The sequence below is a fragment of the Gobio gobio genome, assembly GCF_949357685.1.
Source record: "Gobio gobio genome assembly, chromosome: 5".
Lineage (NCBI taxonomy): Eukaryota > Metazoa > Chordata > Actinopteri > Cypriniformes > Gobionidae > Gobio > Gobio gobio.
Window position 1 is genome coordinate 13,506,153 of NC_137101.1, and position 144,179 is coordinate 13,650,331.

The following is a 144,179-nucleotide window of genomic DNA, read 5'->3' on the forward strand; positions in this document are numbered from 1 at the left end:
TGTGTGAATGTTTAAGAAAATATATATATAAAATATATAAAGAAACACTTAGTGGTATTATAAAAAAATGAAAGCAATTGGGAACAACAGCAACTCAGCCACGAAGTGGTAGGCCACATAAAATCAAAGAGTGGGGTCAGTGCATGCTGAGGTGCACAGTGTACAGAAGTCCCCAACTTTCTGCAGAGTCAACAGCTACAGACCTCCAAACTTTGTGTGGCCTTCAGATTAGCTCAAGAACAGTGTGTAGAGAGCTTCATGGAATGGGTTTCCATGGCAGAGCAGCTGCATTCAAGCCTAACATCACCAAGTGCAATGCAAAGCATCGGCTGCAGTGGTGTAAAGCACGCCCTCACTGGACTCTAGAGCAGTGGAGACGTGTTCTCTAAAGTGACGAATCACGCTTCTCTGTCTGGCAATCTGATGGGCAAGTGGGTTTGGCGGTTGCCAGGAGAACGGTGCTTGCCTGACTGCATTGTGAGAAGTGTAAAGTTTGGTCGAGGGGGGATTATGGTGTGGGGGTTGTTTTTCAGGGGTTGGGCTAAAATTCCCATAAACACACTCCTAAACCTTGTGGAAGCATTTCCAGAAGAGTTGAAGCTGTTATAGCTCCACATCCCAAAACTTTTGGCAATATAGTGTATATATAGGCCTATATATATATACATATATATATATATAGGCCTATATATACACTATATTGCCAAAAGTTTTGGGATATATATATATATATATATATATGGTTTTGAGTCTGAACTGTTTTCACAGACTGTGATGACAAGTTTTAATGGTCATCAGCATAGTAAATCCTGCAACGTTTTCTGTATTCTCATTTCTTAAAGTTTGTATATTTATAACACTATACTTTGTATTATTCATTTGCATCAAATTTCCAAAAAATAGTCAAAAGGTCAAAAATAGTGATACAGCAGCTGTGGGAGTGACAGTAAAATTTACATCTTTCTCTCGTCTGACTGCCGTTATCAATCTCTCAATTTTTTCTCTATTTTTGAAAGTTGTGAAAACACTATTGTGGAGTTCTTCTTTTGCTTTTTGAGCAAAAGGGAACACAAATAATATAATGAAGTCTCTCATTCACTACTGAATTTTACCCAACGATGACGATTTCAGAAATGTGAAAAGGGTCTGTTGAAAACTGTTTCGAAGATTCAAAAAGTGTTGTTTCTCTCAGTTATGTCCGACATAGCTCCCTAAACCTAGTTTTCTGCCATTTTGTGTTGTCCGATTTCTGTGAACAATTTACATTCTGGAAATAGCGAATGAGGGAAAGATTCGGAACAGGGTCTGTTTGCAACAGTCTCGATACCATAATTAGCAGAAGTAGGCGGAGCGAAAGAAAATACTCAAATATAATTAGTTCTGGCGTAGCTCACGACGCGCCACGCCAGTTTTAAACGGAAGCTGGACGAAAGAAGCTGCTGTTTTCTGCAAATAAAGACTTACATTTCGGCCTGTTCCTAACATAAATCTATCATATGCCTTCAGAAGACCTTAAATACACGCTTTTGTGGAGCATGACAGCCGCGGAAGAGTCTTGGACGTGCGATTTGTTGTGACGTGCGGGTGAGACCATAACACAAATTACTCACGTTAGGCTACTCAGTGTAGTTCCTAAATATTTATTTTACTGTCTCTTTTAGAGGAGTTGTTTAGCTTTTTCCCCCCACGATGTACTGTAAATTGTGATGTGCACATTAATACAAACGTAAAAGGTTTTGATAATTTTGTTTTGTATATTACTTGCAGAACAAAGATAAGAAATCCAGTTAAACATCCTGTGTAAAGTCATAAACTGAATATTTGTGTCAATTTTACCCATAAGCTCAAGTTTACACACACACACACACACACACACACACACACACACACACACACACACACACACACACACACACACACACACACACACACACACACACACACACACATTATTCCAGACATAGTAAACAGTCATAAATAGATGTTTTGTTGCATATGATTGATTCATTACGCACTTTTAATTTAAGCTTCTGTCTCATCTGCATAATGTAGCTATTTAAGGTCGTAGTTCGTACTTATCACTAGATGGCGTGCTACCTCTTTTTTTTCAAAACTCGGCATTTATTCTCAGTCAATGAATTAGGAATGGATTTTTATTAAACTGCAAGATACTCTGCAACACATAGCTTTATATCTTATGGTTCCTGTTACTATGTTTTTTCAAATTTTCTATGATGAAGAGAGAAAAATGTCTTTAATAGCAAATCACTAAGCACTGTTAATTTGGTCTGTGCCCAGGGTTTGACCTGAAATGTAAGTGTTTGTGACTCACAGGAGAGCAACAGAAATGAAGCGTCCCTCGACACATCCATCATCTCCGCCACATCAAAAGTGTCCTCAGAAAGCAGTGTGTCACTCTGTATCCTGGAGATTTGTGCGTGTGCGTGTTTGTGTGTCATAAGCACACATTTATGAGCGCTCAAGGTGTGTGTGCGCAAGTGTTTGCCTACTCATGAATCAGAGGTCTCTTCACATTGTCTGACTCACACACATACACCATGGCCCTGAGGATTCTGGGTAGAAAGGAGATTCAGGTCAGAGCCAAGGCTAAGGAGAGTCTCTCTCTCGCTATCTGTAAGTAAATGGCAGTGCACATTTTGTCATGGATTTATTGCTGGAAAATTAATTTAGCTGAGTATTAGATTCTGCCTTACAATGTTATTCTTCGCTCACACATGCATACATTTAACTGCAGTTGTCTGAATCCGTATTATTACGATAAATTAAAACTAAAGCTATTCAAAATTCAGTGACTGAAATAAAGCTGAGATAATATATAAGTATCTTATAATAACTATAAAAGCTTAAATGAAAATTAGAAATGTTGTCTTGGAAACTAACAGAGATAAATATGTTCAATTTGAAATACTAAAGTTACTAAAACTACAACCGAAATAAAAATAAATTAAGGGTCTGTTTAAACAACACCGTTTTCAACTAAAAATGAAAAAAAAAAAACGGCATTTGGCCATTCATTTGCACGACAGCAGCATTTTGGGGGCCTGAAAACACGGATTTCAAAGTGCAAGTTTTATAAAAACAATACCGTTATCGTCGCCGAATAAAAGCACAAGTGACTAATACTTAAACTAAAATTAAGGGTACATTTACTCGACAAATAATACAGCAATTTTTTTAATGCAGGATACAATAATACAGGATCATCGTTTTCACAGATCCGTGTGAACATTGATCGTTTTGACAACATTGTCGTCTGTATGTGAAAAACACAACCGTTCTTCACGTACAGACGACAACGTTGTCAAAACGATCACTGTTCACACGGATCTGTGAAAACGATTAAAAACGGTGTATTATTGATGCCAGGCCAGTAGTTGGCGATGTTATGTTGTAAAGGAAAACTACGTGGCTGTAAACCGAACACGTAATATGCATGTAAAATGGCGTCACCTTTTTCACAAATTCATGTTTTTGAAGTTTACACGGAGACTGTAACTGTATTGTTTTTAAAAACTAAAAACCAGTTTTCAAAAGTTTGAATTTTCAGGCCGTCAAAACGTCGCTTAAAAAGTTTTTAGTTAAAAATCTGCACTGTAAACCTGAATAAGTTGGCAAAACTCAAAATAAATTCGGTAATCAGTTACATCAATTTTTTAAAGTTCAGAAATGTAAAGTATAACTAAGCAGAACTTGCATATTTTTATTTTGTACTCGTTTTAATTGGTCTTATCAACTATTTGAGTAAGCTATTTCATACATCTAAATTTAAAATGATCAACTTAAATATTTTAGTAGTGGAAACTTGGCTAGTTTTAACTAGCTAATTCAATAAATGCTACCTCGCTAATTGGTAACACATTGCTTTGATAGCATTAGCATAATAGCCCTTCTGAATGAATACAGCAATATAGAAAGTTTAACTGTATAGTATATCTGTTCTCAAACTAAGCTCATGCTCCACTCGTCACCATGATGTATAACCCCCCCAAAAACACAACATAACAGAAACTCTTCTAAACTAACATAGCAAAACATTAAACACCTATAAATCTCCACCTTAACATTAATCTTGCACAGAAAAACAATATACAACACTTAATTTTAGCACAGCCCAGTTTCAGTTAAATTTAAGTTTGTCTGAATTAAAAGAAACAAGTTAATAAAACTCAAAACAATCAAACAATTAAAATTACTTAAAGTGTGTCAGTTTTATGAACTCAAAAGAAAAAGAAAGTTCTACATTTTGGACTAATTTGAGTTGGCTCTATTCAAACCAATTCATTATTTTGAGTGTTAGGGTTTACAGTGTTTTAATTTTTTTTTTAAATTTGATTTTAAATGTAAAATATTCATAAATACTATAATAGTAAACAAATAATACTAAAATAACACTGGTCTGAATAGTGTCTTTAACACCCCTTAATTGCATTCCCCCAGGTGGACAGGTATGCAAGGTAACTATGGAAACGATATACCCTAGTGGCCAGATAATCACAAGGAGTCAGAACAGCAGCCATGAAGAAGGTACATCTTTATTTTTACTACATAATAAAAAAAAGACTCCCTACTGCATTTATATTTAGCATCGCGGCACAAGTGATGAAGTCAGCAGTCAGTCACCAGGCACAACCCCCCTTAGCCCCTATGCTCAGGCTCATTATGGAGTTAAAATGAGCTCTGCCCTTGATGAGAATGGTACACTTCACCACACCTAATGAATTTCCCTCTCTCCCTCCCCCTCCTTCCTTCCTTCCTTCCTTCCTTCACCCGCTCTTTCCATCCCTTCCTTCCTCCTTATATCCTTCTCTAGTGCTCTCGTTTACAGTTTCAAGGCATAACCCTTGGAGCATGATGGAGGTGATATCACCTACAATTTGCATTCATTAGAATATGATGCCTTTTTTACTTTTCAACAGCCTGAATAATCTTCTTGGTTCTTTTTTTTCTTTTCTTCATTTTTAGGAACCCAAGTCTGACAGAAAAAGGAAGGTTCATTTACTCACCCTAATGTTTGATATCATACTGTCTTTATTCAATGTTACATAAAAGCAGACAGTTTTAGGAATGTTTATGCTGCTCATTTCTATACAATGAACTTGCATACAGTCAGTAACTAGCTGCAAAAAGGACAAACTGCACCATAAAACAACCACAAGTATGGGCTACATGTTGTAGCCCATATTAATTTTGTGCATGAAACAGACCAAATTACAATCATTATTCACTTAAAATCTCATTGGTGGACATTCTTCAAAACATATTTTGTGTTCCACAGAGGAAAGAAAGTCATACAGGTTTAGAATGACATAAGGGTGAGTAAATAATGTCAATTTAGAATTTTTGGTGAACTAAGACAATCTTAGGGAAACTTCTTTGAAACAGTTGGGACGTACTTAGGGAAGTGAGCGGAATAGCTCTGAGCGTCTGCATCTCAGAAACAACCTGAATAACCCATTAAAAGAGAAAGCGACAGTGTGTCCTTCACAAACAATAGACTTTAACCTTAATCTGACTCTGGACTGAAGAAAACACCATTCCCACTCACACACAGGGAATAAGAGCTACTCTGAGCCTTCTTATGTAATGATCTCGCAAAGCTGTGTTGGTACACTTAACCTTAAGCCTAGAGAGGTTAAACTGTCATTGATAATGTCTTTTAACATTGACAATTTATGCAACCATTTTAATAATTTATGTTGACCAATGTAATAACATTATGATATTGGTTTTACAGGAGTTCAGATGTTCCTTGCCAGCAGTGCAGCAACGCATGACTTGTTTCATGGTAAGACGTTTATAGAAATATTCCCTGTATAAAATAGTCATTGTTGTTTGATTTGTATTACTGTAATACAAACACAACAAATACTGGCATGCTATATAATTACATCACTATTAAAATGCTTATTTTTTTGTATCATAGTAAAGAGAATGGGGCAAAAAGTTAATGAAAGTAATTGCACATATCTTAATGGTTCAATGATAATATATATACATACATACATACATACATACATACATACATACATACATACATACATACATACATACATACATACATACATACATACATACAATTTTCTTAATGCAAAATATTATTTATATTTTTTCCCTTTTGTTCATATATGTGTATGTATGTGTGTGTGTGTGTGTGTGTGTGTGTGTGTGTGTATATATATATATATATATATATATATATATATATATATATATATATATATATATATATATATATATATATATATATATATATATATATATATATATATATATATATATATATATATATATATATATATATATATATATATATATATAATATAGCCTATATATTTCAGTTTGTCTACTTCAAAATGTGTTACTGGCCGTTTCTTTGTAATCGTTTCTTTGAAATAGTAATATTATATATATATTAATAAATTTACTAGCAGTTTTCTGTGTGAAAGTTGTTTCTAAATCAATTTTTTTTATTTATTTTTTTTTATATACCCATTATAACAATTTGAAATAAATTATATTGAAATCTTCATTTTTTCCTTATTCATTTGATTTAATAACGTGTCTTCTGTTCATCCTTAAATTAAATTTAGAATCACAGTGGCTTTGACCCCTGTTTATACACGTGTGCTTGTAAGTGCATGTTCCCGTGACTTATTCTGTGAGTGTGTCTTATCCCAGCCCCTGCGATTGGCCGATGGCTGGTAAGAAAGCTGATTAGAGGTGTGTGTGAATTAAAGGGGGTGTGCTTTCTGCCGAGGTAGATGCAGGGCGCAGCCAGAGAGGTGAGAGACACCGTCCCTTTAAGAGTGTATTTTTAGCCAGGCATTTATTAGTGATCATTGGGAGGGAAAACGGGGTGTTACGGGTGGAATTAGGCACATGCAGACTGTCTAAGAAGGATGTGGAGATCAGGACGGCTAAAATACCACAAATGAAACGTCGTCCCCAGGGAACAAAGTGCTCAAGGACCTGTCCTCTCACGAGTACTACAGACAACAACAGACAGTCAGCTTGTAGTGCAGGTATGTGACCCTTTGCTCTCTTCTGGATCCCAATTGTTAAATCTCTTTGTCACTCTTTTCTTATTTCCTCTTGCAACTCAGCAGCAACATAACTCTTTCCACCTGTCTAAGTTGTTTTTGTGTGTTTCAGTGAGTGTATATGTATGCACTGTACTGTATATCATCTGGACAGGAGTTGTATTGAGTTCATAGGTAGAAATTATTGTTGATGCATGTATTAAAACCACAACACTGTCTTGTTTTGTAGACTAGCCCTGGTTAATATGAAACTAATTACCAGTGTGTAACTTTTATTGCCGATGTTTTATCTATCTTATATTCATCTGAAGGGTCATACCAGCCATATTTTCTGTGAGCCCATATTCAATTTTAATGAGCAACGCACTGTGTGTGTTATTAGGTTTCAGGCTTCAGTTACACTTTTCTGCTACTCTGTGCGCTGTAAGTCACCCATACACACCGGCATACATACAATACATGTCGCACAGCAACACACACTTACACATTGTAAAGGATAATCAATGCCTTCAGTGTTTGTTTATGAGTGTGTATGTGTATTCATAACACAGACAGGGCTACAGGTGAACATATGTGGCTTTAAAATACAAGATATGCATTACTGTTCAAAAGTTTAGGTTTTTAAAAAAATAAATGAATATATTTATTCAACAAGGAAGCATTACATTGATCAAAGGTAACATTAAAGACATACATAAAGTTACTAGGATTTCTATTTAAAACAATTGCTGTTCTTTTGAACTTTCTATTCATCAAAGAATCCTGAAAAAATATCAGTTTCAACAAAAACTAAAAATGTGTATTGAGCACCAAATCAGCATATTAGAATGATTTCTGAAAAAGTTTATGGGACACCACAGGAATAAATTACCTTTGGAATAAAATAAACAAAAACATTTATTTAAATTTCTAATAATGTTTCATAATATTACTATTTATTGTGTTTTTGATCAAGTAATTGTAGCCTTGGTGAGCATGAGAGACTTCATTCAAAAACTTTTGAATAGCACTGTATATATTTATAGTTTGTCCAGGTTTCATAGCTATATTTACAGGACTGTGTGGTGTATGTGTGTGTACTTCCGCTTCAGAGCTTTAAGGTCATTAGTGTACGCTCCAGTGATCAGCCCTGTGTGGGAAAGGCTATCTGTTCTGGGCCGTCGTTCATCACTGTAGACAAGAGGAACAGAAAAAGAGGGAATAAGGGCAGGACAACCCCCTAACAACAATAATCATAATCTGTGACTCTCTTGTCATTGTATTTATCCTGTCTGTGATGCCAACAGCAGATAGTCATGATAGAGAGCTTAACTCACCGCTAATGCTCTTTGATCTCATTAATTGATGTGAGGAGATCGTTAGAGCATCTGTGGATCTTGATAAGAGTCCATCTCCTCGATACAGCCCAGGGACAACAGCTGGTCACACAGAGGACGAATTCCCCCTGGAGCTCTGGACTGGGCTGAATAAACCCCCCTGTCACATCACACAGCCTTCACTCTGATGTAAAGCAGGGTGGAGAGGATAACACGTAAATGGTTGTAAGGAAGTCGGAAATGGCACTAAAGGAATCTTATATCCTTATAGGAATGAGATGGATGCATGCGTAGCATGACTCTGTGATTCTGTGTTTGAGCGTTGAATGATAAGGACAAAATTTGTAGGAGTATGTGCAGAACTCTTGCTTTATTTTCATTATTATAAGTGATGCATGTGGAAGTGGGACACTACAGTGCTGTTTTTTTTTACTAAAACTAATACTAAAGTAACATTTTAGGCCTGGTTTCACAGACAGGGCTTAGATTAAGCCAGGATTAGGTCTTTGTTTAATTACGATATTTAAGTAGCTTTTATAGACGTGCCTTGGAAAAAAAAACATTACTGGTGTGCATCTTGAGAAAAATCAATGGCACTGACAGCTTAAGCCTTGTCTGTTCTTTTTTTGTTGCTTAAAATGAAGCTGAAATAAGTCGAATGGAAATTTTAAATGGAAAACAAACACTATATATCACTGCTGTCAAAACGATTCATCGCCATTAATCGCATCCAAAATAAAAGTTCATGTTTACATAATATATGAGTGTGTACTGTATATAATTATTATGTATATATAAATACACACTCATTCATGTATATATTTAAGAAATATGCATATTATATATATATATATATATATATATATATATATATATATATATATATATATATATATATATATATATATATAATATCAATGTTAATGTTAATATTTTATATATAAATATAAATATTTTTTCTTAAATATTCATGCATGTGTGTGTATATTTATATACACATAATAATTACAGATGCTTGTCATATAATTAGAATATCATCAAAAAGTTGGTTTATTTCACTAAATCCATTCAAAAAGTGAAACTTGTATATTATTATTCATTCATTACACACAGACTGATATATTTCAAATGTTTATTTCTTTTAATTTTGATGATTATAACTGACAACTAAGGAAAATCCCAAATTCAGTATCTCATAAAATTAGAATATTATTTAAGACCAATACAAAGAAAGGAAAGGATTTTTAGAAATCGTGGGCCAACTGAAAAGGATGAACATGAAAAGTATGAGCATGTACAGCACTCAATACTTACTACAATACGACTTAGTTGTGGCTCCTTTTGCCTGAATTACTGCAGCAATGCGGCGTGGCATGGAGTCGATCAGTCTGAGGCGCTGCTCAGGTGTTATGAGAGCCCAGGTTGCTCTGATAGTGGCCTTCAGTTCTTCTGCATTGTTGGGTCTGGCATATCGCATCTTCCTCTTCACAATACCCCATAGATTTTCTATGGGGTTAAGGTCAGGCGAGTTTGCTGGCCAATTAAGAACAGGGATACCATGGTCCTTAAACCAGGTACTGGTTGCTTTGGCACTGTATGCAGGTGCCAAGTCCTGTTGGAAAATGAAATCTGCATCTCCATAAAGTTGGTCAGCAGCAGGAAGCATGAAGTGCTCAAAAACGTCCTGGTATACGGCTGCGTTGACCTTGGACCTCAAAAAACACAGTGGAGCAACACCAGCAGATGACTTGGCACCCCAAACCATCACCGACTGTGGAAACTTTACACTGGACCTCACTGGATTGTTTGCCTCTCCTCTCTTCCTCCAGACTCTGGGACCCTGATTTCCAAAGGATATGGAAAATTTACTTTCATCAGAGAACATAACTTTGGACCACTCCGCAGCAGTCCAGTCCTTTTTGTCTTCTGACGCTGTCTGTTGTTCAAGAGTGGCTTGACACAAGGAATGCGACAGCTGAAACCCATGTCTTGCATACGTCTGTGCATAGTGGTTCTTGAAGCACTGACTTCAGCTGCAGTCCACTCTTTGTGAATCTCCCCCACTTTTTGAATGGGTTTTGTTTCACAATCCTCTCCAGTGTGCGGTTATCCCTATTGCTTGTACACTTTTTTCGACCACATCTTTTCCTTCCCTTCGCCTCTCTATTAATGTGCTTGGACACAGCTCTGTGAACAGCCAGCCTCTTTTGCAATGACCTTTTGTGTCTTGCCCTCCTTGTGCAAGGTGTCAATGGTCGTATTTTGGACAACTGTCAAGTCAGCAGTCTTCCCCATGATTGTGTAGCCTACAGAACTAGACTGAGAGACCATTAAAGGCCTTTGCAAGTGTTTTGAGTTAATTAGCTGGTTAGAGTGTGGCACCAGGTGTCTTCAATATTTAACCTTTTCACAATATTCAAATTTTCTGAGATACTGAATTTGGGATTTTCCTTAGTTGTCAGTTATAATCCTCAAAATTAAAAGAAATAAACATTTGAAATATATCAGTCTGTGTGTAATGAATGAATATAATATACAAGTTTCACTTTTTAAATGGAATTAGTGAAATAAATCAACTTTTTGTTGAAGTTTTATTTTATAAAATATAACTTATTCATTAAAAATGTTGCATTAGAAATTTGAAATAAAATAAGTTGAAATACTAACATTACTAAAACTAAAATCAATATAAATGAGAGCTAAATAGATAAAAATCACAAAAGCACATACAATTACTAAATCTTAAATTAAAATGAAAAGTGAAAATATAAAATAAGAAAATAATAACAAATGTATATACAATAATCATTTATAAATACATACTAAAATAACACTTTGGGGCACAGTCTGTGATTAAGCATGTTGGTTGGTTGAACCCTGTAAATAAACTAATTATAGGTTTGAATTTTACAGGAAGTGTTCATTTTCTTTGGCGAATCGGTTTCAGCCATGGAGATGTTGTATTGTTAAAATCATATCTGAAGATAAATCGATGCTCAGTCCTGCTCCTGGTGATCCTCCTTCCTGCTGCGTTTGGCTCCAACCCTGCTGTTACACACCTGTCTGTGATTTTCAAGAGTTCCGGAAGACATTAATTAGCTGGTTCAGCTTTTTTCCCCCTGTGGTCTTTTTGTCAAAGTGCTATAGAAAGCACTTAAAATGATTGGGAGAAGAGGGGGCAACCTCTTCATCAGGAAATCAAAACGGCTCAAAATGTCCGTTTTGACGGCTAGACCATGGCTCAGACAGTGTTCGACGCACCTCTGGTTTAAATTTCAGCAGCGATTCTAGGGTTATCACATCTCTGTATCAAATTGAGCAATGAAAATGGATGCTTCCTGTAAAATATGATCTGTTTTTTTTGTCTCTTCACGAGTTCAGAATGACTCACTATATGTGTTTCGGCATTTAATTTGGCTGCTGCTGTGAGTTTAATCGCAGTATTTGAACTCTAACTTTAGGAAATGTATGCAGCCCTGGATAACACCCTAGTGTTTTATCTCATAGTGTTTTGTTCAGGATTGGTTCAGTGCTGTGTTGATCTGGTTACACTGGTGAGAGTGATCCTGCAGTCAGCTTCATCTCTGCTCACAAGTGGGAATCAATAAAGGTTGCTAATGGAGACAGGATTTTCTTCCGACACTCCTCAAGGCTGCTCAGACTTACTAATATTAAGTTGCATGTCTGGGGCGTTCTGGGTTTCAGTTCATGGAACATGCTATTGTTGGAGCAAAATGAAAATCCTAAGGCATTCTTGCTGTCTACAATGTTGTTTCTTGGTTTTATCATTTGATTTTGAGAACAAATGGCACTGACACGACATACAGCCCCCTATTAAGCGTGCAATGTTCTCGCAGATTCTCCCTCTGACTCTGTCAAAGTCACTGGTGACAAGCTCCTTTGGTATCTCCTTCTGTCTTCGGGCCCTTGGCAAAGCTATGAGCCAAGGACATATTGATGACTTATGGACATATTGATGCAGTGACTCATGATTTCTATTCAGCAGAAGATCTGCGAGCAGGATGACTGAGCCTGTGAATGGATGTGTCGTGAGTGTGTGATGCTGTGGTTGGATGGCTAGACCTTATGCCAAGTAATTTACTTTTTCACACTAGTAAAGCACTGTTTCAACTTTATTTTACAACTTTGTATCTGCAGCTGTCCCTATCTTCTTTCCAAAGCAACTTTAAAAGGGTGCAACTATCACCAAAGTAATAAAGCCAAGGGCTAAGAATGAATTAAAGTACTAAGAGCCAAAGAGACACTTATAATAATGCTACAATATCAAATACACTGCTGATAATTAGAAATCTTAAAGGGTAATGAGGTTTTGCCTTTGTGACAATTAGCCACAGTTTTCCCAATAGATTAAAGAAACTTAAAGGGATAGTTCACCCAAAAATGAAAATTTGCCCATGATTTACTCACCCTCCGGTCGTCCTAGGTGTATATGACATTCTTCTTTCAGATGAATACAATCGGAGTTATATATATAGATAATATATATATATATAGATTAGATAATATATATATATATATATATATATATATATATATATATATATATATATATATATATATATATATATATATATATATATATATATATATATATATATATATATATATATATATATATATATATATATATATATATATATATATATATATATATATATATATATATATATATATATATATATATATATATATATATATATATATATATATATATATATATATATATATATATATATATATAAATGCTGGGTTAAAAATAACCCAAGTTGGCGATTGGGTTGTTTTAAGCAAACATTTAACATAAGGGTTAGTCCATTTTCAACCCAACTTGGGTTATTTTTAACCCAGCATTTTTTTTTATATATCTATACACTCACCTAAAGGATTATTAGGAAAACCATACTAATACTGTGTTTGACCCCCTTTCGCCTTCAGAACTGTCTTAATTCTACGTGGCATTGATTCAACAAGGTGCTGAAAGCATTCTTTAGAAATGTTGGCCCATATTGATAGAACAGCATCTTGCAGTTGATGGAGATTTGTGGGATGCACATCCAGGGCACGAAGCTCCCGTTCCACCACATCCCAAATGCTCTATTGGGTTGAGATCTGGTGACTGTGGGGGCCATTTTAGTACAGTTCACTCATTGTCATGTTCAAGAAACCAATTTGAAATGATTTGAGCTTTGTGACATGGTGCATTATTCGTCTGGAGGTAGCCATCAGAGGATGGGTCCAATGGTGGTCATAAAGGGATGGACATGTTCAGAAACAATGCTCAGGTAGGCCGTGGCATTTAAACGATGCCCAATTGGCACTAAAGGGCCTAAAGTGTTCCAAGAAAACATCCCCCACACCATTACACCACCACCACCAGCCTGCACAGTGGTAACAAGGCATGATGGATCCATGTTCTCATTCTGTTTACGCCAAATTCTGACTCTACCATCTGAATGTCTCAACAGAAATCGAGACTCATCAGACCAGGCAACATTTTTTCCAGTCTTCAACTGTCCAATTTTGGTGAGCTTGTGCAAATTGTAGCCTCTTTTTCCTATTTGTAGTGGAGATGAGTGGTACCCGGTGGGGTCTTCTGCTGTTGTAGCCAATCCGCCTCAAGGTTGTGCGTGTTGTGGCTTCACAAATGCTTTGCTGCATACCTCGGTTGTAACGAGTGGTTATTTCAGTCAAAGTTGCTCTTCTATCAGCTTGAATCAGTCGGCCCATTCTCCTCTGACCTCTAGCATCAACAAGGCATTTTCGCCCACAGAACTGCCGCATACTGGATGTTTTTCCCTTTTCACACCATTCTTTGTAAACCCTAGAAATGGTTGTGCGTGAAAATCCCAGTAACTGAGCAGATTGTGAAATATTCAGACCGGCCCGTCTGGCACCAACAACCATGCCACGCTCAAAATTGCTTAAATCACCTTTCTTTCCCATTCTGACATTCAGTTTGGAGTTCAGGAGATTGTCTTGACCAGGACCACACCCCTAAATGCATTGAAGCAACTGCCATGTGATTGATTGATTGATTGATTAGATAATTGCAATAATGAGAAATTGAACAGGTGTTCCTAATAATCCTTTAGGTGAGTGTATATCCTAGCTAATCCAATCATTATAATGGCAGTGAATGGGAGCCCCAAAATTTGAAGACCAAAAAAGTGCATCCATCCATTATAAAAGTGCTCCACACGGCTCCGGGGCATTAATAAAGGCCTTCTGAAGAGAAGAGAAGCGATGCGTTTGGGTAAGAAAAATATCCATATTTAAAACTTTACAAACTGTAATCTCTAACTTCCGCTAACTGTCGTACGCACGTTCACGAGAGACTGGCGTTCCAGCGTGTGACGTAGGACGCTCCGGTGAGAATATGCTAATTCTTACGAGAACCAATTTTTGTTTTGCTCTATCCTCTGCACTTTCCCGTTCGTCTCCAGAATTTACCCTACGTCACACGCTGGAACGCCACTCTCTCGTGAATGCGCGTACGACAGTTAGCGGAAGATCGAGATTACAGTTTAAGTTTTAAATATGGATATTTTTCTTACACAAACGCATCACTTCGCTACACAAGGCTTTTAATAACCCCCCGTAGCCATAAAGATTACTTTTATAATGGATAGATGTACTTTTATAGCCTAGAAATCTAGACGCACCCTAGCGGCAGCAAATCTAATTTGCCGCGAGTGTTGTCTAGCAACTCTCGGTAGACCTGCGAGCTGGAAAAACCAAACTCTGGTCAGGCCAATCACATTGTGTATAGAGTCGATGGGCGGGCTTAACATAATGACGGCAGAGTTGCGGCGGTTCCGCGTGCTACTCGTAAACAAAGAAGCTGGCGAACGGCGGTCTTTTGAATTGGCTTTGGCCGCGACTCTGGAAGACGTTGAGTTAAGCTTTTCTTTGAGAAAAGGACAAAGAACGGCACCGAAGTCATTCTTAAGAAAGGAAGATGTGTTTGTAGTTTTGCCGGCGAAAGTTAAATCCATCAACAAGCTCCCCTTCACGTTGCTCTCCAGTGCTATCCAATTGCGTGCAGAGGGGATTTGAAAGACAACCGTTTGTCCCGCCCCTTGGATTGAGATCTTGATGTGGGTCTGGCTTGTCAGGCTAGTACTTATATGGACTTCAAATTAGTAACGGCCATTCACTGCCATTATAAAACTTGGAAGAGCCAGGACATTTTTTAATATACTGTAACTCCGATTGTATTCGTCTGAAAGAAGAATGTCATATACACCTCGGATGACTTGATTAAATCATGGGGTAATTTTAATTTTTGGGTGAACTATCCCTTTAATATTGAAAAAAAAAGATTGACATTTAATCAATCAACCACTCAATTAAATATATTTCCTGTAATGTAAAGGATTACCACGTCTACCACGTTAATCTCAACCAAATCAGTTCGCTAATTAGACTCGACCCTAAAGCAAAATAAACATTATGAGAAGATTTGTTAATTCTAGGGCGCTTTGTCCCTTTAATTCCGTTTTTCCTACGGCGACGTCTTATGATCACCTGTGAGGGGAGGAACATGCGCGTTGGATGGATGGACGGAGGAGGGAGGCGCACAACTCTAGACCTACACCCGCACGGAGAGGCTCTGCTCTCGGGATGTACGTTAACGCCACAGAGACCCTCGACTGAAATGGAGAAATAAAACGCCATGCATCCAAAACATACGCGGATACCGACATTGTCGCCTTATTCCGGACATTAAGACCCGTATCGCCGCGTAATTAGCTGGAGGGAGGGGGATTAAAAGCAAAGGGGGTCGATCATGGGGAACGAAGCGAGCCTGGAAGGCGGCGAAGGGGCGCTCGCTGGATTACCAGCGGGACTCGCACCTGACGGCAAGGGTGGCTTCATCCAGATGCCCGCAGGGGTGGAGGCAGACCTTAGCAATCTGTCTGAGGAGGAGAGAAAGCAGCTTGTGGCCGCTATGGCCAAAGCGCAGTCCAGGCAAGTTGAAGTGTCTATAAATGTATGCAGTAATGATGATGATGATGTCCATCCCTCCAGTGACTGAGCGTTTGTGTTGAACGCGTCTATGATGGGCTTGTGTTTTGATCAGGGCACTGCAGGTTGGCACATCACGACAGCATCACCGATGCAAAACATGATCACACCCATTCACGCGCTTGCTTCATGTTTACGGTCGTTTTATAGCGAGATATGTATTCCAGCCCAATTTTCAGACGTGCATATGATTGCAATTCAATACCTCTTAGTGCACTTCTGTTTCATGGCTGTACGTATAGATACAATTACCGCCGCTTTGCACAAAACGGTTTCTCTTTCATAATTGGTCTCATCATCGTTAATATGGTGGGTCACTGTGTGCATACTACACAGTGGATGTGTATAGTGTTTTAATGAATGTATTTCCCTTTAAACCGCTTTATTCAGTCAATGAGAGACACCAGGGTTATGTTAAGACTGTATTAAAAAAATAAACATTTACTTGGAAAAATATGAATGATCCTCTCTAACAAATATCCGTCCTCTGTGTATCCAGATCGCCGTTGCGTTCTCCATGCACACTCCATCTTCCTCCTATGGGCTGTGTAGGTGATGTCATGAGCTGGTTTGGAAAACACAGCCAGTCTATGAAATTTCGATCACTTGAAAGCACGCGATCGACATCCCCTTTGACATGATCTCATTCGTAAACTAATCGAATTGTGTCTTAAAAATTGCTTTGGCGTAAATGTGTTATTTTTACCCAAGCGCAAATGGGGGGAGGGGGCATAAATATTAATATGACTAAATATAGCACCGCAAGCATAAATGCCATCATGCTCATTGATCGCTTTGCTTATTTTGGAGAGCGTGCGTGTAGAATTACACCTGAGAACAAGGACTGCGTTACAGTTTAAGCAATTATTATATTTGGTTCGCTGTCCGTGGTGCTGAAACGCGCACAGTGAAGAGCGCCACTCGATCCGAAACAATACGCATCTTGGACGTGGTGTGATGATTTTCCTTAGGTGGCTGAATGACAGAACACTCAAATATATATAATAATTAAAATAACGCCCACGAGAACAACCAGCAGTTCAGACTGCTGTGCTGAACAGCCATTGGGTTTATAGTAGTGATGCACTAAAATGAAATTGTTACAATGTGCCAAAAACGAAAAATTACTCTTTTAAATTAGTTTTTTGTTTGGAATAAATATTTTAAGATTATTATTATCATATTTTCCTAAAATGTATAATATTGTATAAGATTTTTTTAATTTTGAAAGGAAAAAGTCTTACAGATGTAAATGGAATTGTGGGTACATTCTGATTATTAATGCACTAATAAATGATCTGGGAATCTGGGAAACCTGAATTAGATTTTGACCACAATATAATTTGGGCTTTTGGCTTTCTTTTGTGTGTATGTGTGTGTCCTGAAAGTCTGATGCATGCTTAGTTAGCAGTTTAAATTCTCCTCTTCCACATTAAAATTGTAGCAAAACAATTACTTTTTACTAGTTTTGTGTATTTATAAGGAACAGTTTACATAATTTACTGACATCAATAATAAACTATATGTTATCAGAAGTGTCATTCTTTTTTAGCTGATACTGTGACCATGGTGCCCTTTCAGATTTACATTTTTCTGCTGTATAAATTATGATTTTGCTTTTGTTGATTGATTGTCTGAATAATTTTCAATGCCCCTTGCAATGTAGTTTTGGAATTTATCCGGAATATCTATGAAGTACATAAAGCACCTATCTGTTAATCACATATTTTGCTACATATGTGTTGACTTGAGACTAATGAATGAGAATTTGACCTTATGTCTGTTCACTCCACAGGCCACCAGAGACTCAAGCTGGTGGCTACAGAGTTTCAGCTGGTATCAGTAAGAGTCGGACTGTAGATGCATTTGGAGAGGGGCCACCTCCCAAGCCAAAGCCTGGACGGAGCCCCTCTTCCCTCAGCCTCCTTGAGTCACGTTTCCGGCAGGAGCCGAAAGACCCAGAACAACCACGAACCGGCATGTTCTCGTCTGGCTTCCTGAGTGGGGCCAACCCCCTGAGTGCAGTCTCTTCTGCTGTCTCTTCTGCCAGCATCCCAAAGTTTAGTTTGTTTGGTGATGATGAGGAGGAGCAGCCTGCAAAGCAGGAAGGAAAGCCTCCTGGACCACAGAGTGGAGCGGGAAAGGGTCCTCCGCAGCAAGGGAGTAAGCCACCTCAGCAAGGTCAGGGACCTTCTCAGCAAAGACAGGGGCCTGAAAGCAAGCCTGGAGGTCCTGGTCCCCAACCACAAGGACCCCAACAGGGACCCAGGCCTGGGGGACCAGGACCTCAACAGCAAGGGCCTAAACCTGGAGGACCTGGACCACAACAGCAAGGACCCAAACCTGGAGGACCAGGCCCCCAGCAACAAGGACCCAAACCTGGAGGACCAGGATCCCAACAGCAGGGACCTAAACCTGGAGGACCAGGAGCCCAACAGCAGGGACCTAAACCTGGTGGACCAGGAGCTCAACAGCAGGGACCTAAACCTGGTGGACCAGGACCTCAACAGCAAGGGCCTAAACCTGGAGGACCGGGACCTCAACAGCAAGGGCCTAAACCTGGAGGACCGGGACCTCAACAGCAAGGACCCAAACCTGGAGGACCAGGCCCCCAGCAACAAGGGCCTGTTAAACCTGGTCAAGGGGTTGCAGAAAAACCCAGTGGACCTCAACAGCAGGGCAAACCTGGGTCTGGGGCTCAATCAATGTGTCCTCTTTGTAAGTCTACAGAGCTGAATGTGAAGGCCAAAGACCAGCCACCCAACTACAACACCTGCACTCAGTGCAAACAGCAGGTGTGCAGCCTGTGCGGCTTCAGTCCACCAGATTCAGCGGTAAGAGACATGCTGCCCTCAGTACATCAGTTTCATAGATTTTACACTGGTCTAAATTATTATCCAGATATAGATAAGATGAATGACATGCAATGAGACATTTGTTTCATACATACTTTCATTGAAGACTTAATTCAGTTCATACTTGGTCATTAAAGCTGTGTAGGGTTTGTTTTAATAACTCTTATTTGGTTCTGCTTGCGATTCACCCTGCACTAATTCCTCTCATCCTGAGTTTTGGAGAAAAGCATTTGCACTGTAGGTGGAAGATTATCAAGGTTACTTGCGTCACCCAGACAGGAAGTGGAGGAAGTTGTTTTTCACTGTGTTTAGAAACTACATTCATGAGTTATAAAGACAGTAATAATACAGACATTTGGCATTATTCCTGGTACATGTTAGAGGAAACAACACTATTAGTCACACAATGTTGAGTGTACAGTGGGGTTTTTTCTCTCTTTTTTTGTTGTTGAAGGATTTCAAAATGTGCATTGCATTACAATAAATGACACAACCAAACTATCAATACAAGTAAATGAAATAAAATGAATGTCATTAAATCATAAAGTAGTGTCTTTCAGGGCTTACTAATAAATCCAATAAGAATGAAGAGCTTTTAATAATAGCAAGTTTGCTGCAAATGAAATGTTATGGTTGTTTCTGTCCAGTGGCTGGCTGTATAAATGAAAATATTTTTAAGTATTGTTTATGTACAATGAGCTTGAGGAAAACACAAATGCAAATCAATATTCTTACAGAAATAATATTGTGCTCATGTTCCTTGCTTGTTTCCACAGGGTAAGGAATGGTTGTGTCTGAACTGTCAGATGCAGCGGGCGGTGGGGGGTATGGAGCCTCCTGGACCTCCAATGATGAAACAGCCTCCCAAGCAGGCCTCAGCACCTCCTTCCCCACAAAAGAAAGATCCACCCTCTGGGTCTCCCTTAAAGGGTGAGCCAGGGAAGAAGCCCCCAATGCTGACCAAACAACAGAGTATTGCTGATACAGGGAAAGGAAGTACACCTCCAACAACACCAAAATCAGGACCACATCAGGGACCTCAATCTGATCAACTAGGGGCCAGGCGTGGTCAGCCCCCTCCTCTTCAAAAACCTTCACAGAGCCCAAAAGGTAGTCCCCAGCCTTCTCCAGCGAAAACTACCCCGAAACAGGATGGAGGGGGCTTTTTTGGGGGATTTGGTCTTGGAGGTTTGACAGAGGTGACAAAACCTTCTGCAGGTGCCCAGGCTACCGAGTCAGTCACAGGGAAACTCTTTAGTGGTTTTGGTGGGTCATCCAAACCTCAAGCTGGCTCCGCAGCTCAGGCTAGCGAGTCGGTCACCGGAAAACTCTTTAGTGGGTTCAGTGGGCTCACTGACTCGGCAAAGCCTCCGGCAGCAACTCCTCAGGCTGCCGAGAGTGTTTCTGGGAAGATGTTTGGTTTTGGCTCATCCTTCCTGAGCTCTGCCACCAATCTCATCTCCGGGGAGGAATCAAAGTCTCCCCCTGCATCTCCTTTGGGATCGCCCCCTGATTCCCCCATTGGGTCTGACGTAGACTCCCCTCCTGGATCCCTCCCAGACTCAGGCTCAGAGTCACCTCCCGACACGCCACCTGCTTATTCCAAAGACCCAGTATCTCCAAAACCAACTGCTGAAGGAAAAGCAAAAGTGGACACATCCCCTCCAAAATCTAGAGAGCCTCCGATTCAAGATTCAGGCTCTGACGCCCAGTCCTGCTGTCCACTCTGTAAAGTGAAGCTGAATTTAGGATCAGGAGAGTCGCCCAACTACAGCACGTGCACAGAGTGCCAGAAGACTGTGTGCAACCTGTGTGGATTTAACCCTACTCCACATCTCTCAGAGGTAAGAGTTCTGCTGCAACTCCTTGTTAAAGTGTTTTTTGTTTGTTTGTTTTTTGTATGTCCTTTTGAAACATGAAGTCGGGGTGAAACACCAAGGGATTGTTCTGTTTTTAGCCGGAAGGAGCTTTTAGATTTCCGTCACAGCCAGCAACACCATAAGACTACTTTTGCTACTTTTGCTTGTCGTAGGCAGGTGGTATTTATAATTTAGGAGGACAGGACATTCTTTTTCTAGATGGCATTTTATTGGACAAGAATTTGTGTATGTGCCTATGAACAAGATGAGTCATCAGTTTGTCTTGGTCCATTTTCAAGGAAAGGAAAGTCTTTAAGTGTGTAAATGTGCTAAAGTGGGATTTTTTTTTAGAATATAGACAGCATGAAAGCTTACACCTCTGGTGATCATCAGTTTGGGTTTGGGTGAGCTACAGATAATGTATTTCTCTGGAGAATGATCTTTGAACATTTGATTGTTCTGTTGCATTATACATAAGTTTCATCATTCTTGTCCCTGTTTACTTAAAAACCTTGACTTGACCGATGCACTCTGAGCCTCTTTGAGTGAATGTGTTTAGGAATGTGTGTGCACTAAGGACAAGGAGAGTCATAGTCTGATCCCATCTCAGATGACTCACCAACTCGCTTCCTGTTTGGAAATTAGCCTTTGCTTTTTAGTGAGCATAGACGGTTGGGAGGTGAAACGCTGTAACTTATTTGTGAATCACTTTCTGTATTTTACTACACCAAAAATGAGCAAGGGGATATATTTAAAGGGAATGTTCACCTAAAAATAAAAATGCTGTCGTCTTTTCCTCCCCCTCATGTTGTGTGAATTTATTTTTAGGTGAACTATAATATGTTTTAATTTTATTAAATAATTTTGCTGTCATTTGATGTTCCATCATGTTAACATAATTTGCCTTGATGAAGGATCTAGACCTCGGGGACTTTTGTTGATTAATGGTTTCTATAATTAGCTACTATAGTATATTCTAAAATTAACTACTGAATTATATTATATAGCGCTCATTACAGTAGCTAATTACAGGGTTCCTACATTCATTGAATGCCTTGAAATATCAGGGAGTTTTGAATTATTATTTTCTTCCCCAGACCTGGGAAAGTCACAAAAATGCTTTGACTCTGTGTGATTTGATTGTGTAGAATAACACTTGCACACAAACCAGTGTGTCAACATCAGTCTGTCCGGTGAGAGTAACTGCTTGTGTGACTCAGAGCTAATAATTGTCTCCTAAGGGACACAAAATTGTCTTCCTTGAGCTGTATCAAGTCTCACGATGCTTTTTTGTCTTATTGGAGGCATTTCTGCATTTAAATTATATCTGATATATAAGTGTGGTTGTTATCTGACATACAAACTATCTGACATACTAACTTTTCCATATGGAAAGAAGCCACTAATTGATCTGGTAACCAAATCAATTGTTGCACATTAAGCTTATCAGGTATTTTCTGGTACAATTTGCTGCTATTATTCTAATCATTATTCATTTTTCTATACTAAAATGTGTGAAATTACATTTTCTCCATAATGTTACATAATTACTCACAAAAATAATTGCTTAATTAAACAAATTTTAACATTCCTCAAAAGAAAATCACGTGTTCCTCTGTCCGTATGAACAGGTTATGCTAAGCTGACATGCTCTGACCTGCGGCATTTGATGGCTCTCACGTGTAAACCACCCTGTGTGTTTGATCGTGGGTTTGCACACCAGGTTGCTCGAGCTCTCTGTAATCCCGTGAGACTATTTCAGGTTTTCCTAACAGATTAGCCAGGGCATGTGTGTCCGGTTCAACCTCACATGGTACAGCTAATGACTTCACTCATCCTTATTCCGTCAAGAGTATACCCTACCAAGATGGCTGACAACACTGATCCCAGTTTAGATAAGACAGTCCTGTCATTTTGATCTGTAGACTGGCCTTATTGTAGACATTAATGCATGTGACTACATGCCTTTGCCGTGTGTTGTTTATTCGCCAGATTGTCCTGATCAAAAGGGCTCAAGGCTGTAGAAAATTGCTTTATCAGGATCAGTGCTGAAGTGCTTCCATTTGAGTAACATCCTCACTTGAGATTAGATTTAGTCTCACTCTCTTCCTGCGTGGTTTCAACACTACTTTTGCTACTGTGACAACGCTGGGCGAGTGTGCATATGAGAGTTTGTGTGCATGTCTGTTTTTGCTAACAGGATTTAAAGGGCAACAGCTGATTTTTTCTGAAGGCCACTTATATTGTAAAATCTCTCAATATGTACAAGATTTTAATGACACACTTTGGCTTTCAAAGATGATCGCTGTTTTTGTTCATTATTTCTCTTTCCTCTGTCTCTCCAATGGCAACACACCTTCTCCATCGGGGTTTTCACTTATTCATGTAACTGGAATTCCTTGTGGCGCTGCTCCTCTGCCTCATTCCACCCTCATCTATAGATTTGTATGACTTGAATTAGAATCTCCTATAACTCTCATTTCATCTCTCTTCTTTCATCATTTCTCGCTGGTTGTTTTGAAGAGGGTTGGAAATGCTCCCTAGGCATCACAGTCTGTATAATATAAAACACAAAAAGCATTTAAGAACTTAACTAAACTAACATTTTGCTAGACATATTACAGGTTCAATTCCAGTTGAAATCGACTTGTCTGTCCTTTTCTTAAAAAAAAAAACCTAATATCCGTTATACAGTGAGGCACAATGGAGATGAATGGGGCCAACCCCTTGACATTAAAATACTGACTGTTGCAATACTATAACCAATGAAAAAATATGTATCTTAACATAATTTTAGTGTTTTGGTAGCTTTTCAGCCATGACAAAATTACACCTTAAACCAGGGGTGGGCACTTCCAGCCCTGGAGGGCCACTGTCCTGCAGAGTTTAGCTCCAACCCTAATCAAACACACCTGAACAAGCTAATCATTGGCCCTGTCCCAAATGGCACCCTAAACCCTCACGGTCTTCCTCTGAGTCCGCACTTTCACGACGTAATGCCGCTTTGACTGCTGGGAAGAAGTCCGCTGTGTAACCCGCAACAGTGGGGGCTCGGCAGAAGTGCGCATCGAGGGCGCATATCGACCTCAAAGGGTGCGCTCGCGAGCACCCTTCTGAGACCTAAAATGACAAATGGGACACCCTGTGGTCTCGTTGACGCGCACACAGCGGCCCTTGTAAGTCCACAAGACCGAAAGTTCAGACCGTCTTCAGGATTACTAGAAGGCTACAGGCAGATGAGTTTGATCAGGGTTGGAGCTAAACTCTGCCGGACAGTGGCCCTCCATGACTGTAAGTGCCCACCCTACTGTAAACCCTAAAACAGTGATAAAATGACAAGAATAATTTGCAGAAAAAATCTAATACAGAATAATTAAAGTAAGATTTTAAATCCTCCAAAAAAACTGGCCCCATTTCTTTAATGAAAATTAATTTTTGTGGAATCAACATTATGCTACAAATGCTGTCAATTAAAGGAACACAGCACTATTTTTGAAAATAGGATTTTTTCGAATCCATTCAGCAGATCTCTGGGTCTGGCGGTAGCACTTTTAGCATAGCTTAGCATAGATCATTGAATCTGATTAGACCGTTAGCATCTCGCTCAAAAAAATGACCAGAGTTTAGATATTTTTCCTATTTAAAACGCGACTTTTCTGTAGTTACATTGTGTACTAAGATCGACGGAAAATGAAAAGTTGTGATTTTCTTGGCCGATATGGCTAGGAACTATACTCTCATTCCTGCATAATAATCAAGGAACTTTGCTGCTGTTGGTTGTCACGTTGGTTATGTTGACGGAAGTTAGCCTATTTTCAGGCGCTGCGTAATATCATTGCGCCTGCTGCACCCATGGCACAGCAGCAAAGTTCCTTGATTTTTTTCAGAAATAGTGGTGTGTTCCTTTAAGCTTAATTTGTTTTGAACCTGAAGTACTCTAACTTGATGTTATCTAACCTGGGTGTTGCCACTGACAGTTATATCACCCACACTTGTAATTGGCAGATCTGTGCTTAGTTGCACATGTCCTGTTAACTGATGAGCTATATAAAATTGTCCTTTTATGGCTAATGATAGGTATTGTTGGACAAATCAGGTGTGGCGCTTTTTCCATGTGGCAGAGTGTTGACAGTTTCACAACGGTCCCACAGTGAACTGGACCAGGGATTAGATTTCACACTCTTGGGTGTGTGTTTTTTTTTTTTTTTTTGGTTGGCCATCTGCCTTAGGCTTTGAGTCAGTTGCCAGCAACCTGATGTGCTGTCCCTCCCACCTCAAAGATAACCCATTCATTTCATGCCCACAGTCACAGACAGCCCTGTGTTACATGAAGTACATGTTGTTTGTCTGAGATTGGGTAAGATCTTGTCTTTGGTTTGGCCATGCCTCCATCCTCTAGGGCTATGCCCACGTGCTCACGCTTACTGTGACCCATCCACCTCCCACTCCACCAGCCTAAAAGATTTAGCTGACTCCCCTTCCTCAGTATTATCACCCCAGGGTCAGATAAAGCACTGCATGGCCTCCCTCAGAGCCGAACTCCAGTTTTACATGATCCACCACCTCCCTGAATCTGAGCATCCAACAGCCAGAACTGCTTTATGCTATTGTGCTGTCTTTCTATAGCTGTAGAGCAGGCGTGATCATATTCTGCATTTGACCTGATTTGCATCAGGCTTGATAAAAAGGATGCATTTCAGCAGAGAATAATATTGTCACACTATATCTTAAAATCTTCAGTTTACATGTGAATATAATTTTTCCATTCAACATGATATAATAATTTACTTTCTTAATGTGTGCCTGTCCTTATTGTGCATTATTTATCATTGCACATTATTCCCCAAAAAAATTCTCTACGTAATCTTCCATCAAAATTGATAACTTGCTCTGCCTATAAAACAACTTTAATCTTTGTATTTTTTGTAAAATGTGAAACTTAATGAACATTTACACCACCCTGTCATTTTGACCACATTTCAGATTATTAATTGTGTTTAATAGTTTTCTGGTTATTTCAGAGCTATCATTTCACATTATTTTTACAAAATATTTCAGCATTTTTATATTTTATTAGTGGCATTGTTGATTGTGGTGAAAATGCATCACAACTGAGGAACGGTCAATGTTTGTATAACATGTAATTTTCACTTGTTTTTTGTTTTGTTTTTTAATTCTTTGGTAGATGTCTTTTTAGTGCTGTCAAATCGATTAATCGCAATTAATTGCATCTAACATAAAAGTTAATGTGTGTGTGTGTGCGTGTGTGCGTGCTGTATATATACACTGGTTGTTTTAAAAAAGGTTGGAAATGTTCCTAGATGTGATTTCATCGACACAAACTTTTATGTTAGATTTGATGAATCGATTTGAAGATGCTTTCTTTTTAAAAAATATAATCATATTTTATTGATTGATTTGAATAATTTGGGATTTAAAGTCTGGGTCTGTAACAAGGGTAAAACAATAAAAAATATAGCCCCGTTTCCACCGAAATTACCCGGAACAAATTGTCCCAGGAACTTTTTTTCCCAGGAAAAAATATAAAAAATACATGATGAAGATTTGCTACCTTATTGAGAGGATCAGATGGATAAACAGGCTCCTCCCAAACTTTCATTTAGAATGTCATTTTGTAGACTATTGTACTATTTTACAAGTCTGTTTACATTGACATAAATGTTTACATTACATTTAATGTATAGAAATGAGAAGCTAAACATCTTGCCTTGAAAGACTTCAAATTGAATGCTTCATATCCATCTTCCTCAGCCTTCTTCTGTCTGCTTGTTCTGTTCCCATAGCTACAGCTCTGTCTCTCTATCTGTCTATTTGATCACTTTATATAATGTCTACAGACGTGTGAGTCTGTGTGCCTTCCATCGCCATGGAGATATGTCCGCTTGTCTGTTTGATTATGATGTTTGCTTTGTTTATCTTTAGCTATCTTCTGATTTCTTGCATGCATTTCTAGCAGAACCTCTGGGACTCTTAATCTACTGGACGATGTGTCCACGTGAATGTCCGAGTAATGGCCTGTCACTGAGGGACCAAATATTTGTTCTCCTCCTCAAATAGTCATTATTTATTCTTGGTTTCATCATACTGTATGTTTTTTTTTTCAGTCCTGTCTATCTGTCTATCTTATTCCTCTTTTCAGTATGTCTGTCTCACAGACAAAGCTGTTCCTCTGTACTCTCCAGTACATTGAGGCAAAAATAGCCAGAGTGGCAAAAAAGTGGTAGAGGCAGAGCTGACTGCAGAGCATAATGGGAGATGGTTCTCTTTGTGGCAGCAAGTTTGTATTGCCGCGTGTGTGACTGTGTGTGTTTTCCTTTGAGCTTGAAAGGCTCTCTTTTAGGCCAGATGCATTCCTGCAGTGTCCACCACGTGCCATCCTTTCCCTGATGATTTGAAAGCAGGCGTATTTTTAGATGTGAAGGTGTTTTGTGTGTGCTTGCATGATGGAGAGACAGCCACTAGGCACTCTGTCCATTAAACCAAGCTCTTGGTGTACAAAGACAGCAATCTCGCCGTTGAGAAATAAATGCATGTGTCTTGTGTCATGCTGGCCCTTTATAACAAGTGTGTGCATAGCAGTGAATGTGTGCATGATGTGCATAAACAAATGCTAAATTTGTATACGTACATTAGGACATACTTAATGTGGTCTTTAACAATCCCCCTTGTAGTCCACAGAGACAGTGAGTTATCTAGAGTGTAGACGCCCACGGACCATTTTCTGAACGTCTGATGCATAAGTCGTACAAAATTGGTTGAATTCTACAGGCTATCCGGGAGACATGTGTATCGCGTTCTTTAATGATCTACCTGGAGCTGTTGTGATGCCAAACCCCCTCATGGAAGAAGAATGCAGTCATGTTTACAACTGAAAGACAATCAATTAAATCGGTGAATCAATTAAACAATGTATTTTCAAAATATGTGAAGTTCGCAGCATAGACTTAGACTTTTTAAAAATACGTCCAAGAGTTATTGTAGCCGGGACATCAGCGTTATATTTTCACGCCCCTAAACATGATGCCGAACTGTGATTGGATGCTTTACATGTCAGTCAGTGTCCTCGGCCGATGAAAACAGCGATGGAGTCCAGACCTTCTGCCGTCAGTCTGAAGGTCTGGCTGCGCGAGACTATCTAGAGTGTGTGGGTTGTTTTTTTGTTGTTGTATTTTTATGTGTTGTTAAGGCATTAGTCTCAGCATACATCAGATGCTTAGTATAATGAAAACTGCCACATTTTACCCATGCAGGCAGCACCAGGAAATCCATATGGTGCCAACAAAAGAGTCTTACAGGAAGTATGAACCTCACACACAGACCTACTGCAGCTAATAAGGAGAGGAAGAGGGGTGGCGGATGTGAGAGGAGGAGAGAAAGAAAGAGAGTTGAGAGTGAGAGAGAAGGCGGCAGATGATATTAGAGTTTGGAGGAGGAGGAAGTGTGTGGAAAGGTTATTGAGAAAATGTGACTTCATATCTGTTTGATTTTTCTGTGTGTACAACAGAAGTGCAAACAAATTAACTTGAAAACTTAATTCAAATACACATTTAAATATATGAATTAAGAAAGGCTTGTTCCATATATCCAAGTTACAGTACAGCTGGAGTATCTATGTTTACTAGTGTACTAGTGTTGTAGTACTCGAGACCGGTCTTGGTCTCGTCTCGTCTCGACCACATTTGTACTCGGTCTCGTCTCTGTCTCAGACTTAAGACTCAGAATTTTGTTTCAAGACAGGTCAAGACCACAACTGCTGGGTTATTACTAAATTGCCGGTGCATTGTCTGATTTATTTATTAACATCATTAATGTGATTTGAATATAAAGCTTACTGCTTCATATGCAATCAATAACTTATTTCTACTTTGATTTATGTATTATGCCGGTTCAGAAATTAATGAGGGATTGTTTCAAAAATGCTCACAAAATTCAGGATATTGTTGCAAAATGTACTTGTATGAGATCCGGATTTTTATATTATAACGTGTTATATAATTAAGCAATATCACAAGAGCAAGAGAGCTGTTTTCACAAATTTGAGCATGACTGCAAACATTAAATAATAAAAAATAAAAAAACATTATTCTCAACATTATTTATGCCTTTGTAATATGCATCTTCTGGACCACCTCTGCTGTGCAAAGATGAATTTTGTTGTTAATTATTTAATTTGATTGGTAACGCCTCTGTATAGTGTCTTATTCTAATTATATTTATTGATTAAAAATAAGTAATTTCTCAGGTGGTAATGTGGATCTTTATGAATTTAAAGAGGTCTGGTCTTGGTCTTGTCTTGGCCTCAACACATTTGTCTTGGTCTCGACTTGGTCTCAGATTAGGTAGTAGACTACAACACTAGTGTGTACTGTTTGCAAATGATCATTTGGATAATTCTACATGATAACCACCGATTCCACCAAATTTCAGTTATTGTCACAATAGTAAAACTGTGGTAAATTTGTATTGGCATTAAAAAAAAAGAATTTAAATCAAGAGATTTGGAAAGCATCTTATACTGAGTATATACTTACTGATTATATACTTACTGAAGGTATTACCATGTTAATTTAATATTATTTTACAGTTATATAACTGTAAATAATTTATGATGGAAACTATGATTGACATGCTACATTTTGTAATGGAGTGTATTACATCAACAAAATAAGCCTGTTGATTTCTTTGGGCTTTTAGTAAATTTAGCTCTGTTTCACACCTTTATTGACTGATTTCACAAATACACAAATTCTGGCTTTAAGTGTGAGCACACCCACCTCTTCTGTACTCATTGGATAAGGATTTTCAAGCACAGTTTTCTTCAATTGGAAGTCAAGCCAGGTTTCTTGTGCCATAGAAGGAATAGCCTACATTTATGTGGGAAAACCTTTTCTGCAGCTTTTGTAATCAAGCATCTAAAATCCCTCTTGAAGTGGCATCACATTACAAAAGAGAGATGGATTTATTCCGCAGGATAGGGTTATTTTTATCTTACTGTACTTTTGAAAATTTTAATTTTCATGAAAACTGCTCTGTTGTAGTAAGTTGTTTTATCAAATTGGTCTGTGCTGTGATTGCATTTTTTTATTCAAACTTCATGGGATATAATTACACTGTAAAAGTATAAAATTGAAATGTGCTATTGCATTTACATGCAGTTTTCTTCCATACCCATTTTTCTCTGCTGTACATCCTATGTGGTAAATTTCCCTTCCAAATAATCTGTAATAAATCTTAGAAACAATCACTTAGCAGCCTGGGGTGCTCTAAAGAAGTCTGACATAGATTATATAAGTCCTCATAAAAAGCTTCATGTAGCTGTGTCTGATATCCCTGTCTGCTAACTCAGCAAATATAAAATAATGAGTGGTGAGGAGACAAGCAGTGTTTTCAGCCCAAGCCACAAATCACGTGACTGTTCGAACTCTCGTTATTTAGCATCAGTCACAGTCTCTTCACCTCTAAGGCTGCTGGATTTAATGCCTCAGTTTGTGAGGCTGGTAAAACACACGAGTATGCTAGCCAGATCATGCAGAGGTTTGTGGTCAGAGATTGAACAAAATGACTCAAAATTGATGTTTCATAATTGAAGTCTATGACCTGCGAGTCAGACAGATGTGTTTCCATTCAGTTCCAAATCTACAGTACATTGGCTCCATCTGATCTGTAATTTGTAGTTTGACGCATGGGAAGATTGCTTTGTTGCTGATGAATTAAATGAAAAGAAGTTGAGCCCAACTTGTTTCATTTTAAAGTCCATGTTTTGTTTTCAAGCTGCAGTAGAAGTGAGAGCAGACATCTGTTTTTGCTCATCATTGCTTTGCTATTTATCAACTTATCAACATCAGCACTGAATTTATTTTTAATGAAACTCAACATTTAATTGTTGGTCATTTTTTCCTTCGAAGAATAATATTTCCTTCTCTTCTGATGTACCTTACCACATAATGCTGAAATACAAGTACCTCTAATAAGGTTACAATCACAACTATATTTCATCTTATATGGTTTCATTAGGATTTTGTGTCTTTGTCTTTGTCCTTGAACTGTGTCTGTGTACACTTATGCCTTGCCATGTAACCCATTGTGTGTGGAATTAAATATCCTTTTCTCAGAGTGTCTCTGCCCTTGCATGGCTCAGGGATCCCAGACCTCCTCTAGAATCGGACTAAACCCTGCAGCAAAGCCATTGAAAAACTACAACGTAGCTAAGCATGCCTCAGCACTGAAGCCTAACATAGATCGCTCTGGATTTACGTCAGCCAGTGGGGCATGATTCCTCATGAGAGGACTGCCTGCATGTGGCATCTACATCCCCCACGAACATGTAATATTCATCTCTGACGTTAGCATTTGTGGTGCATTCAGTGTTGAGGAGTGCTCAGCTTGACGCCACAAGGTTCAGTTCAAGGATTGTTCTTTTTGGTAGCTCTCGTCAGCTTCAGTGTTTTCTTTAGAAAATATATCTTGGACATCTTTCTAAATAAATTCCTGTGGGCTGCAATAGTTTGGGGGAAACAGCCATTATAAACAGTTGTTTAGTTTTAATTGAGCTGTGATCAAATCACAGTCACAGCTTAAGTGGGGGATGGAATTTTTTCCCATGTGGTCTTTCAAAGTAAATTAAGCTGAAAGGATACTAGTTTACACAAAAAACTGTAGACCACATTTCCTTTATTGCATTTTCAAATGTGTTTTCTTGAAGATTTAATTAGCTTCAAATAGACACATTTCCCATCAGAAACATAAACTTTTTCTATCCTATGTCTGTAAGTTGGAGAATTATCATATATCCCCACAGCATTGCCTAAACCTGCTTAATCTTTTAGCTTGTTTTACTTCATGGTTAGCAATGGGTATGCGACTAAACAGGATAACAAATACACCCACCTCCATACATACATATATGTTGACCCCACACATACTGTACACTAGCATCTTTAAACAGTAGTTGAGGTGCAGTTTTTTGCTGAACAAGTTTTTCTGACATTGAGCTGATAAAACTTCATCCCATTACTATTAATAATAAATGAACAATCTCTTAAGTTACATAAATTTAAAAGGCACTCCAGAAATAGAATGAGTTATCCTTTTGCTGTAGCATTAGAAGTTTATTAGTTAACTGTGTTGTGCAACATGGAAAAACTGAATCAGAGGAATGGAAATGGATGGAAATAGCACTTCGACCTTCAATACTTCATCTCAAATATGTTATTATTCCTTTTTTTACAGAAAGAATGGCTCTGCCTAAACTGCCAGACACAAAGGGCTCTCTCCGGGCAACTTGGGGATATGCCACCTCCGCCTTCTCCATCCAAGCTACCAGCCAAACATGAACCCACCCCTCCCTCCTCCCCAGCCCATGCAGTATCCTCCACCCCTTCCTCTCCTGCACCCACTGCCACTGCCACCCCTGCCAAAGGGCTAATACGAATGCCCAGCATAACTCAGGCCCTGGATGACAAGTCTGAGCCAGTCTCAGCCAAAGTTGATGCTAAAGATGTGAAAAATACAGAAACAGAACAAGGGATTACAGCAGAGCCAGTACCCAAGAATACACAGGTAGTACCAGAAGAGAGCAAAAAACAAGCACTTGGCACCCTGACTGAAAATGTAGAGGGCATAACGACTCCACCTGAGCAAACAGTTAGCGAAGATGCCACTCCCTTACATCCTGTTTCAGAAGAGGCAGCAGATGTGAAAAGGGCAGATGTCGAACAGGCTGAAACTCTAGAACAAATTGAGGCCCCTGCAGAGGTACAGAAAGCAGAGAAAAGTGAGCCAGAACAGTGCCAGGTCCAAGAGCCAGAACACACTAACAGAGTTGAAACAGAGCCTGAAAGCAGCCAGGAAGCCCCTATGTTTAATAGTGTTACTCAGACCCCTTTAATTTGTGACATGGAAGCTATTCCAGAGAAAGACATAGAGCCACAATACACTGAGACATCAGAGCCAGCAACACAGATTGTAATGACAGAGCCCAATGCATGCTCTCCTATAAGCAAGGAACCGCACAGTCAGACTCGAGAGAAACAATCTGAAGAGCTCACACTACCCTCAAATGTAGATGCAGTAGATAACATGTCTGTAAAGGAAAGCTCTATCGAGACAGCAGCTACTGATCCTGATCAGAGTAGCATAGGGAATGTGCCAGAGAGGAAACCTGAGGCCTCTGTACACATTGAGGCATCAAGGATTGAGTCCAGTGATGATCCCCTATCCCATAATTTTACTGATCAAGAAGAATCTGCAGAGCCAGAAAATAAAGCAGATCAATTTAAAAGTGTGGAAAATGGGGTCATAGTGGAGGGCATTTTAGAAAACAAATTAACTGCAGAGCAGTTTACAGACCATACAGAGTTAACTTCCCAAAACAATTTAAATGTATGCGACACAGAAGAGCTTATTGTACAAATGCAAGAGATGAAAGAACCATTTGAGAAGTCAGAAGTCACTAGCAAAGATTCTAGTCTTATGGAAAATGATATTTCTGTAGATAAAAAGGACGAAACTTCTGAAAAAAGTTTAACAGAAGATAAGATAGAGGTTGAGGACACATCACAGACACCGTTAGATGTGCCCTCACCATCTCCAGTTGCTGAGCTCAACTTCACAGAAAATAATGGATTTGTAAATGTTAGAAATTATAATCCAAAGGAGCCGTGCACTAAAGAGCTATGTGAGGAAAAAGAGGATAAACCACTGGAAAAGGAACAGATGAGCACAGATAAAACAAAGCTGGAAAAATATATGCCGGAGCAAGCAGGTGGAGATTTAGAGATACTCGAGAACACAGAGCAGAAAGTCACTATTAAGACTGTTTCTGACAACAAAAATGTTGAATTTGGTCCTGAAAGCACATTCTCTGAACAAGGGATTAGTTCAGATAAAAACAAAGAAGAGAAAAAGATGGAGGATACATGCTCTCCAGACTTTCAAGAGGCTGATTCCAAAATAGACCAAAAAACATCAGAAAGAGATAAAGTCTATGAGGAAAAAACAGATTTAGATGCTGTTATTACAGAGAATGGGAAAGAATGTATAGTCATAAGAGATGAACTGTCCTCTGTTAATAATAAAAATGTTTCAGAGATGGTAGAACAATTATTGCCTGAAGAGAAGGAAACTAAGCAGATTCCATATACGGTGACAAAAAAGGCTCTAGAGCAGTCTGCCATACCAAGTGGTCTTACTGACCAGAAAATAGAAGTCCCCTCACCCCCTGCGGTTAGTAAGAATGAAGACACACAAGTAGTAATTGAGATTAAGCCTGAAGAGATGCAGTCTACACAACAAGCCAAAACCCCTTCTGTAACTGAGATGGTAGAAAGAATATTGCCAAAACAGAAGGATGTTGGGCAGATTCCAGACTCTGTGAGTGAAAAGGCTCTAGAACAGTCTGCCATACCAAAGGGTCTTACTGACCAGAAAATAGAAGTCCTCTCACCCCCTGTGTTTAGTAAGAAGGAAGACATAAAAGCAGAAATTGATATTAAGCCTGAAGAGATGCAGTCTACACAACAAGCCCAAACCCCTGTTGAAACATCTACCATAGCTAGCGAGAAAGATAAATTACCCAGTGAGGAGCTGATGGAAAAAGCACTGGTTGTAACTGACCAGGAAATCACCAAAAAAACTAAACTTGAATATACAGCTCAATGTGTGCCCCATAGCCTAGACCATGATGTAGAACTAGCCTCCCCATCCTCTACATTTAGCCAACAGGAAAGAAACAAATCAGAAGAGGGGAAGTTGACTTCTGAAGCACAGGAGAAACAGGATGATGTGCTACAGCCATTGATAAAGCCTAATAAAATTGATGAATCTGGAGAGGTAACTGTACATGTAGCTGTAGAGGTATTTCTTGCACATACTGTAGGATCCTTGGCTAGATAGTATCCCAAAGTTTATTTGAATGTAGTTATTTTTAATGTCTCTTCTTTATTATAATGTATGTTTTCATTATGCATTGAAAATAGCTCAAATTCTAATTAATTTTCTGTTTTGTAGAACAAAGAAGATGCTGCTGTCTCGAAAAAAGAAAATGAGCTACTGAAGGAGCCTAGCGAGAAAGATAGAGAGAGCAGCCCCACGAGTCCTTCAGACCTGGCCAAGTTGGAAAGTACTGTCCTTCCAATACTAGAGGCTCAGACATTATCTAAAGAGGAATCACAAACTGAAACTCCAAAGGTCAAGCGTCGACTGGAGGTTTTGCCAATGTCTCCAATGTCACCCAGCTCAGAGGATGACCAGCATGAAGAAACTAAAGAGCAAAGGAACGATGCTCCAAAAAAAGAGCGAAAAAAGCTTCTGGTTCCAACTGATATCCAAGGTGATTCTTTTGAGGAGAGTAGTGAGGGAGAACCTTCACCTAAACTACAAAGCAAAAATACTTTTGGAAATAACGAAGTAGAAATGGAGAGTCCAATGGACGAAGAGGATTTTATCCGGAAGCAGATCATAGAGATGAGCGCAGACGAAGATGCATCACCAACTGATGAAGAAAATCTTGCCAGACGTAAAATCAAAGATCAAGAGAAGAAACAAACAGAACAGAAGGCAAAAAAAGATGAAAAAGACAAAAGTGAATCAGGCAAGGCCAGACGTCTTCTCAAAAAGAGTAGTATCAGTCCAGAAGATGAGCCTGAACGGAAGAGTATTATTTCTGTAACTAAAATTGAAGAACTAGCTAAAGGAGAACAACCTTCAGTAGGCAGTGGAGCTGGCATACGGCATTTCAAAACAATTGAGCTTAACAGTATAGCAACTGTACGTCAGACATCAGATGATGGTGAGCTAGAGAGCCTTACAGACTCTCCTGATGACAGGTCAAGAGGTGAAGGCTCTTCCAGTTTACATGCATCCAGTTTTACCCCTGGAACATCTCCAACATCTTTGTCTTCTCTTGATGAAGACAGTGACAGCAGCAGCCCAAGTCATGTTCGGTCTAGTGGTGAGGGCAAGCAGCAGAGGAAAGCAAAGCACCGGCAGCCAGGTCAGATGCTTCCTACCATTGAGGATTCATCAGAGGAAGAGGAGCTGCGAGAAGAAGAGGAGCTTCTGAGAGAACAGGAGAAGCAGAAGGGCTCAGGAAAAAAGTCAAAGAAAGACAAAGAAGAGATACGGGCACAGAGAAGGAGAGAAAGGCCCAAAACTCCGCCAAGCAACCTCTCACCAATTGAGGATGCTTCTCCCACAGAAGAGCTACGACAGGAAGCAGAGATGGAGGAAATCCGCAGGTCTTCCTGCTCAGACTTCTCCCCAAGCATTGAGTCAGAACCAGAGAGCTTTGAGATACTCCCAGAAAAGATTGTTGCTGTCCAAAAAGTCTATCAGTTACCAACTTCAGTTTCACTGTATTCTCCAACAGATGAGCAATACATTGATAATCAGTTAAAAGAAAAGGGAAAGCATTCATTAAAAACTGCGGATGAGGCATATGAAGAGATAATGCTCAAAGCCAAATCTCCAACTAATGAGGGAAACGAACCCCCACCGGGTAAGGAATCTCTTTATGGAGGCATGCTGATAGAAGATTATGCGTATGAGTCTCTTGTTGTTGATGCATCCTCTGAACAAGAACCAGACAATCTTGCTGTGTCAGAGAAACCCAAAAAAAACCTGAGATCACCTGATGAGGTTTATGAGGACATGATGCAAAGAAAGAAAGAGATAATGCTTAAGGAACAGGAGCTAACACACAATAAGCCAGAAGAAGATGTTCTTAAACCAGCAACTGTATTCCCCGATACTGACTCAAGCAAAGACACCATGCCATCAAGCAAAACAGGTCAGTCTAGGAAGGATGGAAGACCATTATTAGATGCAGAGGCAGCCTATGAAGAACTTCTGCAGAAGCAAAGAGCAGTGCTGACTCCAGGAACCAGTCCAACTCAAGCAGGTCCTGATCTGAGTGGCATGGCACAAAGGTCAACAGTAGCACAAGTTGAGAAATCTGAGACCGCACCCCTAAGAAGAATACTGCCTATACCTGATCTGAGAGTGACACAGTGTTCATCAGGTGAAGAGGAATCTGGTGAAGAGAGCATTTCTGATCAAACACAGAAAGTTGACTCTGACTCTGAGAAAGTTACAGTTTCAGCTACAAAGACTGAACCAGAACCACATGTGGGTGAGGCTTTTCAGAAAACATCAGTCTCAGAGACAGTTGCAGATGATTTGTCACTACAAAGAGAAGTAGCATCACCTGCAGTATCAAGTGACTCACGTGATGCCACAGAGAAAGATGTAGAAATTGAGCAGACAGGTGTTGTTGACTTGTCTAAGTCATCAGCCCCTACTCAAATTGACTCTTTTACAGCACCAGTTCCTAGTGTAATTTCAAGACCGTCAGTCCCAGTAGTTGTAAGTGTATCACCCTTGTCCACTGTACCGCAATATATAGTATCTACTATGCCTGGTGTCGTCTCAACTGCTCCACCAGTTCCTCCCAAACCATCAGTACTACGCAGAGCTGCATCTCTGGAAAAACCAGACATCCCAGTTCCTCCACCCCTCCCTCCTCCAACACTGCCCAAACCCTCTGTGTATCCCAAAAAGACTCCACCTCAAGTCCCCCCAAGAACTACTCCAGTTGGCATACCAACCACAGGGGACAGACAGCCTATTGCTCCAGCCTACAAGCCCCATGTTCCTCCTCCTGTTCCACCAAAGCCATCCTCCATCCCTGCAGGCCTAACTTTTAGTCACAAACCAGGAGAGACTATTAAACCTCCCATAGCTCCTAAACCCATAGCTGGTGTTCAGCCACCCCTTACAGTCCAAACCCCTTCAAGACCTACCATACTGAGTACAAGCAGTGCAGACAGTGTCCTTAATCTGAGTCCATCTGCAGAGAGTAGGATGGGAACCACATCTCCCCTCAAGTCCCCTACATCACCCAGGTTTGGAAAGGTTTTACGTGACACATATGTTGTTATTACTTTGCCATCTCAGCCCGGTTCACCTACAGAAGGTATCACAACTCAAGCCTCAATAAGTCCTAGCCAAGAATCCCTTCAGAAACCACCTCCTTCACCACCTCAACCACCTCCACAGTCACAAACAACTAGAGTACCTTTGGCATTCACACGAATTACTGAATCTATTGAAAGTCAAGAAATATGTGGTCCAGAGAAGGTAGTATCTAGCATGAGTCACGTATACGAGGCTATTTCAGCCTCAACGCAGCCTCAGTCAATTACTCCAAATGTTGGTGTTCAGGTAGTTACCACTGAAGTCCAAAGAACCACAGTGTCTGTTGTGCATGAAAGAACACCCTCTGCACATCCAATTCCAAGAGCCACTGGCATCTCTGTTGTTCAAGATTACACAAAACCTGAACCAGTTCAAGTGCAGAATGGACATGCCTACCATCCTGGTGAGGTGGTGGATCTCCGAACTCCAAAGATAGATGTAGAGACATCCATCAAAGGTGTGGATCTGTCTTCCTCTGAGTCAAGACGACAATCCCTTGCTATTGATTGTGGTGGACGTCAGCAAAGTGCTGTGCAGTCATCTGTAGTAAACCTAAGCACTGATACTTCCTCATTCTCAGTGGTTACTGACAACATCACTATCCTCACATGCACAGCCACTGTAGCTTATGGTAGTGATGCATCTATGTCTACATCAATGCCTCTCCAACTTACAACAGCTAAATCCTTTGAGCCTGTGACTCAAATTGTTTACAGGCCTGTGGATTGTCAACCAGAAAAACCCATAAATCTCTCTACAACAATGGGTAAAACTCACTCTGTTCCTGTAACAATAGCTCCTACGATTGCAAACAATAGCATTGGTGCAACTATACCTCCTCATCTAGGCTTATCAGGTGCAGTTGATCTCACCACAGGAAAACCTGCACAGACCATGGTTGCAATGAATGGGTCCACTGCAGAGGTGGTCACTGCTGTAATTACAGAGGATGATGGAAAACCAGTTGATCTTACTGCTGGAAGAAGAGCAGTTTGCTGTGATGTAGTCTATAAGCTTCCTTTTGCCAGTAGCTGTACAACTCAGCAGCCTTCAACTCCATTACCAGAGGATCGTTTCGGATACAGAGATGACCATTATCAATATGATCGTACTCCTTATGGTATGAGAGGTCTTGGTGGCATTAAACCCTCAATGTCTGACACAAACTTGGCAGAGGCTGGTCTCTTCCTATATAAAAGTAAGCATAGCTTTGATTATAAGGCGGCCACTGAAGGTGCTGTAGACCTGACATCTGGAAAAATGTCAGTGACAGGTCAGTACGGGATTGAAGATCTTTCTTCTCAATATCATTTTGAGTTACCTCTACTTATTCCCAGCTGATTTTTTTTTTATTCTCTCTCTTGTTTTGGAAAGTAATTTTGCATGCTCTCTTTTTTGGGAAGTAATTTTGCATGCTCTCATTTTTGGGGGTGTGTCTGCATGTTGCTGCATGCTATTCAATATACATTTTGCTGTTCTCATTTTTCATCCCTTGGCTGTTGCATGGATGCCTTGATGCTGTTACCATTGTACTATTTTAATGCGCTGAGCTTTAATCTAACAAAATGAACTTTTAACAGGTGAAGCTGTGGACTATTCAAGCAAATCAACAGGAGTGTGCACTGGAATGACAGTTCCACAGTACACACAAGCCAGGATTACTTCAGCAGTTGGGACCCACTATGGGGTTTCTAGTGTCCTACGATCTTCCAATGGCATTGTTTATTCTTCTGTAGCAGCACCAGTTCCTTCTACTTATGCTATAACCACCCAGCCTGGTTCTATCTTCAGCACATCCTACAATACTCTATCAGGCATGCACACAAGTGATACCATGCCATCATTGTCAACTCTACAGAATCAACCTCTCACTAGATCACACAGCTTTCTTTCAACCATTGCTGTAACCACAGCAGAAGAACAACGCAACTTACCCTTAAATCTGGAGATTGGTGTTTCAAAGGCTGGCCTTTCCACAACTCTCTCAGATGTAGTTTCTACAGTCACCACAGTGGACACCTACACAAATGCTTCACTTGATGCAATTGCAGCCTCTTTAGAAGCTCTGTCTTCACCTATGGTTCCAGGAGATGGACAGTACCAGGTGGAACGTGAGCTTCTTGAGCTAGAGAAGATGAAGCAGCAGCGCTTGGCTGAAGAACTTGAGTGGGAGAGGCAGGAGATACAGCGGTTCCGTGAGCAGGAACAGCTTCTTGTGCAGAAGGAGCTGGAAGAACTCCAGGCCATGAAACAACACATACTATGTCAGCAAGAAGAGGAGAGACAGGCCCACCTTCTGATGCAAAAGGAGACTTATGCTCAGCAACAGGAGCAGCTAGAGCAGATCCAAAGACTCCAAGAACAGCTCAGACAGCAGTTGGAGGAACAGAAGTTCAGGCAAATGTATCCAAGTGAAGTCCTGCCAGAGGCCCTTGTTGTGGTAGGAGATAGAAAGATGGACAGTGGCTGCCAGACTGATGAAGAGGATAACACTGAAAAGGCCTACACTGCAGGAAGGAAGAAGAAAAGTACAAAGAAAAGTGTTGACAGCTGTGTACAGACAGATGATGAAGACCAGGATGAATGGGAAGTTCCTACTCGAGGCAGGCGCAGTAGACCACGTGGTGGTAAAAATGGCATAGGTGAAAGAGGAGCTGTTTCAGTTCAGGCCCTAACTGAAATCTCTGTCCAAACAGACTCCTCTGGAACACTAAGGGGACACTCTGTACAGGTAGATGCTAGATTAGATTATCCTGACTCTGATAGAACTTCCTCTCCGAAGAGACGCCCCACTCCACTTGATATAAGCCAGTCCCCTCACCTCAAAGCAGATGCCTCCACTCTCCAGGTTGCCCCAGGTCCTCCCAAATCCCCAAAAGTTCTGTACTCTCCAATTTCCCCTTGTGTATCCCCTAGCAAATCCCTTGAGTATTTGTCCTATGAGAAATCCCTTGGAGACACAAGCCCACAGAGAATATGCTCTGCCACAGATCTATCCAAAGGTCCACCAACAAGTCCTAGGGCACCCAAGGTCATACAAAGGTCAATGTCTGACCCCAAACCCATGAGCCCAACTGCAGAAGAGAGGGCAGCAGCAAGTTTCCAGTTTTCTGAGAGTTATTCTGTGAGTATACATTAATTTTATAAGTTTGTATAAAGCTACGTTCAGACTGTCAATCCAAATCCGATTTTTGTGCATATCCGATTTAGCAAGTGTGAACTGCTAAAAATCACATGAAATGTTTCAAGCTACATTAATGGTTTGTGGTTTATGTGGTTTGAAATCCTATTCAAAACACATTTACAATTTACACATTTACACAATGTTTCTGTTGTTGCAAAGTGCCAGTCGAGCAGAAAATGACAATATAACGTAATGACAGCACGGAATAAAGCCGTTCATACCAGCCTCCTACGGTTTTGCCACTGCCCCAGAAGACACAGTAGTCCAGTGCGTGGCGGCTGCACAGTGTCGTTGTTGTAAATAAGACAACATTTGTATTGCAAACCCCTCTATGTTGTGGTTGTTGTTGCTGTTTTTGGCTTATGCCTACCAACGCAACATCATTTCCATTGAAGCCAATGCAGTTATTCCGGAAAACGAAGGAGCTGCATAGACACACACATTTGATCTGAACAGTTGTGAAAAACAGTGTGGACGTCAATAATTTTAGATCAGATTCCAATCGGATACACAAATAATCGGATTTGGACTGACAGTGTGAACATAGCCTAAGACTCATCTCTGCTTCATCTCAACAAAATATGTACTTGCTTTTTCTAAGTAATACTTTCTCATTCTGTGGTTTCAATGTCATGAAGCAGTTTGATAAAAAAAAAAAGAATAATATCTTGCTATTCTTCAGTTTTCAATTAATTTGGATTAATTGTGTTATTGTCCTATTGTCAGGCCTGATTGTCATTGACATGCTAGCTGTCTTGTATAATATTTTCAGTGTTTATTGAATGCCCTTTTAAAGGCATTGCAGAAAAACACACACATACTCTATATCTGCTGTGCTTCTATCCTCAAGGGCTATCTTTCATGAGTGAACAAAATCCTCCAGATACTTTTTTTTACCATTCTCCTTTATTCTCAGTCGAAGTGGAAAACTCAAGTGTTTGTTTGCTTGTTTTTAAAGTGCTTCTATGAAACCATCTTTAGGGCATGTAGCACTATATTTGTTCCTATGAACAATTCAGCTTAAAAAGAAGTTTTAAAAAACAGTTTGATCATTTTACACTGATATTGCTATTTTTATTTGTCCTCCAAAGGCAAAGGGATCTCCAAGTGGAACTCCGTCTGGCACCCAAAAGAAAGTTAAAAGAACCCTTCCAAACCCACCTTCTGAGGAAGAAGCTGTCAATGCTGGGCAAACAGCCTACAGCACGGGCTCAGCTCGTCGCCGTCTCTGCCGGAGCACAAACATGGCACGAGCAAAAATTCTGCAGGACATTGACCGTGAGCTTGACCTGGTTGAGAGAGAGTCCTCCAAACTGCGTAAAAAGCAAGCTGAACTGGATGAGGAAGAAAAGGAGATTGATGCCAAACTGCGATACCTGGAGATGGGCATTAATCGACGAAAGGATGCATTGCTCAAAGAAAGGGAGAAAAGGGAAAGGGCCTATCTGCAGAGTGTTGCAGAGGACCGTGACTACATGTCTGACAGTGAGGTGAGCAACATTCGTGAGACGAGAAGTGGAGAGGAGGTCAGTGGACATGGGCTTGAGAGACCACGTACTGCACCACAGTCAGAACTTGATGAGTTTGTTCCTCCACAGACCAAGCACGACCAGTATGGAAAGTATTCCCAGTACCAGTACCCACAGTACCAGCAGTCCCTGTACCAGCCTCAGTCACCATACCAATCCCAGTCCATCTACTCTTCTGTTCCTTCTCTGACTGCCTCACAACAACAGAGCTACCACCAAATGCTCTTGCTCCAACAGAAAGCCAGACAACAAGCTGCTCTCCTCTCTGAATTAGAGTCTACCAAAATGGCCACTAACTATGACACCTCATCTTACTTAGGAGGAAAATATGGCAACCATCTTGACTTGCATAGCTTAGAAGAGCGTGCTGGCAGCTTGGCAGTCAGTCCAATGTCCAGTGTATCTGCTGACTCCTTCTATGCAGACTTAGATCCACATCAAACATCAAGTAGCTACATGCTTTTAGAAGATGCAGCAGAACTTGCAAAGAGCACTGGCAGCCTTTCATCCACCAGCTATGGTATAGCTGAGAGGGAGCTGGCCAAAGCAGAGCGTCTTCTGAGACACGCTGCTGCAGATGTTGGTACAGACTACTTGGGCAGCTCCTCTAGACTTCATTCTTATGGTAAGGCCCAGGATGAAGAGGACCCAATGGAAGAACCATTTGAACTGAAGCTTTTAAAACAGCAACTGAAACAGGAGTTCAGGAGAAGCACAGGGGGAACTGAAAGCTTAGAGCAGCTTGCTGGACTCTCACATCACTATACCCCCAGCACTGGAGTGTCTAGTGGAAGCTACAGGGCCTACCCTAAAACTGAGAAGTACAGCATCAGTAGACTGACCTTAGAAAAACAGGCTGCCAAGCAACTCCCAACATCTATGCTCTACCAGAAACACAAAAACACCAGCAACATTGGCAAATATTCCTCAATCCAGGACACCAGGGCTCTAGAAACAGACTACACTAGCTACTTGGGGTCCAGTAGTTCTTCTCCCAGGTCAAGCAGACTTCTGCAGGATGAGATCACCTTTGGGCTTCGCAAGAATATTGCTGAACAGCAGAAATACCTGGGCTCCACACTAGGAGCTAATTTGGCCGGTTCACTTAATCTGGGCCAAAGCCTGAATCTCAGCCCAGGCATGAGATCCTCTTTGGCTGAAGACTCAGCTTATCCCAGTGGAAGCAGGTCACGGCCTTCTTCTAGACCCTCATCTGTTTATGGCCTTGACCTGTCCCTTAAAAGGGACATCTCAAGTTCTTCTCTGAGACTCAAAGCTGAAGGTGATCCCTCCTCAGAGACCTCAGCTTTCCAGACTCCATCAGGCAGGTCAAAACCTACAAGCCTGGCCATTGTACAAGGTGGGCGTGGACGCATCCCTATTGTGGCACAGAACTCAGAGGAAGAGAGCCCACTGAGTCCGGTGGGTCAGCCAATGGGTATGGCACGGGCATCTGCAGGTCCACTCCCACCCATATCTGCAGACTCCCGTGACCAGTTTGGGTCATGCTTGTCCCTCCAAGACCCTCAACAACAACATCTCAGAGAAGATACTTCAAGAGGACGTGGCTATGTGCTAATGGATGATCTGCAGGGCACCATGTCTGATAGTGAAGGTAATTTGTTTGTCCACAGACTGTCCTCTTGGAGTGACTCTTCGTACACAGTTCCATCTTTTTATTTATCTGTGTCTCATCATGTACGTGCTCATTCCTGTCTATATGAAGGCATCAATTCTCTGAATATATATGTTTTTCTGTCTTGTTTAAGCTTCATTGCCCTATGCTCAACTAATGAAATAATCCCAATGTCAGTTGGCTTTCTATAGTACAAATCTTTATGGTATAGCAACAGTTAAAGTAAACATTTTGCATGTGATTTTTTTTTTTTGTTTGTTTCTGTGTGAATACTTATAGTGCATGCTTTCAGTCTCTGCATGTTCAGTTAATATGTACATGTGCTATCTGAATGGGATAAATGAGGGAACAAATTAAACATAAACTGGCAGGACCTATTATAAATCTCTTTTCAGTAGCAGTGGAATAGCCTTATGACCCTCAAAATTTCTATTTAAGCTGCTTGTTAACAATTGAGCTGAATATGTTTATGATTTAGATGTCTGTCTAGTTATCTTAAAGTGCCTTCTAGTAAAAATCTTCTCAGCATTATTCATAATATTACTACACAGAATCTCTCTTCCTCTAGCTTGCTTTATAGATATGTTCAATTATATGCACAAATTCAACCAGATATTTTGATTTTGTTCTGTATAAGGTCAAGATTTAAATTAGTTTCCTTCCATAAAAAAAAACTTAGCCTAAGCCTATATACAAAATGTCATAGTTCATACATCTATTTCTCTGTGATAGATGATACTCTTCATGCATTGCTAGCAGTTCCTGGAGTAATTATCATGGCAGTTTGTGTTTGCCTGTTTGATGTTCATTTAATAAATAGCACGAGTGATTTGCATGTCTCTTCCTGTCTGGTTTTGAATAAACTCTTTCACTTTCCTGCATGTTCATTTTCTTTCTTTTGCACTCCAGGAACTAATAAATGCCTTCAAATAGAAAGGGCTATGCTTTTTTTCTCATTTTTGTGTCAATATTTGTCTTTTGATTTCTAATGATATTTAAAGTATAGTTTCAAGACTGATGTTTATATGCATTGCATGCTCCCTCGCCTCATTAACTACAAATGCATGAAATTACATTAGCTGCACTGTACGTTACAAAAAACATACATATTGTCATTTGTACTCAATCACACAACCACAAAACCTGAAACTCAGACCCAAAATACTCATCAATTTTATAGTGTTATTTTCTTTTATTCATCTATGTAGTAACTTACCCCGTACATGTAACAGCATATGATGTGTTCATCATATGTGCCATCTGGAAGTAAATGCATTTGCCTTGGTTGCAGCACTAAGTGAATCCCTGGTGGGTTTGTGCAGAGACGATCCAGGAAACTCACATGAGAATGTCACAAACGGTAGAGTATAACCACCTTAGACTCCTGCACGTCTCCCGTCTCCCCCAATCCCCGCTACCATGACCACCCACCCGCCAATCACCCATAAGCTGTTAGGCAACCAAATCGACCACAAATTCATCTCCATAACAACATGTTACAGGAAGTATGATGAATTTGCACAATAATGTAATGCTGTGTTAGTGAATACAGATCTTCCATCTGTGATTAAATTGGAATTTCACACTCCTTCTCTCCAAAAATAACTCATTTTCTCCGTTTAAACTGCTGCAATTTCACCAATTTGGTGAACAAAACATCATTCATGTAAAAATAGTAATAGTTTGCATATCAAATCTTTTGACTTCATAATTAAACTGGCCGTGCTCATAAAGCTGGCAAAATGACCACAGATATACACAATAATACAATTATGTGGTAGTGTTTTAGCGTGTAACATGATCTACATCTATCATATCATTTTACATCTGAATGTCAGGTCTGTAAACACAGTAATCTTTAAATTGTTAAATGTTGATTCCTCTTGATAACCTGAGGTCAGTTATTCACTTGTTCAAATACATCTATTGCCTTTGAAAGTTCCCAAGAAAGGAATGCTCGCAAAAAAAAAACCTTTTCCACCCTGTAGCTGAAAGACCCAACATCAATGCAAGATATTATGCCAAAATATTTCCTACCCCTGTCTGTCTTTAACCCCTATTCATGAAAACTTAAGATGTATAAGGGTAGGTACAGTAGCAAGCAGACTTGCTCTTAATCTTCTTACAGAATTCGTTAAGTGCGTTATGTATAGAAAAAAACAATCTGAAGAATTGTGTCCTCAGGGTTTGTATTAGTTTTAGGTTTGCATACAAAAATAACTGCTCTACTTTATATAACCATTTCCTTTTCTGCCCCAGATGTCTCTATATTGTTTAAATTTGAGACTGCATATGTACCCTAGCTGTCTCTAGTACCTGATTTTACCAGAGCGTCTTTAGTGGTTTGTTGTAACAGATTGGCAAGCAAGAATTTTAACGTTTTAATTTCCATCTGTTTATCCGAAGCGTACCATCTGCGACGGGAGGAAACTGACTGGTTTGAAAAACCACGAGACGGACGCACAGAAAATGGACAAGGGGTGGACAGAAGACAGGTATCTTGCATATCACTGTATTTCAGAAACATATTGCATGTTAGTGTTATGAAAATGAATTCTGACTGTGCTTATTTTATGTCCCTTTAGGGAAAGTCAGCACACTACCCGTTTCCTCATACCAGAATAAAGCTGCAGAGAGATCCCAAAGATCGTAGTGTATCAGGTAAGACGTGCAACCTTTCAAATACTTAACGCTGTGCTGCTTGGCTTCCTGACTTGCTCCAACTATGTAGACAGACGTTTAGGACAGCTGCCCCTGGTGAAAGAGGATCTGCTCGCTTACCAGGCCATCATAGAGAGATGCCCGAGGCTTATGTCTATGCAAACATTAGTTTCACCATGCTGAGATTGCATTGGCACAGTTTTATTTTATGCCTACTACTAAACAACACATTATCTCTCCTCTAATTTCCCTTTAGCGTCCTCTTGTGGTGCTATTTTGCCACACCATTGCACACAAAATGTCAACAGACAAAACCGCTGAGCAAAAGCACATCAGCAGTCTAGCCCCTCCTCGTGCTTTGGCATGTCACATAGATGTGGTTGATCCTCCTCGATATCCCGTGTCACTGTTCCTTTAAGTATTAGAAGAGGGCAGACATTACACAGCAATGTGGCAGATTGGCATCCCTCCAGTTTCATCAGTCATCAAAGCTCAAAATGGCGTGTAATGCACAAATTGGATAATCTTCTTAATTAGAAACTGATTAACAAACAAGCGACTAAAAAAAGACAGTAAATAAGACTATAGCTATACTGTGGTGTGACTGGGGGATTTGTTGCACTGTAATTAAGGTAATGTGTACATTGGTAATTAGTTTGATGGAAGGGTCTGTGATTCTGAATAGAGGATGTATGTCACACAACTAATCCGTGGAAATAATGGAAATTAAAGGTAATTTAAAATTGGGAGTTGCAATGCAAATTAATACAATCTTAGTTCACTCAAAAAATATATATATATTTTTTTATTTTGGGGTAAAGCATCCTTTTAATGCCATTGAAGTTTCTGTGGTTATTAAAGGGGGTCTAGTCATGTTTCACACTAGTGAATATTTTTCATAGGGTCGTTTTATTTTTGAATGTCACTTTCTGTTTAGACACTAGTGTTGAAGTACTCGAGACTGGTCTTGGTCTTGAGACCATTTTTTGAAGGTCTTGTCTCAGTCTCGACCACATTTGTACTTGGACTTGTCTCGGTCTTAGACTTAGAGGACTCAGGATTTTGTTTCAAGACCACAACTGCTGGGATATTACGAAATTGCCAGTGCATTTTCTGATTTATTTATTAACATCATTAATGTGATTGGATATAAAACTTACTTAACTTATTTCTGATTTATTTATTGTGCCGGTCCAGAAATTAATGAGGGATTGTGTCGAAAATGTCACCAAAATGCATACAAATGCTCCAAAAATTCAAGATGTTGCAAAAAAAGTACTTGTATGAGATCTGGATTTGTATATTATAACATGTGATATAATTTAGCAATATAATAAGAGCAAGAGCTGTTTTCACAAATTTGAATATGACTGCAAACATGGTATTGCTTTTATACAAACTCAAAACATTATACTCAACATTATTTATGCATTTGTAATTTACCAATTCAGATGCATCTTCTGTGCCACATCTGCAGTGCAAAGATGAATTTCGTTGTTAATGATTTCAGCTTTATATTTTATATATATATTTGTTAAAAATAAGTCATTTCTCATGCTGTAATGTGGATCTTTATAAATTTGAGGAGTGCTGGTCTGGTCTTGGTCTTGTCTTGGTCTCAACCCTTCAAAGTCTTGGTCTTGTCTTGGTCTCAACACACACTGGTCTTGGTCTCGGATTAGGTGGTCTAGGCAACTTAACATCTTGACTTGAAGTGTGGGTTTTATTGAACTGACTTTTTTTTACCCTACAAAAGCTATAGCAGAATGTGATGATATTGGTATTTTAGTTTGATAATTGGTTAATCACAAACATTATTGTACACTTTTAAAATCTATGGTTCCAAGAAGATCCTTTAACATCCATTGGAACCTTTCCATTGCACAAAAGGTTTTTATATGAAAAATCAGATTATTAAAATGTTCTTGGTTCTTTCAAGAACTGTTCACTGAATCATTCTTAGGGGAACCTAAAATGTTTTCTTTCTATGGCATTGTTGTGAAAACACCCTTCTGAAACCTTTATTTTTATAAAAGGGTTTTCAAAAACATATTTTGAGTCAAAATCTTATAGTTACTGGGATATAGCCTGTGTGACAAAAGCCCCGTTCCAAAGATTGGTACGTCAGAAACAAATGGAAATGTATTGTTATGAAATAAATTTGAATAAAATGAGCCAGTCTTCCAGGCTTGTTATCATCAGGGTTCGTACCACCTTATGTTTATACAATACTCTTTCCTCACAGGAAACGGACTGGGCATCCGTGTGGTTGGAGGAAAAGATGTCCCGGGAAGCAACGGGGACATTGGTGCGTATGTTGCCAAAGTATTACCTGGAGGAGCCGCAGAACAGACGGGGAAGATTGTGGAAGGTAGGCGCATCAATGAAGCGCGGTTACTGCTTTAAAAGCTGTCTCTGTGTGGGTTCACTGGTTCGGTTAAGCTGAAGAGGTGTATCAATGTTCACTGTCTCTTGGAGCAGGGAGAGAAGCACATCTGTTGACGTTAAAGGGCACAACGTGACGTGATAGGCGACAGGAAAAACAAATGATGCTAATCTGCACGATTCTTCACCTCCAGGCTCCGGGAATGACTCATTCTTGATGTGAGAGATAAAGATAGAAAAGAAGAAGAAAATGAAGTTGAAGTTTCAGGTTCATGGCTGTTTCCTCTGCGGCGTAGGTGTTGTGCAGATCAAATGAGAGTTGAATGTTAAATTTAAATGGAAACTTTGACTGAGATGTCTCTGGAGAGTTCAGCTGAAGAAAGTTTGAGGTTTTACTGCTTTAACACTGGGGTTTTTTTCAATGCAGTTATGTAAATATGCACTTTACAAAGTCAAAATTGACCTCATTGTGACAGATTTGCCCAATGATTGCTGACGGCTAGAGTTTCTCGACTTGGAAGAATCCTCACAGACTTTTGGAATAAAACCCAGAGTGAAATCAGAATAGTATGACTGCTTTGAACGGTCTTGATGGACTATTTCAGCCAATTTGATGGAGCTGAATTTTACAAGCTCTATTGATCTCAGTTGTGACTGAGACGTTAATTCTTTCTCTTTCTCCAGGGCGAGGGTGAGCACGGAACATTGTAAATTAGGTCTGCTTGGGCTCCGGCTTTTGTACTGCTTTCTCCCGGTCATAATTTACGAGAGGCCAGAATCGGTGTCTAGGGGGAAAGTGAAGCTGGAGGGAGTGGATCTGTCTGTGCACAGGCTTATTTATGAGGCTATATACAACAGCTGAGCTTTGTGAAAGAACATTCTGAGCTTTGACACTTCACATCTGTCTTCTTCCTCCTCCTCCTCTCACACTCGATCAAATATCACTTTGTATTTAGACATCTGATTCCTTGGCTTCCTCTTCTCATCTCTTCTCGTCTCTTCTCTTCTTGTATATACTCTCTTATTTCATCTTAACATGGCTCTACTTTTTTCTTGTTTTGTCTAAATCTCACCTTTTCTCTTCTCATCTCATTTTGTCCCTTCTCTTCTCTTTTGATCTTACGTCTTCTCATACTGTATATACTCAGTGTTGGGGAGGAACTAAGTTACATCTGAATATTTTCTGTAAAAAGCTAGGATATGTTGAATAATATTCATTTGTTGCTGTTTTTGATGCACGATGCCTCCTGTCATTTAAAGGCAGTTTAGTAAAGTGATTCTATTCTGATGCTTTTGATTGGTTCTCTTGTTTGAATTTACAGCGCACCACGTCTGCCAATTTCATCAATCCACATTGACGCTAAAAGCTTTAGGCTACAACCTGTCTTGCCACCATGGCGAGTGATAAAAATGCATTCCAGTGCTGGAAAAATTTTTTGGAAAGCATTTACATTACTTTAATAAAGTAATTGAAATAGTAACACTACTATTTTATATAGGATAACTTGAAATCTGTAGCTATTACATTTCCAAAGTAACCTTCCCAACACTGTATATACTCTTATCTCATCAAATTCAGTCTCTTCTAGTATCATCTCTCTTCTCATCTTGTCTCATCTCTCCTAGTCTCTTCTGATCTTTCTTGTATCTACTCTCATTTCCCATTTTCTTGTCTCGTCAGCTCACGTTTTCTCTTCTCTTTGGATCTTATCTCTTCTCATATAAACTCTTGTCTCGTTTCATTTAGTCTCATCTCTTCTTGTCTCATCTAATCTCTTCTGATCTTGTTTATCTCTTTCATTTGATCTTATCGTCTCTCTACCCTTTTCTTTTCTCATTTCATTTCACGTTTTCTCTTCTCATCTCATCTTGTATCATTTGGTCTTCTCTTCTCGTATTGTATCGTATTTTATTGTAACGTCTTTTTCCCACATAATGAACCAGTAGCAGATGAAGCTTCTTAAGGGAGAAATCTAAAATGTTTCTACTTGGCGTAAGCGTGATTATGTATGCGGTCGGCATGGTTACAACAGCAATGTGAACATGCGCACTCGTAGTAACACCATGAGAACATGCTGGTGTTAAGCAGTGGAGTAATGCGAGCCTGCTGTTCAGCCTTTCACATTAAATTATAAAATCTGTGAGTGTGTGTGTACATATACAGTACATGACGTGATTGAGCACACATTCACCTCCAGGGACCCCAAGCATCCACCGTAATGTAGGAGCTTCGAAACGCCCAAAGAGGGCATACCTGGCGTACCTGAAGACACGCTTTCATCTGTGTAAGTGCACCAACAGTGTGGTTTCAGTTTGCTGTGACTTGGAGTGAACCCTGCTGCATGTGTGCCCTTTCCTTTCTCACAGGGTTTCTATAGCAGGGTACGTTTAATTGAAAGAGATCACGTGTGCCGTTGCAGTGCTGTTTACGGAGTATTTGATCTCTCAGATAGTGAATAAAATGTATTCAATGGCTTATTTTTTTTGTGTGTGTGTATGTGTGTTTTTTGTGTTTTCATAGGAATGCAAGTTCTGGAGTGGAACAGCGTTTGCTTGACTGGTAAGACGTACGAGGAGGTGCAGGGTCTGGTTGGTCACCAGGTTGGAGAGGCGGAGTTATGTATCAGATTGTGAGTGACAGATTTGCTACAAATTATTTAAAATATGTGTAATTTTTACTTTTACTTTCTAACTAAGAAAGATGTACATCTAAAAAACCTATTACTACTTGTTTGGAATTGAGTGCACTTTTAAATGTTATTGTCATTGTCTCAAACACATTTCTTAAAGGGTTAGTTCACCCAAAAATGAAAATTCTGTCATTAATTACTTACCCTCATGTCGTTCGACACCCGTGAGACCTCCGTTCGTCTTCGGAACACAAATGAAGATATTTTAGTTGAAATCTGATGGCTCTGAAAGGCCTCCATTGGCACAATGCACGGTTCACTCTCAAGACCCTTAAAAGGTACTAAAGACGTCGTTACAAAGTCCATCTCACTACAGTGGTTCTACAATAACTTTATGAATCGGCGAGAATAGTTTTTGTGCGCAAAAAACCCCTAAATAACGGCTTATATAGTGATGACTCATGAAGATTTGAAGCGTTATGAATCAGTGAGTCGAATCATGATTCGGATCGCGTGTCAAACCGCCAAACTGCTGAAATTTGGCGATCCAAACTGCTCATTCGACTCACTGATTCATAACGTTTCGAAGCTTCATGAGGCCGTGTTTTGAAATCGTCATCACTATATAAGTCGTTATTTAGGGTTTTTTTGCACACAAAAACTATTCTCGCCGATTAATAAAGTTATTGTAGAACCACTGTAATGAGATGGACTTTGTAACGACGTCTTTAGTACCTTTTAAGGGTCTTGAGAGTGTAAAGTGCCATTGTGCCAATGGAGGCCTTTCAGAGCCATCAGATTTCAACTTAAATATCTTAATTTGTGTTCTGAAGACGAACGGAGGTCTTACGGGTGTCGAACGACATGAGGTAAGTAATTAATGACAGAATTTTCATTTTTGGGTGTACTAACCCTTTAAAGACATAAATATGTAAGATTTTTGGATTAAAATATCCAAAATCCACTAAAACAATGTTATATATATATTTTGACTTGTGTACTTACGTTATCCCAAAAGTTTCCAAGATTGTTTAAATCCAGAGAAATAAGCAATTTTAACCAGGACACGGACCGTGTCTGTGCGTCGCCTATCAATGACATCATACTCGATTTCCGCTTTATTTCGTAGAATCCATGGAAACACCAAAGACACTATAATATATTGTTATATAGCTCAACGCAGTAGTCTTATTGTTTAAATATCATTTTCATGATTTACAGCGAGTACCATGTTTTACCATGCCTAATATCGGTCTAGCTTAGTGCAGTGTGCAACAAGTGTCTCATAGTAGCCGCTGAGCGAATGCACAGAGAAGCATTATAACATAACTTTCAACACACTCAAATAATGTATCTAATATGATAAAACAGCACCGGAAAAAGCGGAAGCGGTCGTCTGCAGCATAATAAAAGCTCAGCGAAATCAAGGCGTCATCAAATGATGCCTTGGTTTCAAGTAAGCGGCGAAAAAAAAAACATATTGTGGCTTTAACCCATTTTATTTCTGTATTCTGACATATTTCTGAATGAAGCATAATTCATTTTAATATAATAAGAAGAAATGTAGGTGAAAAACATTTTTGGTTACATATCAGAATGGAGCCTATGGAAGCTTGTTTCCGCCAAAGAATAAAAAATAAAAAAGGTAATTACGACTTTTTATCTCACAATTCTGACTTTTTTTTTATTGCATGTTATAAAGTCGAAATTGTGAGATATAAAGTCAGAATTGTGTGATATAAACTCGCAATTGCATGAAAAGTCAGAATTGCGAGTTTATATCTCACAATTCTGACAATATTTTTTTATATGACTTCATTTTGTGGCAGAAACATGCTTTTCCTTAGGAGCCTGATTGTTTGAGGAAAAGGGGTTGAAAAATTAGGAACGGTTTGTGAACCTTTAAATTTGAGAGCCAAAAAAAGTACATTATTTTTCAACTGAACATTACGACCAGGAATGTACATTAGGCGAGCGCATGGGGTACATTTTGATCCCATGCTGGCTTAACTGCATTTTTGTCCTTTGACCATGATTTATCTCTTTGTCATTTTCAGAGACATAAATATGCTGTCTGATTCTGAAAGCTCCCACCTCGACCTTCAAGACCAGACCAAAGGTGGGAACCATCAGTCAATGGGGAAGACAGTCAAATGATAATCTCCTAATTAACCTCAATGGCACTAAACCACTAACTTGCACTTATAAATATACAGGAGACAGACCTCCGCGGTCACCAGGTGTAGACCCTAAGCAGCTGGCTGCGGAGCTGCAGAAAGTGTCCCAGCAGCAGGTGCCGTCCTCCTCTGCGTCAGCACTGGATAAACCCTCGGCGTCCGCTGGCTCCAGTGCAGTTCCCAGCCCTGGCCAGCCTGGTTCACCCTCTGTCAGCAAGAAACGCCACAGCAAGGTATGCATATGCCATGCACACACACTATTATTTTGTGTACAAAGAGTCAAATGCAAAACTATGTCTTTTCTTACTGCTGATGTTTTGTTTCTTAGACCTCTGAGGCTGCAAAAACTCAGTCCTTCCCAGTGTCAGGAGAGATCCAGGTAGATTTCAGCTCTCATTAACTCAGCTAGCTTATTCAGGCCATGGGCAATTGCGATTTACAGACCTGCAAATGTGGAAATTTCTATAGTCAGTATGAACTTTTGTACTATTTCATCATCTAGAAATTGCTATTTAGGAGTGCAATCTCTATAAAAACATAACCATCTTGCACATTTGTGTGAATTCACTGGTCAAAACAAAATGTATTTATGCCATATTTATTCACCTTTTCAGTAGTAGAAAGTAGAACATCCATTTCTTTCTTTCTTAAATTTTGCAGCTTCAAATAAATTATGACAAACAGCTGGGCAATCTCATCGTCCATGTTCTCCAAGCGCGAAATCTTGCACCCCGGGACAATAACGGCTACTCGGATCCATTCGTTAAAGTTTACTTGCTGCCGGGTAGAGGGTAAGTACCTTGTAAAACTCAACTAACTGGAACTGAGTTGTGTCTCATGGTTTCAGCCTCAGTGTAAACCATTAGTCGTTGATCCCGTGGGTGCTCGGGGGCTCGAAATGGTCGAGCACCTACGAAAAAACACGAGATATTCTCTATTCATTTTAACCGATAAAAAACCTCTCTGATTAAAGGGTCATGAAACCCCCTGTTTCAGCAGCAGTCAGTTCTCACCACAGTTTTGAAAAATGCTGACTGACAGCACATCGACGGCTTCTGTTCTGATTCAGACCATTTTGTTTCGCTCTCATTAAAAGCATCAAAGCTTCCCACAAATGCGTGCTGCAAATTACCATTATGTTACACGCAACACAAAATACACATGTAAGTGATACTCACCGTTACACAATTTGGCTACATATATTATACTGTGACACCTATAATTCAATGGACAATTAAATGCACAGCCATTCGCAATTTGTTCTCTTCATCGAAAATATAAATGAACCCATACTGTTGCATACCTTTGATAACTTTTGAGGCTTATTTTGTGGAGTTTTTATAAGCCGTTTGGTCGGTTAAATGGCCGTAAAGAGCGGTTACACTCAGAGTGTGGATGAATTGCGTTTGTGTCGTAGACTCAGGATACAAAGCGGAAAAAAAACACTCTTTTTGATCCATTAATGCGTCTCTCACTTACTGTGTGCGATCTCACTGTTTGAAGCACCAGTCAGAGGAAAATGCCTATCAATGCGTACTGTCATGAATAATTAAGCGCTTGCTGCCATGAATTAAGCAACGCATCTTCTCATAGGACAAAGACACCCAGAATCATGAATAATTATGAGACACCAATGACTCATCGCCGTACTATAGTACGAGAAAACGTCACATCCTATGACGTTGACATGAAGACGAATTTGAAAGAGGAAGTTGAAAATAGAGCAAAAAGGTTTCATATTAACTAGTTTTCTCCCACGATCAAAACTAACAGATGGTAACATCGTCTTCCATGATGTTCAACACACATACTTCTGTTAAAATCTCAGAAAATTTGGTTTAGGGTTTCATGACCCTTTAAATAAAAAACCTCTCTCATTGGTGGATCTCACATCGTGTCCCAGCTGGTTGTAATACACACAATTCAACCTTTTTATTTATAGCATTGCAACAATTAGCATTTGCACAACAGTGGCAGATCCAGGCATAGGCAATATAGGAAGCCACCTAGGACGGCAACGCATGCTTAGCATACGTAGCTTTCAGACACAAATTTCATTCTAATCTTTATAGTTCATTTGAGGCAGTTTTATTTTAATGACAAATGTCAAGAGCGTATTATTGTAATGCAAGAGCGCATCCATGTACTGCGCAAACACAAATCTCTACACTTGTATATAGGTGAATTTCCTTCACTCTCGCACAAATCTACAGTGGCCTCATGGCTCTGTTCTTGCTCAGATATTGCATGTGCACGCTCAAACTTTGTCCTGCTCACTCACGAATCTCTACAAGCTCTTTCTGTAGAATTCTCTACTCTCCTGGAATGAATGTTACCAGAAGCTTTCCACCACCAGACTTTAATGACTGACTGATGAAATAGCACACGTGTACCTTTAAATTGTAAAGAAATTAAGGATCCATCGTTGTAGTCTATGTCGAATAATTCCATGTACAAATTTCATGGGATAGCATTTTCAAGCTGGTTTTAGTCCGTTCTCTAGTTATTTTATTGTTTTATAGTTATTTGAGTTAAGTGGTTATTGTAAATAGGAATTTATTAAATAATTTTATTTAGTGAATAGAGACCCACTCGCTCAACTCAAGTTACTGTAGAAAATGTTGCACAAAGGTATCGCTCTTTACAATGTCGGACACATAACTGTAATTAATATGCTTAGCCTTTTGCTTGACTGCGTTATCAAACAGATAATAATGTGTTGCTAATGTTACACAAACCATGTTCCCTTTCGCAGACAGTTGCCTTCTAAAAATCTGTATAGTTTTTAAAGGCATAGTTCATCATAACATCGTAATATACACAATATACATAATATACCCGCTGGATTGCTAAATGTACCTGATTTTTCAACAGAAAAAATATACCGGGATATCTTGGCTTCTCTTTAGACTCCCCTGCTTCAGAGCATATTAATGATATGCTAAAACCCGCCGGCATGTTGACGTAATTGGTTACAAGGTAGTTTGTGATGTAAGAAACACCGTCAATTTCAAACCGCGTCTTTGGTTCACTGCAGTTTTAACGAAAAAATACTCACCAATGCTGTTGACTTATGAATTTGCACATAGTTTTCTGAAAGCATATTAAAAACACCACATAGACATATAAACAACATTAAAAAACTAGATTTTTGCCTCAGGGGGTCTTTAAAATGTTTTAAGGGACATTTTTGCTTATGTATATGGTAACTTAGCCCAGTTATAATTTGCTCATGGAAACAGGTGAAGAAAAATGTGTTTATATTTGGTTGGTAATGTATTTTCCCTTGCAATTTTCTAATAAAATAAAAAATAGAAAAGGTTTCTTCACCCACCGGCAGAAACATAAAACGCCGCCTATGGTGTGAATGACTAACTGGGGTTGGTCACTTTACATGGCGGTCAGATGACCTGCCAAAATAGCTATGTGAGACTACAGAAATTGTTCATGAAATATCTGGATTCGCGACTTAACCCAGACAAATCCAGCTGTTTCACCCTTGGCACTGAAAATTAAGACTCCCGGAGCTGTTATTCAATCCTAGCTGCTACTTTCAAGTTAAACGAAACATAAAATCACTTATCCAGCTGTAATTAGCACCAGGTCCATAGGAAAGACCTGGAAAGGATTATGCATATTGTGTAAGCCCTAGTTTTGAGCTTTTTTAAAAAATGATTTTGTGTGTGTGTGTGCGTGTGTGTGTGTGTGTGTGTGTGTGTGTGTGTGTGTGTGTGTGTGTGTGTGTTGGTTCAGGCATTTATGAGCGCAGTAAGTGACTCAGCAAAAGAGGAAAATCAATGACAGCTCAATTAGTGTGTAAAATGATAGCGCTGATTGATGTTTGTAGGTTGGTGTGTATGTTTGTGTATGTGCGCATCGGATCATTTCTGGCTCTCATCTGATCATGCAGTACTTGGATTGAACCTACAGAAACAGGAGCTGTCCATTTCTCTGCTCCATATGGGCATGAATGCATGAGCTACTGCAAAAACACAAACACACACACACACACACACACTTTTGCAGTCTCCCACTCATCACTGATTGTTGTCTGTTTTTGCTGCATGCTGGATCTTCACAGTCAGGTCATGGTTGTGCAGAATGCCAGGTATGTGATTCTTTCCTACAGCACATTATACAAGACTTGGCCATGCTTGGACATGAATGGCTTAATAATGTAGGGTTTTGCTCTTTTTACATTTTTATCATTGTTACCCATTTGATCATTTTCTCAATGTAGTATATGGTCACTGTAGCAACACAAGTGGGCCTATACTAGATGTCGTCGTCCATTGTGCAAAACAGTGTGGGCCAGTGTTTCATGTTTCGGTTACTGATGGTTTGTGCCACACTGATCTACATCATGGTGACCTCTTGTGGTATGTTATCTAATTGTAGTGCTGAAAACAAAAGAAGGTCCAAACACGTTCAGAAGAGCCTGAACCCAGAGTGGAACCAGACCGTCATCTACAAAAATATCCACTTGGAACAGGTGAACTACAAGCTTACTTTTTTGCATACATCTAGGTTGCGTTTCAGATGTCTGAAACACCAAAAGAAAAAACAGATTTTACTTTGATGAAATATGCTTTTTTTTTTTTTTTTGAACATCCCATGTCAGTTTTGAGGTTTCAATTGTATGAAAGCTCTTCAGAGAGAATCTCAGGCTTTGGGTGCAAATAGGGAAAAGTCTGTTGTCTCCCAGAAGTACTTTAGTCTAATTAAGACCAGAGAGCTTCTTGAGTTTGTTGAGCTCTCTGAGGCAGCTGCTGACAGATGTGATTGATATGTTTTTACTGGACTATTGAAGCAAGGCAAACAGCTCTTAATTGAGAGAGAAAGGCAGAATGTAGGTAGGTGAGGCTTTTATGGAAAACCATCTGGATTTAATGCTCCAGTGCTGCATATCATGTTTGATATGTTTGCTAGTTTAACACAAAAGAGATATTTTATGAATCAGTATTTTTGTCTTGCTTTCCAGTAATAATATCTTAAAACAAAATACATTTACTTAATTTGATCATTCATTTTTCTGAACAAACTTTATTTGTATGAAATGTAGTTAAATCCATACTTAAAACAAGTGAATGTTATGAATATTTATATAGATTTTTTATTTATTTATTTGTATTTGTAAGAAGTCTCTTATGCTCACCAAGGCCGCATTTATCTAACAGTAATAGCAGTAATATTGGGAAATATTATTACAGTTGAACTGTTTTCTATTTTCAAATGGTAAAGCTGAATTTTCAGCATCATTTCTCCAGTCTTCAGTGTCACGTGATCCTTCAGAAATCCTTAAAATATGTTGGTTTGGTGCTAAAGAAACATTTCTTTTTCAGATGCAAAACCATGAGCTGCTTAATATTTGAATGATAATGACATGATAATGGTTTACTTTGATTAATAGAAAGTTTAAAAGTACAGCATTTATTGGAAATATATTATTATAAATGTCTTTACTTGTCTTTTTTTAATTTTTAAATGTCTTCACATTTGATCCATTTTATAATCCTTGCTGAATAAAAGTATAAATAAAATAATAATTAAAAAAAAAAAAAATATATATATATATATATATATATATATATATATATATATATATATATATATATATATATATATATATATATATATATATATATATATATATATATATATATATATATATATATATATATATATATATATTTATATTGGTTGTCATGGTGGTGGTTGAGGAGAGACCCCTGACATGAGTGTAAAGCGCTTTGGGTGTACAGTAGTACATATGAAAGCGCTATATAAATGCCTCATTCATTCACTCATTCATTCATGTAAGTGTATCTTGATTAAGGATCTTTAAAAGATGGAAAACAAGGAAAAATTGTAATGTAGAAAATGTTTGTGTGTTTGTGAGTGTTTGTGAGGTGTTTCCTTCCCTTCATTTAGAGATCAATGGAAAATAAATTAAAGGATTAGTTCACTTTCAAATAAACTTGTGCTTATAATTTACTCACCCCCTTGTCATCCAAGATATCCATGTCTTTCTGTCTTCAGTCGAAAAGAAATGAAGATTTTTGATGAAAAGATTTCAGGATATTTCTCCATAAAATGGAAGTCAATAGACTCCAAACGGTTCAAGGTCCAAATGAGAGGTTCAGTACAGCTTCAAAAGGGCTTTAAACCACATCAAACGGTACCAGACGATCAATAAGGGTCTTATCTAGCGAAACGATCTGTCATTTTTTTTTAAATAAATAAAGTTTAAGTTTTATAAGCACAAATGCTCGCCTTGATCTGTTCATTGATGCGTGCTCGTGACGTCACGTAAAACGCAATTACGTTGAAAAGATCACGTTAGACGCAGACGCAAAGACGTTTGAATATGTGGATATGGTCCTCCTTCCGCTCATTTGTAAACACTGACTTGGTACTTTACACCTTTTCAACGTAATTGTGTATTACCTAACGTCACGAGCGCGCATCACTGAACAGGGCACAGCGAGCATTTGTGCTTATAAAACTAAAACTTTATTTATTTTTTAAAAAATGACCGATCGTTTCGCTAGATAAGACCCTTATTGATTGTCTGGTACCGTTTGATGTGGTTTAAAGCCCTTTTGAAGCTGTACTGAACCTCTCATTTGGACCTTGAACCATATGGAGTCTATTGACTTCCATTTTATGGAGAAATATCCTGAAATCTTTTCATCAAAAATCTTCATTTCTTTTCGACTGAAGACAGAAAGACATGGATGTCTTGGATGACAAGGGGGTGAGTAAATTATAAGCAAAAGTTTATTTGAAAGTGAACTAATCCTTTAAGTTCCAGAGTTAATGACAACATTAAAGTAATGTATAGTGATATAAATCATCTTGGCACTGAATCTGCTTAATCTAATCTTCTACTCTACTCTTTTTTGTGTGGCGTGTGTATAGCTAAGAAAGAAGACACTGGAGGTCAGCGTGTGGGACTACGACAAGAGCTCTGCCAATGACTTCCTGGGAGAGGTGAGGAGCTACAAGTTCTTTAAACACACTTTGAAAACTTAGGGCGTTTTCACACCTGAAAGTCCGCACCAAGGTCCAACCGAAGTTCATGTTTTGATACTTTTTATACATTCGGTTAGTTTTGGTTTGGTTTCACATTGCAATTATGTGAGCGGACTAAAGTACTTTATATGACACACTTGCGTCCAATAGTCATCATATGTGTGCGGCATCTGGACATTGATTGGTTTGTAAACGGACGTGCGTCTGACGTCAGCGTCTTTGACAAGAATGAATGAACGCATATCGTTGCCACTATTGAACAGTGCGCATTGCTTGACTATTTTTTATTTGTTACGTTTGTGACATTTCAAGCTTTATATACTCATGTTTCCCATGTTTGTGAGAAGTAGCTGCTGAGTTTGGGTTTATTTGAGACGCGCTCCAGTTCATGTGTAAAGCATGTGATCACTCCCGCGATTATTGTCTGCTATAGACTATTTGCTTCTTATTTATTAAATCCAGGTAATTATCTGATTAAACGTTGATTAAAATTAAGATACAATTTATACAATACGAAATTCCAATTAAAGAAAGGCTTTCTAAGCAACATCATACAAAATTTCGTTCAAAATTATTTCTGACTTTCTGTCTTCTGACATATTGCGCATATTTTCACTTTTCATAATCAATGTAGCTTAGATTGAATTTAAAAATAACATTATAATATTAAAACATAAACAGGAACTTCCTGTAAATGGTCTGAAAGTCCGAACCATAAAGAAAATGCTTTCACACTAGAAACAAACCGAACCTTTGTTCAGTTTGATCCGGACCGAGACTACCTCTTTTCGTCGGACCAAATTTCGTCTGTTTGGTCCGGACCGTGGTACGGGGGAGGTTTCACACCTGCAATTTTGATTCGGACCAAACTGAAAAGTCCGAAAATCCAGACCAAACAAGGTAGGTGTGAAAACGCCCTTAAACACCAGGTTCAGTGTATCTAAACGATACAGAAGTGTGTATATTCAGGTATCTGAGCTTAAAAAAAAAAATTCAGGTGTAAATATCTGGTGCAAAAAATAAATAAGTAATGAAATTATGCTTGTATGGGGCTAGGTACTAATCGACCTGTCCAACACGGCCCAACTGGACAACGTCCCACGCTGGCTGCCTCTAAAGGAGCAGAGCGAGGGGGAGCATCACCGGCGTTCTCACTCGGCACAGGGCCGCCAGCACTCGCCCAAACCCCACGGAGGACACGGGACCCAGCATTCCCCGAAGACCTCCGGCCACAGTAAGGAGGACTCGCCCAAATCCTCGGTCATCAAGAGCCGTAGTCACGGAATCTTCCCTGACCCTGCCAAGGGTAGGACCGCAAGTCGCATGCTGCTTCTGCCACTTCTTTCACATTTCCAGTCGTGACGTCTTCCTCTTTTCCATCCTTCTATTGCTGTCATTTCTTTACGTTCTGTCTTCTCTTCCTCACTCGGTATTGTTCTTGCTTTCATTTGATCTCTCCATCCTGTATTTCTCGAGCTTCCTAGCTTTGGCTTCTTGCTCTCCATATATGTGTGTTCAGTTCACAACGGCGCTGAGCTCACCAGCGCTTCACTCCAGGCACCTCACGCAGGGTGTGACAGGGCCGCTCAGGCAGGATGCTAACTAGGGCACAATAGTTAGACATTAAGTATCACATAATTTGTGCCAGAAGGAGACTCAATTATTTCAAGTAACCTAACAAAAAAATAATCGTAGTTTATGTAGAATATAAATAAGAATGGGTTTTTGAAGAATTAAAATGAATAAATAGGCAAAAGTAGGGAATGAGACGGCTCCTGTGGTAATTTGGTTCTGGTTGTTTTAGACATGCAGGTCCCCACTATTGAGAAATCTCACAGTAGCCCCAGCACATCGAAGCCGTCCCTCTCCGAGGGCCAAGCCCGCCCCCACGGAGGCCCCCGTGCTCATGGCAAAAGTGGCACGGCCCGGGCACACCTTGACGATGCCTCAACAACGGCCGAAGCTGCCGGCCAGCAGCCCCGTCTGCAACCAAGTAAACGACGCAAATAAAACCTCCACAGCATGGCTGCCTTCGCACTCATCTGTTCCTCCTCCTGTTCTTTTTTCACTGCCCTCTTTAGTTTTTTTTTTTCTTCCCGTTGTTGTTTTCTGGTTTCTCCCGTTTTTCTTTTTCTGGTCCCCTTGTGGTCACAGTCTGTCACTTCACTTCCACGCCTGTGTGTTCTCTAACCAGTGTGTTGGGAACACGTCACGTCACACAAATATTTTTTAACACTTTTAACAACTCAGAAAACATTTAAATTTAGTGTTTTAATTAATAAAATAATAAATAAAGGAATGTCGGTATATCATCATTTCAGGTAACAGAGCTAAACTATGAAACTATCATACTATAGATATATGTGAAATACAAAAAATATGATTTGTTTTCTATAGTTTCAGTGCATCCTTAAAAGGGATGCTTTAAACCTTGAAAGTGTTTCTGCAGTGCAGCTAGCATGGCGCTAGCCAAAGTCACGGGTTTGATTCCCAGGAAACACGCAATACGCATAAAATAATGTAGAGTCCAGCTAAAATATGTGAAGGAACAAAAACAATTTGTGACTTAGTCATGCCCTTTGCCGCCCATCAGCCTTCCACATGATGCTAACTAAGATTACTTAGACCTGTCAATCACTGTGAGATTTGACTGCACACGTCAGGTCCTTTTACCCCACAGAAACCTTGCTTATGAGGTTATTTTAAAACCGACTTTACCACTTTATTAAAGTTAGAGAGCGAATAATCATCCCTGATAAACACAGAACACATAGCACCATGTTTTGCCCTCTTCAAAACAGCCCTGACAACCTTTCTTTTAACTCCTTTTTTATTTATCCCATTGAGTTGTTTTCTGTCCCAGACGGCCGGCTTTTCAGCAGCTACCCCTCACCACCGAGATGGCCGTGCATGTGGCCGCCCACTCCTTAAAGCACCATCCCACCCTGCCTCCACTCTCTCTGCGTCTCTCGCTGGCCTACACTGCACCTCAGTCGACGCTGTCAGCCCATGCCGGGCCATGCGCACTGTGGCTGCATGTGACTATGACCTACAGTAAAAGCTGGTGGTGTCCATGTTGTGACGAGTTCATACTCTGAGTCTCCATCTCGCCCCCCTTCTCCCCTCTCCAAACCTCCCCTCCTTCTCGCCCCCCACCCCGTGGCTGATATATGGCCCCAGCCCAAAATGGCCGCCTCGACCCGAGGCACCACCGGCACAGCGTAGTTGGTGTGCTCACCATTCAGAAAGCCCCGTCCGAGTCGCCGGCCAATGAGATCCCTGACGGCCGACACCTGACCCTCAGGAGAGCCATGTCTGAAGAGAGGCCACAGCCGGACGGAGGTGAGAGTTGTCTCGTATGATTGCCAATGACAGCAAGAGAGAGAGAGAGAGAGAGAGAGAGAGAGCGAGAGGATGTTGAGTTACTAACGCACATCTAACTAGAGGAACAAAAGTCACTGCGGGAAGGGTACGCTATCCGAAGGGTCGTTCCGAACGAAAGTGAGCAACTGGAACCCTTTACACAGCACCGTTACAGAAGATGTTCAAGAATCTAAATTTAGTTCAATAATCTAAATTTGCAGTTTATGATCATGTGAACCTTGGTGGTGTATATCTTCAAGATTTGTTTTTAATCCTGAAGAAATGTATTTATTTTGAAACCCTCAGTTGCTCTCAGGACTAAATATTCCTTTACATATTTAAGTAGAAGACAATATAAGAACACACGTTGAAAAATACATTTGAATTAAAGACACAAAGCAACAATATTTAAATGTCTTAATAGACATTAGCATGAATTTTTTTTATCAAGGTAAAGGCCTGTTCACACCAAGATGAATGTTGCAAAAGATATGGTTCAATAAACATTCGCCTGGAACATTTTTATGGAGAGGTGTTCTAATCCCTTTTCCATTGCACTGTGAAGAAAATTGGACAACCAATAAGAGTTACAATGTGCTTGGAGACGTTGCTGTTACATAACTATGACTTAAAGGCATTTACAAACAGACTATATTGTTAAGTGACAGTGAATAGCAGTGGAAGAATCCGGACCCGGCTCTCTTTACTTTCGTATTTGCTGTTGTTTAAAACCCTCATTCTTCCCTCGGGTCATTGTGACCCGAAACTCATTTTTAAAACATTCGTAAAAATTGAGTGTTCTTCGAGGGATTTTGTCGTACTTGAACCACGAGTACACAAAAAAAATTACTGAGTTGAATTTAGTTTTGTGTTGTCAATTTGACCCCCATAAGAATTAATGGAATGGGAGGAATGTTTCAATACACATAGAAAATGTATTTTATAATGTCTACATGTGTATTTGAATGCATATGGAAGTGAAATGACTTTAGGACCCAGCAGAACAGCTCATTTGCTCCATATAGAGTCATGAAATATCATGTTATATTATTTTGTTCCACAAGAGGTCAGCAAAGACACCCAATGTAAGATATTTTGAGCTGAATTAAAATGGTTACGCATGAAATTGTTACAAAGTGTGAGGGAGGGGTGAAGGTTAAAAACATTGTAGCGAATAAAAAATCTGAACGGCTGTTTAAAAACATGTAACTGCTTTTTGACTTGTTTCTGGGCGTCTGAAATGGAAAGTTGCAAATCAAATACTTAACAAACATAAGAATATTAATAAAAAAGATTTTCTGTAAGCGCCACCTACTGCCAGAGTGTGAAACTGCATTTTAACTGCTTTTTTCCCCGTATTGGTTTGCCAGGCAAAAAAAAAAAAAAGCCTAAATGTGATTTTCTCCGTCGGCCAGCTGAATTCTCCACTGAATTTGTGGGGTGTTGGAGCGCTAAAATAACATGCACGGGGGTGTAAATAAACCCGCGGGAAAAAATTTTACAACTTAAAAGTAGCTCAACTCCGTGGGAAAACCACAGACTTGGCAACATTGGTCTGAATAGACAAATCGATGTGAAAATCGGACATATTTTTTTTACCGAACCTTTCTGTTGGTGTGAACAGGCCTTAACTTTGCTGAGTGGAGAAGCAGTGACACATATTTGCTCAAAATCCATGCAGCCTTCAAAGTGCTCAGTTTTTCAGAGTGAGTAGGGCCTAGTGATGCTCACTTCCGACTGGAATTCGCCCTTTGCCACTTCACAGGAAATTCATGCAGCGAGTCTCAGTCTCATTCAACAGTCCAGCAACGTGCTTCCCTAAGACCAGGGGACAAAACAGTAGCGCTCGACTGTGAAAGGACACTCTAGAAGGGAACACTGGCTGATGACCCCCTGACCATCCCAAGAGAGTCTCATAAGATACCTGGGTGTTACCGTTACCGTTGCTGAATCTGTTTGAAAAAGACTGTGTGCATGAATTACGCGCCAAAATCATGCATCCCACGTCACACCATCGCCATCACTCTCAGAAATGCATCGACATTAAAATAATCTAATTTGATTAAATGCAAGTAACCACTATTAAAATAAACTTAGCATAATGCTAACATAATTAGCATAATGTAATTACTTAGGCAAAACACTTAATGAGCAAAACTCAAACACACAGTTTACTAATTAACAGTTTAATTTGTTCTGTCTGTGCTTTTGCTTCTGTCATCTGATGTCCGCTTAGCATATCTCTGTCTGTGATATTTCCTTTCATTTATGGAGTGCTGTCATGCTTTCTTTAAATGTTGCCAGCGGTACCAGTAGCCTATATATTGTGTGTATGTGTGTGTATGTGTTGGGAGTGGATATGTGGACATCTACCCATAACTGATAGTTGCCAGTCGTAAGTAGTGTGTGTGACTCGTGCAACTCACATAGTCCACTTCAAAAACAGCGTCCCGCAGCCATAGATCTGGTGATGCTCCTGTTACTGCAGCCTCATTGGACAGCGGTCTGAGTGGCAGTGCCTTTAGCCTATTGGATGAAGAGGGCGGGACCAATGCGGTGGATAGCGCCATCTTCCAGGTTCCCAGATTGTGAGTGCTTTTCCGTATGACTCTCAGAAATAATAATTGCTAATCAATTATGTTTTTTTTTTTAAATAGTCTAGTTTTATTTCTGGTTTTATTTGGTAGTATATCTAAAATACTTTTTATCTATGATTTATTAATGATTTATTTAAAATCCTTCCATTTTCTTGGCACTCCATGTGTACTCTGATGTTGTTTATTATTCAGTGGAAAGATTCCAAACGGCACAGAAGCTGTGAAATCCGCTCATGGAGATGCAGAGGGTAATATTTGCATGGGATGTTGGTTTTGTGATTATATGTGCATGTAGCAGTGTATATGTGTCAATAGCAGTGTTTTTGACCGTATAATTCTGCAGCAAAGAAATTTAATTACTTTATGATATAGATATATTTGATCTAATAATATAATATAATTGTTTTAAATCATATTAGATTATAGTTTCATGTAAACTTACAGTTCGAAAGTTTGGGGTCTGTACAAATTTTAAAATGTTTTTGTTTTTGTTTTTGAAAGAAGCCTCTTATAACCACCAAGGCTGTATTTATTATTTATGTGATCAAAATCTTAAATTATCTCTCAAAAAAGATCTGTTTTCTATTTTAATATATTTTAAAATGTAATTTATTACTGTGATGAGAACAGAATTTGTTTGTGTTTACATAACATGTGTGTGTGCTGTGTATAATTATTATGTATACAAAATACAAACACATGCATGTATATATTTATGAAAAATATGTTTTATATACACTCTAAAAAAAAAGGCTCGTAATCATAGGGGAACCTTTTTTAGTGCTATATAGCACCAATTTTGGTGCTTCAGTGGTTCTTCAGCGGTTCTTCGGAGGTGCTATATAGAACCTTAGTCAAAGAACCGGTGAAGAACCTCTGAAGAACCTCTGAAGAACCGCTGAAGAACCACTGAAGCACCAAAATTGGTGCTATATAGCACTAAAAAAGGTTCCCCTATGATTACGAGCCAAGAACCATTTTTGGTGCAATATAGAACCTTTTTTTTTTTAGAGTGTATATATATGTCAAGTCAAGTCAAGTCAACTTTATTTATATAGCGCTTTTAACAATGTAGATTGTTTCAAAGCAGCTTTACAGTGTTAAACAGGAAAATAATGCAGCATAGTTTTATTCAGCTGTATAGCCATTCTGGAAAAAAACGCTGATGTCATCAGTTCATTTCAATTATCATACAGTGACAGTGTGGGCTTTAGATCAATAATTCGATCAGTAATTTAGTTTAAATGGTTAATTTAATATATTATTTAGATTTATTTCGATGTTTAGTTGAAAAATTGTGTGTGTGTGTGTGTGTGTGTGTGTGTGTGTGTGTGTGTGTGCGCGTGTGTGTGTGTGTGTGTGTGTGTGTGTGTGTGTGTGTGTGTGTGTGTGTGTGTGTGTGTGTGTGTGTGTGTGTGTGTGTGTGTGTGTGTGTGTGTGTGTGTGTGTGTGTGTGTGTGTGTGTGTGTGTGTGTGTGTGTGTGTGTGTGTGTGTGTGTGTGTGTGTGTGTGTGTGTATTTTGTATAGATAATGTAACTATTGGATATTTATAAATAAGATATATATATATATATATATACACATATATATATATATATATATATACATATATATATATATATATATATATATATATATATATATATATATATATATATATATATATATATATATATATATAGTATAAACATGCAATTATATTATATTAATCTATGACTTATCTAATGGTGGAATAATATAGTTCCTCATGGATTAATCTATTTCCTATGACGTGTTCTTTATCACTGTATTTATGCTCCTCATGCTGATCAGAGATTCACAGAATGTGGGAGGAAGAGATACAGAGATAAGAAATAGGAAGAAGAACTGAGATATTGACGTGTCTGTGTTTGTGCCTGCTTAGGTAAGACTCAGGTGATGGGGGAGATAAAAATTGCCCTAAAGAAGGAGATGAAGACAGAGGGAGAACACCTGGTGCTTGAGATCCTACAGTGCAGAAACATCACTTACAAATTCAAGTCTCCCGACCACCTCCCGGGTAAGAAGACTTTGACTGCAAACACGTTCACTCGCGCTTATTAACATATAGGCTAAGTCAATTTGACATACAGTTGATACACATATTGCTTCATTGATATAAATTTCCAAAACGTTCTATGTGGTGAATACAAATAGTTTTGACATAAATTAGGATGGGACATATCCAAGGGGTTTTTATTAAAATAACCATTAGACTTTAATTTACATCATAGCCCAGCAAAAACTACATTTGATACTTGCTATTGCTTATCGATGGCAAGCATTTGATTGGACAAAAAATTGCCAACGCCTGTGTGCAACATAAGTCATCAGTATTTTTGGCCCATTTTCCCTGTTGTCAAAATTTAGGAATATACTAGCATGTCTCATACTAGCATGATGCTACATACTAGCATTAGCCTCAAAGCTAACAGACAAGAATTTAATTTCTGTCACAATTGAAGCCGAAAGTATACTTAGTTACTTCTTTTATATAGTTACTTCTTTTGACTCGTACACGTTCACAGCCGTTTGACACATGAGCAGTTTTGAGCAATCTCTCGCCACTAGTTACAACCATAGACTGTAAAAAAATATGGACATAGTGTCCGTGACGTCACCCATAGGATTCTGAAGAGCAGTTCTCACAGTTGTCATGAAGGGCAAAATTAGCCGTATAGACCAAAACCACAATTTGTTCTGTTGTAAAGTTGGGCATTTTAACATGGGGCTCAATGATATTCTGCTCCCTTCTGGAGCCAGTTGATGAATTGCAGTTTAAGTTATTTTCGTATTGGCTTCAAGAGAAACAGCGGGAGGTTGCCGCTTGGTTACAACCCATGTAAATACTGCAAAAAAAATGAAATGCGCATTTGCAACCGGTTACAAAAATCTGGCGGTGCGCATTCAGTCAAGCGTACTCTTCTGATGACGAAATTCAATCACGTGCACTGTACGCTGATCCTCATGTACGTGTAAAACGTTAATCTCAAAGATTATACAATATAGGTCTAAAGTACACAATCAACTGTTTCTTATATTTTGAGTTGAAAATGTTTAGACTTATCCTTTACGTTCTAAAGGATGGTTGCCCTTGCACTTCCAGAGATGTCTATAATAAAGAAACAGGCATTCATAGATGTAAGCTCAGTACTTACTGTTGATGTTCTTTTACAGATCTGTATGTGAAACTCTACGTGGTGAATGTGGCCACTCAGAAAAGAATCATCAAGAAGAAGACCAGGGTGTGTCGTCATGATCGCGAACCGTCTTTCAACGAAACGTTCCGCTTCTGCATGAACCCCACAGGTCATTCCATTCAGGTACGGCATCGATGTACACCGAGCACATGCATAAACTGTGATCCAGCTTAAAGTAGTGACTCATATCTATTCCAATCCTTGCAGCTTTTTCTTGTTTCAAATGGAGGCAAGTTCGTAAAAAAGACCCTAATTGGCGAAGCTTACGTGTGGCTGGATAAGGTAGACCTGCGGAAACGGGTGGTGAGCTGGCACAAGCTGCTGGCCAGCACGGCTCAGATCCACTCCTAAAGATGGCGGTCGGATTAGGCGCGAGGACAGACCAGGCAGTGGAGTCGCACATCTCTGCCGCACTCTTTGGGACTAAACTGAGCTGAATTTGGAGAGCCGACACGGGGAGCTTCCCGATTGCACTGGCACGTGTGATTGTGTTAACCCAAGCCATGGAGAAACAGGTGTATAATGGTGTTTACAGGAAAGATCTGACCTTTAGTGACAAGATGCAGATCTCTATATTGGGAAAAGCTCGAAAAAATTGAGCTGGAGATTCACACAATGTTCATACGTTTATGTGTACATGCACTTTCACAATCACTCACAGTTATCGACGCATATTTATACCGGTGTATGTATAATAATATGTGTACATTCGTCCAGAAAAGACAGTTAGATGATAGAGTGAACATTCCCCGTTTGTGCATTATTCATATGAGAACATTATGATTATTTACAGATAGAGATAGATATCATATACATTATTTTTGTATGATAGAGACAAATTCAGTTGAGATATTTATCGTTATTTTACATTACCTCTCGGATGTTATAATGTGTTGAAAGAACTAATATTTAAAGCATATTATTAATGGATTAGAAGAGTATTTTATGGTATATTATAGACAGATTGAAATGAATGAAATATGATTTATTGGGTGTTGTGATGACTCGTTGTGTCAGTTTCCGCTCACAGAAGTAACACTTTTGTCTTTCAGAGCCCTAAGTCTCTAGGAATCAAGAAGTGGATAATAACAAAGAATTTAAACTGCCGGTTTCTTATCACTCACACAGAAATGAATAGAAAATGTTTGCTGATTTCTCATTTGATGAATGTGACAAGACGAAATATCTCCAATATGCAGCAGCAGCATCAGTTGAAAATGTCAAATCCAGCACTGTTATATGATTTGCACTTTGTGTCTAGCATTTTACGAATGTAGGTTGATAGGGAAACATCCTGCCATTTAAAACAGTCAAACACTGTCAAACACGTACGCATCGGTCTCTCTCGATTACTGGAGGATAAGAGTTTGAATGGGTCAATGTAGTGTCTGTCCAGATGTTGAAGTCATCATATTGCTGATACAATGCTGATATTATGTTTTATTAAAAACAAACTCCTAAACACTCAGGTTTTGATGAAAAAGGCCTTGCTTAAACGTTATTGGCTGATCTTTGATCAAGCAGGTTCAGCTTAAAGGCAACGAGGATCAGGGTGATGACGTCACAATGTGTTCATTTTTAATTTTACAGATCATTTTCTCGGTTTACCTGTCTAAAATTAGACATTGAGACGCTGAGCGCACCATCTCATACTTTCAGAAAAGTGTGGCCACCTCGCAATGCAGACACTTAAATGCCATTAGTGTTATTTATATGTTGTTTTATTATGTTTTTATGCCTTGATGTATGGATAAAACCTTTACAACACATACCCCAGCCATTTTACAGGTTAAAGCACTTATATTTCACTCAAACGTCCAGCGTTAAGGGTTAAGTCGACCTTTAACCTGTGCCAAACTACCAAAATCCGCAGGTTCTGTGTATGTTATTCTATGCAACTGAAAATGCATCTGGTGTGCTTATTGTTTAGTGGTCGGAGGACAGATGAAGCATTAAGAATGAGGACTTTTTTATTTTTGTAGATTTTTTTTCACATGGTAAATATGTTTGTTTATATATATACAGGTTGTGTCTTTTGCTTGATGCTTGTTTTATTAATTTTTTATTGCTATTTTGAGGTCACGTAACGATGAGTTTGCAAAAACGTAGGGCAATTAGCCTACTGCTAGTTATGTACATAACAAAATGTGTGTTTACAAGCAGTTACACAGCAGACTGGTTCGTCATTCTCGTCCCGTCAAACACAGTGTCTGGAAACACAACTATCTCACTGCACTCAGCTTTATATACAATGCTCAGCTTTCATTATATATTCTGATCTACCAGAATGTGTGTTGTTGTTTTTTTTTATGTTTACAAAAAAAGCATCGTATAACAAATGGTCACATGAATTCATACGCAGCCTCCTTTGAATAATCCATGCATGCTCCAATTTCACTTTGCCACACCAACTCTTTCACCTCTGCAACACAAAGAAAAATAAACAAAAAGAAGCCATGTAAATACAAATAATAATTTTCTTTTTGTACAAATATGATCTTGTATTAGTTTTCTGGTTCAACGAAGAGCATGTGTGAGGGAAAGGAGCAGAGCGATTGTGTTTTGATCTGTGTGTTACATGTTGTACATGCACTAGGGTAAAAGCTTTCCCCATGCTTGCCTCTGATGGACTGGACTTGACCTGCACAACAGACACCAGTTTAACCCTGTATAATATAGAACAGATGTTGACCTTACTGACTCAAAGTAGAATCAGGAAACGTATGGTGTTTTCACTTTGGATGTTGCATGTTTTGTTGGTGGTTTGTTCATACTATTTTTGTGTCCAGATTCTATTTACAAAAAGAGAAAAAGATTATGAAAAATTAATCAAATCTAAATATGTATGCTGACTGTACAAAGATATGCTTGTATAATCCGTCTGGTTTTCCACTTAATGTAAACGGATGAAAAAACAAAACAAAACAAACTGTCATGGTTTTTGTGGTTGTACACAAACGGTATTGATAAATTATGCAAATTGTGCTGTAATAAATGGCTAATGCCCCAAGTCAAAATATTAAATGATATATGTACAATTTTTCTGTAGCCTAAGTGAATTCATTTGTGAGCCACTTTCACTTTTCGTATCTGACTATCTATCTCTACACTATATTGCCAAAAGTATTGGACACCCCTCCAAATCATTGAATTTGGGTGTTCCAAACACTTCCATGGCCACAGGTGTATGAAATCAAGCACCTAGGCTTGCAGACGCTTCTACAAACATTTGTGAAAGAATGGGTCGCTCTCAGGAGCTCAGTGACTCTTTCTGCAGAGTCAACAGCTACAGACCTCCAAACTTCATGTGGCCTTCAGATTAGCTCAAGAACAGTGTGTAGAGAGCTCCATGGAATGGGTTTCCATGGCCGAGCAGCTGCATCCAAGCCTTACATCACCAAGTGTAATGCAAAGCATCGGCTGCAGTGGTGTTAAGCACACCCTCACTGAACTCTAGAGCAGTGGAGACATGTTCTCTGGAGTGACGAATCACGCTTCTCTGTCTGGCAATCCGATGGACAAGTCTGGGTTTGGTGGTTGCCAGGAGAACGGTACTTGCTCGAATTGTAAAGTTTGGTGGAGGGGGGATTATCGTGTGGGGTTGTTTTTCAGGAGTTGGGCTTGGCCCCTTAGTTCCAGGGAAAGGAACTCTTAATGCTTCAGCCTACCAAGACATTTTGGACAATTTCATGCTCCCAACTTTGCGGGAACTGTTTGGGGATAGCCTCTTCCCGTTCCAACATAACTGTGCACCAGTGCACAAGGTCCATAAAGACATGGATGAGCGGGTTTGGTGTGGAGGAACTTGACTGACCTGCACAGAGTCCTGACCTCAACCCGATAGAACACCTTTGGGATGAATTAGAGCGGAGACTGCGAGCCAGGCCTTCTCGTCCAACATCAGTGCCTGACCTCACAAATGCGCTTCTAGAAGAATGGTCACGGCACAGCGCGGAGGAATCCAATGTTTTAAGGAGAATGCGTGACTGTCAGTCACCGCGCCGGTGTGGATACTGTCATTCAGAATCACAGATTATACTTTTTGAAAGTATGACCAACATAAGAATTTTCACTGGAAAATGTCATCTGAACAAGTAGATAACATCCACTTTTGTTCTGACCAGCTGGGGAAAAAAGCATTGCAGTAAATCTCGATGATTAAATAACGACCGCTTATCATATCACGTCAACACGTGCAAATTATACTTTGTTTATAAATTGTTAATGTTAACAACATCAGCATAGCATAAATTTAATGTTAACACTTTACAATAAGGTTCATTAGTTAACATTAGTTAACTACATTAGTTAACATGAACTAATAATGAACTTATAAAGCATTTATTTATCTTTGTTAATGTTAATTTCAACATTTACTGCGTTATTCAAATCTTGCTAACATTAGTTAATGCACTGTGAACTAACGAACAAGTGTGTTTCTATTAGATAATTTAACCATTGAGATGTCTTGTCCAGCAGAAAAAAGCGGTCTCTGCGTCCAAGCCACCTTTCAAAAGCCCTTCTTATCCTTGTTTTCGCATAGGCCCGGTTGCTGTCTTTTTTTTCTGTAGCCACTCCGAGGGTGCGTCTCAATCAGCTCCCTAGTTCAGTAGTCAGGGCACTGATCAGGGAGTCTGCCCATTGACTTATGCCCTGACTACTGAACTAGGGAGCTGATTGAGACGCACCTCGAAAGTCTAAAGTCTTTTGCATTTTACAACGGGTGAATCTCCAGTTGTCACTGGTGATTGTGTTTGAACCTTTCTAGATCCGCCATCAAATTGATACGTTTATTTATATCAAGTGCTGTGAGAAAAGGCTATAAATCTCCACCTCCAACATCCTGTACACACAATATACACACAATATAGCCTACTAGCCGGGACACCTTCTTTGTGTGTACAGATGTGACGTAATGACGCAAAGACATGCTTATTAAGCTTAACGTTGTAAATCGAGCTAAGGTAAACAGATAGTATTGAACACTGGCTGGTTATGTACTTGCTCAAAAATGATTTTGGATCATTTTTAACCCAAAAAAGTTACGGACTGCAGCTTTAAATTACAACGACTATGCTCTTTCACGTCACTAGCGTCAGCGTACAGCGAAAATACGCGCTGCTCACGCTCCGCTGACACTTGTGAGGTGAAACTTTAGGGACTTTGTTTACCCTTTTAAAGTAAGATCATCGCACTGCAACATTCACATCTGCCTTCATAGAAGCTGCCGTGTAAATGTACAGATAAGTAGCTTCACAGTCTTTTCACCACACATTTCGTTATTTATGTGTTAAACATTTAAATAGCAGGGGGACGAATGTGTACTGGGATAAAAGTGTATAGTTTGGCTATGGACATTGATATCTAGAGATCAAAATAGAGAATCACATTTTTGTATATGTACATAAGTGTTTTGACACTATGTATTAATACATACAAGTCACCAGGAGGTGGCGACAAGAGACTGTTGAAAAAGTGTTTGCCATTGAATCTTTCAAGAGATTCATTCACAAACGCTGATTCAAGTCTTTATGGATGAGACATGACTCCATTACATTTTTATTATTATTATTTCATTCAAATTAATATATATTTTTTAAATATCCCGATTTTCTTGTTTAATGAGTTATGTGCTAATATTATATTTTACAAAGATAAAAACAATATGTTCCCTAATAATGGGACTTTTATTTTGAATAACATGGTGGTATCGTCGTCACGTTTTAACCGACCATGCAGTGATCTCTTCTGTTGTTATCATTTCACTGGTAATGCATCACTGTTGTGTGTATTTGTAACCCTTAAAGCAGTCTATTTAGCAGGATTTTATTTAACCAAATGGAGGAAGATATCACATTAAAACACTTAATCAAAGCGATTCAACGTGGAGAGCTGTGCACAGTTAAACAGCAACTCAATGAGCACGTAAACAAACAGTCTGTCATCTATACTCATTTTGGGAAATCTGGAGATACTTTACTGCACTATGCTGCCAGACATGGACACATGGACATTTTGCGTTATTTGGTAGAGGAGCTCAACATGGACATCGATGTGTACAACAGCGACTACAAAAGAGCTCTGCATGAGGCTTCATCCATGGGTCATTGTGAGTGTGTGCGGTATCTAATTGCCAGGGGAGCGAAAATAGACAGTTTGAAGAAAGCAGACTGGTACGTCATACACTGAAGTGACCCCTCGAATTTCGATGTAGTGAAAGGAATATCCAATCAGGCAGCGCGGAAGGATACAACGCCTTCGATAGCTCAGTTGGTAGAGCGGAGGACTGTAGAGGTTCAACACTGTCATCCTTAGGTCGCTGGTTCGAATCCGGCTCGAAGGAAATTTTTTATTTTTTAAATCTTAAAATAAAATACAGTTCTCTGCCGCTGATTATATACATTTGTATGGCATTTAATACCGGTGTACTCAAAGTATACATTTTACAATAGTGAATATTGTGGCGAACATTTATGGGCAGTATAAGTCAATTTTTGACTGATTATTTTCATACCCTTTACATGTACATCAGTATTATTTTAGGATTATTTATATACTATTATATTATTAATTTACTTTTTTAATTCGCTTTTAGTTTTAGATTTTCAGTTTTAGATTTTATTTTAAGTTTCTCCTTTCTCATTTTATTCGTTTTTTTAAGTTTATCTAATATTATTTAATCTTAATTTTAACTAACGAAAAAGTGACAATTATTTTTTATAATTGTACTGCTCTTTGTTCTTGTTCAACTTTTTCTGAGTTTTAACAAAGCTGACTTTTAACCTCTCTAGGACCCCTCTTATGATGGCCTGTACACGACAAAACCTTGAGGTCGTCCTGGAGCTGCTGGATCACGGTGCTGACCCAATGCTGCAGAACAAGGATGGATGGAACTCCTTCCACATTGCATGCAGAGAAGGAGATCCAGCCATCATACACCACCTCCTACTTGCCAAACCTGAGGTCTGGAAGACAAAGAGCAAGACTGGCAGGACGCCCCTACACACTGCAGGTATAAAAGCACATGAATTAGGGTGTGTTCACACTTGGCATGTTTGGTTCGATTAAAACGAATCCTGGTACGATTGCTCTGTTCGTGCGGTTAATTTGCATAAGTGTGAATCGTCATAGTCGCGATGTGTCCCATCATAGTTCAGTATAGGCGTCAGAACGGCGTCTCTTCGCAGCAGATTTGTGTGTGGGACGGAGGGATTCCAGCCCTTGTTTAGGCTACTTCACACATTTTATAAGATCTTCACGAGTTCTCAGCTGGTCAAAATACCATCTACGCACATACAACAAGCGCATTTAGCCCAGCACACAGCATTGTTTTGGATGTTCGGTAAGTTCGCAAATATATGTAATAAAAGCCGACCAATCAGGTTGTGAACATATCCCTATGCCTTTAGGTTTGGTATCTTTAGGTGCTGTGTTAAAATGCCAATGTGAACGCTAACGGACCAGGACTAAATTAACTACAAGTGTGAAGACACCCTTAATGTGTTTTCAAATTACCATATGATGCATTTATGTATCTTTTTTTCCATGCCATTTTCTCACCCAAGCTATGCATGGCTGTGAGGATGCAGTGAAGGTTCTGCTTAAAAGGTAACATTTAGTATGAGTGTGTTTTGTGAATATTATATTGGTATTATATTATTATATAGCTCACATGGTTTGCATGTTAATTCAGTTGTTGCTATGAGCCTGATGGGAAGGACAGTTGTGGAGTCACACCATTTATGGATGCCATAAGGAATGGACACATAGATATTGCTAAATTGCTCCTTGAGAATCACCAGGTAAGCACATATTTGCACATATCATTAACTTCGTTGTTTTTCATATACTAGATGGGAACATGTTCATGGGCGTCGGAAGCAAAAAAAATGTGGATGGGTCCTCTCAGAAAAATTTTACTGGAGTAGATGCCATTTACATTAAGTACAAATATACTGCCTTGTTTGCTAAACGTTTGGTTGGGCAAGATAAAATTGAGGAAATCACTATATCATTGAGAGTGGCAATAGTGTAATCGACCCGAGGTTCGAATCCGCCTTTTGCCGATCTCGGTTTACTCCCCTTTCCCTTCACATATCAGATCGGAAAGGCATTTATTTTCAATAAAAATGAGGAAAATATTAGAAAAGTGGAAATAAAGTGTCTAACATGTTTAATAATGTGTTTATCGGTTAGTGGTAGGTAAACAGACATGTGCTGAATTAGAGACGATAAAAGTGAGTGGGTCCAATATCATTGATCGTAAAAAGTGGGTGGGTCTTCTTGTCCACATACAATGGTTAAGATGCCGATGAACATGTTAATGAACAAGTTTCTCTGGTTTAGGCATGTCCCTCAGCAGTAGATATTCTCGGAGCACAGCCCCTCCACCAGGCCTCTGTTACTGCTCAAGAAGAAGCACTTTCTTTCCTTGTGCGCCTTGGTATCGATATAAACTCAAAAGCCACAAAACTGGATCTGACTGCATTGCACTACGCTGCTAAGGTTGTATCTGTTGCATTAAACATGAACCGCAGATAAGATAACGCTTTCAAAAAAAGCTTCCTCTTCTAATCTCGCTTCAATCTCTATACTCAATTTTCAGGAAGGTCACACAAGCACCATAAAAACACTGCTTTCCCTGGGCGCTGATCTTCATGTAAGAGACACAAAAGGAAGATCAGGTAGGTGTACACTTTACAGTGTATTTCACTGCATGCCACCTTAATGAGATGCCATAATATGGATCTTTTTAAGTTAAATTAATTGTAATGGTTTGCAGCTCTACATATGGCCTGCATTGGCCAGCACGCGGACGCCGTTAAGACACTGCTGCAGCTGGGACTCGCAGACACCGAAGACAACACCGGCAATACAGCAAGACAGTATGCCCAAAAAACTAACATTAAAGAAGTGTTTGAAAGTCTTGAAATGTAATCGCTGTTTCAAATGAACAAATAATTGCTTTGAATGAATATAAAGCAAAAGTGGAGACAAAAAGTTATAAACTTTTTATGAAAGTCGTGTGGTAAATTTTTTATTTGTGCCTTTTCATATCACATGAAACACTTGGTAACTATTTGGTAACTGTACACATTATGGTAACTTTTGTTTCATACGTGAACAAATCAGTGTTTTTGAATGAATCTTTTAAGTGAATCGTTCTCATATACGTCCTCAATGAACGAACTAGTCATCTCGTGAACGAACAGGCACCGCGTATGATATTTACTTAATAATTATTTATTTATATTGATAATTTGTTGCTCGGAACGACAAATTGAATCGAAACATGAATCGTTTGGTTGAATGAACGATTCACATGCCAACTAGTCGGCACCTTTTGACGTGACGATGTAAACTGTCTACAGAAAATCATTTTTAGTGAGTTATCAACAAAGGAAATCGGTAACAAAACATATACATCCATATTTTACATAATCTAATAGATATGCCTCACTTTTTACAACAACAAAATATTGTATATTTATTGTCTTACCTTTATTCTTTTTTATATAAATAAAGGAGCATAAGTCAATGGAAAACAGTCTAATACTTGGTGCAATTTAAAATATATTTTACTTGATGTATGTGTATCGTGATATTTTTGTGAACGTATTCAAAAGATTCGAGTCACTGGGATGAATCAGGTCTCCACGACCCCACCAGGCCACGGCACGCAGGTGAGCGTACTGGCGACGTACTGGCGTAGTTACCCTCGATGATTGACAACACAGTCCACCAATCGCATCTCATAATGTGCAAACTCATACGCCCTGCCCACTTCAGCCACACCCTCTGTGGGTGACGTGACAGCGCACTGACTTCTTTCATTTCCAGCTTTGCAAGATCTCCATTTTCTTCGCGCCGACGCATAGGAAAAGGGGATTAAAGACGAGGAAAAATGAATGAAGAATACGACGTTATCGTGTTGGGAACCGGGCTAACGGTATCAGAATATTATATAATCCAAATACGCACTTTTACTTGATGTAAAACTATGCAGAAAAGCCACAATCAGAGGCTGTTTCGATCTTGCTAGGCGGTGCTCTGAATGTACCGCTCACTTTAGGAGGCTAATTACTAACATGCTAAAATTAGCATCATGCTAATCAGCAACCAGTCTAGTTCTATCGGATATGCTAATTAGCTACACTGCTAACGTTAGCCTCAAGCTAATCGGTATTAATTAGAACTGTGCGGGATATGCTTATCTGCCTCTATGCTAACTTTAGCATTATAGCTGTCCATTGGCGCTTAGAGCCGCGGCTAATGCTACATCATAGGCCTCGCTTACAAATGTGACGCTGGTTTGTGACTGCACTAGAGTATTTCACAGCGCCTTTTTAATGTTATTTACTGTCATGCAGATAACGCTTGAATAATCTTCTTGTGTTTTGTTATTTTAGTGTGATATTTGCGATCAGATAGCGCACTTGTATATTGAGGCTTTCGTGTTTTGACAGTGCCAACGAGACAGCTTGCGCTCTGTCTAACTAATAAACGATCGCCAATTACTCATGCAAAGTGTTTTTATTATACTTTAAGTTATTAGAAAACTGTTTGCATGCAGTATTTTCCTCTGCTAAACGTAGTTTATGATGTTACCAGTGGCTTCCTCAATGTTGAGGTGTTATTATTAATTAATTTGTTTTACAAGAGGTTGACTTAATAGTTATTTTAAGGGTTGAGGGCTATTTCATATTTTCCTTCACAATGAAATGACAGAATTAACCGATATTGAGGTTGCCTTTTGCGTCATTATAGTTCAGTAAACAACCACACCCTCGAGTCAAACAGAAAACCCTCATTGCATATTCCATTACACTGCTTTAAAGTCCTGTCCATTCAGTCTGGAAGTTATTTTATACTTATAATACAGACGGCATGATAAAACAGATCCGCTCGGCTTTTAGCTGCGAAATTACACTTCGTAGTATACATTATTGTAAATATTTACTTAGAGATTATGCATCAGGAAAAACTCATGATGAAAATGATTCCCAGTTGCTACTGTACAGTGCTTTTCGGTCATTTGTTTGGTGGGGCTGTCCCTGAATACTTTGCTTCCTTGTGGTTTAAGCAGGATTTAAGTAAGTTAGTTCACTTTAAAATGAAATGTACTCACTCACCTCAACCCATCCTAGGTTTATATGACATTCTTCCTTCAGACGAATACAATTGGAGTTATATTAATAAATGCCCTGGCTAATAACAAACAAGCTTTATAATGGCAGTGAAACCCAAAATTTGAAGCCCAAAATAGTGCATCCATCCATTATAAACGTACTCCACACGGCTCCGGGAGGTTAATAAAGGCCTTCAATTTACAGAAAAAGTGCAACGCATGACACCGGACACAGTGTGAGCATTTTGAACTGTGAGAGGCGTTACACTTTCTGCGTAAGTTGAATTCACAAGGCAGTCTGGTGGTAGCTAGATATTTTACTTTATAGCATGTTAAATATGGTTATTTTTCATACTCAAACCCATCGATTCACTTCAGAAGGCCTTTATTAACCCCCCGGAGCCACATGGATTACTTTTACAATGAATGCACTTTTTTTGGGCTTGGATTAGCCAGGACGTTTTTTTATATAACTCCGATTGTATTTGTATGAAAGAAGAATGTCATATACACCTAGAAATGGCTTGAGGGTGAGTAAATCATGGGGTAATTTTCATTTCTGGGTGAACTATCCCTTTAAACATTATTAAGTAAACAGTTTTGTTTAATTATCATCTTAAAGTCACCATGAAATCAAAATGGACTATTTTTGTGTAAGGAATACAATGCTGCAGTTTTTCTAAATGACTTATCCATGCTTTTTTTATTTATTCATGTGTCATTGTAATCATGAATCAAAATAACTTTCCCTCAATTTTGCTGCAACATCTTCTCTAATGTAATGATGTGGTTTCGGTGCGAGGGCTAGACAACCTGTCTGTCACTCACTCAAGATCACAGCAATAGCAAACCACAACCATCCAATCAATTCTCTATGAACAAAAAAAATCATGCTTGATTAGCCGTTTCTCTTGGATATATGTGACAATAGGCAAAAAGGGGGCATCATCTGTTTCACTGTTGACTTTAATCTAAGCCCCTCGGTTCATTTGTAGTCTCATAAAGTTTGTATTGATTTTTGAACAGTGATCCATACTAATCCTGGCAGACTCAAGTGTGCACAAAAATCGATTGATTGCTTGTGGATATCGAATATGCACATTTTATTGGTTTGGTTTAGTGTAATGAGTTTAAATTTGTTGCCCTAAAACAGGAAGTATAGGAAGTGAACAGAGGACGTTTTTGTGCAGAGGTGCTTTAGGCTATCAGTAGAGCAACAGATAGGCGTTGGTTTGCTTTTGTAGAGGAACCGAGACTGACGTCTTGTGCTTAGTTCTGCAAATCAGACAAAAATGTTTAGCTGAGGGTGGCATACAAATGCTAAAAAAGCAACAGTGCTCCCGTCTCGGGTGTTTTATAAGGAATTCTTCACAGTTCCTGAGGCCACGGTCCCTCTGAGCATAGTACAGCCCTGCCCCTGGTATTACATGGCTTATTGCATAATCCATTTAGCCTGAGCAGGCCAGTGTAGTGGCTGGAAGTTAGGAACGTTGATGCTTAAACTGCTCTGAGTTTTAATAGAACAAATGTCACGAGGGTCTTGTCCATTTTATCACATGCAATAATAGGTATTCTTACACACTTGTTACTTTGTCACTTTGTTTGAACTGTTTTCTTCTCTTGCTATTGTCAGCTATACTGTCTCATATTGTGTAGACACCTCTTTCTCCGCATAATCGATGTGATGAATCATCTACGATGGATTGACGGGCAAAGGCGGCAAACAAAAGGGACATCAAATACTGGATGATTGAATTTGCTGTTGCAGGAATAGTGGGAGAAGTGTTTTACTGGAGCGTGATGATTTTTGTAATGATAACACACTCATCTACATCCAGAAAGCTGGATCCCACCTGGTGTCTAACGCCATGGGGATACAATACAAATGTTATGAGTGTTTCTTAGGGCCTTTCATGTGACTGCAGCCTGATTGTTTAGTAAGGAGAAGCAGGTGGTGTTCACTCGTGCGGCTGTAACGCATACTTTACAGTGGATGTTAACGTTTAACCCTTATTGCTGTTAAAAAAAGATCCTTGCATTTTGTACAGTCATTTTGTTTCCAGATTTTCCTTTAGTAAATTAACTCATCCTTTGAGCTGTAAGCAGTTGAGTCATGGACATTTTGAGGTGAGGACATTGATTTTGTGGGCATGAGAAACTGCCTGTTGTGTAAAACAGCATTTTTGTTACCCTTCGAAACCAAAAAAAAGCTGAAAAGCAAGTCTTTTTAACCACCTTGGCGTGCACTTACTGGGTGATGTCTTAAGACATTTGCTAGTGAGAGTTTTGTTTGTGTTGGGCATGCATTTTCCTTCATAGAGCAAAGGGGTTTGGGAATTAAAAATGTAAACATTTACATAAACATTTTCTGCTTCTAGTAGTATAGGACTTTGATTGGCTGAAATGTAGCCTAGGTGTTTTTGTGTGTAGCCCATCCTAACCTGTCGTAGTGATGCAAAGCAGCCGTTGTCTTTTCGAAGTATTTGCTTGCATATTTGTAAGGCTAAGGCCTTGGCTCGCCTCCACTCGGATGGGTGTTGCTACTCTCATGCATCATCAGAACATTTGCAGTCAAATTATTTGTAGCTGCTCGTAATGAAGAAAACAATAATGTTGCTTGCCGGATAATGAGTTACTGTTGTTAATGGTTTTGAGAGTACATGTCATTGTGAATTGTCGTTCGATGGCCTGCGTCGTGTGTAAAGTCCACACCATCACATGATGCGCTGGTTCGCTGCTTCTAAATGTTTATGGCCTTTGAGAGAGAAATGTTTAAGCATTTCTTTCACGGTTCATGTTTATCATCTTTCTATAGAATTTCTCTAAACAAAGCTCTCTGTGATGAGATGTTGTTAAGATGTTATGAACTATGTTGTTATTGTTAACGTTACTTGAAATAAAGCTGAAATAAAATAATGAAAAAAATTAGATGAATGACTTAAATGAGAAATGTTGAAAATGTTGTCTTGGTTACTAAAATAATTAAAAGTTGACATACTAAAGTTTCTTAAACTAAAACTGAAAGAAAAAAACGGAAAAAAAATTACAAATGACAAAAGTACATAGCAAAATTGCTGTGAATGAATCAAATTAAATTAAAAAATAAATGCCAATTTAAAATATTATAATATAAAAAATAATACCAATTAGGAATGTCACGGTACCAAAATTCCAGTAGTCAGTACCAATACCATAAAAATTGTACGGTACTCGGTTGGGTACCAAACTCGGTACCGACCGAATTACGTCGGTACTACCGAGTACCGATTCACATTAAATCAATCGGTACCTGAGAACGCATCTGGTGATATATACTAGTGTGTGTGAATAATAAACCACAAAAAAAAATTTTAAATACGAATCCTGCATGTCTCTGCGAATGAATGCCGTAGAAGCGCGGTTTACCACACACTCACTCACTCACTATCACTATGAAGGTCGCATGTTTCCATCTCTGTCGTCTCATATGAGGACATGAACGCACGAACGTCATCTCCAGAGCCACCGTGAGTCACTTTATGACAATTTTACCGTTTCATTTGAGAGAAACTGCCGTCATATCATAAACACAGAAACTCAAAGGAACGGCAACCCGTCAAAATAAAAGTCCGGTTTATCTTGACAAATACATCACTGTTGTACAGTAGAATTTAGATGCTTCTCAATTAATAATACTAATACAAATGTAATAAAAATAATCCAAACTTTATTTTTTTTAATTAATAAATTAAAAGTTTTCTGTTTTAATTTTAACCATATAAAGCTCAGTTGTGCAGCATTTTTTGACAAAAAAAGATAAATTAAATTAATGTCTTATGTCTTCATTTGATTACCAGAAAATACACAGCACATAATTTGTGGGAAATCTTTTCATAGAAATGAAAAGAAAAAGAAAAAAATATGGTTGTTTTTATTAATTAAATTGAAGTACCTAGTAGCCTACTATCTAGTAAATATTACAGTATACAAACATCACAGACAATGGCAGACAGAGACCAGGGCAGCTCTGGCATAATGTCAATAACACTTCTATACATGACTTACAGGTTATTGATGTAAATCCCTAAAGTACCGGAAAAAGGTACCGTTACCGAATTTCGGGTACCGGTACCGATACCGGTTAAAATGTGAACGGTACCCAACCCTAGTACTCGGTAGGGCTGTGCAATATATCGCAAATGTACATATCGCAAGGGTACGCAATATCTGAATGATTTTAATATGCTACTTCAACGTTCATTGTGAAACGTTTTAGGTTGATGCATATAGCAGAGAATAGACTTGGCACACGACTGTTACTTATGTGACTTGCTTGACGTTAAAAAGAGTTATTAAACGTAATAACTTGCAAAAAACAACTCCTTGCAGTCTCGTGCTGTCTGCTGTCTGACACACAGACCGAAACATGCGCACAAGCCGTTCTTTTTTTGTGTCTTGTTTCACACTCAAACTGTCAAATACACACACAGTTATATCAAAATGGCTGTCTTGATGACTATTCATGTAAACACAGTCGGTTATGCTTTAAGTGATAGATATCAGTTGGGGAAAGAAATAGATTTTACACACTTAAAGCAATATCGTATCGCATTATTTAACAAGGATATCGCATTTTTCTTCAATATCGCACAGCCCTAGTACTCGGTACCAATTTCGGTACCACAGCTAAATGGTTTAAATTTTTATTTAACTATTTAAAATATATATTTTAAATGTATTAAGTTTATTATTTAGGATAATAATCATTATAAGTAAATAATATAAACATTTAAAGGCTGTATGCTGTTTAAAAGTAAACATTGTTTATAAAAAAGATCAAGTGAAAAATTATCAACCATCTAGGCATTATTATTATTATTATTAGTAGAGACTTTTTCAATTTCAATTTTTTAAACCAAACTTTTATTTTGATGGGTTGCCGTGACCTTTGAGTGTTTGTGTTCAAGATATAACCGTTTTCTCAAATGAAACGGTAAATTCTCATGAAGGGACGGTTTATGCGTTCGTGTCCTCATATAGTGACACACGGCAGAGACTACAAAGACAGCGAGCGAGTGTCACGCGCCCGCCCGCGCCTCTGCGCTCCGTCATTCACACAGAGAGGCAGAAAATGGAGGAGTAATATTTAAATAGTATTTTGCAGTTTGATATCCACAGACACTAGTATATATTCGGCTACAGTCTGGAGCCCTGCACTTGGATAAACACGGAAGCGACTGAACGCAGCTGCGGGTACCGAATATACTCAGGAGTCGGTACTACAGAAATGCTGGTACCGTCACTTTTTTTATAATTTCAGTACCGAGTTGGTACCGAAGAACCGGTACTTGTGACATCCCTAATACCAAAATTACAACCCTCATATAGGTTGTTCATCCTGTTGTAAAAAATATTATTTGTCGGGAGTGTTCGCGGTTGGCTTGAAAAGGTTTTAACCTACTTCTATTACCTGCTCAGTTCTTTTCTACACTTTGGTGTAATTTATACTGCTGTAACTAGGCTAAGTTGTTTTTGCAACAGTTTATGTTGAGTAAAGCTGTCTGTTCCAGTCGTGGAATTCTTGTAAAGCTTACAGGACGTTCCTCTGCTGTCCCTTTGACCTACTCCACACTGCCATTGAAAAATGTGCTAGGGCTTATTTTAAAGGCATGTCTATGGGATGTCAACCTGCTTAGAGTGGTTCTGTAAAACAAATAAAGGAAACTTTGTCTAAAAGACAGATGATAATTGATATTTTTATTTAATATGGAGATGCAGCCTCCTTTAAAACCACTAGAATACTGCCATTTATTTTATTATTTTTAAATGGCCTGGGATCATTGTGGTCACATGTCTGAGATATGTTGTCCTGAAAATGCATTCATGCGTTTCCTCTAGGAATGCATCCTGTCTGGGATCATGTCCGTGAAGGGGAAGAAGGTGCTGCACATGGACAGGAACTCGTACTATGGAGGGGATAGTGCCTCCATCACCCCTCTGGAGGATGTAAGTTGCTGTTTGACCTCTGACCCCACAGCTCTTCTCTAAATCTCCACAGATGCTAACGTTGTCTCTCGGTTTGCTCACAGTTGTACAAGCGTTTCAGCCTTCCTGGCAGCCCTCCTGAGTCCATGGGAAAGGGCCGCGACTGGAACGTGGACCTCATTCCCAAGTTTCTAATGGCCAACGGTAGGAAGCAAGAAAATCCCACTCTACATTTACGCTTCAATCATCACTTCTTGGAATCTGTAATCTCTGCCAAATACACAGCACGTCCTGGATCGCTCTGCGCCAGGCGCTGCTGGATCCCTCGGTCACACTTATCCTGTTGCTTAGCAGTTTTCTGTCACTCTTGAAATGCCTCAAGAATACAAAACATCAATGGATAGAACAAAGTCAGTATTAATGTTTTGATCATCGTTTCGATTTTGTGTCCTTTTCGCATTTATAGGTCAGCTGGTGCGTATGCTGCTGATCACACAGGTGACACGTTACCTAGACTTCAAAGTGATCGAGGGCAGCTTTGTCTACAAAAAGGGCAGCATCTACAAAGTGCCGTCCACTGAGACTGAAGCTCTGGCATCCAGTAAGTGACATTTGTACTGTTAGGAACAAATAAGATTTAAGTCTCAGGTTTTTTTTTTCTGTTGGACTGTCGAAAGTATCAGATTGAAATTGCTGATTTTAAGCCAGATCTTGCCATTTTTGTATGCAATGTCCATCCGACGGTCAGTGAACAGGCTGTGGGCGGCCCATGATCCTGCCATCTGAAGTAGAGACTATAGCCAACTAGGCTGGAGTGTTTTGTTATCTGAGCCAAGGCTATTATCGTTGACACAAACTATTAAAACATTTTTTGCTGAATGAAATAAATATTAGTTTAAAAACTAAATGAAAAGTATAAATGTCGACTTGCTATCTCAAATGATTTTGGGTTGAAGGACTAAAATTAATATCTGGAAATAAATAACTAAAACTGAAATAAAATTAAAATAAAGCTACAAATAAGAATGACACAGAAATATTTCTATAGTAGTGTATATATAGACTGAATGGATGACAAAGTCTGTTATTATAAGTGCAAGAGGAATTACAGTGAATGCTTATTTTGGGTGTCTCGCCCTACTTCCCCTTTTCATTAATTTTCTACCGTGGTGCAATTGTAGCGTGTATAACAATTCTGTTGTTCCTCTGTAATTTTTGCAAACTAAGAGAGATGCTAGCTTGTTTTTTTTATCTTGTAACGCATATTAATTCTCTCAGGCCTCATGGGGCTTTTCGAGAAAAGGCGATTCAGGAAGTTCCTCGTGTTTGTTGCCAACTTTGACGAAAACGACCCAAAGACCTTGGAGGGCGTGGACCCGAAAAAGACCACCATGCGAGATGTGTACAAAAAGTTCGACCTCGGACAAGATGTTGTCGACTTCACCGGCCACGCTCTCGCACTCTACCGCACAGACGAGTGAGTCGAAACCTCTTTGCTTTCTGGTGAAAGTGTACTTGCAACACTGAGAGAACCTTGCAGACTTGTTTGTCCCTTAAAGTTAAGGCTGTGGTGTTTGTGCTTCCTATCTGTCCAGCTACCTGGATCAGCCCTGCATGGAGACGTTAAATAGGATTAAGTTGTACAGTGAGTCTTTGGCGAGGTACGGAAAGAGTCCATATCTGTACCCTCTCTATGGCCTGGGAGAGCTACCCCAAGGCTTCGCCAGGTGAGTTTCCCCAGCTAATTTCTCTGCCACTAATATTCAGTGTTTCACAGCGTTGTAAATATGTCTGTGAGCTTGGATTTTTTTACTATCAGTTTATTTCTGTCACTCACAGATTAAGTGCCATTTATGGAGGAACCTACATGCTGAACAAGCCCATTGAGGAAATTGTCGTAGAGAACGGCAAAGTGGTTGGCGTCAAATCCGAGGGAGAGGTGAGACTGTTGCAAGTTGTGTGGAATGGTGTGAAATCTGCTGTGAAATGCTGTGAGTTAATGTTGTTTATTCTTCACGGTCAGATCGCTCGCTGCAAGCAGCTGATTTGTGACCCCAGCTATGTCATGGACCGAGTCAACAAGGTGGGCCAGGTGATCCGGGTCATCTGCATCATGAACCACCCCATCAAGAACACCAGCGATGCCAACTCCTGCCAGATCATCATCCCTCAGAACCAGGTCAACAGGAAGCACGGTTAGTCTGACAGGAAGCCACAGTGCTCTTGCTTTTATGGGCTCTTATTCACAACCAGATTTTAATCTCACATATTTTGTTGTTTAGCGTTAAAAAGTTTGGTGTCATTTAGGGTCGACAGGAGCCAAAATGTCAAAAATTAGCAATGAATTTATAAATAATGTAAATTACTCAATTTAAAATGATGGTGTGTAGCTTTCAAATATTTCTTAAATAAAAATAAAAAATGTTTTAATGAATTATTCAAGATGACTAAATGGTCACTAAAATAAAAATTGTATAATGACGTTACTACAATTTATAAAAGGTCTAATGCACTGTTTCCTCAAAGAAATTATTAATCAGGGATGCATTTAAATTGATAAAAAATACATAATAGAGAAAAATCGGTGTAATAGCATGAATTGTGCTGATGACATGTGATTTCTGTGTGAACAGGGTGTGTATGTATGTGTGTGTGTATATATATATATATATATATATATATATATATATATATATATATATATATATGCACCACCCACAGTTCAAACCGCGATCCTCTCATGTCGAACCAAACGTGCCCCGCCCCCTGCTGCCCCAGCCCAGCTCTTACTTCACCTTATGCCACATTATATTTTTCTTCCTAGATATTTGATTAAATAGTAATTGGTACACTTTTAACAACTAACAAGAGCTGTATTTTTTACTAAATATTATAATATTATTTACTAAATATACACTAAGTGCATTTCATGTGACTTGGGTGATCGCTCAAGCTCAGTACTGCCGCGGAGGGCACCAAGTGCTGAGGGGGCACCACAAGAAGACCCATTGTTCTCACGCAGAGTGCCTGAGAAAAATGCGTAGTCCCGATTCAGTATCTGCGGTCAGATGATGTGTTGTAAGGCTATATGTCTTTCACCTTAGAAATCCGAACTTTCTTGTCTTGTCAGCCATTATACCGTGCTTGTAGCGCACACACTTCAACTGCATGCGCCAACGCGGCAACGCGCGCTGTATATCACTTCATATATTAAGCACAAGAGAAACTACGATCATGCAACATAAGTCATGGAATAAAGTACCAATAAATCACGCAATAGGTACGCCGTGTTTTAGTTGGGAAGGATTTGCATGCATTCTGTGCTAATCAAGAGCAGTCATATGATTCATTAACAGTTCATGTTGTGTATTTGCCATGGTAACTGTTGCTTCCATAACCCATAAATGCCACTTTATTTTCACTTTATTTTATAAATATATTATAAATTATTTTGTAAATTTAAATTAGTGTGGTGGCTCCTTTGTGTGTTACAAAAACTGCTATTTAATAGCTTTAACTTCTAGGCCTATTTATTCATCATCAGTATTAGTCATATGCATACAATTTATGTGTTTAAATAGGCTAAAGTGGGACATTACTTGTGTGTGGTCATTAATTTTTGTGGAATAAATTTGCTTTTGTTTTTTAACTAGTCTACAGTGGAGGCACTTATTTCATTTTAGTTTACTCAGGTTTGCTAACTGCTCTAAAGAAAACATGAAGCCAATGTATAAAGTTAATAAGTTAAATTGTTGTTGTTGTTATTATTAGGTTAAAAGTGAAAGTAGTGTTATTATTGCTGGTGCCCTGCCATGAACCCTGACCCACAGCGAACCGAACCGTGGCTCCAAAACGGTGATGTGAACCGAACCGTGGCATTGGTGTATCGTTACACCTCTAACATGTATAGATGTGTGTTATTCAATAAACTGTTCTACCATAAATAAATATATAATTAATAAAATAATAATAATAAATAATGTCTTCGTAAAAGAATCCTGAAAAAAGTTTATCAAAATACTCAAAATTATTAGATTAATAATTAAAAAATGCTTAAGCACCAAGGCAGCATATTGTAATGATTTATGAAGGATCATGTGACACTGAAGGCTGGAGTTATGATGCTGAAAATTCAACTTTGCATCACCGGAACAAATTTTGAAATTGAAAAGTTATTTTAAATTGTAATTCACAATATTACTGTTTTATTGTGTTTTTGATCAAATGCAGTCTTGGTGTGAATAAATATTACTGACTCCAAACTTTGAACAGTACCATATTGTAATTCTTCTTCCTTTTAGATATCTACGTGTGCATGATCTCTTACGCACACAACGTGGCAGCCCAGGGTAAATACGTAGCCATCGTCAGCACTACTGTGGAGACCAACGAACCTGAGAAGGAGATCAAACCAGCCCTGGACCTTTTGGAACCAGTTGAGCAGAAGTATGTTTGCGTGTCTAAATCTAAAACTTGCTTTGCTGTCAAAGCAATCAGATTACAAAAATAATTTTGCTGTATGTGATCTTTTTGCAGGTTTGTGAGCATTAGTGATCAGTTTGCACCAACTGACGCGGGATCTGACAGCCAGGTAAGTGCTCAGCATTGTGCTCACTTTAAGAGTGACCACAGTACTTTGAAGATAAGTTTGTTTTCATCTGCATCCAGGTCTTCATCTCTCGCTCCTACGATGCCACGACCCACTTCGAGACGACCTGCGACGATATCAAAGACATCTACAAGCGAATGACGGGCACAGAGTTTGACTTTGCCGAAATGGAGCGCAAGAAGAACGACATCTTCGGAGACGCTGCTGACCAGTAAATTAGCTCCAGCTGCTCTTGAATATCAGATATTCAGACGATCATAATCTTAATGTTAAAAAAAAAAAGAAAAGAAAAAAATGGCAACCAAGTTGGGTGAGCTGGCTATACAAGTGTATGTTTTGCCCATAATGGAATTTCATGTAAACTGTTATACAAATTTAGCATTTTTTGGGAGGGGGGGGGAGAAGGTTCTGCCAGTCTTTTGCTTTTTATAATCAGGAAACAAGATCCATTTTGCACTGATTGTTTATCAGCCCTGTATTTAGATTCCATCATGTGATCTTTATCTCAACCTGCTTAGACATGGGGATGTGAAAAGTCCAAAGATGCCAAATTATCGGATGTATTCAAGTGATGAAGAAATGCATATTTTTTAAATGTATTGGTGTTAGCTGTAAAGAAGATAACCTTAAAGCGGAGGGAGATCTGGTTTGCGAGTTTGGGCACGTTTTTATTTTCAAAAGAAACGATCTACATCTAAGATAACTTCCAGGGATTATTCATCATTCTATTTTCCTACAAATTAAAACTGGTGCTTAAACTAGTATCCTGAGTTGGCACTATTTCACCAATTTCCTGTGTTTACAGATCGAAGGGAAGCATCAAGCACACACAGTGTAGATAATCTTTTATGTAATCCGTGTCCAACCACACAGTATTCGTTTTGCAATATGCCCATGTGATTTGACACAACGGATCCCCCTATTAGCTGTAAATTGTGCTACTTGTTGGAAGGCCCGGGTTTTCTTTCAGCTTTGCCTTGCATCTCTTTTCTGATGGGTTATGCGTGATTCTAAGGCCACTACACGCAGGTTATCACACAACAGCGGGAAAAGCTGCTTAACTGTAAGTCTGGAATCTGCTTGTCTAGTGTGTGTGTGTTAGGGAGCTCTCCTTCTCCCTCGCTTCAGAGCAGAGAGAGGAGCAGGGTCTGCTGAGTTCTTCTCAACGGCTCTTGACGTGTTAGCAAGGACCAAAATGTCTATGGCAGTATTGACATGACCGGGGCCCTGTGCAAAATGTCACCAATGTTTTAAGAAAAAACAAATGCTCAACGGATGGGGCTCAAATGATTTCTGTACTGCGAAGTAAAAATGTTAACTTGTGGAAAACTGAGTGTGTGTTTTTATTTTTATTGAATACATCATGCTACAAAAGACCTAATATCATTAAGAAATCCATTTATATTCATATTATATGTTAAATAGTAATAGTAATCCATATTTTAAAAGCTTAAAAATAACTGGTGTGCCTTTTTCTTGAATATACTTCATATTGGAAACAAAGACATTGCAGCAGGTACATCTTTTATTGGAAATGTATGAAATACGTGTGCTATTGCACACTAATGCTGTTTTATATATTCAAAAAGTATGAATAGTGAATTTATGATATTTTATGGGAGTGAGGGGGAAACGGTGGCGGAACTACATCTGCCTGAATCCTTTGCCGTATTCAGTCCATAGTGTCGCAAATCATAACAAACCCACACAGGCCGCTTCTCTAAATATAGATCGTTTACCTTGTCAGCAAGTTGCTCGCGTGCTATATGAATAATATTTGTTGAATGCCAGGTAGGTTTATCTAATTATGGAAATGGCCGCTGCCAGATCAACTTTTTATGGTGACATCGGTGAGTATTTTGATACATATATAACAGTTAAATAACCGACTACTTTTCTTGTAATTGCTTAACATTTATGTGTAATAAAGGGGGAAATTATATTTTCCATAATATCTATTGACGTCTAAGGGAAAATAAATGATAGTAAAGTGCATTTCCAGGTCACTGGGCTGACCGTACGCCGCTACATGAGGCTGCGTCTCTGGGTCGAGCTCTGCAGTTAAAGCAGCTGATAGAAGCAGGAGCAACAGTTAATATCATAACTGTGGATAACTTCACTCCTCTGCATGATGCCTGCATCCAAGGCCATCCAAACTGTGTTAAAATACTGCTGGAGGCAGGAGCTCAGGTGGGTTACGCACCAGGTGTATTTTATTCGGCACCATTCATACATATATCTTTTTAAATTGTGTTTACTTGCATTATAAAAGAACTAAAAGTTTTTTTTTTAATTATTTCTGTACTGTGAAGTAAAATGTCAATGTGGAAAACTGTTTTATTTTTATTTATTTTAATTACTAAATGCATCATGCTAGAAAGCACCTAATATCACTCCAAAATGTATTTATATTAATTAAAGTCAGGGTAGGTTATTTGTTCCAGAAACATTTGTTATGCTGGTTAAAAGTCTCTTCACATCCTGATAGCAACCACTTAGCTAAGTGATCTAAATAATAAATATATTGTCTGGTTAAAGGCTGATTTATACTTCTGCGTCGGAGCTACGCCGTATCTTCTACGGCGCAAGTTATGCGTTGGTTTTCATTTATACTTCTGTGTTGTTGTCCGCGTCAATGTGCGATTCCACATGCAGAACACTAGGCAGTGTCCACGGGATTGGTTCTGGCAGACCAATCACAGCACTTGCGGTCCGCGTAGAATTGACGCGTTGTTAAATTTTTGGAGAGGTGCGCGTCAGGGTACGCGCGCATCACAGCCTACGGCGTAGCTATGGTGTACACTCGACGCAGAAGCATAAATTGGCCTTAAGGCGTAGGACCATAAAATGTTCGTCCAATTATTGCATTAGGTCCGAATGCAATGATACGATTTCCTACCTGTCTGTCAACGTATGCCACCACGCACCCTGTTCACACAGAAATCACACGTCATCAGCACACACACGTTACCCCCAATTTCCACCGGCTGCGTTACGGCTGCGTTACGGCTCCGTCACGGCGGCGGAGTCAATAGGTTTCCATTAAAGTCAATGAGTGTATTTCCACTGAATGCGTTAAATATCAAACATCAAATACGCAGAGCTTCTATTTTTGCCGGATGCCGGAGCGCTCCGCAGCACTACAGGGCAGAGTACGCAGGACAGGAAGTCGAGTGACAAAACAGAACAGCTAGAAACAAAATAAAAGATCCGTTTAATTTTCAAAATAAAATACACCGCGCTCATATTTCCCTACACGACACCTTGAAAACGTCATAATGGGCGGAGACAGGCTTGTTTTAACCCCGTTGACACGATGGATGAAGAAATGCTGATTATTGAGGTTCAGAATCAACCCATCATCTATGACCCCTCACATCCTTTTTATAAGGACAACATTAAAAAGAATGGAAAACTGTTCCTGGTTTGGTAGTTCTGTTTATAGAAACTACATATCGCGCGATCACACCAGAATTCGCGAGATTACATGGGGCCTCGTGACGTCAGCTGTCAGTCATGACCGCAGCCGTTCCGCAACAAATCCGGGTAAAATCCTGGGTATTGACGGACGACGGAACACGGAGCTGTCACGCAGCGGAGCCGTTCCGCAGCCGTAACGCAGCCGGTGGAAATTGGGGGTTAGTGCGAGCGCTGCGACTGAAACAGCAGCCACCTTTTACAGTTCCTCCTGAACCAAAAAAATGTGGTAATGCTGCGTTCACACTATAAATACTGTAATTTGGATGGAAGAGATGGAAACCCTCAATGTTATATTCAGAGCGGTTCGTGACTTTATGGGTTTCAATGGCAACACTATCAATGCCGAAATTAATCTGCAGCAGTCAGGTGGTACAGGTCAGTGCTCTTTAAATTATGTTCATTATTATGTTATATGCTTTGAGACACGAGGTAGTTTAATGCCGTCTCGTGATGCTTTGCTCCCTGCTGTATGCGTTGTGGAGATGCTCTGAAGGGAGGGTGGGATCTTATGCTTTCAAAGCTAGCTCGTATTGGTAGCCTCTCCAAAAAATTGGCTACCCTACCTTTAACTTTTAATAGATTAGCACCAGGTGTATTTAAATGAGTGCCTACTGTATATCAGGACAGAGATGCCCTTATTTGGAAAAAACGATTAATAAATATATCAAATAAAGCTTTATTAATAAGGAATTAAATGATTAATACACGTATAAAATAAAGCTTTATTAATTAGGAATTAAAATTAACTTGAAAAATAGTAGAAGTCTGTATTATTTAGCCACATAAAAGCATGTGTGTGCAGGTGGATGTGCGCACCATCCATGGAGGTACTCCTCTCTGTCACGCCTGCGCTGCTGGAAGCATAGAAAGCGTCAAGCTGCTGGTGGATCACGGAGCGTCGGTCAACCCTTCCCTGACCGCCCTCACGGCTTCCCCACTCCATGAGGCCTGTATACGAGGTGAGAGCCAGGAGGAGGATTGCTTTGTGTTTAGACTTGTGTGTTTTGTCATGATGGTTATGGAGAGTGCATCTCTGTGCAGGTAACCCTGACTGTGTGAAGCTTATGATAGCTAAGGGAGCTCTGCTGGAGGCCTTTGACATTTACTTCGGGACGCCATTGCATGCTGCCTGTGCTAAAGCTCACTTTGACTGTGCCCTACTGCTGCTCAATGCAGGTGAGGCACTTTGTATTGTTTTATTTTATTTTGCTCTATTTTAGATCATGCTACATGGTTATTTTTAAAGGTGCAAAGGTGAATGCCACCAAGTTCCACGAGACGGCACTGCATCACGCGGCGAGAACCGAGAGAGAGGACCTGGTGGAGCTGCTGGTGGAGTTCGGTGGAGATGTCAACATAAGTGATAACATGGGTCACAAACCAAGAGACTACACAAAACCTGAATCTCCTGCTAATCTCTGTCTGCTGCACTATGAGAGTATGTTACAGTCGGCATAGACGCTATATGATTATTGTTATATCTTATTGTTAATCTGCTGTTCTCTGTGTTTCTGAAGGTAACCCTCTGTCTCTGCTGCAGCTGTGCCGTATCGTCTTAAGGACTGTGTTGGCCACCAGAGCTCTGGAGCTGGTCCCCAAACTGGATATTTCACGGCGCATCATTGATTACCTCACTTATAAATCATAACTATGTTTCCCAGAGACCCATTTTATTTATGGACTGTAGTTTGTAAAGTCTTAAGTTTGTGAGCTGAGTGACGCATACAACTGCTGAGTCTGTCCTTTTCATTTGTGTAATGGATGTTAATTGTGTTAATAAAATATTTTGATATGTAAATGTACTATTAATATAGTTATATTGCCTTTGGTTATTAATCAGGTGGCCCTGTAAATGGGTCCATAGAGAACTTGTAGTTATTAATTTCTACAAATGTCTGTCTATAAAGCATTATTTATTATTAATGTTCTTAATTATTGTAAAGTTTAATCTGGTATGCTGTGTCCCTGTGTCTGTAAAGGTTAAAAACTCCGCTCTACATTCACAATGAACTACAACTCCCAGCATTCATAGTAAACGTCATAACAAGTGCCAAAACAGAGCAGATCACGTGATGTACATACCGCATTTCTAAACAGCAGGATTCCTGCTTTAATTTGTTAGCTAGCGAACTGGGTTTAGTTTAAATTTTACTGTCTACCAGTTTACTAAAGCAGAGATGGAAGTGGAAACAGCACAACCTTATTTTTTCGGTGACATCGGTAAGCCCAGGAGGAAAGCATGTTTCCGCAATGTCCATACAGCGTGCCGTCCTGTTGACAATTATCATACTCATTTCACACCGTAGTGTTATTTTTAATGTCATACAACTTTATGCAGTGACATGAGAGGTAAAGTGGTGTGACATGGTTCAATAGTCAAGATATTCCATTCGTTAAATTCTTAATGTACATAATGTATTGCTGTATACAAATATCAATGTATTGTACATTGATATTTTTGTGTCCAAGTGCATTATTTCCTTTTAAAATAATTAGATAAATTCATGACATGTATCACTTTATTCTATAAAACATATTTAGTTTGAATTCATTTTCAGTACATATAAATAATATTGTTTTATGTTTTGTTATCTTAAACCCCCCAATATATATGTTTGTGTGAATGTAGCAATATATCATGTACATTAAGAATTTAATTAAATAATATCTTGACCATTGAACCATGTCACACCACTTTACCTGTCATGTTTTAACTCCATGTCTGACCTACTGTATTTATGCTAATATGCTTACTATGCAAGTTTTACCACATAAACTAAAATTAGTACCATAACAATATATAATCCATCAATACAATATGTGAGTAGAATGAGATCTTTTGAGTGACTGAGTTTAATTTGATGAAATGTTTGTGGATGTATTAGGTTTCTGGGCAGAAAGGACAGAGGTTCATAAGGCTGCATATCAGGGTCACGTGTCAGTGCTGCAGAGTTTGATCCAGAGTGGAGCTTCAGTGAATATTGTGGCTGTGGACTCCATCACTCCCCTCCATGAGGCAGCTGCACGCGGACAGACACAGTGTGTGAGACTGCTGCTGGACGCAGGGGCTCAGGTACCATGCATACACACGCAGTTAGTAAAATAAGGCCTGGGACTTACACAAGTGTATTGTAAGTACTGACATCTGAAAACTGACATTGGCTTTAAAAAGGTTCCCTCTGGGGTTGTGTTGCAGGTTGATGCAAGGAACGTGGACGGTAGCACTCCTCTGTGTGAAGCGTGCTCTATCGGGAACTTTGAGTGTGTGAGGCTTCTTTTGGAGTATGGAGCTAAAGTCAACTCCACCCTTACCTCACGCACCACCTCCCCTCTACATGAGGCCTGCATGGGAGGTGCGGTGGTTTGGTGTGAATTGTAGTGTATTTAAATTTTTATTTTATTTATTTAATTTTAAAAAAAATTCTCAGACTATCAAAAATAGTTTTATATTAGATTTTTTTTCTGTAGTAGTACATAATCTATCAGGTAATTTTATTAATTCATAGAGTAAGAATTATTTTTTAAATTTGTATTTAAAAAAATATAATTAACAAATTAAAAATGTATATTTTTAAATTGTGTTTTATTGACCTTGTATCATTTCTGTAGTATTAAAGAATGTGTAAGGTAATTTTAAACACTACCCATCAAATGTTTGGAATAACTAGTATTTTGTGAATAATAAATAATATTTAAAAAATATATTAAAATGAACAACAGTGGGTTTAAATTATAAAAATGTTTCACAAAATTACAGTTTTTACTATATTTTTGGTCAAATAAATACAGCCTTGGTGAGCATAAGAAACTTTAAAACATGAATTATTCCAAAGAGTAAGCATTATTGTGGTGTTTTTTTTTATTTTATTTGAAGAATAAAAACCATTAAATGATGATTATATGATATTTTAGTATAGTCTCAAAGCATAAGTCGGATAATTTTACACATTCACTGAGTAAGAATTGTTTTGATAAACTTAACGAGTGAAATAATTGTCTATCCATCATATAAATGTAAGTATATTCTGTATTTTGCAGGTAATGCAGATTGTGTGAGGTTAGTGATTGCTAAAGGAGCCAGTCTGGAGGCTTATGACCTGTACTATGGTACTCCTCTACATGTAGCGTGTGCCAACAAACACCTGGAGTGTGTCAAGGTGCTACTGAATGCAGGTAACGGCAGATCCCATGAGTTGCGAGACTGTGAAGTACTCCGTCATCTGTGCAAACATTACAGAATGTGCAACTATAGTTTAAACCTGAAATCACCAAAGTGAAGCATTTCATGGACACAGTGGTGCAGTGTGTTGAAATATTGTACATACATTTAAAAGAGCTGTCCTGTGTGACATGCCTGTGTGCAGGTGTGCGAGTGAACGCTGCTAGGCTACACGAGACGTCTCTGCATCACGCCGCCAGGTCCAACAATGTGGACATGATTGAGCTGCTGGTGGAGTTCGGAGCCAACATTTATGCCAGAGACAAATGTGAAAGGAAGCCAGTCGACCACACAAGCCCAAATACGCCCTCAGCGCACTGCCTTCAGTTTTATGAGAGTGAGTTCAAATTAAAACAGCTATTACTGTTTTTAAGGCTATTTTGAAGTCTCCTACAACAGGTTTTCATGCATCCAAGGTCAAAAAAACACAAATTTTCTCATAATATACATTGCAGCATCACATACAGCATACATGGCCCAGTCTGTTGTGATTGGTCTACCGCCTTCAGCATGTGTCTTAAACGAAACAGCCATTACCAAATCTGAATTTGAGCTCTGGAAGCTTCCTCAGCACTTGATGCAAACAGTGATAACAATGGCGTCATTGTTCACGGGCAGCCAATAAAGACCATAGCCTGGCATTATGCAAATTTGTTGCAAACGCACTTAGGTTCGCGCAGGAAGTTATACTGGAATTACTGACAACTCATTTCAGGCAGTTCAGAATCGGTCCTTTCTTTGGGAGACAATAACTCCATTTATCGTGCACTTTGAACTCTGAAACTGAACTTTTGCAGACCTTTTACTTTCGCAAACAGCTATATTACACATGACATCCCAGGTGAAAAAGACGTACTATTAAATGTATTAAAAATACATTATAGTATATTTGTATTGTACTAAAAACATACTCAAGTACATTTATAATGCATTTAATAGTACGTATTTTTCACCTGGGATGAAAGCTAATATCTGAAAAAGCATAATAGGGGCTTCAAATTACATTTTGAAATGGATTACTTTCGTTGTACTTATATGGTTTCCATTCATTACTTTTGTAAGACAAACTGACTGAATATAAAGGGTTGAAAATAAATAAATAAATAAATGTGGAAATAAACTGTAAAAAAAAAAATACACCGATCAGGTATACCATTAGGCATTACCTAATATTGTGTTGGTCCACAAAACAGCCCTGACCCTTCAAGGCATGGACTCCATTAGACCCCTGAAGGTGTGCTGGCACCAAGATGTTAGCAGCAGATCCTGCTAGTCCTGTAAGTTGCGAGGTTGGGCCTCCATGGATCGGACTTGTTTGTTCAGCACATCCCACAGATGCTCGATTGGATTGAGATCTGGAGGCCAAGTTAACACCTCAGACTCGTTGTTGTGCTCCTCAAACCATTCCTGAACCATTTTTGCTTTGGGGCAGAGCGCATTATCCTGCTGAAAGAGGACACAGTCACCAGGGAATACCGTTTCCATGAAAGGGTGTTCGTGGTCTGTAACAATGCTTGGGTAGGCGGTACGTGTCAAAGTAACATCCACATGGATGGAGGACCCAAGGTTTCCCAGCAGAACATTGCCCAAAGCATCACACTACCTCCGCCGGCTTGCCTTCTTCCCATGGTGCATTCTGGTGCCATGTGTTCCCCAGGTAAGCGACGCACACGCACCCGGCCGCTCACGTGATGTAAAAGAAAACGTGATTCATCAGACCAAGCCACCTGCATCAATGAGTCTTGGCCGCCTATGACCCTGTCGCCTATTCACCACTGTTCCTTCCTTGGACCACTTTTGATAGATATTGACCACTGCAGACCAGGAACACCCCACAAAAGCTGCAGTTTTGGAGTTGCTCTGACCCAGTCATCTAGCCCTCACAATTTGGCCCTTGTCAAACTCGCTCAAATCCTTACGCTTGCCCATTTTTCCTGCTTCTAACACATCAGTTTTGAGGACAAAATGTTAATTTGATGCCTAATGTATCCCACCCATTAACAGATGCAATGATGAAGAGATAATCAGTGTTATTCATTTCACCTGTCATAGTGTTATGCCTGATCTGTGTAATATATATATATATATTATTTTATGAAGAAAGAAAAAACATTGTAAAATAGAACCTGTAGTGAAAGTGTCCAGCAGATGGTGCTCATGGCTTAATATAAAAGCAAAAACTGTGCCTTTGTGTTGCTTGAAGAATCAATTCAAAGTTTATTGTTTTGGTATGTTGTCTATGCTTTCACTTATCTTTAAAATGACCCTAAAAATGAAATATGTTGTGTTAATGTTAAGTGTTGTGGTTACAGTGATATGCTGGCGCTGGTTGTATTTAACAGTGCATGCTGCAGTGACTCGCTGCCAGGTCTGCTGCCTAGGTGCTGCTCAGGATGTTTTGGGTGTGATGTTGTAAACAATTTCATAAAGTTTATGATGATGAGATTAAAAGTTGGATTCTGGTGTTGGCCTGGAATCCATCATTAATCTCATCCGCAAGGTACATCGCAACCCCATCCACACACAACACGCCAGTTCCCCTCATCAGAATGTAAACCACATTAATGAGAAACCGTGGCCTAGGAGTATATCAATATTTTCCTGGCCACTTAGAGACTGAAAAAAAAGAATTTTAGAATGCAAACATTCAGATTTTGTGTTTAAAATTATATGACATGACATATTTAAAATGTTATCAAGCGATGATTTATCTTCTGGAATGCTCTTTTATCTGTTCCTTTTTATTTGGTTTCTATGGAAGGCAATGTCAACATACAGGGGATGTTATGTGGTTGTGAAAGGATGGCCACCCAAAATTATATTCACCCAAAAAGGGTCTATCATCATTTACTCACCCTCATGTTGTCCAAAACCGTCTTCATGTGTAAATGAATGGCATCGCATTGAAATGTTATTGATTTAAGTGTTAAATGTTGTGTTACATTGTGTGTTTTTGCAGGTAACCCTCTTTCTCTGCAGCAGCTGAGCCGTATCACCCTGAGGACCGTCCTGGGCACCAAAGCTGTGGACGTGGTGACCAAACTGGCTATTCCCAACCGTATTATCAGTTATCTCTTATTCCAATGAACTCTTTCCGTAAAGCTCCACAGACGTGGTGGAAAGATGGACTTTTTACCTCAAATGCACTTGAAACATTGAGATCTCTCCAACAACAGAAATCAGTTATATCAGCACTGTAGAGCATTAGAGACACCATGAAATCAAAAGTAACAAATCTTGTTTTTTTTTAAGGATATTGCGGTATTTATTATAAAGGATATTTATTTTGTGCCCTCATAATCTTTAAGCAAAATAACTTCCCCTCCCTCTTCTCTGGTGACATGTTTTTCAGCCTGAAGGCGAGACAACCTGTCACTCACATGAGATCAACCAATAGTAAACCACAACCATCCAACGATCCAATCAATTCCCAATGGACCAATTCATGTCCCGCCCAACATTTTTTCTTGTTCGAGAAGCCATTTCACTGAGATATACGTCACAATAGGAAAGAAAAGACTATCGCAACTTCTGTTTCATGCAGTCTTCAAAATTGTATCAATCATTCTTACAATTTTGTACAGTGCAACTATTGGCACAGAGGGTTAGGTTAGGTTAGGGTTAACCCCCACCCTAACCCTAACCCTTATTACACACTTAACCTTTAAAAGAATAGTTCACTCAAATATGAAAATTATGTTATTATTAACTTTCATGTTTTTGCCCATACAATAGTCAATAGTCCAAAATAACCCTTGCTCCCCATTGACTTAAATTGTATGGAGACAAAAAAAACACTAAAAAATTATGTAAATGATGACAGAATTTTCATTTTTAAACTGAAGCACAGCAGATTACAGTAAATAGGGAGCATTTCATTATAGCACTTCTCTACAGAACACTCCAGCCTTGGCTGTAAAATATGTTGTCTTATTGTGTGTGAGGTGAATATAGGACATGTAAACCATTAAATTCATGCTAGATGTTGCCAGAGAGAAAGAGCTGGAGACAGAGACAAAAAAAAGGGTAAATACTTAATCTAGCAGCTCTCTACGTTCAAGAACTCATCTGACCAGGGAAACGGCAGCACGTTAGTCTCTCTACACAGGCACAACACCCAGCATTTCTGGATATGAGCCTGTGAACATCCTCATGCTCTCATTAGAGATTCATTATAGGGGATCTTCAACAAAGTGTTGTTGCACAGGCCTGGGGAAAGCATGGGCATTCATATTATGACATGAGCAGCTTGAGTTATACCACCCTTCTGCCACATTCGCAGTCTGTGTTCCGCTATAGTGACGCCATGTTGACACTGACAGAAACCAGTTTAAAACGTGTTGGAATTCAGTATTGTTGTATTAGTACACCGGTCATAGTATTTCAGAATTCCTCGAAAGGATTTGCTGTAATCCGTAAATGTTTCCCATTGTTAATGGCTCCTCTTACAGGGCAAATTTCGTCTGAAGTGTAATAAAAGATATTAAATGAAACCGCTTTTATTTACCTGCCATAATGTATCGTATATTTTTGAGTTAGAATATTCTGCAGGAAAATGCATTAGGTGGGACTTGATTTGATCCATAGGGATTTGGTGGGATCATGAAATGTAAAAAAAAAACAATGTAATAATTTTTTTCCTGAATTTGGACACGTCACCAAAATACGTAACCAGACGTAAACAAAGTAATATTTTCATAAAAGATTATGACAAAAAAATGAATTGTATATGCAGATAAACTACTGCATGTAAACTGGTGTTCAAAAGTTTGGGGTCTGTAATGTTTTGTTTTTGTTAGAAATGAATACTGAAATTCAGCAAGGATGCATTAAAGTGAGCAAAAGTGACAATACAGATATTTATAATGTTACAAAGGATTTCTATCTCAAATAAATTCTGTTCTTTTGAACTTTTAGTCATCAGAAAATCCTGAAAAAAAATTTATCAAGGTTTCCACAAAAGTATTTGGCAGCACAACAGTTTTGAACAATGATAATAATCAGAAATGTTTCTTGAGCAGCAAATCATTAGAATGATTTCTGATTGATCATGTGGCACTTAAGACTCAAGTAATGGGGAAAAAAATACAGCTTTCCAATCAATTACAATTTAAATATATTAAAATAGAAACAATAATTTGTATTCTATTTCATTTTGCAATATTACTGTAATATATAATTTCCTTATTTCCTATATTCCCCATTTCCTTAATTCCTTATAAATGCGATTAAAGAGACTTCTTACAAAAATAAAACATCTTATACTGACCCAAACTTTTAAACAGTAGTGCATGTATATAAAATATACACAAAACTAACTAGGGTCAAGGCTGATTTCATGTTGTCACTATGAGAGAAAGAAAACCGTTTCAATTCATCATTATAAAACGCTTTTATTTTAAGCCAAAGTGATTCTGTGATTTGTTTCATTCATTTCTCATTGAGCTGTTCCTTCCCTTAATTCGTTTAAATGCTGTCAGGATTAGTTCTGCGAGTTTGACCCACAGCTCTCCAAGTACTCTTTATCCATCTGATCCCTTCCCGTCCCACGTTCCTCCTCCGGCCTCCTCTTATAAAGTACAGAATGTTCTATAAATAGCTGCCAGACCAGAAATAGAACGAGGTCCAAGTACTTGAGTTCTCACTGAGCTGGAGAAATGAGTTCCTCTTCCTGACCTGAAGCAGAGCGGGATGGAGGACAGGAATGTTGTTATTAGCGCTTCTGATATTAAGCTTACAGAAACAGGACAGCTGCTATTAAAAGAATGCTGCTCTTTTTCATCTTATCTGACTCTCATCTTAAAACAGCCTTTAAAGGATTGTTGTTTTATCTTCACCAGTCTTAATTGTTTGAAGCAGATTGTGGAATTCATGGATGTTCTGTACTAGATAACCTAAAAGGTTCGGATATGCCAACGTTGCTTTGCTTTTTGGTTGGTTATTCCATGGCATGAATACACAAGCTCAAAGTATTTGGTGCTACAAGGTCTTAATACTGTTGCTGATTATGGTTATTTATTTAAAAAGTAAATATTTACAGGAATTTCCTGACTGTTTTATTTGCCTGTTGTCTTCCATCAGGATATTCAGTAATAGGCTAAGCAATAAAACAATCATTGATAAACAGAACTGACAAGGATATTGTTTTTTGCTTTTTTATATGATTCTACCATATCTATTGCTTCACGCAGGTGCCTATTTATGAATTGCATATGCAGATAAATTGCTGCATGTAGACTATATTGTTTGGGTTGTTTTGTTTTTGTCATCTTATTTTCATTAAACCGAGATCCTGACTCTCTGTGGTCATTAAAAATACCAGGATGTCCTTTGGAAAAAGAGTAGGGGTGTAACCCCGGCATCCTGGCCAAATTTGCCCATTGGCCTCCTAATAATCCCTGTATATACCGATTGGCATCATCACTCTGTCTCCTCTCCACCAATCAGCTGGTCTGTGGTGGGCGTTCTGGCGCAATATGGCTGCCGTCGCATCATCCAGGTGGATGCTGTACATTGGTGGTGGTTGAGGAGACCCCCCCCCTTTCAATGGAAAGCACTTGAGTACCCAGAAAAGCGCTAGATAAATGTAACAAATTATTATTATTATTATTATTATTATTACGTAATTCCAAAGTGACTTGATTTCTTCACAAAAGAATATATTGTCCAAAATAACCTTTGCTCCCCATTAACTTTCACTGTATGGAGACAGAGAAAAACCTAAGAAATTTTTCAAAATATCTTCTTAGGGAGTAAATGTTGACAGAATTTTAATTTCAATGAACAGAAGCAAATGAAATAGGGAACATTTCATTATAGCACATCTCAACAGAACACTCCAGCCTTGGCTGTAAAATATGTTATCTTACATTGCTTCACAGGCCTATAAGGATATCATTTTAATCCTATTTAAAAAAAATATATATATGATTCTTCCATGTGATTTTTGGCCCTCATGAATATCTATCATTGCTTCACAGGCCTATTTATGAATTGCATATGCAGATAAATTGCTGCATGTACACTATATTGTTTGGGTTTGGGGTCAGTAATGGTTTCTTTAATTAAGCAAGGATGCATTAAATTGAAATCAAAAGTGTTACAAAAGCAAAAAATATCATTGATCCTCATTGAGAAAACCGCAGAACTGGCAAGGATATTGTTTTAATCCTATTTTAATATCTGTGATTTTGGCCCTCTTGAACATCTAGCAAAATTTGCTCAGTGCATTTATCTTCGTTGCCACAAGGGGGCTCTGCAGCTTTTATATAGCCTACAGTATGGGGCGGGCCATTTGTCTGTTTTTCTTTGTTTGTAGACAGTCTTGCTTTTTGGCCGAAAGTAGGCTTCTTTGACCCCTGAGCATCACATAATTGAAAGGAGACTGTTCATTTAACAAAAGTAGACCTTCACCCAACAAGGGCGAACAGCTCCTTGTTATTGTCTACTGCTGGTTGCTGTTGTGCTTCTGCATGTTGACACTGAACCCTGTCATTCAAGAAAAATAGCACACCTGATTACACAACTGAGCAGCTTTTGTGCTGGAACAAAGGTTTGCTGTCAGAGCGCGCCTTTGGAAGGTTGTAAAAACGTACTTGCAGAAAAAGATCGTAACCCAAAGTTAATTGGAAGAAAGGAGAGAGGAAGCTTTCTGGTTCTGAGACGGTCCGCTTCTTGTCTTTAGTGGCTCCCAGGCACAAATCACCTCGGATCCACTCAGGAATTCCGACTCAATGAGAAACAGATGTGTGTGTATGAAGCACAGCCAAGCTCAGCTCGAAAACTGCACACTGCAGTGTTGGTTAAGACAAAGTTGTAGTTGTGATGCATCGTTGATCTAGGTTTGTTAGGCTACTTACTGTATTTTACTATGAAAAACTCTTCAGAATCTACATATTGGAGAAAATTGCATGACAGGCTAATTTGTAGCAAGACAAAAGGCTATAGGACAGAAAATGTTGTCAGTGATTGCAGGCTCAGCCCGCCTGGAGCAACGCAGGGTTAAGTGCTTCACTCTGGAGTTTGTCTTGCCCCTATCTAAAATCAAACTTTAACCACTAGGTAACTTGTCTGTTTTTATGTACTGTCTACAGAACAGTTCAGAGCCGAGACAGTAGACAAGACTCACACAAAAAGTCATTGTAGATGTCTAGTCAGAAAAATGTGTTTCTGTCCAGCTGAGAGTAGAAGCAGCGTAGGATAGACTACACACGTACACGTCATCTGTCTTTGTTTCCCTTTCTCCCTCCAAATGATCATACCATCTGTGCATGTGATTTTCTTTTTTCCTTTTAAAGGGACTCGCTCTATTGTGTATTAAAGCAACACACAACAAAGTGACCAGAGCAACTTTCCATTTTAGCTCCTCTCTGTCACTATATATTGTTTGTTTACATTTTTTTTTATATTTTATGTTATTCATTAGCATTTCCATTCATTTCCATGGCAGTTGCATGACAATATTGAACAATATTGACTTCTAAAGCCACTAATTAATATCTGTCTTTATATTATTTTGTTTTATTTCTTTTATTTTAAATTTCAGTGGTAGTTGCTGGGCTAATTTTTTGGATTGTATGGATTGATTCACCTTTTTAAATGAATGATAAATTGATAAATTGATTTCTAAAGCCAGTAATATTAATATTTATTTATTTATTATCATTCTTTTCAATGGCTGGTTTTATGGATTGTATGCCTGTGATTCACATTGAAAATGAACAATACATTGACTTCTAAAGCCAATAATTAATCTCCATTTATTTTATTTTATTAATTTAAATGTCTGGTGTTATGGATTGTGAGCCACTGATTCATGTTATATAAATGAACAATATATTGTTTTCATTTTCTTTATTTATAAGGACAACACACATTAATCAGCATTTCTGTAAATGTGCCAGTGTTAGCCAGCTGGCTAATTTTCAACTGCAGTCCTTCGGCAAGATGTTTTAGAAACCTTTAAAATGACATATATTGTCAATAATTAATCTTATTTTTTTAATTTTTTTTTACCATTTATTTAAATGTCTTATTTTATGGATTGTATGTGTCACAATTTAAAATGAACTATATATATATATATATATATATATATATATATATATATATATATATATATATATATATATATATATATATATATATATATATATATATATATATATATATATATATATATATATTTATATATATATATATAGTTTATATATTCATATTCAACAATATTATTGATTTGTCTGCACACCATTGTATGAGAACTGAACTGGACGATGACATCACTGTTTTCTCCAGAGCTGCTGTATAGATGAAATGAGCTAAATTTATTACTTTTTAACAGCAGAAATGAATCAACACTGAACTTACTTAAGCTGGACTATGACACAATTTTCTTCTAGATCTGCTGTACGGACGAAACAAACTTTATTGCATTATTTTCCTGTTATCACTGTAAAGCTGTATTGTAAAAAGCGCTGTATAAATAAAGGTGACGACTTATAAAGCCAATAATTAATTTTCATATCCTTAATCGACTGATGGCCCTATGTAATACATATAATCGTTTTGTGGTGCTTGGACTTCCCACATATTATGATGTGCTCAGTGTCTTTTCAAGAAAACTAGTGTGACTCCATAACATAAATCAGATTTTGTGTTTCCTCATGGCTTCAGGGGTCACAGCACATGTCACGCTGAGAACAAAGGCCTCACATAGACACATGCGCATGATTTCTCTTTTGATCTTTCGCTGAAAATGAATTAAACTGGTTAAAATAATTTGAGGGCATGCAGCAATCACCTGACTGCACAGTTTTATTTGATCTAAATGAAATGTACTTGATTATATCATGCTTTGTGTTGCACCCCCAGTTGTTTTTCACTGTGTATGACTTGATGGCTTTTGTCTGTGTTCTTGTTGACTTTGCGGCCTAAATCTCAGTCTATCATTTCTGCAGCAACCCTCAATTACATGCGTGTTTTGTAGTCAGCATATTTTAGGGGATTTCTTTTCTTGAGGCAAGAAAAAGCAACGCAAGTAGTACCATCTACAAAGGCATGCCTCACTTACATGTTTTACATTGTGTTCTCCATGCACGCAAGGTGAATTAGCACACATTAAAAATGTAAACAAGTATTCAGGCTTTCTAAAAACATATGCAGCCATTTGAACTGCTTGAAGGCAAATTGTTGTGTGATGGCTGAGGAATGGTAGCAGAATGTATTAGCGCTCTAGTGCCACTACATAACACAGCTATTTGGTTGTATAAGCAGTATCGAGGTCATGTTTGCCACAGGCTCCACTACCGTGGATTTTTTTATTGTGGATCACATGCCGAACAAGAAAACAAGAACACTATGTGCTCCAGGTAGCTTCTTCTCACTCCTCCAAACCGACAATTAACCGTTTATCCTCCGCTGTAATGACAAGGTGTGTCAGCAGGACGAGTAGTTTTGAGGTTTGAGATTGCGCTCTTGCCCCAAGCCATGTCCTCCAGATCTGGCTTTTCAAGTTCACCAGTTTTTTTCTAAAAATAAAATGAGCCAAAGTGTTATGTAACATATTTTTGCTACCTGTTACAAAATTTGTATTGGTTTGAATGTAACAGGACTTTCTAACAGAACCAGCATTAACTTTGCAATTTGAGCTACAGTAGCTTGTCTGTTTGACCGGACACGGGCCAGTCTTCGCTCCCCACGTGCATCAATGAGCCTTGGCCGCCCATGACCCTGTCGCCGGTTCACCACTGTTCCTTCCTTGGACCACTTTTGATAGATACTGACCACTGCAGACCGGGAACACCCCACAAGAGCTGCAGTTTTGGAGATGCTCTGACCCAGTCGTCAAGCCATCACAATTTGGCCCTTGTCAAACTCGCTCAAATCCTTTTGCTTGACCATTTTTCCTGATTCTAACACAACAACTTTGAGGACAAAATGTTCACTTGAACATTTGAGAGCATTTAAAGTGTTGACTTGCAGCCTAATATATCCCACCCACTAACAGGTGCCGTGATGAAGAGGTAATCAATGTTATTCACTTCACCACCAGTCATAATGTTATGCCTGATCAGTGTATAGGAAGATGGTGGCGCATTCCAGTTACTTAAAGGTGTAGTGTGTAGTATTTATGAGGATCTATTGACAGAAGTGCAATATAATATACACTTCCCTATCCGAAGAAATATCTGCATACGCACGAAACCACTGAAAACGAACTCAAAACGATGTACACATGCCAGGCCAGTGTGTGTTGCTGTAATTCTGCCATAGAAATCCACTAAAAACGGAGAAGAAGAGTTGTGGCTAGAAGGGGTACAGCAATGGTAGGAAGTGAGGCAAAATCTCACGATAAAATAATAAATAAATGTGCTACTTACCAGGTTGTGTTTTATTAATGCCTAAACCTACCCCAACCCTAAACCTAACCTACCCTTACAATAATGCAAAAACAGTAATTAAATGATTGATGTGCGCATGCCCAGTGCCCGTAGTATCCCTTCTAGTCTTTACCGTGCGGGACGTGGTGTGATGACATCACCGTTTCACAAAATATACAGATTGGCAGTACACATGAAAACGCAAGAGTGTCGGTTTTAGATTTATCCACTCTGGGAGCAGGTTTAAAAAAATATCGGTTTCATGCTCCCAAAACGCCGGATCCGTGTGGACGAAACGCTGATACGATACAAAATGTTTACATAATTATACAGCTACACGCGTCTCCGTGTGGACGGGGCCTCAGACGACGACATCTTTGTCCTGTGTCGGCCACCGTAGCTTCTCTATGTGCTTCGAAAGGGAGGGGTGGGCAGTTGCAATTAGAAACCTCACCACTAGATGCCGCTAAAATTTACACAGTGCACCTTTAAAGGGACTTTGATCTAAACTCTGAGAGGTGATATTAGGTAGGTATTTTAAAGGATCAAAGAGTAGTAGTAGCTATTTTAGGGTGACCAAACGTCCTGTTTTCAAGTCCTGACCCGGCCCTAATATAACAATTTTCTATCCATACAGAGAGGGCATTAAATGTATTGAAATTAATAAGGAATCTTTGAGTAAACTTCGAGTATAATTTGAGTATCTCATTGCCGGGCCGAGTGTCCTGGTTTTCGGTAATCAAAATATGGTCACCCTAAGCTATTTCTTTTTTCTTTTTTTTTTGTACATAGCCTACTGCTATGTAAATGTATTTCTAAAGCACATTTAAGCACAGCTGATGTTGACCAAAGTGCTGTACAAAAGAAGAAAAACTATTTTAAAATACGAAACAACAAGTAAAAACAACAGAACTCAATTTCTGTTTTACATAGGCCTACTATTTTTACAAACTAGTATTTGGTAAGTAAGCTAGCTTTTCATTCTGAACATAGCTGTAGTTTTGTTCATGATCATTTGGCCTAGTGATTAGCAAGGTCATGCTAATTTGAATCAGGTGCTGCGCTGTCCATGGGGAAATGTCACTTTGTAGACTTGTTGCATGATGTTGGTTGCTGATGAAGTCTGGCATGAAAACGGTACCACTTCAGCTCAAGGTAAATATTACCAGACCCCCATACACCACCCTATAAAGTTTTAAGTTGTTGTGGAGATATTCTTAAACAAATCATTTGAAAATAAGTTGGCATTCACAAGAAACTGTTTAAAAAATACTGACAGAGATAGAGATAGAGAGAGCTATCTCTCAATGTTTGTATTATGTTGGACCTCATGCATGCCCGCCAAAACATGCACACCAACGGGTTGATTTAGCATAAACCAAATCGGTATGAATCAAAGTCGTGCTATGTGCATGGCACAGGGTTGTTTAAAGGTTGGATTAGCACTGAGATAAGAGACTTCTATAAAATGCTGTTTGATGCCAAGCTGGCAAGAAATAAATCGACCGGAGAAAGGCCATGCTCTTTCAGTCTGGACCTCAGCAAGCTTTTGATATGAGCTAATAGGCCTGCATGATAGTGTAGCAGATATGTGCTTGTATTTTAGTGTTTCGTGCATAAGCCAACGCTGCGCTTGATGTATTCAGAGATGGTAATTCTAGATTTCATTGCATCCATTCTTCTCCTCACAGCTCACCTTCTTTCTCTGGCTCAGTTTAAGACAGCTAGATCAAACAATCATCTAGGGTGAATCACATAAAGCATTTGTGTCCTTTGGCTGCTTTATGAGTGTATGTCGGTGCTGTCCAGGTTTGTTCGAGTCAGAAGGCACGTGTTTGCTGCGTGTGCCTTTTATTTAAGTGCTGCATGCACATTAATGGAGTCATTTGTCTCTACTTTTGTTTGCATTGTGGGTCTTGGAATGGCTTTTAGTGCAATATTCAGTGCTCTTTTAAGGCTTTGTGGATCTGTTCTGTCTCAAAACTGACCCAGAGAGGACCTTACGCCTCACGTACTTCATCTGTCCTCATCAATATCACAAATCCTATCAGTTTAACTGAAATCCTGGACTCCTGTCTGCTCTTTAGTTTGTGTGTTATTATATGGCGTTGAATCATTAGTTGGACGCACTATGCACTTAAACTGTGCGTTATGTACTCGACCGTGTAATGTATGAATTGTATACGGTTATTTTAGCATCACCCCCCTTTGCTACGGAATTAAAGCTGTGACAGTTGAGTATATGAATTGTCCAAAATTCCTGTGTAGTAGGAAAAGAACGGACGGTCGCTTGACACAGCTGCTGAGCCCATCACTAGCCATCCCGTCACGCTATAGGACACCTCACCGCATTCTTTTAATTTCTGAAGTCACACAATGGCCCAGAGGTCACCTAGAACATACCGTGGGGACATGACCCTTGTAAACCTGCTTTCCCCATGTGTTAGCCCTTTAGCATTAGCATGCATGCACCCTGAGATCAATTCAAAACCTTCCCGTAAAAGCAGACATATGGTACAATCAAACCGTGGCTTTTCTTCTCGCTTTGAACATATATTCCCCTCTGGAATATAATCTTCAAAGAGCTAACGTTAAACTGTTGTAGTCTCTCCTTACAAGAGCCTAATAAAACCAAGCTGTTCATGATAGAGGTTTTAAATGTGAAGTATTAAGCTCAGTTATTGACTTTATAAGACTTTACTTAAACAGCTTTGACCCCCATGTCATTGGTAGTTAATACCTTAATGCAACAAGACAAGTCATTAGCGATTAGCATGAGATGCTAATGTGTTGTTTTTCTCTTCAGGCATCTTAACGTTCATAACATGTGGGATAAATCACTATTTTAAACCGTTATCACCAGAAAGATTATACTGTTCGAGCTTCACTAGCTCTTTTGTAAACTTCTCATATACGTTTACTATCGGAAAGTTCCCTCACATTTTGTAAACTTGTCCAAATTCATAAACTAAAGATGTAACTAACTGAATAGGTTTCAGAGTAACGGTCTGACTGACATGTTGGCTGATTTACTATATGATGGCTTTTGGTTTCAAGGCACACACTTGCGTAATGTCTGGGCCGCTTGCGTTGTGGTTGGGGAGAAAATGTACATATGCTGCCTCTGTGAAAATAAATGTCATATTAGTGAGAGGAATCATATTCTCTGGATCCAAAGTGTGAAAATATAAAAAAAAAAAAAAAAAAAAAGGATTCTCCTTTTTTTCCATAGCAGGCACTTTGCCTGCATCAACTGATCATGTCAGCAAACCAGACAACTGTAAGTAGATATTCTGTTAAATGAGTGTGTGTGGACTTAAATATGCCATTTTAAGACTTCTGCCATGTTAGCATGGGCTAGCTTGCTGTCTTAGCCTGAGGACTCCCGGCTTAATCTTAGTTTTTAGGTGGGAAGTTTCGAGTAAATATTTTACAGAGACTGTTAAAATTTTCCTGACAGATTGCTATTGAATGTGTGTGTCCAAATAAGCAGTCAGAGATTTTCCTGGTTTCACCTTAATGTTTTACACGCCTACTCACACAATGATACTGATGACAGAGATGGTTTGTGTGTGAGCTCATGCGGGTGGGCGAATGGCCTTGAAACGGGGGCAGGTGCGACTCTTTATGCTTTCAGAAACGGTAACCAGAGGTCAGAGGCTGAGCTGTGAATGAAGCAGTCAGGTGTGCGGCCATTTCAGCAGCAGGTTTTAAGGTGCAAACATGGCACTTTCAGCATTGACCTCTGACCATTATGACCAGATGATGGGTTAACCTGCAGGCCCAAAATTTAAGTTATTTCGTCTTAACTGTTTCATCTCTGATCAGATCACGGTTTGGAAATGTATCGCTTGGCAAGCTGCAAGTTACTTTTCATTTAAATCGGTTAAACTACAGTCAAGCTTCACTTTGAAACTGTAGTTAGCTACACTATAAGCTAAAATAAATGCATTAAAGCCACAATATGTAATTTTTCGCCGCTAGACGTCGCTTATTCAAAACAAAGGCGTAGCTTGATGGCGCCTGGATTTCGCTGAGCTTTTATTATGCTTCCACTTCTTCCGGTCATGTGTATGTGGGGTAACGCAGTGCTGTTTTATCATATCAGATACATTTGAGTGTGTTGAAAGTTATATTATAATGCTACTCTGTGCGTTCACTCGGCGGCTACTATAAGACACTGCAGTCAGCTAGATCGATATTAGGCATGGTAAAACATAATACTTGCGGTAAATCATAAAAATTAGATTTAAACAAAAATACTAACTGTGTTGAGCTATATAACAATGATTAGTTTTCTGTCGATGAATGTATCCAAACAGTTGCTCACCTGTCTAATAAAACACATAATATATTAAAGCGTCTTTGTGTGTTTCCATGGTTTCTACAAAATACGGAAATCGAGGTTTGACGCGGGTATGATGTCATTGATAGGCAACGCACAGACAAGGTCTGTGTCCTGGTTAAAATTGCTTATTTCTCTGAATTTAAACATTCTTGGAAACATTTGGGATAATGTAAGCACACAAGTCAACACAATATATAATATTGTTCTAGTGGTTTTGGGATATTTTTTAATAGCCTTTTGTACTTTTCATCAACACTTTTCCATGAAATGAGACTTGTGCTTTTGACAATTAAACTTCAACTTGATGAGGGATGTTAAAAATACATAGCTTGTGCGGGTACACTCAAAAAAAGTGCCAGTCTAGACTATAGGTCTAATCTCCAGGAAACAATCTTTTACTTTAATGCCTTTACAGTCTGTTACCATCAGTGAAGAACTGCGTTTAGTATGTTAGGCTGTATAAGCGAAGCCAATGAACCTCGCTCCCCATTCATCACCGTTCTTTAAGGTAATGATGCTTTTTGACGCTCTGATCTCAGATTTCACAGCTGATGAGAATGCCATGTTGTTTTCCCCTTGACTTAATCTCTTTTGGTCTTCTTCTTATGTAACCCCCTGTTTCCACTCTTTCAAACAAACCATCTAAATTTCACGTCAGACCCAGATAATGGACCCTTAATCAAACATGTCTAAGTATATCCAGGCTGATTAACATACTAGGTGTCAGTCAGTCGCCGCTGTAGTCGTCTCCTGTTGGGTGGATGTTTCACCTGATACTTTACATGAACTGAGCAGATGTTGTTTTGGTTGAAATAATTTAATTCATAGCGCGTGATTAGATTGTACCTGTCATGCAGGCTGTAGTTCTCATTGTTGACAGCTGGTCACTCTGTAAAAATATAATTGCATTAAAAGGGCTTTTTGAGTCACAGATACTAAGACAGGTGTACTACAATATGCCTTCAAATGTTGTCCTTACTGAGTTGTTTGAACAATTTCCCATTGGAGAATGTGGCTGATTTGTTAAGGGTTTGAAAGTTCTGCATTATTATGCGGTTACTGTTATTGTTGTGCTCTTTCCGGACTTTATGTTGTTGTTGCTGTCACTGCTTTATAGTGAATAGTCAATGATCAAATTCAAACTAGCTAAATCTTTTCAAGTACATGTGTACCTACTAATGTATTTACGGTTTAATCCAACCGTCACCACCTCCTTCTGTTTGCCTCTTTCTTTTTAGTTTTGTACACATGTCGTCCAGATAAAGAGAGTTGAACATGCAGTTTTCAGATAGGCCTATAGGATAATATATTTCAAAGCATATGCAAAACCAACAAACGGGGCTTTTTTTTCTCTTATCATAACCTGTGAGATAAATCACTATTATCACTGTTATCACCACTGCAGTAGGACAGTGGTAAAGTGTGCCTTTGGTGAGACAGAGGTCTTCACGGTGAACGTGGGCCTGCATCAAGGATCGGCTCTGAGCCCCTTCTTGTTTGCGGTGGTGATGGACAGGCTGACAGATGAGGTCAGACAGGAATCTCCATGGACTATGATGTTTGCGGATGACATTGTGATCTGTAGTGGGAGCAGGTGGAGGAAAGTCTAGAGAGGTGGAGGTTTGCTCTGGAGAGAAGAGGAATGAAGGTTAGTCGCAGCAAGACAGAATACATGTGTGTGAATGAGAAGTGGAACAGTGAGATTACAGGGAGAAGAGGTAAAGAAGGTGCAGGATTTTAAATACTTGGATGGGGGGTGTGGAAAAGAGGTGAAGAAGCATGTGCAGGCAGGTTGGAATGGGTGGAGAAAAGTGTCAGGTCTGTTGTGTGATAAAAGAGTACCAGCAAGAATGAAAGGAAAGGTGTACAGGACAGTAGTGAGACCAGCGATGTTGTATGGTTTGGAGACAGTTGCACTGAGGAAAAGACAGGAGGAAGAGCTAGAGGTAGCAGAGCTGAAGATGTTGAGGTTCTCTTTGGGAGTGATGAGGATGGATAGGATCAGGAATGAGTACATCAGAGGGACAGCACATGTGAGATGTTTTGGAGACAAAGTTAGAGAGGCCAGGTTGAGATGGTTTGGACATGTTCAGAGGAGGGAGAGTGAATATATTGGTAAAACGATGCTGAGGTTAGAGCTGCCAGGCAGGAGGTCGAGAGGAAGACCAAAGAGGAGGTTTATGAATGTAGTGAAGGAAGACATGAAGGTAGTCGGTCTGACAGAAGAGGATGCAGGGAATAGGGCTAAATGGAGGCAGATGATTCGTTGTGTGTATGTTCCCCTGAAGGGAACAGCTGAAAGGAAAAGAAGATGATCACTGTTATCACCATGCTGGTCGAGCTTCACCAGCTCTTTTGTTTGGTGAATTATATGGCTATGCTAGTTAGCCAATTAGCCAGACCAGAACTTATCTGTAAATGTATGAAAATTAGTTTTTAGCAAATGTAGACCTCCCATAATATGCATACCAGTTCCCTCACACTTTGTGAACTTTTCCAAATTTATAAAATGGACAAAATAAATTACCAGCCATTGCTCAAACTAATGGCCATTTTATATATAATGATCCGTATTGTTGCAGTGTGTGTGTGTGTGTGTGTGTGTGTGTGTGTGTGTGTGTGTGTGTGTGTGTGTGTGTGTGTGTGTGTGTGTGTGTGTGTGTGTGTGTGTGTGTGTGTGTGTGTGTGTGTGTGTGTGTGTGTGTGTGTGTGTGTGTGTGTGTGTGTGTGTGTGTGTGTGTGTGTGTGTGTGTGTGTGTGTGTGTGTGTGTGTGTGTGTGTGTGTGTGTGTGTGTGTGTGTGTGTGTGTGTGTGTGTGTGTGTGTGTGTGTGTGTGTGTGTGTGTGTCTGGCCTATATATACCGATTAGGTATACCGATTATGTCCTAATATTGTGTTGGTTCACCCGTCAAGGCATGGACTCCACTAGACTCCTGAAGGTGTGCTATGGCATCTGGCACCAAGATGTTAGCAGCAGATCTTTTTAAGTCCTGTAAGTTGCGAGGTGGGGCCTCCATGGATCGGACTTGCCTTCTTCCCATAGTAAATCCTGGTGCCATGTGTTCCCCAGGTAATCAACGCACACGGCCGTCCACGTGATGTAAAAGAAAACGTGATTCATCAAACTATAGTTCACCTTCTTCCATTGCTCCGTGGCCTAGTTCTGATGCTCACGTGCCCACTGTTGGTGCTTTCGGTGGTGGATGCAACAAACTGTGATGCACTGTGTATTCTGACACCTTTCTAACAGAACCAGCATTAACTTCTTGAGCAATTTGAGCTACAGTAGCTCTTCTGTTTGATCGCTCCCCACATGCATCAATGAGCCTTGGCGGCACAATTGTTCCTTCCTTGGACCACTTTTGATAGATACTGACCACTGCAGACCGGGAACACCCCACAAGAGCTGCAGTTTTGGAGATGCTCTGACCCAGTCGTTTAGCCATCACAATTTGGCCCTTGTGAAACTCGCTCAAATCCTTACGCTTGCCCATTTTTCCTGCTTCTAACACATCAACTTTGAGGACAGAATGTTCACTTGAACATTTGAGAGCATTTATAGTGGTGATGAAACTGAAAAATATCCTTATAGCCATCTGGCGGGTTAACTGGATTTATAATTTGGGAAATTGGTTAATTTCAGTGATCCACCATGTTCTTCTCACCTCATGTTCTTCTCATTTAGGCTGAGCATTTAAATAATTTTGAGGGTACTCCAAGAACCCTTGAGTGAATTTCTCTTTTATCTTCTCACTCCCATCAGTGCCTTCAGTTGCAGTTGTCTGTACCCAGCATGCATTGGCCTACGCTTTAATGGTACTTGTTTTTTAGCAATACCAAAAGTTCTGGATTTTGACTTTCATGTCATATACAAGAAATGCGTGTGTGATCTAATCATATGACTAAGATACAGTAATACGCAACAGCCTGTTAATCCAACCAAAGCTAGGCATGATCATAATGAGCTTGATTAATTAACCTAGTATGTGATCAGATGTCTCTGGATGTTTATATTCAGTTGTATTACATAACATTACTGGCACACAAACAATACTTATGTGTTCATAAGCTAGTTGGCATTTATAACATGTAGTTGTGCATTTTATCCGTTCATTAAAGGCTAAATGGGTTATGAGACCAATTAACAATCACTAAAAAAATCTGGTCTGTTGAGGAGGCAGAGGCCGTACCGCTGACTTGCTGTAATGTACTAGTAGACTATAATTTGTTGGATTTATGGCTGGCCTGCCTTCGTTTTACTCCTGACATCTGCTGTGGCTAGACATTCAATTTCAGCTGTTGCGTCACACACGCATGCTCTCAGACCAAACTCCGTGTCCGGGTTCCTACGTCGGCAACTTTCAGACAAAGAAGCCTTTCACTGTGACATCAGTTTTCAATTCTGACTGCCAGACGGTCTTTGGTCCCATAAACAGAAATCAGCACAGACTATACGTTTTCTAAGGGTCAGCTTGACTTTGTTCTTCAGTTTTGATTGTGAGAGAAACTTTAGGAAGGAAACAAATGCAAATAAGTCTAGTGGTTAAATACTAGTACAAGTACGGTATTTGATTTCCATTGAACATTAACCTATCGCTGACCTACAATCCATTTGTTGCTGTGTATTTTTGCTTTCTTCTCTATAAAACAACCTTGTGACACAATACACGCTGCCCTTTAGAACATTGAGATCGGAGCATTTGCATGAGCAAATAACTTGGAAGTTTTAGACATGTTAGAGCAATAAAGCACTTTTGTTAACTAGCCGAGCACAGAAAAGTGCGCATGAGGCCTCGAGGGTCTACATCCAAGCTGCTCAAAGGAAGAGAGACTTCAGGGCCAAGTGACTGGGGTTAACCGCTTCTCGGAAAAAACTAAAGGCAAGAGAGCGTGAGGGCCGCTGTAATAGGAGCGAGCCGGTCAGCATGCTTGATGTGCCAGCGCACAGAGACCCATTACACGTCTGTGCCTGTACCGAAGCAGCGAGCCAACAGACGGAAAACCGAGCATTCCCTAGGAAAAAAAATTGCTCTTTTAATGTCTGCCCGTAAGCCCAAACCATCTGCGGCTAGCCTCGCTGACAATTTAAAAACATCTGTTAGAAGCATTTCAGCCAGATTCACCCAGTGCTGCCACCATCTCTCAACTCGCTCAGTGTGCAGATACACGTGTGTTAAATCTACATCTGAATTGAATTGGTTCCGAATTTAATTCTAATGAATTCATTTAATGTTTAAATATTAGGTGTTAATTTTAATGTTAAATGATAACAACTATTGTTATTGTCATTGTGATTATGATTATTATACAATTATTATAATCATACATATCAAAGCCAATATGAATGTTAATTTAATTACAATAATTAATATATTTTTTAATTATTACAATAATCATCATTATTATTATTATTATTATTATTATTATTATTATTATTATTATTATTATTATTATTATTATTATTATTATTATTATTATTATTATTATTATTATTATTATTATTATTATTATTATTATTATTATTATTATTATTATTATTAAAATGATTATCAAAATGAATAATACAATTATAAATGCCAAAACTAATCTTAATGTTAATTAAATAATTACAATAATTAATATTATACAATTAAACTTGATTTAAATGATTTCAATTTTCTGTATTACTAATAGTTATTATTAAAATGAATAATAGTAATACAATTCTAAATATAAAAGAAAATATTATTAATGTTTATTGAATGATTGCAATAATTAATATAACAAATTAATTTAAATAATTACAATAATCAGTATTATTATTATCATTATTATTAAAGTTGTTAATATCAAAATTAATAATAATAATAACAAAATTATATATATATATATACATACATACATACATACATACATACATACATACATACATACATACATACATACATACATACATACATACATACATACATACATACATACATACATACATACATACATACATACATACATACATACATACATACATACATACATACATACATACATACATACATACATACATACATACATACATACATACATACATACATACATACATACATACATACATACATACATACATACATACATACATACATACATACATACATACATACATACATACATACATACATACATACATACATACATACATACATACATACATACATACATACATACATACATACATACATACATACATACATACATACATACATACATACATACATACATACATACATACATACATACATACATACATACATACATACATACATACATACATACATACATACATACAAATATTAATGTTAATTGAATGATTACAATAATTAATATTAAATCTATTTGAAATGCTACAACACTCTAAAAAAAAAGGCTCGTAATCATAGGGGAACCTTTTTTAGTGCTATATAGCACCAATTTTGGTGCTTCAGTGGTTCTTCAGCGGTTCTTCAGAGGTGCTATATAGCACCTTAGTCAAAGAACCGGTGAAGAACCTCTGAAGAACCGCTGAAGAACCACTGAAGCACCAAAATTGGTGCTATATAGCACTGAAGAACCGCTGAAGAACCACTGAAGCACCAAAATTGGTGCTATATAGCACTAAAAAAGGTTCCCCTATGATTACGAGCCAAGAACCATTTTTGGTGCAATATAGAACCTTTTTTTTTTTAGAGTGAATATAGTATAAATTCAGTCAAATTATTGTTAACACTTTATAAGGTTTAATTTGTTAACATTAGCTACATTAGTTAACGTGAACTAATAATGAACAATACTTCTACAGCATTTATTAATCTTAGTTATTGTTAATCTCAACATTTACAAACACATTATTAAGATTAAAAGCTGTACCTGTTAACATTAGTTAAAGGTGTCATGAACTGGCTTTTTTTAATTTTGTATACTGTTGTCTGGTCAACTTATGACGTTCGCGTGGTTTTTATAATCAAAAACATCATGAATAAGTAATAGGCTATTTTCTGGCATGGTTTTGAGGCTCTCTGAAAAGCGCTCCTTTTTGATGGGCGTGCCGCACTGAAGACTTGTAAGTAAACGCCCACGGCTAGGATTGGATAAGATTTGCATATTTAATGAGCTTCAGCTCCCCTCAGTACATGTGGGGATTGTTTTGAAGTGTCTCACAGGACTCGCGAAATGCCTTTATCAAACAAACACAATGATTCATCTCTCATCCACCCGCGATTGATTGGAATGTTATTTTTGTATTACTTGGCCCGCCCGATCGGTGAATAACCGCGACTCGTACACACACACACGCGCGCGCGCAAGAAAGGAATGTTATTTCACTATTTAAGATATCACCGGCCAGCCGACGGGCTACGTTTTGGTAGCCGTCTGAAAAACACATAGCCCCGGGACTTTGCGAGCTGGCATTTCAAGTCCGAGTCTGATCACAAATGAACCAATAACACCTTCTCCAGCCTGTGACAGCGTGGTAAGGTATGTAATCAAACGATCTGTAACAATGCAATACTAACAGTCTCGACCTGTATCTTGTTTACAATCGATTCCGTGGTGAAATGAAGCGAACAAATGTGCAATGCCTTACGCACATGAGCTGGAAGCGCCATGTTTATTGCTCGGTAACAACGTCCTTGTTAGTCAAAGAAAAGCTTTTATTGTTACCAGGCCCAGAAAACGAGAGATCTCAGAATATGTCGACCACTGACATCATAGGATGCTGAAGCGCCGCCTCAAGCCCGCCCCCTGACTCGTGGAGCTAAACGGGTCGCGCTTCAGCATCCTATGATGTCAGTCGTCGACATATTCTGAGATCTCTCGTTTTCTGGGCCTGGTGTCAATAAAAGCTTTTCTTTGACTAACAAGGACGTTTTCAGCTTTGAAACTTACAGGATATTCTTATATCACGATTAACTTTTATATATCAAAGGCTCAAGGGAAAGTTGATTTCTCAATTCATCACCCCTTTAATGCACTGTAAAATAACGTGAACATTTTATTAACAAATGTTAATAAATGCTGTAAAAACATATTGCTCGTTGTTGGTTCATGTTAGTTAATGCATTTAACTTGTGCTAACAAATGAGAAAATGTGATTCATGCCTAAATACTATAAATAAATGTGTGCATCTTTTATATATTACTTCAGATACAGCTTTTGTGTCGCCTTTATGTAGTTGAATGTCTGTGTGGAGAAAATACTAATGTATAATTATACTAATTTACAAGAAATGATTTGTGGTTCCGGTGAAAACGATCTTGGGATCTAAACCTTGGTTTGTTAATTACCTCTAATTTATTGTTTGGGTGGTGCTGTGTTGTTATAACTTGCTTAATTTAAGATGAAACCAAACCCAAAGGAACATTTTGTTTCTCAAAAAGTTGCTCTTGTATAGCTCAGAAGACAGTAGTTATGGATCATCTTTGTCTCAGTTCTGTTAAAATTCCTCATAATAAAAGTAGATGGTCCTGATGAGAAATGCTAGACATTTGAGTTTTTTTTTTATTATTATTATTTTTTACTCAGTTTGATCTCTATTTAGTCACATTGCAGTCTAGGAGAAACAAGAATCTCCTATGTGGTTTTGCTTTCATATGGGGAGTCCATTGGAGGTCCTCACGTGTACAAGTTTCAGTGTGTGCGCGCTCATAAATTGGGATAATCATCTGTTTTGTGGGTGCAGCAGAGGAAATGAAGAGTAATTAAAGTGGGCCGTTTTAGTGTTGTTTGCACAGCGAGTGACACAGTGCTAAAGAAAACAAAGCGCGCTGGGAAAACTGCAGCCATCAGCAGCAAACAGGGACCAGTGCTCAGGCATACCGCCAATCCAACCATCTGTACCCACAGAACTGACCTTAACAGTGTGCATGAGCTATAGTGTGCACGTGAGTGTGCATGTTATGTTGTGTTCGTAATGATTTAAGACATTTCAAAACACAAATGAGTTCATTGGCTCTTTCTTTCACTTTCTGTCGAGGTGTTAAACTGTTGTTGTCTAGTCCAAGTGCAATAAAGCCCAGAGTGTGAATTCCACGCCGGCGTGATCATAATGCCCATTAACATTGGCCATGTCAGCAGGAGGCCGCTGGACCTTTTTTCCATTCTTTTCGCACCAAAGCTCCCGTTTCCTGCCTAGTAAACAGTAGTCAACTGGGAGCGCTTAGCCTTAGAGACACGTTTCACCTACTGTTAGCATCACGTCCAGCAAACTAGAGCGGGATTGATGGGCGCCAGATATTGTTGTTTCTTCCATGAGCGGGGCTCGCTGCACTGCAGGGGGGCAGGAATCAGGCCAACGGTCACTGCAGGGGGGCAGGAATCAGGCCAACGGTAGTTGAGTGTAATTTTTACTGGTGTGTAAAACACAGAATGAAGAAATGTTAAAGCCAAACGGATGGAGAGAGCTTAGAATATCCTGAAAAAGCAGACTTTGCAAAGCGATAAATGTGATTTAACAAGGTACAACATGTTCCTAGATCAACATCTTTGCTGGTCCTGGAGCAACATTCTAATCAACCAATCAGATTTGAGGGACAAGTTTATGTCATGGTTAGGCTTACAACCAGGTTTAGGTGCTTCTACATCAGTGGTGTTCACCTATCATCTCTCGCTGATTTTAGGGGTAGGTTAGGGGAATGAAGGCCCAATTGACAGGCAGGTTCGGGCACAGGTATACTTAAAACTTTCTTTTCGGAAAAAAAGACAAAATAAAATGAATAAAAATTAGGACCCAAATGTTCCACAAGGAATGTTTATAGTCTTATAAGGCCTCCCATTATGGTTAGGATTAGGAACAGAAGAGTTTTCTAAATGAAAATGGTTAGAATAAGGGGGGAGGGCTGGGATTTTAAGGTTGCGATGGTAGTTTTAGGGGTTTAGAAAAGGGGTTGAATCTGTAGGGTTATAATGGTTATAGGATTTGGGGCAAGGACGTTTTGAGGGGATTGGAAACAAAACCATGTCACCATTCAACTCCATCCCAACTTTGGAACATCTCCATCAAATTTCCAAACCAGAGAACGGGGACCAAAGTGTCCCACAAGGAATGTTGTGGGATTAGGAACAGAGGAGAGTCTGGGTTTTCTTCAAATTCATCAAAATTAGGAGGGCATTGGGAGTTTATGTTGATCCAATAATATGTCTGTCTTGGCAAAAGCAGCAAAGTCTGAGCTATAATTTGTGTATAAAAAAACAGATTAAGATTAAAAGAGATTTAAAAATGATCAACAGCGTTGCAATGCTGCTATAGTAAGCCTATCCTGTTATTTGTAACTTTCTTTGAAAGCTGCTTAAATTTAGCTAGCAAAACTACCAGCTACTCAGAAAATAAGGCTGCATCTCAATCAGCTCCCGATAGGTCATGAATCAGTCTATACACAAATTCACATGGGTAAGGACAGTAAAGACCCTGACTGACTACACATTGGGACACTGATGGTAACATGACAACTTTCTCGTTTTACAACGTCACTCACTACTGGTATTTATGAACAACAGCTTAACAGATATTTTCGGACACTTTTTTAATGTTATTTAAAGTACAAAAGTATGATACCTGCAACAGAGATGTAATGCTGACATATTATTGTTTATTCAAAACATCCATCGCGTGTCATTATGTGCGGAGAGTTGGCTCACGCAATTTGTTGCGTTCAGAACCTCCATTAAGGGAACACTGGCTGTGTCCGAAATCACTCCTTGTACCCTTAAATATGGCACTATTTGATGGGACAACCATTTGTAGTGGTGTCCAAGACCATAGTGGACATTATCGAGTGCACTCATTCAATCCCACAATGCATTGCAATAACAAGTGTATGCGCTCTGACCAGAAGATGGGAATCATCCATCCATTTTCCAAACATCTGGTCCAATGTGGCTACAGTGTAGTATCATACAGGTATACATTCCTTTTTAAATGATAGTTAAATTGTCTTTTGAGGGAGTGAGGGGCTAAATCCGAAATTGCCCCTAAACCCTCAATCACTATTCCCTACTTTAGTCCACTAATACATTTCACTTGAAGGAGTGAATGAAAACAAGTGAGCGAATTCGGACAGCCGTTGAGTGTACATCAGCCGTACACTCATTATTGAGGTGCAATGTGGGATAGAATGAGTGCACTCAATAACGTCCACTATGGTTTCGGACACCACTGCAAATGGCTGTCCCTTCAAATAGTACCCTATTTAGGGATAGGGGGCAATTTCGGATTCAGCCAATGTTTCAGTGCACTGGTATTGAGCCCTTAAAATGTCCGACTCCCTGATCAGTGTCCTTAATACTGAGCTAGGGTCTTGATTGAGACACACTCTAAAGCTAAACTGAATTCTATCACTTAGCCAAAGTAACTATTTGACTATTTTAGCCGCTTCATTTTACTAGCTTTCTTTTGAAATGGAAATGTTGCACCCAAAATTTTACATAAAAGTGCTTGTTTATCTGGTCAGGACCACTGCTGAATGTCTTTGCAGGGTGCATTCTCTCTATATATTGTATAATTTTATCTATAAAATGTTAAATTATTTATAAAATATTTTATTTATATTTATTTAGAAGCACATTTTTTTTAATAAATTATGTAAAACTACAATATTCATTTTACAATTACACGTATTTATAAATACATTGACTTAGCAAAAGTAGCTAGTTACAATGCTAGCTATAGACCTATGACAATTTCAGCTGCTTCGTATTAATATTTTATTAATTTTTCAACTGTTTAAAATATGATTTAGAGTATAAGTAGTAAACCATTGTTTTTGCTCTGAAAATGCAGGATGCATAACTTAATTGCTGAAATCAACAGTGTTGACGTTTATAAATTAGCTTCACTACTGAAAATACTGGTTTAAAAACTATAGCTATGCTACCATCTAGCTAGCCTACTTATAAATGTAGTTATTAGCTTTGCTATCTGTCCAGCGGTGACCCAATTGGATGTCACTAGGCACAAAGTCTTTCTCGTTAGTGCAGGTTTGACGCATGATTTGTACTTGAGCAGAGTTAGCCTAGAAGTCAAATGAAACACAGCCAAGTTTGATAGCTAAATGCTAAGATAGAGCGAGATAAGCTGCTAGTTATTATGTAAGACCAGGGTGTAATGTAGCACATATTGATCTGATAAGACGTGGATTGATACAGACACTTGCCGCTTCATGTTGTAACTCAATATCACAATCACTGCATTAGCACACACACAAACTTTTTAAGCCACAAACTGTTTCCTTCCCGAAATTGCATGCTAAAAAAAAATCACAACGCATAATTTCAGCCTTTCCATCAAAAAACTAGGGCAGCGCTTGAGTATTAGAAGGAGATTAAGCGAGACTGAGCCGAGCTCGGCATTTGATGACAGGTAATTACTTTTAAGCCTAGCAGAGCAGGGAATGACGTTATGATCAGACGCTATTCCCGTTTTACAGGTCTGGTAGGCCCTGTTATGCCCAAGGAAACCTCGTTCTTCTATGCTTTGTAATTGACACCATTCAGAGTAATTTGAGCGTTAAACGGAGAAAAATTGGGAGAAAACACTATATACAAGTTCACGACCTTGACTCCACAAATGAAGGTTGCAACCTTGAGAAGAGAGCATACCAGTTTTTTTATTGCAACATTGCAACACTGGGTCAACCAATGGTGTGATTTTGGGGGGGGACTAAGTGTTTGTCCAACCAATGGCGTCATTTAAGACATTTAGACATAATATATTATATATAGGCCTGCACTGCATTTCAAAAGTTTGGGGTCTGTAAGATTTATGTAATGTTTTTGGAAGAAGTCGCTCATGCTCAACAATGCTGCATTTATTTGATTTACAGTAAAAAAAAAATTTTTTAAAGATATTATTTCAAATTAAACCAGCTGTTTTCTTTTTGAATATATTTTAAAATGTAAATGTGATGACACAGCTGAATTCTCAGCATCATTACGCCAGTCTTCAGTGTCACATGATCCTTCAGACATCTTTCAAATATGCTAATTTGCTGCTCATGAAACCATTATTATTATTATTATCAGTGTTGTAAACGATTGTGCTGCTTAACATTTTTGTGGAAACCGACTTCTTTGATGGATAGAATGTTCATAACAGCGTTTATTTGAGATGGAAATCTTTTGTAACATTATGAATGCCTTTACTGTCATCTTTGATCAAATGTAGCGTCCTTGCTGAATAAAAGTATCTTTTAAAATAAAATAAAAAAAATTGTGATCCCACACTTTTGAATGGTAGTATTAATGTCGTCGTTGTTGTTTAACTGTGGAAGAATGGGTGAGAAAGGGATATTAGTCTTTTAGAAGTGTTTCTCAGTCTCTCTAGTGTTTTAAAAGCGACTGGTCTAGCCAGTATTGGTTCTGTCTGGAACGGTGAAATCTAAGAACAGTCCTGGGCCTCATATAGCCTCATTAACGTGCCAGGAAAAAAAACAGGGGGGGGAAACCCTCCTCACCCCTCCTTTCCTGAGGAAACAGCTCAGTTGAGGGAAAGATCGAATGAGGGAGGGAAAAAACGAGGGCAATGGACAGAGATGAAGTGTTAATAGTGGCCATGACAGATGGGTTGCAGAGGGACCAGCCTTTCCTCATGAACGCCCATCAAAGACTTTGTCAGCTCGCGCTTTCAGCCTCTAGCACAAATGAACCTTGTGGTGAGCGTTCACAGCCCACAGGTTACTCCACAGCTAACCGTTCTACAAAACTTATAAGGTGACTCCCTGTTACGGACGAGTATGAGATCAGGAGAAAGAGTGCTGAGGTGGAGTTTTCCCCTAATTTAATTCAGCAAGTTTGTGTTTTTATCTGTCAAAGACAAAGTACAGTCTCTTTTTCTATCTGACCCAGATCAGTTAATAAATGCTGTTGTGCGCTCTAGTAATTAGAAAACAACATTAAACCGTGTCCTAACCAGATGCAGTGTGTGAAATTTACAGCAATGCGACACATCAAAACCAATCAAAACATATATAATAACATATGTAGGTTTTTTGATCAGTTAGGTTTTTACAGAAATGGAGACAGGACATCTGACCCTTTGCAGGTTGCTCCTCTAATGTATCTATATTTCTTTTCATCTTTTTATTATAGTTTAGAATTGTTTCTATAAATTGATTAAAAAAAAATACATTTTAAAAATGTAGAAATATATTAGTTTTATTGTATACAATATTATAAAATTATTTATAATACAATTTCTCCTATTATACAATTTAATTTGTAAATATGATTTGTATTCTAATTTTTATATTATAAATGCACCTTTTATTTATTTTATAATTTCACTGTAAAAAATTATCACGATTTTAACTGTAAAAGACTGTAAAAATGCTACGGTAAAAAACAGTGAATTGGTTAACAGAAAGTTTCCGTACTATATACGGTGAATAACTGTAATAGATCTAACCTTATACATTTAATTTACTTATTTTACAGTAAAAAGTTTTTGAAGTGAAAATTTACAGTGAAAAAACATAAATTGACATTCCCAGAATTCCCTGCGTAACACTTTGAATTTGATGTATTTTCATTGAAATAACTGTTTCTTCTTAGTTTTTTTTTCTTTCAAATCAGTTATGTAAATTAGGGTTTATCTAATGTTGTTAAATTAATGTTTATTGCATTTTTTAAATTTCATGTGTGTTATGACGGTGTTTCGTGTTTGTGTGAATGACACTGTGCACCTTTCATTTAGTGTTGTCATCTTAACAGCTGCTTTGATTCATCATGTGACTCTCATCACCTCTGTGATTGGTGATTGTCAGTAAGGTACATAACATATATTAGTATATCAATAGGTTGGTAATTTAACATTATATCAGTTAATGAAATATGTTTATTTTACCGTACCTTTTTTATAGTGTACACGCAATTATTACAGTATAAACTTTTAAATTATATGGAGCTCTCCCGTAAAACCTAAAACATTACCACTGTATTTTTTACGGTAAAGTTCTGGCAACCGTTTTTTTACCGTAAATTTTACGGGTATTTTTTTTACAGTGTACACGTTATTTATAAATATAATTTTGTTTTATTTTATTATGTATTTTTTGTATTTTATTTTAATTTATTGTGCAAATACTAATCTGCCCATATCTGCTAATGTAACATTCTTATTGGGTGGCAGGCACATGCAGAGGGGGGGGCTTTGGGTGCTCGAGCCCCTGCCCTTTTTCAAAATGAATCAAAAGTGCCCCTCTCAGACAGATATCAATGATAATTTCGTGGTCAATAAAACTAAATAAATGTGATTATTATAACATGACAATGTGTATACAATAGTAACGAACGGCTCAAAAGTCGGACAATTTCTGTTGAGGCGTTGTCATAACGCGTTGCTATGGGTTGCGTGCGTTTTGATTGACTGCTGATTTTCCACTGTTCGGAAACGGCTCTCGAGCCAAATATGGTCCTTTCAGAGAGTGTGTGGCCTCACGGGAAAAAAGTAAACCCAAATTTTTTTTCCATCCATAATCAGAGCTAATGTGTTGATTTAATTACAAAGCTATATATTAGCTATATATTTTAAAGTATTACACAATTCACCAATGCCCGTTTGTCATGTATAGGCTATACACCAATCAATCGTGATCTGGCAAAGCAAGTTCAAATTCCATTGGGCGATGTGAAGCGGTAATTTTCTGTTCTTATTCATAAATCGGTTGAAAATTACATGGACAGACGAACTAACGTTTGTGGAACAATTTCCTGCGGTTTGGCTCATTTTATAAATTGCATCACTGACAAAATGGATTTTAACAGACAACAAACAAATCCCTGCACCACAGCAAAAAAAACCACAGCAGCAAAAGTCGCATTAATGGGAAGTAGTGTTAAATTCACTTTTATGTATATTGATACACCGTTTACTATTTCATGAAACTATCAAAGTTAACAAAACCCAAGTGACTGGCGAAATGGTTACGTGAAAGGACTTTATTATACTATTTTGAATATTATGCAGCATTATGAAATAAGTCTCTTATGTTCATCAAGCCTACATTTATTTGATAAAAACAGCAATATTGCGAAATATATTAAAATAATGGTTTTCTATTTTAAAATAATTTAAAATATAATTTATTCCTGTGATCACAGCTGTATTTTCAGCATCATTACTCCACTCTTCAGTGTCACATGATCATTCAGAAATCATTCTAAAATGAGGATTTAATGTCAATGATGGACATGAATGAATATATATTTACATATTGCCCCTTTTTTACATTTGAGCCCCTGCCCCTGACAAACTCTCTGCACGGCCCTGTTGGGTGGTGAATTGTCTGGTGCTTTTGAGACACAGGAGGAAAAGGGAAACCCTTGACAGTGTCTGGTCTCTGTTTCGTGACCGGGAGAGGGTAAAAAATTGTATGCTTCTATTGGCCATGTTTAAAAGCACCAAGAAAACAAACCATCCTTCATGGGTGGCTTTGTTCTTGATGAGGACTGTAAAAGCACTCTGGCTGTGTTTAAAGTCAGTCGGAGCACCCAGTTAAGTTCAGGCCAGCGGCTCATGGGTTTGGTGCTTAGGGGAGCTTGGATTTCATGAGTTCAACATCAAAACCCTTCTCTCTCTCTCTGTTTCTCCCCCTCTCTCCTTATATCATCCCTGTTTAGACTCGAGACACTTGAAGGAGGGAACGAGGTGTTCCTTTGGGTTGACATGACCGTACATAACAATGGAAGAGCTTATGGAGAGCAGCAGGGAACCCTAAAAGGACAAGTGACAGCAACACGATACCACACTTAAACAAGTATGCAAAGTCTATCACACGCACAGATCATGCATATAGCATCTCCCATAATTCCCTGCTGCTGGCGCTACATTTGTTCAGATGCCGCCCATTTGTTCCAGATTGGTTCATGTCCTCCAGTGCTTGGCCAAGTTGGTTCTAGATTAGTGTGGTATTATGTACTCTCACCCTCAAGCCAAACCACTGTCCTCTGAGATGCCGCAGGACGTGTCCATGTTTAGCTAACAGCGCGGCTGTATTAAGCCAGAAACAAACATCCCGCCGTCATGTGGCATTATCGCTGTGGCTACTGCATTTAGACTCTCTCAGTTGGCTGTACAGTGCTATTACTATACCACAAAACGTCAGATCTCTCTATCTTTTCCAATCACATGACAATTGCTCATGCTGAAAATACAGAGAGCTCAAACTAACACTTTAGAATAGCTCTTTGTGGGTAAGCTGTGCCAGCCCTATTAATCTAGCAAACTCTGTCCAATTATTAAGTTGACCATATGTTTGCGAGCTTGCTTTTTATTTATTTGTTTGTTTGTTTATTCATTATAAATTATGCTTTTATTTATGCTTTTATTCATGCCTTTTTTCACTTGTTTATTTGCTTTTATTTATTAATACTATTTATTAATGCAATTTATTTATTTATTTATGCACTTGTTTATTTATATATGCACTTGTTTATTTATTTTCACCTTTTTGTGCTTTTATTTATTTATGCTATTTATTAATGCTTTGTTTATTTGTTTATTTATGCACTTGTTTGTTTATTTTGGCCTTTTTATGCTTTTATTTATGCTTTATTAATTTATTTATTTGTGCACTTGTTTATTTATTCGTTTGTTTGTTTGTTTGCTTTTATTTATACTTTCATTTATGCTTTTATTAATGCTTTTATTTATTTTTGGCTTTTTATGCTTTTATTTATTAATGCTATTTATTAATGCTAATAATTTATTTATTTAATTAGTTATGCACTTGTTTATTTATTTATGCATTTGTTTATTTATTTTGGCCTTTTTATGCTTTTATTTATTTATGCTATTTATTAATGCTTTTATTTATTTTTGCCTTTTTATGCTTTTATTTATTAATGCTATTTATTTATGCATTTGTTTATTTATTTATACACTTGTTTATTTATTTTGGCCTTTTTATGCTTTTATTTATGCTGTGTAATAATGCTTTATTTATTTGTTTGTTTGTTTATGTATGTACTTGTTTATTTATTTATGCACTTGTTTGTTTATTTTGGCCTTTTATACTTTTATTTATTTATGCTATTTATTATTTATTTATTTATGCACTTGTTTATTTATTTATGTATGCTTTTATTTGTGTAAAAACAATAGACATAATATTATTATAATATATATTATACGTATATTACACCGTGCTTATGAATTTTCTTTAAAAAAAAATTTGCCTGCATACTTTTCATGATTTATGAAAAGAAGCATTTCTCTCTCACCCTCCACTTTCAGAACAGTTAACCTTCAACCCGGTCACAGACGCAGGTACAAACTTTCTGAGCTCAACTCAAAGCTATAAAATACTTAAGCTGTTTAAACAAACATAAATATAAAAAATATTTTATTTGCAAACACCGTGACACTTGGGGAAAGTGTTAATGACACACCGGTCATGTGAGTGTATGAGACATTTATGGTTTTAGGTTCCTCGACCTGTGTGTGGCTAAGGATCAGTAGAAGTCTTGTGGCTGTGGCTATAAAGTGTGAATGCATTAGTGCTTCTTAAGTTAATGAACAATCAGTCAATAAACAAACATGATCTCAGTGCAAAATGCGTAAGGTTGTTTACTGCAATGATGACTTCCTGTCAGGATATTCTTCTGTACTTTGGCCCATTGAAGACAAATTATGTCAAAATCACGTTCTCAGAATCACATGTTATGTTCACAGAAAAAATAGTTATGTATATTACACCGATCAGGCATAACATTATGACTGGTGCAGTGAATAACACTGATTATCTCTTCATCATGGCAACTGTTAGTGGGTGGGATATATTAGGCAGCAAGTGAACATTTTGTCCTCAATGTTGATGTGTTAGAAGCAGGAAAAATGGGCAAGCATTAGGATTTGAGTGAGTTTGACAAGGGCCAAATTGTGATGGCTAAATGACTGGGTCACAGCATCTCCAAAACTGCAGCTCTTGTGGGGTGTTCCCGGTCTGCAGTGGTCAGTATCTATCAAAAGTGGTCCAAGGAAGGAACAGTGGTGAATCGGCGACAGGGTCATGGGCGGCTAAGGCTCATTGATGCATGCGGGAAGTGAAGGCTGGCCCGTGTGGTCTGATCAAACAGACGAGCTACTGTAGCTCAAATTGCTCAAGAAGTTTATGCTGGTTCTGAGCGTATCGCTGTTGCATATGGGGCTGCCTAGCCGCAGACCAGTCAGGGTGCTCCTGACCCCTGTCCACCACCGAAAGCGCCAACAGTGGGCATGTGAGCATCAGAACTGGACCATGGAGCAATGGAAGAAGGTGAACTGGTCTGATGAATCACGTTTTCTTTTACATCACGTGGACGGCCGGGTGCGTGTGCGTCGATTACCTGGGGAACACATGGCACCAGGATGCACTATGGGAAGAAGGCAAGCCGGCGGGGGCAGTGTGATGCTTTGGGCAATGTTCTGCTGGGCAACCTTGGGTCCTCCATCCATGTGGATGTTACTTTGACACGTACCTCCTACCTAAGCATCGTTGCAGACCATGTACACCTATTCCCTGGTGGCTGTGGCTCTTTCAGCAGGATAATGCGCCCTGCCACAAAGAAAAAAATGTTCAGGAATGGTTTGAGGAGCAAAACAACGAGTTTGAGGTGTTGACTTGGCCTCCAAATTCCCCAGATCTCGATCCAAACGAGCATCTGTGGGATGTGCTTGACAAACAAGTCAAATCCATGGAGGCCCCACCTCGGGACTTACTGGACTTAAAGGATCTGCTGCTAACATATTGGTGCCAGATACCACTGCACACCTTCAGGAGTCTAGTGTCCAAGTCCATGCCTCGACGGGTCAGGGCTGTTTTGGCAGCAAAAGGGGGACCAACACAATATTAGGATCATAATGTTATGCCTGATCGGTGTATATTGCATTTCTGTCAATAGACCTCATAAATATTACACACTGCACCTTTAAGATGAATCACTTGTGCATTTCCTTTCAAACTGAATCATTTATCAATCCTTTATCATTTTGAATTAGAATTTTTGGCCAGTGATTGCCATGACAGTTTCAAAGAGATGTAATGTAAAACATCTTTATTCTTTTTAAAGTATGGCAGCTGCCAAACTCTATTGACACCCAGACTGCTTTCTCTCTGTCTCATACGTCCCGTCTCCTGAGCTTCAGGTTAAGTTAAATGAGCATGTAATGGAGCCTGGATAATCTCCTCTTCATTTGCACACTTTGACACGCATACAGACATTCTCATACAGTGACGCCAGCTCTGTCTTGGCCCATGCCGAAGCCACAACAACTCTACTTATTCCTTGCATGGGCCTCGCAAGGTAATGCAGAATCTCTCTCAGAGTCGAACCTCATGCCCTCATCTGTTTACTAAAGCGTGAAATACTTTTGAATTAAATTTCTCTGCTCACAAGTCTTAGATCATAACTGAATCAGCCTCTAATCACGAAGAGTCACTCGCAGGTGTCTGGTGGGTCTTTGTCTTTCAGGGTTTGTGTACAAGGGGGCTGATGAATGACTGGCTGCTCTGCAATGTTCTGTCTGCACTTATCTGAAGTGACTTACCGAACCAAACACATTGTGTAATGCATCAGTGTTAACATAAATACAAGAGCACATCGAGTTTTTGTCACGCGGAGTACACCATAATAATCAAGTGTTACTCTGTGATATGGTGATAACCGCTAAACCAAATCATATTGGCTGAGTAACTGGGTCAAAGTTCTCACTTCAATTAAGTTTTCAGAACAGCAGCTAACAAGGAAACAGCACTGAGAATAAAGACGTGCATACGTGTACGTGCGTGTGTGTGTGTGTGTGTGTGTGTGTGTGTGTGAAAAGAAATGATAGAATGAATGTATGTGTATTTATAGCATAATCATACATATAATATTGATGTATTGCTTTACATTTAATACCCATTAAGGGTATTTAATGGATTTTGTGCAGGGTTTTTTTTTTTTTTATCACAATAATTTAATGTAATTAATCATGATTAGTAAATGATCTGTAAATTTTACAAGGAATTTTCCTAATATTAGAGCAATTAACATTAGGGCCTTTTCTCAGTACATATGCTGATTGATTATTATTAATTGTATAAATATGTTGATGATGAGTATGATGATGATGGTAACACTTTACGAAAAAGGTTTCATTTGTAAACATTAACATTTGCAAATGAATTATAAATATTAATAATAAATGATGTACAGTATAAATATGTGTATATATATAGTTAGCATAGCAATAATAATAATAATAATAATAATATAGTAGTAGTAATAATAATAATAATAATAATAGTCATGAAAATAAATATTATTGTTAACTTTTGTTGTTTTTAAATTATAATTAGCCATTACATAATTAACTAATTAGCATGTTAACAATAATATTATTTTAATTTTATTAACATGATAATTAATCATAATAAAATTATCATGGTGATGGTCAATTTTATTATTATTATTATTTAATTATAATTTATAATTAGCATGTTAATAATAATAATAATAATACATGTTTTTGTCGTTGTTATCAACATTATTATTATTATTTTTTTTTTTTTTATAACTATTTATTTTATTATATCTTTTTAATTGACTTATAGTAAGTAAAGTAAAGGCGTATTATAGCATAACAGAAAAGGTATATCCGGGATCCAGTCATGGAGGTAATCGTGATAAAGTACGATACTATAGGGATTTGTTCAATTCATTACGAAACACACACACACACATTTAGCTAAACAAAAGTAGCTCATTATACAATCATATATCCAGTGCTGATTTGTAAATGTCTTTATTCAAGTCATTTCTAAATGTCTTTATTCAACTTTTGCATGTGAGCTGTGTAGGCGAATGTTTGCAGCTGCACAAAAGTGGCTTTGTTCCAGCAAACACACACACACACACACACACACACCACACGTGAATGACATCACTCTTGTAAGTGTGACTGCAGCGAATCAGGATTAAAATCTTTTGGTGTGAGTGCATGAATGTGACCCAATGCTCATGTCCATCGAGCCGTACCTCGATGGATATGACTTATTCCTATGCGATGCGTCACCTTTCACCTGATTTAGTTGATTCGTTTGCTGATGCTCGAGTCGGACTTCCAATACTTTGTCTAAATCTACACACACACATTACAATTCATGATATTGAAAGCATTCCCTTCATTCGAACAATAAGTCAATTATGACACAAAAAAACTTTGAAAAGATTGAACAGCATCCAGACACACACACACACACACACACACACACACACACACACACACACACACACACACAAACAAAGATGAAAGGCAAACATTCAGAAGACTGGCATGTGTGTTTTCCATTTGCAAACCAGCAGCAGTGTTAGGTTACTGATGACAGTGGTGACCGGGCCAAACACAAGCCTTGATCCATGTTACTGTAGTGTGTCTGAGCGGGGGACACGTGTGACAGAAAGACACGTGTGATGTGAGCGTTGTTAGGGAAGTCCTGCCCGACCGCAAATACAATAAGTTTGCATGGGAGATTTTGATAAATGTAAATTATTGCTTTTGTGTGTGTGCGTGCACGTGTTTCCCAAGACCTTGCCTGGGAACTGGAGGGGTTTTAGTGTGATTATGTGTGAGGGAGAGAGTGTGTGTATGCGCGCACAAAAAGTAGGCAAATGTGCATGAAGTCTGCATTTACTGTAAACCACAGTTTAGTGGGGGATGTTACTTCAGTTTGCCGAGCAACTGCTTTGAAACTATTTAAAGCAATATATTTTTTTAAATGTATAGCTGCTAAATTATATTATTTGTCATTTTAAAGTAAAAATACATTTGATTCCAATATAGCATCATTAGATTTCGACAGTTTAAAAAAAAACCTAACTTCAACAAAACAAACCCTACAATATAATTTAGTCGACAACATGGTGATAAGCAGCATATTTTGCCACAAAACTGTCTGAACAATCTGATTCCAACAAGTTGACAGCATGTTTATTACCTGAAAAAGCTAAAAGACTATTTTGAGAACCCTTCAGATACTGGCAAAATGATTGTATAGCTTCACGAATTGTAGTTACGTCCCAGTGCTGATCTTATCGCAGCTGGCATGTGGCAATGAACAGGATGTAACAAACTGCTGGACAACTGTCCCCTTCCTCCATGTTCTTTATATCTAATCACCACTCCATAATCATGTGAAGTTCAGCATGAAATGTTGAAGAACATCAGGCCATCTGCTTTGCTTTGTCATTGTCTATTTGTCCACAACTGTCACCTGAGCTAACAAAACACGGCAATTAAATTGTCCTGGTCAGATGCTGTGTAAACAAGGCTGATATTCTTATTGGTCTATACTTTTTTTCTTTTCTTTTCTTTGTTTTGTTTTTTTGCCGTTCTGTATGGTATGAAAACAAATTCAGACAAAACATGAAGTTGAGATTCTACTTTTACATACTGGTAATCGTTCACACTGGTAATTGCTTCATGCAGAGGCAGAAAGAGGTTGAATATAGTAGTTGTTGGATCTTGCAGCATTAGTTTAAATGAAGGTGCCTCACAAGTAGAGCTGATATAGCTACCCATAATTTAACAGCAAAGTTAATTGAGAATAGTTATCTAAATAAAATCAGTTTTTACTAGTAGGGGAGAGCGGGGCACAACCTAACGCTTTTTGACTTTCTCAGTTTGTGTAAATCCACTTGGGGTTCAGAGTATTTATTTTTTCCCACATTAATTGCACACGTCTACAATTATGTGGTTTTGTTTCATTAATGCAGTGTATACTTTTTTTGCTTGATTTACCTCGAAAGAATGGAAGTGAAATGTGACAACATGCCCCATAGGTGGGGGTACATTGTAACATGTGAGGGGCACATTGTAACATGACCAAATGAAAGCTTAAAATGTTACCTGATATAATAAAAAAAAAATATCCAAGACAAACTCAGATATTTTGTCAATAAAATACAATTATAAACTTTTCCGAATAAGAATAATGGCATTTTTTCATTAAAAATAAACAAATTTTTGAGTTTGACAACTAACATGCACTCCAAAAAAGGTTATGGCACCAAAAATGGTTCTTTGTCGTAATCATATAGAGGAACCACTTTTGGTGCTATATAGCACCATATCTTAACATGTTCTGTATACGGTAGCGGTGCTATATAGCACCTTAGTCAAAGAACCTCTGAAGAACCGCTGAAGAACCACTGAAGCACCAAAATTGGTGCTTTATAGCACTTAAAAAGGTTCCCCTATGATTACGAGCCAAGAACCATTTTTGGTGCCATATAGAACCTTTTTTTTTTGTGTACTTCAAAACACAGCTATACAGCATAGTTTAAAATATAATAATTAAGCATTTCTTAACATTGACTCAGTCTTTATTCACATTTTTCTCATGGTTTCTCAATAGAATTCATAAAAGTATAGAATACAATAGCATATTTCTAATAGGGGCTCATTGTAACGCAGTGTGACAACATCCCCCACCTGCACAACTGGGATTTAACCCCGGCTTGTGTCTTCTGCTGTTAGATCAGCATTAAAGAACTATATCAACTGTTAAATAATATGTATAAGATTACAATAATATCAGATTTGTCTTATTTTAAATAAAGACAAACGCAGATTAAAAATTTACGCAAGAAATTTACTTTTGCTATAATTAAATAAATGTTAAGTAATTTAATTTTGACACAATTTTTTTTCTCTATATAGTGTTATGACCAGTGTTGCCACAGTTACTTTTTAAAAGTAATCTGATTATTGATTACTGATTACTCCTTTAAAAAGTAAGGCAAGGCAAGTTTATTTGTATAGCACATTTCATACACAGTGGCAATTCAAAGTGCTTTACACAGAAATGAAATAAAAATATTCATAAGAGAATTAAAACAGTTATAATGGGAATGAAAAGAAATAAAAAATAAAGATGAAAAACTAAGTAACTTAGTTACTTTATAGATTACTTGATTTTAAAAGTAACTAAGTTAGATTACAAGTTACTTAACACCCCTGCAGCCTCAGCATAGAAATGACAACCGTTTTTGTCAACACTCACTTTATTGGAAGTGCATTTTTAACAGTAACGTCAACAATGTATCTCCTGACATTTTAAATTGAAATTATAAAATATTTCCTGAAAAAAAAAAAAAATGTTTTAATAAAAAATGTAATAAAGACAGTCTTTCTTGACTTCCCTTAATATAAATACTCTCCCCAAGACGCAAGAAGTATATATTTAGAGAAGAATATATATTTTTTCTTAGGAAAATGACTAAAATAGTAACTCGCAGTGACTTGGATAAATTACTTTAATCTGATTACTGGTTTGGAAATAGTAACGCGTTAGATTACTCATTACTGGAAAAAAGTAGTCAGATTAGAGTAACGCGTTACTGGCATCACTGGATATGACAACTAGTAAATACACTAAGTTTCATCATCCTGGCATGTGTGGAAAGTTTTAAACCATGTGTGTTACAACTAACCCTGCGTTAGGTTGTGCCCCGCTCTCCCCTATTGCAATTAGAGCTAGTAGCGTAAAAATGATATGCTTCCGCTTTAAGCATAATGTTTCACAGCACATGACCAGGAGGCCATGTTTGGGCTAAAGCTAATAGGAAGCTCAATGCTAGCTACTTAACTACCCATGCTTATTTGAAAAACATGCCAGTGCCAACATTTCTTTAGAATTATATTATATTGCTGCTTGCATGTTTCGCAGTTTGTTTTCAAATGTCCAATGAGTGGTACTAAAAACGTGTTTTTAGTATATGATTCTCAGCATGTTTTATGCTGATTTATGTAAGTATCGCAGCAGTTTGGAAATGTACAATTACAGGAACTGAAAGTTTAATGCTCTGTCATGTTTAAAAATACACTAAACTCTTTCCTAAACCTAACCGCAAACACCTAGTGAGCAAAAGCAACCGTGTAATAAGTCTATGAGCTCTTTTATTGCATTGATGCATTGATGTACCAGGTGAGCTACTGAGAACTTTTACTACACCAGAAAATCCAGACATATGGGGCTGGTTATGCAATGCAAATGTCAAAATTTTGCCTGTTTAGAAATGTGCATATATTATGCAAGAAACTGCAAAAATAAGTCTTTATTGATTGATAATAAAGCTGGGCAGTAACAAAATTGGACCCACTTTATATTAAGTAACCTTAACTACTATGTACTAACATTTTAATTAATCAAAATTACCTTCATGTAATTACATCTGTAATTAATTTCTGTAGTTACATGATAATTACACTGTTGACAATTCCCTTACACCTAACCCTACCCTTAAACTTTCCCATACCACCACAATTGTCCCTAACTTTACCCGTACCCCACCTCAATATCAACGAACGTGTTTTGCAGTACAATATGAACACTAAGTACATTGTACTTATTTTTTTATGTAAGTACATAGTAGTTAAGGCCACTCAATATAAAGTGGGGCCACAAAATTCTAAGTACATAGGCCTACATAAGCTTGTGATTCGCTTAGATTCAGGTCTCGATTCAATTTAATTCTATGTTGATTAATTTGGATATATCAGGTACAGGAAAATATATCTCTACTGCTGTAGACTATTTAGGGAACACTGTCAGTCGATACATTATTATATTAAAAGTTACAATTATTAAACTTATTTGTATACAAACATTTGGTAGAACTTTATTTTAAGGTGACGTAGTTACATATTACTACATCTATAATTACATAATAACAGTAAATTATGCAAAATTACAAGTAACTAACCCTAAACCAAACCCTAACCTTAATTCTATAGTAGGTACATGTTACTCTGTACTTATTTGAGTAAGTACAATGTAACTACGTCCCCTTAAAATAAAGTGTAACCAGTTAAAACTTGATTTAATTATACATTTATTAAAATATACATTAAATATACACAGCACAAATACAATGAATATGTAATATAGTACATATATTTATCTAAATGTTCCTCTCTACAGTTTTTTTTCTACCTAACTATGGAGTTTACGGCTTTTTAATTTCAGCTAAACTGCAGTGAATTGTACAGTAGGTTTTGATTTGTTTTTGTTATAGGCCTAGCTATACATATAGAGGCACGTTTTTACAATGAGGTATAGGGAAAAAACATAAAGCAAATGCAAACCAGATACATTGACTAATGCTAGCTGCTTCGGTCTTGTAAATCTTGTTTGTACTCCAAACAGGAGAAGCAGGTTAGCAAACAGTAAACTTTTGTAGAGGTGTAGTATCCGACCATCATGTTCAAATAACAAATTGGCTAACAAGTATTTTGTCTGTTCAATCAGACCTGACACAACTTAAACTGTATTTTCTCACTAGCCCTATTGTTTGCTGTATCTTTTTGAACCTTCAATGATGAGGGTTAAACCTGAAACAAAGCGCTTCACAGGTCCACCGGCCCCAGTGGTATGTGCTAAAATACAGACAAAAAAAACGGCTCATTGTTGTTTGCCAGACAGCAGAAAGATTAAGTGATAGTAAATAGAGAGAAAGGCGTACAAAGTTGGAAGGAAAACCCATTGGCGTTTCCTGTCGGGTGACCGAACCAGCCGAGAACAAAGTATGATGTCATGACGTTGAAACTGTCAAAACAGATAAAGCACACATCTCTGTCGCCTGCTTGTTATGGAGAGAATCCATCTAAATAAAGATACATTCGCTGTTTTTATTTTTTTTTTTCTTCTAGTAGACTCTCTGCTCAGATATACATGCTAAATATGGTTAATAGGGAGCTGGAATTAGTTATGGACTAGTATATTTCTGATTCACCTATGATGACATCCTTTACTGGGACAGCTGTAGCGGGTGGCTAAAATTAGGCCTATGGCACTGCAACCTAGCGCGAATCCAGACATGATCATGTAATGCACATCTAAATATACCAATGTGACCTCATATCCAAAATGAGGCAATTTCAATACATCAATATCGGTCTCATTCTCTGTCGCCGTGATGTATTGACAGGGAGGGTATAGTACACTGTTAAATAACAGATCTAACCCTGCGGGAACACAGTGTCCTGAAAAGCTCTGGTAAGTTATAACATGCGACAACCGAGCAGTCTGCTTCCAAAATGCAAGGCCTTCACATTCCTTCAAATAAAATAAACATGACCTAGTATTGTCAATACTGAGACTACAGTGAATCAACAGGCTTTGTCCCTGCAAGGTTTTTCTCACTGCGTTTAACCTTGGGTCTTTTAAAACGGCACACTATAAAAAGAGGTTAGTCAACCAATCAGAAGCTGCATATTAGCTCATTAAATATTCATGAGATTTGTAAAGCCACAGATGGAACTTCATTTCAGTCTCTGAGACAGAAATGAAAATATCCATTGGCAAACGTATTTGTTTTTGCACATTTCAACAGAGTTAAAGGCAAAGATTTCTAAATTAAAATATCCAAAAACCAATGTTATGTGTTTTGTTGACTTGTGTACTAACATTATCCCAAATGTTTCTAAGAATGTTGAAATGTTTAAGCAATTTTAGGCAGGACACGGACCGTGTCC

The 144,179-nt window shown here is 38.5% G+C and overlaps 3 protein-coding genes and 1 pseudogene across 5 annotated transcripts; all 4 read left to right on the forward strand.

Moving 5' to 3' along the window:
• Window positions 1-16,187: 16,187 nt before the first annotated feature.
• Window positions 16,188-73,587, forward strand: pcloa (piccolo presynaptic cytomatrix protein a; the record flags this gene model as incomplete). The annotated part of the gene is made up of 27 exons (XM_079818103.1): window positions 16,188-16,379; window positions 18,232-19,260; window positions 20,058-21,125; window positions 32,391-34,991; window positions 35,169-39,408; window positions 39,716-41,259; window positions 42,411-44,463; window positions 45,776-45,844; window positions 46,891-46,979; window positions 47,070-47,145; window positions 49,391-49,516; window positions 52,052-52,160; window positions 54,218-54,279; window positions 54,377-54,570; window positions 54,666-54,716; window positions 54,998-55,128; window positions 58,419-58,445; window positions 58,736-58,829; window positions 61,259-61,330; window positions 62,429-62,678; window positions 63,177-63,365; window positions 64,553-64,714; window positions 67,182-67,323; window positions 67,525-67,580; window positions 69,237-69,371; window positions 70,529-70,674; window positions 70,759-73,587. The coding sequence occupies 27 exons, from the start codon at window positions 16,188-16,190 to the stop codon at window positions 70,900-70,902; spliced, it is 15,051 nt and encodes a 5,016-aa protein (XP_079674229.1). The 3' UTR covers window positions 70,903-73,587.
• A 2,646-nt stretch (window positions 73,588-76,233) lies between these two features.
• ankrd16 (ankyrin repeat domain 16) lies at window positions 76,234-80,500 on the forward strand. The gene is made up of 7 exons (XM_079817493.1): window positions 76,234-76,724; window positions 77,343-77,563; window positions 78,117-78,159; window positions 78,245-78,353; window positions 78,898-79,056; window positions 79,157-79,235; window positions 79,334-80,500. The coding sequence occupies exons 1-7, from the start codon at window positions 76,390-76,392 to the stop codon at window positions 79,486-79,488; spliced, it is 1,101 nt and encodes a 366-aa protein (XP_079673619.1). The 5' UTR covers window positions 76,234-76,389; the 3' UTR covers window positions 79,489-80,500.
• Window positions 80,345-93,577, forward strand: gdi2 (GDP dissociation inhibitor 2). Of its 2 annotated transcripts, none has more exons than XM_079817491.1 (11): window positions 80,345-80,500; window positions 87,557-87,664; window positions 87,748-87,847; window positions 88,110-88,244; window positions 88,922-89,120; window positions 89,239-89,370; window positions 89,483-89,582; window positions 89,667-89,838; window positions 91,945-92,089; window positions 92,180-92,234; window positions 92,312-93,577. In XM_079817491.1, exons 1-11 carry the CDS (start codon window positions 80,456-80,458, stop codon window positions 92,465-92,467), a joined length of 1,347 nt encoding a protein of 448 aa, XP_079673617.1. In that variant the 5' UTR covers window positions 80,345-80,455; the 3' UTR covers window positions 92,468-93,577. The 2 variants fall into 2 exon arrangements, with proteins under 2 accessions (XP_079673617.1, XP_079673618.1); XM_079817492.1 differs by having other exon boundaries at window positions 80,390-83,806.
• A 349-nt stretch (window positions 93,578-93,926) lies between these two features.
• On the forward strand, window positions 93,927-103,242 carry LOC307126099 (annotated as a pseudogene). The gene is made up of 11 exons (XR_013818703.1): window positions 93,927-94,102; window positions 94,255-94,442; window positions 96,535-96,908; window positions 96,979-97,170; window positions 97,250-97,371; window positions 97,895-97,952; window positions 98,618-98,805; window positions 98,929-99,085; window positions 99,771-99,905; window positions 100,097-100,288; window positions 102,911-103,242. The product of XR_013818703.1 is annotated as an uncharacterized misc_RNA (transcript).
• The last annotated feature ends 40,937 nt before the right edge of the window (window positions 103,243-144,179 follow it).

Bases quoted from the DNA above. Each gene is read 5' to 3' on its own strand.
- ankrd16 (XM_079817493.1), top strand. From the start codon at position 76,390: ATGGAGGAAGATATCACATTAAAACACTTAATCAAAGCGATTCAACGT. The intron at 77,564-78,116 runs GTATAAAAGCAC...TTCTCACCCAAG, and splicing joins GACGCCCCTACACACTGCAG to CTATGCATGGCTGTGAGGAT. The intron at 79,236-79,333 runs GTAGGTGTACAC...AATGGTTTGCAG, and splicing joins AGACACAAAAGGAAGATCAG to CTCTACATATGGCCTGCATT.
- gdi2 (XM_079817491.1), top strand. From the start codon at position 80,456: ATGAATGAAGAATACGACGTTATCGTGTTGGGAACCGGGCTAACG. The intron at 87,665-87,747 runs GTAAGTTGCTGT...GTTTGCTCACAG, and splicing joins CCATCACCCCTCTGGAGGAT to TTGTACAAGCGTTTCAGCCT. The intron at 89,839-91,944 runs GTTAGTCTGACA...TCTTCCTTTTAG, and splicing joins CCAGGTCAACAGGAAGCACG to ATATCTACGTGTGCATGATC.